This window comes from Trichomycterus rosablanca, chromosome 20 (assembly GCF_030014385.1).
Source record: "Trichomycterus rosablanca isolate fTriRos1 chromosome 20, fTriRos1.hap1, whole genome shotgun sequence".
Taxonomy (NCBI): domain Eukaryota; kingdom Metazoa; phylum Chordata; class Actinopteri; order Siluriformes; family Trichomycteridae; genus Trichomycterus; species Trichomycterus rosablanca.
In genome coordinates this window covers 22,000,718-22,144,896 of record NC_086007.1, presented here as the reverse complement: position 1 = coordinate 22,144,896, position 144,179 = coordinate 22,000,718, and the positions used below count along the sequence as shown (strand labels likewise).

General features: G+C 39.0%; 6 protein-coding genes and 1 long non-coding RNA gene across 10 annotated transcripts; 4 read left to right on the top strand and 3 right to left on the bottom strand.

The window, feature by feature from the left end:
* Positions 1 to 5,600: 5,600 nt before the first annotated feature.
* Positions 5,601 to 35,423, bottom strand: tyw1 (tRNA-yW synthesizing protein 1 homolog (S. cerevisiae)). Its single transcript, XM_063016696.1, has 16 exons — positions 35,363 to 35,423; positions 33,772 to 33,902; positions 33,514 to 33,645; positions 33,146 to 33,247; positions 32,791 to 32,985; positions 32,243 to 32,506; positions 31,298 to 31,414; positions 28,409 to 28,535; positions 24,176 to 24,228; positions 23,927 to 24,045; positions 22,186 to 22,295; positions 20,432 to 20,609; positions 18,720 to 18,855; positions 15,964 to 16,074; positions 10,859 to 11,026; positions 5,601 to 6,719 (listed from the first exon to the last, which is right to left on the bottom strand). The coding sequence occupies exons 1-16, from the start codon at positions 35,421 to 35,423 to the stop codon at positions 6,498 to 6,500; spliced, it is 2,226 nt and encodes a 741-aa protein (XP_062872766.1). The 3' UTR covers positions 5,601 to 6,497.
* A 1,957-nt stretch (positions 35,424 to 37,380) lies between these two features.
* Positions 37,381 to 52,531, bottom strand: tmem120ab (transmembrane protein 120Ab). Of its 2 annotated transcripts, XM_063016541.1 has the most exons (13): positions 52,348 to 52,531; positions 52,165 to 52,210; positions 46,280 to 46,398; positions 45,317 to 45,433; positions 45,155 to 45,214; positions 43,865 to 43,957; positions 39,282 to 39,371; positions 39,100 to 39,165; positions 38,717 to 38,778; positions 38,539 to 38,631; positions 38,187 to 38,251; positions 38,029 to 38,097; positions 37,381 to 37,745 (listed from the first exon to the last, which is right to left on the bottom strand). In XM_063016541.1, the coding sequence occupies exons 1-13, from the start codon at positions 52,494 to 52,496 to the stop codon at positions 37,635 to 37,637; spliced, it is 1,140 nt and encodes a 379-aa protein (XP_062872611.1). In that variant the 5' UTR covers positions 52,497 to 52,531; the 3' UTR covers positions 37,381 to 37,634. The 2 variants fall into 2 exon arrangements, with proteins under 2 accessions (XP_062872611.1, XP_062872612.1); XM_063016542.1 differs by lacking the exons at positions 52,165 to 52,210; positions 52,348 to 52,531 and adding an exon at positions 47,313 to 48,128.
* Positions 52,532 to 71,242: 18,711 nt separating this feature from the next.
* On the bottom strand, positions 71,243 to 90,730 carry LOC134334256 (TRPM8 channel-associated factor homolog). The gene is made up of 8 exons (XM_063016495.1): positions 90,376 to 90,730; positions 88,765 to 89,370; positions 76,986 to 78,595; positions 76,583 to 76,677; positions 75,439 to 75,652; positions 75,017 to 75,256; positions 74,499 to 74,836; positions 71,243 to 71,503 (listed from the first exon to the last, which is right to left on the bottom strand). Coding segments are annotated over exons 1-8 (3,366 nt in total). The 5' UTR covers positions 90,378 to 90,730.
* Positions 90,731 to 94,739: 4,009 nt separating this feature from the next.
* Positions 94,740 to 95,863, top strand: LOC134334658 (uncharacterized). 2 transcript variants are annotated; one of them, XR_010015505.1, is made up of 4 exons: positions 94,759 to 94,847; positions 95,226 to 95,305; positions 95,406 to 95,498; positions 95,616 to 95,863. It is a non-coding gene; the product is annotated as an uncharacterized LOC134334658 (long non-coding RNA). The 2 variants fall into 2 exon arrangements; XR_010015504.1 differs by lacking the exon at positions 95,226 to 95,305 and having other exon boundaries at positions 94,740 to 94,847.
* Positions 95,864 to 98,280: 2,417 nt separating this feature from the next.
* On the top strand, positions 98,281 to 108,533 carry pnkp (polynucleotide kinase 3'-phosphatase). Its single transcript, XM_063016617.1, has 17 exons — positions 98,281 to 98,680; positions 101,983 to 102,029; positions 102,130 to 102,378; positions 102,470 to 102,730; positions 103,498 to 103,577; positions 103,683 to 103,740; positions 103,863 to 103,970; positions 104,537 to 104,608; positions 105,065 to 105,113; positions 105,617 to 105,687; positions 105,841 to 105,933; positions 106,080 to 106,176; positions 106,267 to 106,328; positions 106,989 to 107,098; positions 107,198 to 107,285; positions 108,027 to 108,094; positions 108,194 to 108,533. Exons 1-17 carry the CDS (start codon positions 98,560 to 98,562, stop codon positions 108,312 to 108,314), a joined length of 1,755 nt encoding a protein of 584 aa, XP_062872687.1. The 5' UTR covers positions 98,281 to 98,559; the 3' UTR covers positions 108,315 to 108,533.
* A 3,169-nt stretch (positions 108,534 to 111,702) lies between these two features.
* LOC134334255 (uncharacterized) lies at positions 111,703 to 113,565 on the top strand. The gene is made up of 6 exons (XM_063016493.1): positions 111,703 to 112,224; positions 112,320 to 112,448; positions 112,544 to 112,774; positions 112,928 to 112,989; positions 113,238 to 113,367; positions 113,444 to 113,565. Exons 1-6 carry the CDS (start codon positions 111,703 to 111,705, stop codon positions 113,528 to 113,530), a joined length of 1,161 nt encoding a protein of 386 aa, XP_062872563.1. The 3' UTR covers positions 113,531 to 113,565.
* Positions 113,566 to 114,302: 737 nt separating this feature from the next.
* trappc6bl (trafficking protein particle complex subunit 6B, like) lies at positions 114,303 to 127,132 on the top strand. Of its 2 annotated transcripts, none has more exons than XM_063016680.1 (7): positions 114,303 to 114,365; positions 114,521 to 114,624; positions 121,238 to 121,305; positions 121,894 to 122,011; positions 122,097 to 122,180; positions 122,809 to 122,902; positions 126,498 to 127,132. In XM_063016680.1, the coding sequence occupies exons 2-7, from the start codon at positions 114,532 to 114,534 to the stop codon at positions 126,527 to 126,529; spliced, it is 489 nt and encodes a 162-aa protein (XP_062872750.1). In that variant the 5' UTR covers positions 114,303 to 114,365; positions 114,521 to 114,531; the 3' UTR covers positions 126,530 to 127,132. The 2 variants fall into 2 exon arrangements, with proteins under 2 accessions (XP_062872750.1, XP_062872751.1); XM_063016681.1 differs by having other exon boundaries at positions 114,328 to 114,369.
* Positions 127,133 to 144,179: the final 17,047 nt, after the last annotated feature.

Sequence of the window (144,179 nt, the reverse complement as noted above, 5' to 3'; positions counted from 1 at the left end):
GTGAGTGCTTTGGGACGGTGGAGGGACTCACGGCAGGACCCGCTGCTCGTTGAGGACAGTAACTGCAGAACAATATGTGTGTTTTCACGTTCGAGTCTCCAAAAGTCTCCAATAACACCAGAAAAAGTCGCTAGATTTGTCGCTAGTCGCTTTTTTGAAAAAAAGTCGCTAGAGGGGTCAGAAAAGTCGCTAAATATAGCGACAAAGTCGCTAAGTTGGCAACACTGCGAAACACCCCTTGATTCAAAGGTACACTACTGATGATGTGTCCCGAAATTTACATCTTTCCACGTCCGAGATACAGCTCTCACTCCACTCTCAACACCAAGGCAAACCTCACGTGCATACCATTTACTGGCACAGTGGACAAGTTTACCATTATGGCCCGTGTTTCATGATTCTAGTATAATTGTACTTTGTTAGGATGAATCTTTTAGTTCAAAAGGTCCTGAAGAAAGCAGTCGGGAAGTCCAGAAAGTACTCTTTAAAACACTTTATTAAGTGTAAAAATGATCTGTGAATATGTCAGAGCTAAGCCGACCGACGCTCATTTCTCCTGCAGTATAGAAACACAACCACGTAAGAAAGAGGGCTCCTCTGAGCCTGCCGTCCTTTTTTAAACTAGTCTAGGCTCCTCCTCCGCCGCTGCTGTTGGAGCCAATGAAATGTGCTAAAGAGGCCCAGGCTCCGCCCTCTGCCAAGAGATCATGGCAGCCGCCATTTTGAACAATAGACCATGCGGCGGCCATGCGGCATGCATGTCGTAAAACTTGGAAAATGCCGTAAAACTTCCCATATTGAATTTTATGTTTAATAATGATGATGTTCCAAAAATCCTAACAACTTACACTTTTTAATTTTATGATAAAACAATAAATTAACCACGTATTTATTTATCTTCGATATAACCTTGTGAACTGATGAATCTTGTGTAATGAGTAACTACCGTTCCTGTCATGAATGTAACCAAAAGTGTAAAACATGACGTTAAAATCCTAATAAACAAACAAACTTATAAAAGTGAACAAAAAGTATTTCTAAGCAAGTTAATAAAATTATTTGTTATTAATATAATTAATGTAAATTAATACATGAGAAAGTATTAAGACATTAACACATACAGGACATAAATTAACACCAGTGTACGTTTTGAACAGCCATTGTTTGCATCTTTTTGCAGCACAGTGGTTCAATTTTGCCTTATTTCTTATGCTGTCTTTATTGTTGTAGACAAAATAACAACTTTATCACTTTAACATTGGTATCCTCAGTGCCAAAATGTCTTTTAAGTGTTGTGAGAAGGAACAGCAAGAGAAGTGGTAAAAGCCTTACCGTCCCAACTTTTTTTGGAATGTGTTGCAGAGCTGAAATGGCCCGAAATGAAGCTGACCAGACAAAACATGAAAACATGGGTTTATGCTGTCTGCAATGAAATAAAAGTTAAAGTATATTCAAGATATAAGATATACGTATATAACACTGCATTTTGTATATGCATTTGCCATACTATCCCAACTTTTTTTTTTAGATTTTTGGTTGTAGGACAACCTAAAAAAACACAGATGAAAATAATGGAAATCGCAGACCTGAAATGAAATAAATACAGTAGTTCCTACAAGTGTGCATAGTCTTTTGACCAGAACTGTACAGTATGGAACAAAAAGTATGGAAGTGCTGAAACCATCTATTTAAAACAGAGCAAAACATGGAAAGAACATTCTAAGCATTTCACTCGTACAGAAACATATACTGTAGAATAATTTCCTTTCTCTTTCACAGACTGAACAGCAGAGTGATAATATAAAGTGATAATGAGAATCCCCCTCACTTCTCAGTCACAGTGCCATCTAAATGCTTCCACAAGCTGACTCACAAGCTCACCAGTCCTTCCACCATGTCTTTGCTACTGTAGTTCAGCATGTCTGAGAAAGTCTCATATCTTAAGAACCTGTGGTGTTTCTTTAAACCAAGCCTAAATACATCTTGCCTTGTGCATGGAGGCACAGTCATGCTGAAACAGGAAAGGGCCTTCCCTAATCTGTTGGAAGCATCTAATTTCCTAATTTATTACACCTGTTTGCTGATGAAACACATGAATTTAGAAACTAGAAGGGGTGTCCCAGTATTTTTTGTATATATAGTGTCTTAAAATTGAGAATCTTAGACACTGATATTGGATATGAAGGTTTGGCTCACAATCAAAAAAACAATTTATCCTAAAGATGTTCACTAGGGTTAATGTCAGGGCACTGGAGCTCTTTCAAAACCCAGCCCTGATAAAGCAAGCAGTACTTTTGCCCGTGCCTGTATAACTTTCTAAAGATTTACATTCAATTTATCAGTTATGCAATGCATGACTGTAAGTGCACAGAAATTCCAGAAAAGGAGGAATCATTTATTTTCATTAGTGAAGTACGGCATCAGAAAGCACTGCCTACTGACAGATATAGAACAGTAGACAAAATACTCTCTACTGAAAAAATGAAAGCTAATAAAAAATGTAGTTCATTCATAACTGAAGTCCAAAACAACCACACAAAACAGCACAGTTTCAATATGATCCAACCAGGTGGAACTAAACACAAGCAAAAAGCAAACCACCAGCAATAAGATTAATGAAGACAGAGTTAGATGTACTAAGCTTTTGGTTCCCATATAGAAGTAATTTTAGCTGCATTTTTACAGGAAACCTCAGCACAACATACACTCCATGCACAAAGCACATTTCGATAACACTTAAATCAAGTAAGAATTATTAGATGGCTTCCTCTTTGCATAATACAGTTTGAGGTTGCATTTCTTGATGCAGTGGTGGACTGTGTTAAGTAACAATAATTTTCTAATGTACTCCCAAGCCCATGTGGCTATATCCATCTTGGCAGCATGATTGTTTCTCAAATAATACTGCCTGAGGGTTTGATGGTCACACATTCAGGAGTTTTACACACCAGATTTACCTCTTACTCCTTGAATCCTTTCATCATATTTTGAACTGTAGAAGTTTCTCAGATCCGACCTAGCCGGGTGTCCATCAGACACGAGTGGATGTGACTATGCAGCTACCCTTCTTACTTCTGTATTTCCAGCTATGCACTACAAAGAGTTTCTGATTTGTTACTTTGTTTAATGCTTTTTTGTTTGGGGGTATTAATGCAGATTATCCCTATTCCACAGAACTCATTGTAATTCACAGCGATCCATTAGCATTTTAATTTAATTAAAATTGACATTCCAAAACATTTATCAATATGCTCTCGGTGCTCACAGATGCTCCACTAAGTGAACAAGTTAACAAGGGAATTAACTTGATGGCCTCTGTGCCGAGTCGGTTGATGCATCACAGGAGGTCTGTGAAAACAGCTCGCGTCATTCGGAAGGTCATTTCAGGCTCGTGGCAATGCAAATCATGACGGCAGGATACAAAATAAGCAAGAACGATCAAAAAATATGCAGCATATAGAGAGTACTGGAGGAAAACCTAACTAGAAAATGTTTGAATTATCCTCGCCCTTTAATTAGAGATCATTATGTGTACATACAGCGAGTGCATGTCAAGCTTCCACACTCTGACTCTGCTGTTCTAGCACCAAGCTGGAGCTCAATCTGTTACGCTCTTTACTACTCGTACTGTTCAGATCAGAGTAAAGCAGGACTTTCTGGTATTGTCATTTCTGGCTGCTTCATACTTGGCAGATGGTTCTCTCAGTTTGGCACTGCTACCATTAAAACCTGTTACACTGACAAATAACCCAATGCTGGATCCGTCTTATTTACGCACAAATGTAACTACTTCCTGTTCATAGAGCTGAACCATGAGGTGACAAGAGCTTGGCCTGTGCCAGTCAGATGAAGCTTAAAGCTTGAACCTGACCAGATGGAGATGAATATAAAATGTGGTCTGATTTCAATCCAAGTCGTACTTATGGATAAACTCATTCTGCCTAAACTAATAAACTGTTGTGTGCACGGCTGGAAATGCTAGACAGACAACCAAAAAGGAGTTTAAAGAACCTAAATAAAAAGAATATACAGACTCAAAGACAGTGTATTTTGAGCAGCGAGTTCCCCTGAGTGCTGGAATCAAGTGAAAAGGACACACCAACGAGACAAAGTGGCCCATTAGCCCATATCTGTTAGTAAAAGGTGCTTATCAGCTCTCTTTTACTGAGGACAGAAAGCCTGCGCGAAATCAATAGCTTTTGTCCCTCGTCATGACTGATGGATCCGTTTGAGTTCTGTTCCCCTGTCTAATGGTGGATTTGTTGTTTATATATTGGAGGCGAGGACTGGAAAAGTAAAAGGGACGTTTTAAAGAAAGTCCTGTTTCATATAAAGCAGCTTATTGACAAGGTGTTGGATGCACTTCCACTGAATTCAGCAACAAGCCAGACATTTCCATCACATCATTTATTCTGCATCCAGTAAGGCACTACTGTTACAAAGAGATAAAATGAAGTTCCACGTGTGAGATCTTTCCACCCATTATAAAAACAAAGCAAGTAAAAGCGGTACAGCAAAACTTAAAACCGCTCACATTATTCAGAAATACAGTGCCTTGCAAAAGTATTCAGCCCCCTTGAACTTTTCAACCTTTTGCCACATTTCAGGCTTCAAACATAACGATATGAAATTGTAATTTTTTGTGAAGAATCAACAACAAGTGGGACACAATCGTGAAGTAGAACGAAATGTATTGGATATTTTAAACTTTTTTTAGAAATAAAAAACTAAAAAGTGGGGCGTGCAATATTATTCAGCCCCTTTACTTTCAGTGCAGCAAACTCACTCCAGAAGTTCAGTGAGGATCTCTGAATGATCCAATGTTGACCTAAATGACTGATGGTGATAAATAGAATCCACCTGTGTGTAATCAAGTCTCCGTATAAATGCACCTGCTCTGTGACAGTCTCAGAGTTCTGTTTAAAGCGCAGAGAGCATCATGAAGACCAAGGAACACACCAGGCAGGTCTGAGATACTGTTGTGGAGAAGTTTAAAGCCGGATTTGGATACAAAAAGATTTCCCAAGCTTTAAACATCTCAAGGAGCACTGTGCAAGCGATCATATTGAAATGGAAGGAGTATCAGACCACTGCAAATCTACCAAGACCCGGCCGTCCCTCTAAACTTTCAGCAAGACAATGATCCAAAACATAAAGCAAAATCTACAATGGAATGGTTCACAAATAAACATATCCAGGTGTTAGAATGGCCAAGTCAAAGTCCAGACCTGAATCCCATCGAGAATCTGTGGAAAGAGCTGAAAACTGCTGTTCACAAACGCTCTCCATCCAACCTCACTGAGTCTCTCGATGTGCAAAACTGATAGAGACATACCCCAAGCGACTTGCAGCTGTAATCGCAGCAAAAGGTGGCGCTACAAAGTATTAACGCAAGGGGGCTGAATAATATTGCACGCCCCACTTTTCAGTTTTTTATTTCTAAAAAAAGTTTAAAATATCCAATAAATTTCGTTCCACTTCACGATTGTGTCCCACTTGTTGATTCTTCACAAAAAATTACAATTTCATATCGTTATGTTTGAAGCCTGAAATGTGGCAAAAGGTTGAAAAGTTCAAGGGGGCTGAATACTTTTGCAAGGCACTGTAGCATTTGAATCCATTAACTACAGTGATGCTCAACAGAAATAAACTCAACACATCAAACTAAATACATTTTAAGCATCAAGTAATCAATTTCGCAGCAGAAATTCAGTAATTCATCATAGAAACCTGGTAAAACAAAGACCTAAAAAGAGCAAGACTGTTTCAATAGCACTGCAGCGGATATATCACATTATCACCTTTATTAAAATCAGACGACCCTGCCATGACACGGTTTCTCCCTACACTAATTTTATACAAAAGATCCAGCCAGGTTGTGAACTGTTGTTTCAAATAAAAGACTAAAATTAGGCCTCATGTTTAAATGATTAAAGCTGTAGACCAAAAGCTCTGTGGGTGAAAACTGAGAAAAAAAATGAGTTAAAAGGGACAAATGTGGGAGAGCTGAAGAGATTTCACAGCCACTGTAACTCTGGAGAAGTGAAAACCGAGCTAATATAATGTGATCATATTAAACCGAACAGCTAGTCATTTGAAAATGAGCACAAAGAGAGACATGTCGCAGACAAAGCTTCGAAAAATGATTGGAAGTGAAGTTCATGCTAGATTCTGACTGATCTCTGGCAAGCTGAAGGGCAAACAGACTCAAAAAATGGAAAATATATGCACTTTTATCTGCGGCGTCATGCCAGGCTTTCAGGACCAGCTTCCTTTTATGTCTGTATAAAAGGTCATCTCAGGGACACTGTGGGCCAGAGTGCAACACAGTTTGATGATTTATCTGCTTCATCTAAATCAACTAAACCTGGAAATAAACAGATGAACTGAATCAGGTGTGAGAGCACAAAAACCACCACAGTGTGCAAAACCCAAACCCCAAAGTCCCAAAGCTGTGCAACCTTGTCCTATAGAGACAAGCTTGTCGAAGTTGGACATCAGCACCCTGAAATGTCTTTGGTCTTGTTCTTCCTTTGGAAGCGTGTGTCTGAGGGGTCGAAGCCTCTCTCTCGGGCCCCGAACACAGCCCAGCTGGGCGTCTTGGCCATGTAGTCCAGGGAGGAGAAGGTCTTGGTGCCGTTGCTCTCCTCGTACTGCTGGATGAGCTTGTGGAAGCGTTCGTAGTCGATCCACGTCCACCACTCACCGTCCACTTTGAACTGTAAGAAGACAAACAGGAGTAGAACACATAGCAGCTGGTGAGACCACTTTCGTCAACGAATATTTTAGATAAAGACAGATCAAAACAATTTCTGAATGTTTCAGCCACTAAAATGGGAGGATAATGGGCGGTACATGCTTCCTCAACAGTGTTTGGCCAAAATTATGTGGACACCAGTTTTAATTATTGAGTTCAAGTGTGTCAGCCACACCAATGGCTAACATACATTTAAAATCAATTATATAAAATATTTAGGTGTATTCTACTTGGGAAAGGCCATTTTCCGTTTCAGTAATAGTGTGTACCAAACATGTACTCTGGTGCAAAGCTGCTCTTGGCAATTATTGCTGAAGAAAACAAGGTTCGTCAGACCAGCTGACCTTCTTTAATTGCTCCAATGTTTGGTTTTGATGGCTTTGTCCCCCTTGGACAGGAGTAAGCATAGGCATTTTGTCTGGTCTGGAACTATTCAGCCCCATACACAGAGGGGTATAATACATATCACCAGTAGGCTGACCAATTGCCACTGGATCCACCGCTATAGGGACCAAATATTTGGACCTACACCAATCTTTCTAATATTTGCTTAGTAAAAGTCTGTGGTTTAAAAACCTGCTGTGGTAATGTAAAGAAATGGAATTACAGTGACAATGGAGGGTCTTCAACAAAGAGAATACTGATTTCACTCAAGCTCTCATCTACTGACTGTTACTTTTCATCTCCTGACCCACAGGGGCTCAACCAACTCCAGTGCTGATGCAAATGACAGAACAGGGTTTAGGAGGCCTAATCTCAGAGGAGTTTTATTTCAGGATTCAGCAGCCTAACAGTTAAGATGGCTTGTGAGAGCGTGAACAAAGAGATGATGTGGCAGCGAGACAGAATTAACCAGACACTAATGAAACAAACCTGAACTAAGGAGACCTGAAGCTGTGTCAGTCTGCCTGATCCTGGATGCTTTTAGGAATGCAAACAGCGCTTGTCTTAATTACCATCGATAGTAAAAGTCAGACTTGTGTTCTCTGTTAAAGGCTTCATTAGCTGAGCAGTGGATTTTCATTTGCTGGCGAGAGCAGCGGAGTAGCTGATGTGAAACCAGCATGTCTGGAACAGAATGGATTCAGACCGTCCTCGACCCTCTGGTTTTACATGGATTTCATTAAGCAAGCAGTTAGTTAGTTTGTTTTGGCCTGCAATGTGCTTCATTAGGAGCAATTAAAAACTAATATTAAAAAGCCTGCAGTATTTATTGTTCCCATGAAAAGAAAGAAGTTCTTAGCTGTCGATTGTATTTATTTATTAGGATTTTTACCCCTTTTTCTCCCCTTTTAGCGCATCCAATTGTTCAATTAGCATCGTGCTTCCTCTCTGTCTATGCCGAACCCTGCCCTGACGGAGGTGATTGAAGCTAACCCGTATCCCCTCCGAAACACGAGCAGCAGCCAGATGCATCTTTGCCACCCACACATTGACGAGTTTGGCGCCACCTAGCGTTGCATGCGGAGAGACACACCCTAAGGGCACCCCCTCCCATCTCTGTGTAAGCGCCTCCAATCAGCCGGCAGAGAACGCAATCGCATTCTCACAGAGAGAGACCCACATCCGGTTCTTTGTCCCACCCCCCACATGAGCAACCGGCCAATCATTGCTCATATAGCCACTCAGCTTCGAACCGGTAAAGCAAGGCTGGATTCGATACCACGCTCTCAGAATCCAGCCCTGGTTGCAGCGCGTTTCTTTTTACCGCTGCGCCACCTGAGCGGCATTTATTAGGATTTTTACATCGTATCACACTTTGGTTACATTCATGACAGAAACGTTAGTTACTTGTTGCACAAGATTTATCAGTTCACAAGTCAAACACAGTCATGGACAATTTTGTATCTCCAGTTCACCTCACTTGCACATCTTTGGACTGTGGGAGGAAACCAGAGGCTAGCAACACCCTAACAACCTCCCGGGCATTATAGTAATCACCTAGAAACCACCAAAGAGGTCATAACAACCACATGGAACATTACAGCAGCCACTTAGCAAAACCATATCAACCTCCTCCAATACATCAGATTAAAGTAGATAAATACACTTTTGATTATTGAAAATTTACTCCTATTATTCTGCAACTCAAGTTTAACTGAAATTACAAACAGCCAAATTAATGAAACAATGGCACCACCATAACAAGGACATACAGAAAAACTTTAATATTTAACCAATACAGTCTCTTTTCAAGAATAAATAATATTTAAACTAATAATGTACTGTGTTGTATATGGTGGTTTGGGTTAGAGTAATGTCCCAAATTTGCTTAGCAGAGTAGGAGTATCTTGAAGCTCCTACCCATTCATACATTTGTACTGTCCCCACAATGTAAACACGCTTGGTGATTTTAAATATTTTGGTCATAACACAACATCACAGCCACTCTACTTGAGGGCTGTAAAAGCCTTTTCAGATGGCAACAAAAATGATGTGTAACCTAAAAGACCTTGAAGGCCAAGTGACCATCAGACAGCCACTTCAGTAACGATCGTTTAAAAGGCTCTTTAAAGTCATTTTATGTTCAGCGCTCTTGTTTAGAATGACCTTCTAAACAGCTTCCGAGATCATTTCTGCTTACAAGTGCGGGTTTATTTACACCAGTAAGGACTGCACCATAAGTCTTCTTTACAGCAGCAGTAAGAAGAACCAAATTGTTCCGGTCCTGCTGCTAGTGATACGACGCTCACCTGACACTAGTGCTTCACGTTTACCTTTCTGCCTTTAAAGTAAATATAAAAATGTAGAGAAAGCAGCTATTAAGAGTAAAACTATTTAAACTTGGTGCTCAGATGGAACCGGCCTTGCTGAGCGCCCAACAAAGTTGGCCTTGTGTGAGAAAAGGGCTTGATGAATAGGTGTACGCTGGATTTATGATGTCTCACAGCCAGAGGTCACCACAAAAAGAAACGTGATGAGAAAATTCCTGCAAGCAATGGTGCTACTGTGTAGATCCTGACCCTGCAAGAAAATCTCCAAATCAGTGACTGAGTTTCTACATAGAGTGGAATAGAAATGATTATTATAGATGATAAATGACATAATACATTATATATAGACACATTATAAACATTGAATACAAACAGCATCAATCTTGATCATCTTGTGCATTCTTGTAGTTGTGAAATGTGAAATGATCAAGTTGGACAGAGGCAAAATAAATCAGAGCTGCTGTCAGCCGCGAGCTTTTTAGCATGTTAGAAAAATGCTGAAAAAACAACTGAGACAATAATGAGCTCCCAAGTTTCACACATTCTGAATGAAAGTGCTCTATTGGATGGCATAGAGTTTGAGGGAAATATGCAGCAAAAAAACCCAATTAGGGGACTAATATAGTGCAGGAATTAATGTGTAAATTGTGTACGTACACTAAATGGCCAAAAGTATGTGGACACCCCTTCTAATGATTGTGTTTAGTTGTTTCAGGAACACTAAGTTACTAACTCTCCTTCCCTCCCACCACCTTATACATTTGAACCCTGGAACAAAGCAGTAATGGGCGAGTGTAATTTACCAGCCCAGCTAACAGGTACTGAAAAGCTATTATATGCTTCCAATATTGTGGCAACAGTTCGGAAATGGGCACTTTTTCTATTCAATGACTTGGGAAAGGCAACTTTTCTTGTAGTGAAAAGCAAGGTCCATAATAACATGGATCAACAAATTTGGTGTAGGGGCCTGACCTGACCTTAACCTCACTGAACTACTTTGGGATGAATTGAAATGTTCTTGTTTGTGTCTAATCTTAAAAATGCTCCTAAAAGGGAGTGGCAAAAACTTTCAGGGAAAGATTTTGGAGAAGAGTAGAGGCTGTTGTAGTGGCAAAGAGGGGAGGGGGTGGGGAACTCCATATTAATTTCAGAGGCTTTAGAATGGAACATCTCATTCTCATAATCGGCTGTTAACATATTTTGGACACAGTGTATCTCTGAAATAGTGAGATGGAAATGGAAGACGACCTGTACCTAATTAGAGAAATACCTCAAGCAATATTATGGGTTTATCAGGGGTTTAGTAAGAGGAATCTTTTACTGCAGTGGTATCTATTCTGTATGTTGCATTGCATTATTGGCAGAAATGTGTCAGTGTGTCTGTCACCTTATGATGGGCCAGCAACATGCAGTTGGAGTGCTCGTGTTCACAGGCGATGTCGTAGTCGGGCAGGAAGTTGGCGAGCTGCTGAACGAAGTGGACGACTTCCTCATGCCAGGGCACGTTGGCCATGGTCAGATTACTGGCAGAGCTCTCGCCACAGTAGGTTACACCCTGAGATGAGAAAACAGAACATGGACATACTGAGAAGACAGTACGCACTGTGTACAGATAATGAGGACATTTTCATTTCATCATTTCGTCCCCCCACAGGACTGGATCAAAAAGCTGTTATGAAAGAATCACAGCTTCTCTCTCGTGACACGGACTTGAAAGAGAATTTATCAGATGTCTTAATCAATGTTTGCAGATCATTCATTAACCGCTTGCTCTGTTACATAAGTGTAGTGCTTTAAATAGAAATGTATTTCTTATGCACATAAAAATACTGATAGTTACTAGTAATCTTCAGAAGCTTTTTTGACATCACAGAAGATAAAAAAAAAATGTTTTTTAAATGTTTAAAAATCTGGAAATTCGGTTGACCTAGGGCACTGCTGACAAATCTTTGAACTACTTTTGTACCACTATGGGCAATGGTAAATCAGCGGTTAAAGTACTGGATTAGTAATCAGAAGAACCCCCCCAAACACAGCACAGAATTTATTTAGCCACAATTCTTTTTGTTTTGCAACTTCCCTAATTTTCCTTCTTATCTAGTTGTATCCCATTACCCGATTGTATTATGCTTGCTCTCCACTGCTACTGACCTCCAGTCCTGAACGAGGAGAGCCACGAGTTCATATGTGGATCAGACTCATGGAGAGTCACACACTGATCCCATTATACTTCATCTCTGCGCACCACAGTCATAATTGCATTAGTCATGAGAGGTGGCTAAGTGGGTAGCACTGTTGCCTCACAGCAAGAAGGTCCTGGGTTCGATATCCAGGTGGGGCGGTCTGGGTCCTTTCTGTGTGGAGTTTGCATGTTCTCCCTGTGTCTGCGTGGGTTTCCTCCGAGTGCTCCGGTTTCCTCCCTCATTCCAAAGACATGCAAGTGAGGTGAATTGGAGACACTAAGAGTGTCCATGACTGTGTTTGATATAACCTTAAGAAGTGATGAATCTTGTGTAATGAGTAACTACCTGTCCTGTCACGAATGTAACCAAAAGTGTTAAAACATGACGTTACATCCACCCTACGAACAAGCCAAGCAGAGCTGAGATTCAAACCGATGAGTTCGGGATGTCTGCTCTGGTGTGCTAGCATGTTTTACCACTGCGCCACCTGAGCGCCTTATTCAGCCACAATTCTAAGTATTCTAAGTATATTTGAATGAAAGTGTTTGCTAAATGCCATACATGTAAATGTACTGCACTACATAACAGTAACCACATGTTAAGCTGTGTGTTTAGTTAATATAATCACATTACCACTACTCATCACTATGCGGGAGTTTCTTTTTTATTTATGCCCACCTGACTGTGTGATTGCTACTGAGTAAATGAACATAATAAAAGCAGAATTTCAGGTTAGCCTGTCTGACAGCAAAGATAAACTCAATCCCAGACCCACAGATTACAATGCTAATTAAGCTGGTCTGAAGTGTTCCTCATTTAATGTTTCGGTAGTGCGTGATTTACGTGGGTTATAAAACAGACTTTTAACACACGGGGGGCTCAGACAAAATCTGAGTCACTCAAAGTGGCAGTTTGTAGGGCAAGCTTCTCTCTAAAGGTCACAGCGGAGGTGTTTACCCTCATCAGGAAAGATCAGAGAGAGAGCGAGAGAGACGGAGCGTCAAGATTCAGAAAACACTTTAACAGACAAAGAGGTGTGTGTGGGGTTTTAAATAAATATATATATTTTTTCTGGTCTAATTACAGACGAAATGTTTTATTAAATGCATTTTAGTTCACAAATAAGCAAAATTAACATGCTTAGTTGAAGAGGCAATTAAAACTAATATGACATTTTATGGTATTTTAATACATGATTATTTAGTAATACTAAGTAAGGGGGAAAACACTGAATGTACAATGATTCAGCACTGATGCACAAATCTCTCTAACATTTTTATTTATTTATTATTTTTCTAAAGGGCAGATTTAATGTTAGAGTCCTGGCAGAAATGCTTTTGCTAGCAACTTGCAAAAGAATCTTTTTAATGTAAGTAAACCTCACAATTTCCCCGAGCCTCAACCTCTATGCCATGCACTAAATACTTGTGTTAATTAGGCATACTGTTTAATAATGTAGTAAGTGATTTAGGACACAGCACTTTCAGTTTTCACATAAGCCTGGTGTATTTACTCTAAACTGTTTCTTCATTGCAGTGCTAGTGTATGCAAGTATAGCATATTTGCATATGGCTTTTATTTATTTATTTATTTTTGTGCCACTGTTGAGGCTCTTGAGTAAAACCTTTAATAGAATAGAATAGAATAGAATAGAATAGAATGCCTTAAGCTGGTGTCAGAGCGCAGGGTCAGCCATTGTATGGGGTCCTTGGAGCCGAGAGGGTTAATGGCCTTACTCAAGGGCCCAACAGTGGCTGCATAGCAGAGCTGTGATTCTAACTCTCAATCTTCCAATTGATAGCCCAAAGCCCTACCAACTAGACTACCACTGTTCCACTTAATTAACCATTAAATGCTTGGATTGTATTGTCACAACTGTATGTGTCTTTGGATAAAAGCGCCTGTTAAATGATGTTAATGTATATGCAAAACAAAGTCATTAAATAAAATGACCCTTTCCGCCAAGATTAGGGAAGTCTTGGATGGTAAGTTGGTCATTTACCTACTGCCATCAAAATCATCATGAAGGCAAAGTGAAGATGGTAAGGCTGACGACCGTGTATTTAATTATACCTCACCAATGATGACCAGCAGCTCGAGCATCGAGATTTAAGAACGCCAGAGCTATATTCAACATTTGTCAAAATTGTTCAACAGTCCGGTTAATTAAAATGCAGCCTGGACGCCACAAACAAAATGCAAACAACAGTGTTCAGTATTCAATATTCAGAATTTTTCACATTCCTCACGGCCACACAAACCCTTTCCTTCGCTGTCCGTCAAAGCGGCTCGATCGCTGTTGCTAGGAAACAGCATGTCAGTCAGAGTCTGACTCAGTTTCAGAGAGAAACGTGCTGAGTTTGCTCACTGCGAGGTAGAGGAGGTTTGAGGAACCTGTGAGCATCACTGCTGTACTGCACGCTTTCTTAATTAATAGTTACTCAAAGCAGAAATACACAGTACAGCCAAAAGTATCTGGACAAGCACTGCATACAAACAGTTCTAGAAAATACGTAGTACGGTTTAAACTTTGTGAAATGCTTTTGGAAAGGTCAGTTTCTGTTCCTGCATGATTATTTATTTGGACCTTAATGTCATGTTTAACACGTATGTGCCATTTTATGCCAAGATAGGTATTATGTATCCGTCTGCTTATTTTATCTTTATAATTTGGGCTGTTTTATATTTTCATTGTTATTTTTATGGCTGCAAGGTAGGTAAAGATTGTTCTTGTGTTGTCTTGTGTAAACATTTCTTTTATGGTTCCAGGCGTGTGTACTTGTTGTCTCTCCTTGGTGGATTTGGTGCATTCTATTAGAATGTGTTTTATTGTGAAAGGTGTTTTTTTTTCTTTACATGTTCTTTACATTTATTAGTGCCTGGTAAACCAAATTCACCAACTTTGACAGACCATAAAATCTTTGTGATATTATTATAGCAGCAGGAAAGGGGGGGTTGACTTTGGGCATTCATTCAGGATGTGTTTTATGATGATGGGTGATGGGGTCTGACATTCTTTGCAAAGTGTGGGGTCTTTTCCTTGTATTAATTGTTGGTGTGTCAATCTGGAATGGCCTATTCTATGTCTAGTGTAGACAACTTGGTCTGTACATTTTCCATAATGTATTTTGGTTTATTTCTGACGTTGGGGAGAATCTCGTGTAGTTTATTGTTTGTTTGTGCGTTTCATTCAAGTTGAATGATTTTAGAATTGGATGTCTATCAAGCCCATAGTCAGGTGTCTATACACTTTTGACTATAAAATGTAGTGTCAGTGCAAAAGTATAGAAACATCTTACATCAAACACATCTCGGCTGAATGACTACATTTATGGGAAAGTAAAGCAGCACATTTATCTCGGCTAAATGATTTTCTTTCATCCGTCAGGGCTTTAAAGTGACACATTAAGGAACTGGGAGTTGAAGGGAGATTATCCGATATTGAATTAATCACCAGACATGAATGAAGAATGAGGCTGTGTGTGTGTGTGTGTGTGTGTGTGTGTGTGTGTGTGTGTGTGTCTGCCAGTAGGTTATTCTATGGTGTGATTAGAAAGTCATTCACACAATTCATGCAGGATATTTCAAAGGCAGTGTCAATATTTCGAAAAGCATTAGGGGAAATCTTAGTGTCTTCTTTTTGCTATGAAACTCTTTGTGAAAGTACAAAAACAAACCACAGCGTGCATTAGAATGAGATTTTTCAAGTTAATTGTAAAGTAGCTTGTCTTTTTGTTGCTGCAAAGTTGTGAGCATTTCATTTTCTTTATATAATTGATTTATTACACCTGTTGGCAATTAGTGTGGCTGGAACTCAGGAACTCAATAATTAGAAGTACTGTTGTCCATATAGTGTACTTCTGTAATGAATGTAACCACATACGCTTGGAAATACCTCAGAAAATCAATGTCAGTTAACACAGCTCTACGCTTGGTAAGTCTCCACGACGGAAATAAGAAGCCATAATATAACAACATTCAGACATTCTCTGGGCCCAGGCTTATTGGAGGTGGACTGATAAATAGTGGAAATGTGTGTGTGGTCCGACAAGTCCACTTTTGAAATTGTTTTTGGAGATATTTGAAATGAAAAAGATTGTCTAGGGTAAAAAAAAATGCCTGTTTGTTTTAGCAATACAATGCCAAGCCACATTCTGCATGCATTACAGCCTCATGTGCGTGTGCACATGCTAGACCGGCCTGCCTGCAGTCCTGACCCGTCTTTTTTAAAATGTGTGGTGCATTAAAAAAAGACTAAGAAAAAAGGGCTCATAAATAAACAAAGATGTTAAAGGTAGGAGTAGCTTACCTTGACCTCAATGAAGTCTGGCTGGCCGACGGCAATGAGATCAGCATAGGCTTTCATTTCATCCACATTCCAGGCCTTTACCAGAGTCAACCGGTACACTGTGCGCTGTTGCTGCAAGGAAAAACATGAACAAAGGAGATGCAGTGAATCAAATCGAGCAAACCAGAACCTTTCCATAATTCCGGAAACACCTCTTTGGAGACCACTGGTGTTTGACAGGTTACTTTTATTTGGTTTCACTGACTTGTCCACCAATAAGGGTGCCCAAACCCAAATTACCAGATATGCACTGACTGTATTAGGTATTCCAACTGGGTGTGTACATTCAGAATATGTTAACCTACACCTACCATGCAGGGTATGTGTTCCTAATAAAGTGTTCAGTAAGTTTAGAGAGAAATTTATTAGGATTTTAATCATGTTTTACACACTTTGGTTACATCCATGACAGGACAGGTAAGTACTGGTTACTGTGAGAGGAAACAGAGAAAAAGAAGAAAAAGAGGAGACAACTCGAATAGACTTGGAAAAAGTATTTGGGAGGTACCACGGTAATCGATCAACCGCTCATAGTACTTATTTTAAACCTTGAAACAACAAGGCTTAAGGTTTGCGATCGTGAAGTGCAAGATAAGTTCACACAGGTATTGAGGAGTCAGGCCATGTAGAGCTGTAATGAGAATAATCTTGTACTGGACACGTGTGGCAGAGGGGTGTGGTGCTCCGGCTCGCCTTGCTCAGGTCAGGGATTGAACAAGCGGTTACAGATTTACAACCCGGAATTGGAAATAAAAAGATTATTAGATTTGGGGGGTACAAGAATAAAAAGAATACTTGTTCTTCTGTACAACAGAATTCTGAAGAACATTTTGTATTTAAGGAGCACACACATCTTTCAAAGAAAATATAGCCAGGAGGGTTTTCATTAAGTAGCATGAGAAGGTGCATGTACTGAATTAGAAGCCGTATATCTGGTGAGTTTCCTCCTCCTGCTCAGAGAACACGGCTCAGCTATGCAAAAAACAGAATACACCAAGGACACACTGTGTATGAAAGTAAACCTGCATATATGAGCATCTCACAAAACAGAACAGCACATAAGCATGCAGCAAACGTCAAGAGAAACTGAGAGCAGCTCGATTAAATGTCAACAGTCGCTTAGACTCAGACGTGATGTTTCACTGGAAATCAGACTGAGTCATTATCATCTGAGCATAAAAGCTCAGGAAAAGATGAACCTGATGAAAGATGAACAAAAACTTGTTTTCTGATGTCAAACCTAGAACTGGTGTTTCTCGCCTGAAACAGTCCCTCTATTTCAATATTCTCTCTTATTCATTTATTTCCAGCATCAACATCAGTGGGAAGGTTAAATTTTCATTCCAATCTCAACAAGAGACCATTTTTTAATGTACATTTTAAAAGTTGCAGCCAAACTAGTCCCATTAACATTTGATCAAACAGAATTCACATGTGCAGCCATTCGTATCTGTAATTCAGTCACTTCAAAGTCAGGCTGCTCTACATGTTATTTCCAATGAGTTACGTTATGCTAATGTCATTCTGTTTGTACCACGATGTATTTTCAAAGCACCAATTCATTTCTGTCAGCTGTTGCTGGAACCTAATTGGTTTGCACATCAGTCCGGAGCTTCATCCAAAAAGTAATAATGCACAGAAATGCAATAATGGGCAACAGTGAGATATCTGCCATATTTCACAACAACTGAAAACCCAATGCCAGTAAATTCCTATTATAATAATCTCATTTCCCAGAACGCTGAAGCACTTTATTCAATGCCAAATGTCTATAATGCCAAAATAATAATTGCAGCAGAGCTCTAGAGTAAAGAAAATGAAGATGAGCCATTCTGGGACTAAATGAGTGCATGTAGTTGCATGCTAAAGACTTGGCACCCCTGGCCAGTTACAGACTGTTTGACGTGGAAGTAGTCACAACACATTTTTAAACCCAATATTTTTTTAAAATGTTAATGCGTGTCAAATAAAAAGTTATAAAAAAACAGTAATGGTAAGTGCCATGAGACCCGACAAGAGACCTGTCCAACCTTTCCTACCTCAGACACGGTCAACTGACATGACTGGCTATGGGGGTCATACCCTACCCAATAAGGCAGCCAATTTTTTAATTTGAAATAAGCACATATGCTAATATCAGCATTCTGTTAATCTGCCTCCCCTATATCACTGGGTCAACGCAGAATCCAGAGTACCATTCAACCAACCTGCAGAGGTTCTAACTGTTCCAGTTCTGCCCTTCCAAGAGCTTTCTCACCACATACCTATTGGCCTATACCTATAAATAGTCATTTTAAATGGCATTAAAAGTTCTCTTCCATTGGTTTTTACAGCTAAATACTTTTTTCAGGGTCATTAAGGCAGACAGAGAAGTGTTTTTTACTTTCACGGCTGGCTGCCTCTAACAGAATCACTCAGATAAATAGGAGGCTGTTTTGTTTTAGCTAATTCAAGCATTTTCTCATTAAAGACCGGCCTGCAAAAAAGTAGTTGCCCTTATCATATTTTTATTATTGTATTCATGTAATTCGTGTTTGCATATTTTTTATGCCATCTGGCCCCCAACAAGAAAAGTTTGGACACCCCAAAGTTTACCATCTATAATGGAGCCCATGGCTTCCAAAAAGTTTCATTTTCAACTCATGGGTCCAAGAGCATTCTCCTAAAAAGCCTGGCTGTCATGGAATCATTTTCTGTTTCACAATGGTTCACCTTACCTTTTCTCCCAGGGCTTTGAAACTGTCCATGTAGCGCTGCCAGAAGTCCTTGAAAAGAGGGCGGTCAATCCGCTTCAGACTGTCCTTTGTGCTGGCATCCACACTGACATACAGTTGGGTGACTGGCACCAGGCTCCTATAGATGAACAGAGACGATTTTTCACTCCAGTATCAGAGCTGGACAATCAACTCACCCTGGTAGCTCATCATTACCAGAGGCAGCGCGGAAAAGTTAAGTCAGCTTTTTAAACACATGACGTGAATCCTCCACTTCTGTACAGGCGCCTCGGGTTGCCACCCACTTATTATTCTGGCCTTTTTCCACCCAGCAGCCTATTTTGTCTGCCAATTGTGCCTGCTAGAGGGCAAGCCTTCGGTAGCAGAGCTGAGATTCGAACCTTTTTTACATAAATGCAACGTTTACATTTTATGCAGGTCTGGGTTCGATCTCTGAGGTGCTATCGGGCGGCTGGGCACCTGCACAGACATGATCGGCTATGTCTGAAGAAAGGAGGTTTGGGATGGGCAAAGCCTTGTGACAGACTGACACCCTGTACAAGGTGTGCGTCCTGGAACTGGACATGCAGTACCCTGACCAGGATAAAACGGGTGGTGATAATGAACTTAAAAAACGTAAGTGATTATTGCCAGTGCCGTATAAAACATCTGGTAAAATAGCACCAATAAGTGAAGTCTGAAGGACGTCTGACAAATGTTTCTCTTGCCTTGAAGGGAGAAGTTAGGAATCAAGTAAGGAAAGCTGAAGAGGGCATTAAAGAAACTAGTGCAACTTATGCATCCACTAAAAGCAACAATATTAAAATATGATCTCTGCATTATTAAACCCATCCTCCTGTTCATCATGTCTCTCCACATCATGCTCAGTGAAGTCGCAGCGTCCTTTTTTTTTTCTCGAGGGATGTTCGACAGTCTGAAAACAGGAATGCCTCACTGAGGGTTGTTGTATTTCACCCACTGTGACGGGTGCTGATTGAGCTGCCGAAGCATTGCTTGTCCCAGCATGTATCCACAAATCGAAATCCGAAGTGAATCAGCTCTGCTACAACCGGCATCAAATCACCAGACTGCCAAAACTGAGATGAGCGTGTATCGTTATGTATTATTTAAAAGCCCGGAAAAGAGACACGTGCCAAGTTGAAGGGGTGCAAAACAGAGGTTTGTGGTTTGTGTTTGGTCTATTACTGCCAAAAGAGGTCCAAGTCAAATAAAGCTTCAATGAGCAAACGCTTCAAACAACATGGACATGATGGCAGTCCAGCACAGTTTGAAATGAAATGCAGTGTATGAACCAAACTGGTATAAACCAGCAGCGCAGGCTGCAGCCAGCTAGATGGACATTTCTAGTGTAGGGGTCAAACTGTGTACATTTCATTATGAAGCCAAAAACATGTTTCTTCAAGCTAATGTTAAAAGTTTTTTTTCCATTTTACATTTTTCCCAAGACGAAGTTCAAATTTCCTCAAGGAAAGTCCTTATGAGCTTAGATATCCTTCCTAATTATTAATTTTTACTTCCAAATATACGGCAATGTGAGGTCCATTAAATCATCATTTGATGAGCTCGGTGTGAGAGAACTGCATTGGCCTGTGTACAGAGCCCTGACTTAAATCCAACTATACTGAATTGGGACAAATTGAAGCATTAATTGTAAGTTAATCATTTTATTGCATATAGTCTGTATTGTAATTTACCTGATCTCTTCTGGGAACTGGGCATTGGTGACCAAGAAACTGGAGATGTGGCACTGGTGGAGGAGACGCAGGAAGGAGTTTATCTCCGGATACATTATAGGCTCACCCACCAGAGACAGGGCACAGTGCTTCACGGCCAATCCCTCCTCAAAACGTTCCGGGCGAACGCCTGGGACACCTGTTATAACCAGAAACGACAAGACTCATAAGACTTATGTGTTCTTCTAGTTCTCACAATACAAATGTAACATATACATAAAATTTAAGTGCTATAGCACAAGGTATTAAATAAACCATATCAAATAAAACCAGAAGAAAATGTACCAGCTCTAAACGATCTAACAGAAAAACTAATATCCTGTGTGTAAGACAGCCTGTTGACATCAATCATCCTATATGTTCCACCTATAGATAACCTGGTTATTAAGAACTGAGCTATTTCTGATCTACTATGAACAGGAAACAGCATATGACTAAGAGCAACATGACTCACTGAAAGACTCAGGTACCCTTCATAAAAAAACAGAATGAACAGGCAGTGCTTTTTTTATTTGTGCAAATACTGTCCAAGAACTTTGCTAAACACCTTCATATTCACCAAGTGTCAAAGCTCAGAGTAGAGTTATACAATCACATTTCTAAACTAACTCTTACTAACTGTGAGAAATGTCGTCCTTGTTCCAGCATCATCACATTCAAAAGAAGTTGGGACAGCATGTGATACGTAAATACAAACAGAAAGCAGTTAGTTACAATGTATTAAAACAAAGCAAGACAGGATGCTTCACTTTTTACCCCAAAAACGATTTTTTCATAGTAAATAAACTCTTACTCTCTTAAAAATTATTGGTGCCAAGCCGCTCAGGTGGCGCAGCGGTAAAAAGAAACGCGCTGCAACCAGGGCTGGATTCTGAGAAGCGTCGTATCGAATCCAGCCTTGCTTTACCGGTTCGAAGCTGAGTGGCTATATGAGCAACGATTGGCCGGTTGCTCATGTGGGGGGTGGGACAAAGAACCGGATGTGGGTCTCTCTCTGTCAGAATGCGATTGCGTTCTCTGCCGGCTGATTGGAGGCGCTTACACAGAGATGGGGGGGGGTGCCCTTAGGGTGTGTCTCTCCGCATGCAACGCTAGGTGGCGCCAAACTCGTTAATGTGTGGGTGGCAAAGATGCATCTGGCTGCTGCTCGTGTTTCGGAGGGGATACGGGTTAGCTTCAATCACCTCAGTCAGGGCAGGGTTCGGCATAGACAGAGAGGAAGCTAATGCTAATTGAACAATTGGATGCCCTAAAAAGGGGTAAAAAAAAAAAAAAAAAAAAAATAACAAATATTGGTGCCAAAATACTCATGAAGCAATTATGCTTGGATATAAAAAGGTTCCTTTGCGTTAAGGAAGTGTCAATGCTCATACTGCATTTCGTTGGCTCTGTACTTGTTTACTCTGCACAATGACAATAAAGTTGAATCTAATCTAATCTAATCTAATCATAAAATAAAAATAATAATAGTAAGAATACATCTAATGCAAATAATGAAACGGTTTAAGATCCTATTTAACAAGGAGTTCACACATAATCATCAAAGGATTCAGGGAATCCAGAGAAAATGCATTAAATACACATTGTTTGTGGTTGCATCCACCAACAGTTCCAGTTAATACTGGACGAACTACAGCAGAAGCCACAGCGGATTCACAATCGGGACCTGGATATGACTAGATAGGGAAATAAAGTTAACATTAAAGTGGCATTACCTCTGAATTGCCGGATCATGTTGCGGTGGTTCTCCAGAGCTTCCTGCAGAATCTTCTCAGCCGGGTCCATCTTCCAACGCCACTCAGTGCCCACTGGGTTTGTGTGGTGTCTGTGGGGAGAATACAAGACACTCCTAATATAAGATGAAGTGGCGTACAGTGTAAATGTAAGGTAATGTAGTTGCAGGGCAAGCTGTAAATCTGGGGTATTAGACTGTCTGACTGTAATGAAAGGGGTAGTAGAGATTTTAGGCTGCAAACAGGGTTAGATTCATTAGAGATTGGGCCAATCTAAGGACACTGGAAAAGTGTGATGAGCAACTCATTGGCTCAGTGCATTTGTATGTAAATTAATCTATCTATCTATCTATCTATCTATCTATCTATCTATCTATCTATCTATCTATCTATCTATCTATCTATCTATCTATCTATCTATCCATCCATCTATTCATCTATCCATCAATCTGTATATTCATCTATCCATCCATCCATCCATGCAAGTATCTAAGTTAGATTAACCACAACATCAGAGCTCACTGGAAATTATTTAGCTCATCATGCTGGAGAAAGAAGGGTTGTGTATATGACTCAAAAAACACTACAGAAACTGTCTGTATATTTGCACACTCAACATCTGCACAGTGGTAGGAAGTCATTTTGCTTCAGCCTTATGAAGAAATGTTTGGACTGTCCATGACAGCTCGTCTCTGAGACTCACTAAAACTTTAAAACACTCGTCCATTAGTAGGCTAGCTTTGTTCTGTCCATCGATGTCAGCACAAATCAGTCACTGCACTACTGCTGCACTTCCATTTAGCTCAGCTATTCATCACATCTATTTACAGCAAGCAAGTCTTTTCACAGCCAGTGGCTACATCACTCAGAGTCTATCAGTGATAATGACAGAGAAATATTAGCTCACCATGGCCAATAAGTTGCATAGATTCCATTAACACGTATCCATGATAAGGTAACTAACTGAAATTACTTTATAATACAGAATTAAATGACTTTGAAAAGGTTTGCGTTGTCCCGGAGTGTGTGGGGGAGGTTTGTGCCCAGTCAATTAAAAGAACATTTGTAAGGTCAGGACCTGATGTTAGTCACAATGGCCTAGCTGGCAACAGAATTTCCAATTCATCCCAAAGTTGGTTAATGAGATTGAAGACGGGGATTTGACTGTGACACTGGAGTTCCTTTAGACTAAACTTCTCATATGATTTAATCATAGAGCTCAGCTTCTGCACAGGGGCACAAACATGCTGGACCAGGGAAAGTCTTGGTGCCAACTGATGCCGCAAAGTTAAAAGCATATTACTGATTTTATACAGCTGATAACAACGGCTAGCTGAAACAACTGAACTATCCTGGACAATGCACCGCCCTGTCGCCGAGCTTCTGCCTGTTGGAGGTTCAAGGTTCCCCCAGCCATCAGAGCACTGTCAGTTAGTACTCTGTGAGCACCCCTTGCTGATTCAGACATCAATAACCCAGTTTTCTCGCCGTAGCTCTTTGGTCTTTTTTAAAGCCCCTCAGGTCTTGCTGTCCAAATGAGCTCCATTCTACACATGTCTTATGAGTAACCATGATATGAGCATGGCGTACAAAATACTAATATAATGTTTTGGTTCATCAGTGTATTTGTGCAGTAAGAAGGCACCAAGTACAGCCAAACATTACATTTTAGAAGAAATCAAGACAAATAATGATGGCTTTTACACAGCAAACGATGGCTCACCTCCAACAAAACACACACTTGTTGGCACAAGCAAGACTCGGGGTGGTCTCCATACACCGGTGAGATTCAATCCCGTAAAAGGTGTGCTTGTAGCATCCTCCTCGGCCTCTCAACATGGACTGAAAAAAGTCACATCAAACGTTTTCATAAACCTCTTGACGTAGACATAAATTATTTATGCTGCATCTTATCATAATGAATCAGTTGATGGAACATCAAAGATTTTTTTTTTTAGGTAAAAGAGTTTACCTTGGTCCAACGACACAGCTTCACTCCAGAATGACTTCCTATCAGTTTATATCCTGAACAAAAGACGAAAAACATGAGCAGTGAGACAGTACGGCGTGTGGGGTGAATAAAACGGTCCAACACGAGAAACAACAAAACAAAAGACCTGGATCTACACGCAGAGCTGTACAGGCCAGCTCTATTCAACTGACCACCAATGAAGAGTATATACCAGTTTAAGCCGAGCAATAACAATTAACACTTTCATATGAAAAGAGTCAGGGAAATCAAATAGTTTAACTTTGTAACAGTGTATAATCCAACAGTGTAAGTGACAAACTACAGGGAACTACTTCACCATCTACAGTGCATATCATTATCAAAAGAGTCAAATCATTGCATGATCAACAATGTTCAGAAAAGTGATGTATAGTAGGAATGGTATGCCTTTATTTGTCATATATACAGATACACGAGTGCAGTACAATAAAATTCTTATTCCGTTTATCTTAGCCTGTTTGAAAGCTGGTATTAAAGCACAGGATCAGCCATTGTACAGCGCCCCCTGGAGCAGACAGGGTTAAGAGCATTGCTCAAGGGCAAGGGCACCACATATGCACATTTCAAATGCCTTTTAGAAACAGCAAGGCTATGTAATCAGTGAGTGCTAGACTGGCCAGCCTGCAGTCCAGAACTCTCCATTACTGAAAACGTGTCGTTCATTAATAAGCGCAAATTAAGATAAAGCAGCCCCAAACTTTTAGTTCATGTCACTAACATTTTAGCTGCAATGAAACTGCATTGTTTAAGATTAACTGAAAATTTACGTTTATCATTCTGGAAAAGAAATGGGCAATGGAAATGTATGTCTCGTTTTGACACAAATTTTAAAAAAGACTTTTATCTCTAACTGCAAACCATACTGGGGCAATTAATCATGAATTAAATTCTCTCTGTACGCAGAGGAACCATTCCTGGGAATAAATGTTGCTGCAGAGCCTGAAATCAAGATTAGGAGGGCTTTGTTTAAGCTACACAAGCCTTAAGAGCAGCTCTGTTAAAGTTTGCCCAAAGAACTCCACTTTTATCTAGAAGATTCCTCTGATGTGAGCAGATGAAACAGAATGTTTATTTCAGTCTTTAATCATCCATACGTATCTGTGAGCCCTTCCAAGCTCTTCCAGTCCAATCTCCAACAAACAAAACAAAATTTGTTTGAAAAAATGTTGATGGTACAGAGAGAAGCAAAAGAATTTGGACAACGTGAAATGGGTGGGGTTGTTTCTTTTGGTAAACATTGATCCGTTTCTCTAGAACAGACTGAAGGAACAGCATGGCTTCATCAAGACTTTCAGCATGAGCTTGCTGCTCCAATTTCTGCCAAACATACACTACACGGTCAAAAGTATGTGGACACCTCACCATGAGTTTTGAACATTCTATTCCAAAAACATATTATTAATTTATTAGGATTTTAACGTTATGTTTTACTCACTTTGGTTACATTCATGATTGGACATGTAGTTACTGGACAACTTTGTATCTCCAATTTACCTCACTTGCATGTCTTTGGACTGTGGGAGGAAACCGGAGCTCCCAGAGGACACACACACAGACACGGGGAGAACATGCAAACTCTACACAGAAAGGACCCAGACCGCTCCACCTGGGGATCAAACCCAAGACCGACAGTGCTACCCACTGAGCCACCGTGCCGCCCCCTTAAACCATATAACCATATGCATTAATACGAAGCTGACTGTAACAGTCTCCAATCTTCTGGACAGACTTTTCACGTGATTGGTTCTGTCCCATTTCTGGAATTTGTGCCTGATGTTGAATGAGAAGGGCTGACTCTTGGTCAAGGATCCAATGCATACCAAAGTTGTTCAATGGAGTGAGTATACAGTATTTTGCACTTCTAATTAAGATCTCACACCAAATTAGCCTTTTAACATTCTGGTCGATACTTTTTAATGTGGTGTGAAATCCCAATTCATTCACTCTGAACATCTCGGCTAATTATGCCAGCAGGGATTGTTAGTGTTCCACATAAAAGCACCAAATGGAAGTTCGGAGAGTGAGAAAAGATGCCAGGAAAGCATTTTTTAAAGCACCTGTGATAGTAACATTAAGACTCTCACTTTACTTACTTCTCACTTTAATGATGAAACCAGAACACTTGTAGTTATTATCTAAACCATTAACATCCTGACTTAAAATTCAATGTTTTATCCCAACAAAAAAGTCGATATGATGTATATTAAAGTGAAATATTTATGTAATCATTTAACACGATCTTGTTTTTTACACAATTAAAAAAAACAAGAATGTATTTGATCGTGTATTTTTCAGTAGATTTAATTTTTTTTTCTATTTGGACATCCCATTTCAAACACAGGAGTGACCTTTGTGTGATCTTTTCAGCTATAAAAGCCACCAGTCTTCTGAGAAGGCTTCTCACGAGACTTTGAATGAGCACAAATTCCCACAGACATACTTCAGTCAAAAGAGCATTTGTACTGCTGGGCACTAGGGATGTAACGATGCACCACAAGACAAGTTAAAAATCGATTCACATGTGTAACGAATTAAATCGGTTTACATGTACAATGAATCGATATTCACTTTAAACAACAGAGGGCACTAGCGCTATTCACCTTGAAGGCTGACGTCACTACATGGTTGCCAGATTCGGAATTTTCCAGCCAAATTTATTTAAGTGAGGATACTTTCTTTATTTGTATTATTCATTTATTTATTTAATGTGGGATTTGTTTTAAAATGTAATAATGTAATAATGTAAAAGTTCTTGTTTATTCCAAAACTGTTCAGTGGGTTTGAGGTCAGGGCTCAAAACCAAGATTTCCTTAATGTCTGTACAGAGCTTGCTTTGTGCACAGTAATGCTGGGCAAGGAAAGGGCCTTCCCTAAACTGGTGCTGCAAAGTTAAAAGCATATACTTTCCTTTATAACTATTTTTGTACCTGAAAAACATGAATCTAAAAAATAGAAAGGGTGTCCCGATACTTTTGTCCATGCAATGTATAGGCGGCAATTTATAAAAATGAGTGCGTAGGCGATGGTAATGATGTGCATCACAGCTAATCCACCGTACAAAATAGGAGAGGAAGCACGGCTGCACTGCAGAGCCCATATTATTGAATTATGTTGCTATAAATAGCACAGAAAGTGGGAAAATTGTAAGCAGGGTGGAGAAAAAAAAAGAACTTCACAGAGTGAGCGACCCAGGCGTTATAGAAAGCCTGTGTAATCATCATCAGACGCCCAGCATGTAAAAGTTTAAATAAACAGGGAAAAAAAACTCTCACTCTATTCAATCAATACATCATAAAGAAGAGTAAACAGCTTTTGACTGTAGAATAAATATTGCAACAGAGTAAAGAGTAAAAAGTGCGCTCGTGTCCTCTCACAAGGTCAGAATTTCACTCTGATCAGATCATGGTCTGGAGAATCTGTCTGGTGATTTTGGCTCTGAGGTGGGTGGGAACAATGAAGGAAGGAAACAACTTTGAACGTTAACGCCGATCTACATCTTCCAAAAGTAGTGCACTCGAAATGTTACACTTTGATTACATTCATGACAGGACAGGTAGTTACTGGTTATACAAGATTCATCAGTTCACAAGTTTAATGTCAAACACAGTCATGGACAAGTTTGTGTCTCCAATTCACCTCCCCACCCCACACAGAAAGGACTCGGACCGCTCCACCTGGGAATCGAACCCAGGACCTTCTTGCTGTGAGGCGACAGTGCAACCCACTGAGTTACACACTATATTTATGTAGCAGTGGTAGCTCAGCGGTTAGGGTACTGGACTAGTAACCAGGAGGTTGCCGGTTCAAGCCCCACCACTGCCAAGTTGCCATTGTTGGCCCCCTGAGCAAGGCCCCTAACCCTCAATTGCTCAAAATTGTGTTCAGTCATAATTGTAAGTCGCTTTGGATAAAAGCGTCTGCTAAATGCTGAAAATGTAAATGTAAACATTAGATGGTTTTTGAACGCAGCCAGGGAATCACTTCTAAGCAACGTGCGCATGAGTGAAAATCATTTCATGTCTTCCATGTAATAGAATTAAGGGATGTTTAAGGTGTTTGCTGTGGCTCTGTAGCACCCCCCAATCCCACCCCCATTCAAGCAGTGTTTAATGTGATCTTTATTACAACCAGCAAGCAGGTATTACAGTGAAGGTGAATGAAATGCCAGAGTGAATGATTAAGACCTGGTAGTACCTTGCTTAGTGAGCGCTTCTCTTAGAGCAGGGGTGATCATCTCCCTCCTCTCCTCCTCAGCCTCGACCGTCGCCACTCCATTCATTTTGGAGCGATTTCCTCGCTGAGAGAGCTCCTCTGCTTGTTTCTGTAGAACACAACACAGGCAGACATAATGAGGAAATCATTTCCTAGAGGTAGAACATGTCAATTGTCTCTACTTTGATTCACAATGGTGATAAACAGGTAATTGGGACATCCTGCACCCATGAAAAAGTACACTAAATAGTCGTCTCTTGCCAAGGTCTGAAATCTAAAGCTGTCTCCATATAGTGAGAAGAAATTAGTTCAACTGTATGTAAACCATTAAAATCTAGGTCCGGCTCAAAAAACACCCCACCATATGTATGTGGATGCCTTTTAAAGTGTGAATTAACATTGCTAAATGAGGAGTGCAGCAGACCATCACGTGCTACCTCCGACACACATACAGTCACCGGCTGCCAGTTAGACGCCTGTTCAGGTTGATAGCACTGCTGAAATTCAAACTAGGGAGCTTCAGCTCTCTTGGGTGGAAAGTCAGCGAATTAGATGGGATGTTGCACAATCTAGGTGCTCAATTTGTTTAGCTTATTATTTAGATTTATTTATTTGTTTATTTGGGTATATTAAGCCATGTTAAACACATGTGTGTCATTTAATGGCAGAACTGGGTATTATATATCTGTCTTCTTCATCTTGTCTTTATCCTTTGGTTCATTTTATATTTTCATTTTTATGGACTACACCCAGAAATTGGATAGGAAGCTTTGAAATAAGCATGATGTTACATGCTTCAGGCAGTTCATTACTATAGGAGTAAATACCAAAGACAAATTGATTAAGAAACGTTAGTAGTCAGGCAACGTCTTTATCTGTTGTTTACTGTACATCCGCTCAGCATCCTAAACAGTCTTAGACCCTGACTAATCAATAGCAGAGAAGAAGTTTAGAGAAGTCAGCAGGGAAACATTCTTATCTCATTCACCTCACTATGGCTGCAGGAGGCAAAACCGAAGCCAACAGGAGACTGAACAAGGTCAAGAAATAAAATGACTATTCTGCCGTAAAAAAAGCTTAAAGCTGACCAGGTCAGCTATTAGATTGTAAAATAAAATATAACAAAGTGGGGGTATATTTGCAGTTTCTTTACCAAAAAGTAAGATTAAAATGATTTCTTATGAGTGCTCACACAATAGATATATTCACATCACAAAAGGTAAATCCTTTTTATATCATTTTTATATATATCATTTTTATAACCCTGGTGTTGTTTTAGTATGTTGTTTTTATATGCATTTTTAGACCAATGCAATTTTTCAAAAGATTTTGTTTTTTTTCTACCTATGCTTGGATAAAAATGGTTCTAGATTAAAATGAAAGGATCAGTGTTGGTCAATTTAGTTACAAGCGGATCCACTACTGAGGCGCTTCTAAACGTGTTGGGAGAAGGTACATTCACCACTAATTCTAGGTTCTTCTGAGCACAGAGTGTGGGAACAATATGCAGTATTGACTTAGTCAATTAAAGAGTGTATTAAATCAAATTAAAGAGCTACAAAGCCACAAGAAGAGATTCCAGGTTTTACAAATGCAGGATTGCGCCACCTTTCAGTTCGGCAGTTGCCATATCAGCAAAAATCCCAGATCAGCAGTTTTTAACAAACCTAAACCAGCCCACCATGCACCAATAATGCCACGGTCAAGGTAACACGGATCTCATTTCAATGCTTAATGTGAATGTTGGCTAAAGTTCTTGACCCATTCCTGCACTATTTTTGTGCTGCTGCTCGTGATTAAGTGAATAAATTACAGTAATAAACATGTGTACACTAGTTCCTAATAAAGTGGCCAATGGGAATCAGCGGTGTCGACAAAAGTCTTTGAACAATGGATGAAAAGTTCACACACAGCCGACCGATCACTCAACAAAACCCACTTCAAACTTTCCTTTCTCTCTCTCTCTCTCTCTCTCTCTGGGCACATCACTTCAGACAGCGTCATTAATTCAGACCAACCAACCCGGCTGTACAGAAGGAAAAACTCGCTGCTTTCTTCCCAGATCTGTGCATCTGTACTTGATGTGTGTATGGGGAAATCTCTCTGTTCCCCTCGTACCATGAATCACTCCTCCATACAGACTTGCAGAGTGGGCGTCAGTGTTCACAGTTCACAGTTACGTAAATCCTCCCAGCGCCTGCAAGAGCTGCTGTCTAGTGTAGCAAACCATCTGCCACTCTGCCTCCTTACATGAAGCCACAGATTCATACAATCTATTGCAGTCAATGCGTTGATGGCTGGACAGGCCAGGAGCCCAATTTCAGCCGTCAGGTCATTACAGTAGCTGCTGTGTTTGAATCACTGACCATAGAAGCAGTTAAAAAGCTTCAACAGGCATTGCTGGTGGGTTGGTGGGTGACATTTATCATCCCCACATAAGGGATCATGGGATCACAACACAAAGCACATACTTAATGCATGAGAAATAAAAAATAGTAATCACTATTTTACCACTGTTGGACCCTTAAGCAAGGCTCTTAACCCTCAACTGCTTAGATTGTATATGGTCCAAGATTTTCTTTAGACACGGATTTATTTGTGAAATGTATTTGCAGAACAGAGAAGGCTGTAATTAATGGCCATGGTTCTGGGTGCGATGATGATCAGATCTGTGATGCGATGATGACCAGATCTGATTTAAGATCCACCAGACATCGCTAATTTGCATTTACATTTATGAAATTTATTTATCAAACACTTTAATCCAAGGCGACTGGGCCTTACTTATGGGCCCAACGGTGACAACTTGGTGGTGGTGAGGCTTGAACCAGCAGCCTTCTGATCACTAGCTAATGAAGCTGATCAACCTACCTTGGCTTTCTTCATGCTGTTCATAACGTTTCCAAGATCCTCCATGTCGATGACCGAGCCGTGAGCTTTCTCGTCCTCACCAGCAGATTCCGCATCACTGCTCGACTCAACCAGCTCCTACAACATCAAACACACCTCATCAAACACACTTCCCAAATGCAATAATACAGAAAGTTTATTACTGTGGATACTGTTCATTCTTTCTGATAATTAGGCAACAGGGTCTTTGTCTGCATTCACATGGACATACTCGGCATCTGTCAAAAATGCAATGACACCTCTGTTTTTGTTTCTCTTCAAATCTAAATTTTTTATTTCATTTCATCTGCTGCTGATGCCACCTTTACCATGTGCTTCTTTTTACATGCCAGCGATGGATTCTCAGAGAGAGCTGTATTGCATATGGCTTGTCTCTTGTCCACTCGAGCAAGTGCCTCAAGACAGCAGAGGTCTTATTTCAGCAGCAGACATGAAGAGAACCCTCATTAACCTTCTATCCATCAGACAAGATCAACTGTGTCTGTTAGATGCCCAGCCAGGTCAGTAGCACTGCTGATATTCCCGCTTGAAAGCTCCAGTTCTCCATGGTAGGGGGCTAGTCTTTTAGACCCATGATTTTAGTAAGAACAATGCATTGACTAACCATATACATGAATTCACTGCCAATTTGTCAAAATCATGCTCCAACATATGGTCAATATTCTTAATAATAATAACAAGTCACAGCACTGAGAACATTTAACAAGTCTGCACTAAGGTAATTTACTCATTAATAAAAGTATATCATATGCGTACAAATAAGTACGTCTATACCAGGTTTAGACATCAACCTGTTCAGTGCAAATAAAAACAAAGTATGTAGACGAGCTGCTTTACACAAAAGAACCACAGATTACAGGTGACAGAGCTGTTACCATGACTACACAGGTCCTACAGAGAGTTTACCTCCGAGCTTTGCTCCTGGTCCTCCACTTCATCCTGGTGCTTCTTTTTGTTCTTGCATGAGCCTTTCTTGCACTCACAGCTGCACGTTTTCTTCTCCCCCTTAGCCAGGGCCTGTAGGCGTTTTAGGAAGTCGTCCTTCCACGCCTGGAAGTCGGCCTGAATGCTGCCGTTTTTGCTTTTCACCACATCGCAGTCGCCCTGGCCCCGGCTCATGATCCGTGACGCACTGAGCATCCACAGCCACTTGTCCACGTTTTTGCCCACCTACCAGAACAAATGAAAACTTAATTACCAAAGACACAGTCATAAAGATGCAGAGAACCAGTGTGACTACAAAGTTAAGCGCTCCCTCTTGTGGAGGAACTTCTACCTGTTAAAAATAACATTGTATATTCAGGTTTAAAAAGTTCTTCACATTGAGACAAAAAACAGATGTAAGAAGCCAAGTAATTGTGTTTGTAAACAAGAGAGGATCTAATTCATGCAAGACGTACTTAACAAAATAATAAATCGAGTTTCACAATCAAGAACTGCAGGATTTTTCTCACCGTGTTATAATGGCCGACGTACACAGAGTTCCCCAGGCCAAAGACAGCATATCGCACTCCTTTCAGGTAGGTTTTGCCATAGCGGAAGTCAGTAGATGCCTCCTCCAGCCACTTACAGAACCACTCAGCGTTCTTTGTGGGCTTCCCATCAGTGTATGTAGCCATGAGGAACACACAGATCATTTTGCTAGTACACTGTAGAGTAAAAAAACAACAAACTGTAATGAGCTCAAAGTGGGACACTTTGGTGGAGCATTGTGATGTAATAAAACCAGTACTTATTAGACACAATGACAATGACTTCTTTCTGCAGTTTAGTTAAAGACTTTATGCAAAGAACATCAAAACATCTCACCTCATCTGACAACTTGTCATCCGGGTCATAATCCTTTAGGTCAATGATTTCAGACTGGAAGCCGAGAGCCCCAATGTCTTCTGAGAGCATTTTTGCAAAGCCCTGAAAGAATATTCAAACTAATTACTTTGCAAGTCTGGTTATACGTACAGGCATACCAACTTCTGTCCACAATGTCAGGCTCTCTAGTACTATTTAGCGACTTTGTTCAAAGTACAAAAAACAGTGTTCAGTGGCATAGCAATAGAGTTATGTATAGGCATATTTATTTGAATATCCCAACAGATCCTTGTGTTCGTGTATTACATTTGGTATTCAAATATTGCCTATGGCATCTTTGCTGATTTTTGTAAAATAAATTCACAAACCTTTGCTGTTCCTGTCTGTGACCCATAGAAAATCCGCACACCTGCAACATTGACGTCATTTTCTTTCTCAGATGTTTCTTCCTTTTTCTTAGCTTTCAAAGGCTGAGCATTCACAGGGTTAACTACCGTCTTCTGCAAACAGACACCAGTAAACACTTAAAGAATTGTGTTGTATTTTGTGACCGATTTTCAGACAAAACAATGTGTGCTAGATATTCTTCCCTGTGTTTGCTAACATGAACAGTGCTTCAATCATACCTTCTTAAGGGCCACATTCAGTGTGAACCATAATCCTATGATGACTGCTACAGCGGTGTACACATACAATCTGTTGTGCCACACGGCCAAAAGCCAAGCTTCGGTGTAAACCCAGGCACTGTCCAAAGGATCTGTAAAACAAACAAAAAATATAATTATACAAATTGGACAACAAATTAAAATTAAACAAGAACAATTGTTTGCAATTGTTATTTAACACACAGCTTTACAAAAAAACCAGCAACCCAAATGGGCAAAACACAGTTTTAATGGCTTATCAATAACTCATTAGTCAGTAAATTGGCCAAAATTAAACATATATGCCCCCAAGACTTTGACCACTCAAGAATTGTGTCAGCTTTTACCACTTTTAATTGTTAAAACACTTGAGTTGTGAAAACCTGGAGTTTAAATCACCATATCTTTGTATACAAAAAGGAAAGTTCTGATAATGAATTTAATAATGGTGATTAGGGACTTTAGTGAACCACAGTAAGAACAATTATTTCCAAACAGAAAACTTGGAACAGTGGTGAGCCTTTTCAGAACTGCACAGCCTTGCAAAATACCTTCAACAGTGCACTGACAACTCATGATGACTCTTCCACTATTAGAACAAGACTGGGATAAAATGGTATCCATGGTAGAGTGACAAGAGAAACCAACTGATTTCCAAGCAGCAAATAAAGCCTTGACTTCAGATCTGGTCCGCATTCGTCACCGGATGCCTTCCTGATGCAACACTCCAATTTAACCCCCTCACAAGACATTACCCAATCATGCCCATGCCGAAGCTCGACCTGTCAATAGCAATGCTGAGGTTTGAACCCCAGATCTCAGCAGTAGTTGGCTAGTGTACTTTCTTGCCACACTGCCCAAGAATAATGAAGACACCTGTGCACAAATCCCACCGTGATGACTTCCTATGGTTTTTTTAGACTGTCAGAAGAGAGATTTTTGGCAGACATGGGTGCTGTAACAAGTGGCATTAAGCTGAAAGCATTTAACAACATAGTGGTGGTAGTATAATGGAAGGATGCTTTGCTGCTTTAGGGCCTGGATGACCTGTCTGTATCTCAGTGCTTTCAGTTATGCATCCTTCAGAATCACTCAAATTTCAACTCATCCACAGATATATATTAGACATGTAGAAAACAGGTCTGTGTTTCTTAGCTACACTGTATAGCCAAAAGTATGAGGACACCCCTTCTAATTACTGAGTTTGGGTGCTTAAGGTACACGCATTAATATCAGACGTCATACATGCTATTTTGACTGAATGAACATAAATTAATACAGAACACACTTCAAACTTTTGTTGAAAGCCATTACAAAAGAGTCAAAGCTGTTGTTGAGTGATTTACATACCAAATGTAAACGCATATTTGGTATGTAAAAGACACAGTAAAAGTAACTGCATTTTCTTTTAAAGCAATAGCCTGTTCTATGTACATTTTAGGTAATTAGGTAAAAACAACAGAAATATTTAGTTAACGTGTAAACATTGTGTCACTGAGGGTAAAATAGGAGAACTAGCAGCAACAGCGTGCAAGCCCCAATGCTAATATGCTAACATGCTAACACGACTCACCTGGTACTTCAGCGGCCGCCACGAAATGCAGCAAAATAGTAATCAAAGTTAAAAACAACATTATTCATTCCAATACAATATAATATCAAGTAAACGCTGTAAGTTTCGATAACTTGCAGATAAGTTAGTATAAAAGATTAGAAATACGCCATCAGGAGGCTGCCATGTTGTTTTGACAGTGGAATTGTGGGAGAAGGAGGAGGTGTTATGTAGGTCAACGTCCGACACACATACTAGCATACTAACATTCTACATAGTACATTCTAGCAAGTCTTAAATACGTACTTATACGCATACTTGAGTACTATTGCTGAGAAAGTAACCATGTGTGAATTACCTTCTGTACGCTAAAACAATGACCAAAAGTATGTGGACACCTGACCATAAGCTTGTAGGACATCCTATTCCATAATATGGAGAATATGGAGTCCCCCTCCACTCTTTTGGGAAGGCTATCCACAAGATTTTGGGGTGTATTTTGCTCATTTAGTTAAAAGAGAGTTTATGAGGCATTTTACAGCATCAATGTTCCAGGACAAGGCCTGGCTTCAACTGACTTTCCAATTTATCCCAAAGGTGTTAAATGAAGTTTAGGTCAGTCAGTGATCTGTGCAGAATTCCTTTAAACAAAACACGAATCATAAAATGTATGTTATATATTTGATTTTATTCACCTTTAAAAGTGAGTGTAGCTTTAACACCTTAATTCTTTAATTAAAATAATACATTGTTTACATTATTTAATAAAAGGGTTCAATAATAATAATAATAAGTGGTTTTTGCTGTAGACAGATAGATAAGATAAGATAAGATAAGATAAGATAGATAGATAGATAGATAGATAGATAGATAGATAGATAGATAGATAGATAGATAGATAGATAGATAGATAGATAGATAGATAGAAAGATAGATAGATAGATAGATAGATAGATAGATAGATAGATAGATAGATAGATATTTATTGTCATTGCTCAGTACAGGTACAAGGCAACCAAATGTCTCTAATAAAAGATTAGTTAGGTATGCATCATAATATTAATAATAATAAAAATTAGTTATGTATATATTATAGTAATAACAGTAATAATAATATAAGATGTGTAAATAATAACTATACAACTGTAATTATAACTATACATTTGTGAAGCTTTGTGACGTGGATAAATTAGCATCCAGCCATGGGTGAAATTTTACCAGGCTGGTCACTTGTGTACAGAGCCTAAGTCCGGAGCCTAAGAAATGGCTTTGCAACACTTTCCAGGTAACTGCTTTCACTACTATTTATTCTACAAGACTTACTAGAATAATGCATAAATTATGTCTATATTTGTGTTGGAACTGAAGAAATTCAGTTTTACAAAGTATTACGTTAGAAATGCATAAATCAAAAATGTAAAAAATAAAAAGAAATGAATTAGCAGATATTCCAAAGTTTCTACCCACTTTTTCCTCAAGCTAGATATTGAATCAGAAAGTTCATTTTCAATTTATATCTATGTGTACACTCCTGACCAGCCAGTAGCACCACTGGGGATTTAAACTCTGGAAGAAATCCTGAGGCTAGCGTAATTTACCGCTACACTACCCAAGCACCTGAAATAAATTAAAAAAATGGGAATGTACTGTCAAAAAACTTTATACGACAAAATATTTTATATTACAGGTCATTAAGATGAAAGTTATAAGCCCTAAATATAAAATGACTAATAACTGTGGGGGGATATTGTTTTGGCAATTTTAGCAATTTTATGACATCTTTGTTGTCAAATGTTTTTCACACATTTTAGTTTTTTCATAAGATTAAAATATGTTTAATGTTAGATTTACGCACCACTATAAAGTATAATAGTTTGGTGAAGTGGAGATTTTCTAGTGTCATCAAGCAAAATTAATCAGGTAAAATCACCATTTAATTTGCTTCACTGTCGTGCCAACCATAAACCTTCATGTAAAGATGAAAATGCATTTTCTGTTTATTTAACATAAAATCATAACCAGTAAATCCGAGCTTTATAATTTAAATATAGAGTATTTATTTCTACAAGCACAAATTACATGTTTTCAACTGAATTAGGTCACATCAGTGAAGCAGGGTTACACATCAGTACTAAAAAAACAATGATGTTCATATTTTTTCTAAAGCGCACATACTTACACAATAACATCTTTTAAATGATTAAATACTCATGAGTGCCCAGGTTTTACTATATTTTTATACATTTTGTCAGATGCCAAATGGAGTGTAAAACCAATTTTATGGACACACACTTTATGGATTCTTTTTCTGCTGCTTGTTTTTCAACTTGTGACGCACCACTGCGAGTGTAGTGAAGAAGTTGCCTGTAAATAATACCAGAAAGCAAAGTCCACACATAGAAACCTGCCAAAGAAGAGAAATAACAGTAAACCAGAGAATACAAAAAAATCCATCTTCATTACAGACTTTGTTGCCACTTTATTAGTTACTTTATTACTATATAAATCAAAAGTTCCAATATACGCTATATTGCTGAAAGTGTGAGGACACCTAACAACAAGCAACAAACAAACAAGGTGGACAATCTATTTCAAAACAATGAACATTAGAACAGAGCTGCCACCCACAGTTTCACCATTCTATCATTATATGCCACTATAAGGCATTCTGGGAACGTAAAACTCACCTGCCACTCTTTACATTCAGGAAGCTTAGCCATTCTGAACAGGGAGACACCACTGTAAAGCTGCCAAAACTGAAAGATATACAACAGTAACAAAAGTGATGTCCCATGTTTATTTATCTCATATGACAGTCGACATCTAGCAAAAAAAGCAAACTTACATGACCGAAGAATAGAAAGGGCAGCAGAAAGGTCAGCCCTCGCCACATCCATGACTGAAATCCCTCTGCAAAGTACAATTTATTAATTTAACAGACATTTTTATTACACTTTTGTGATCAAAACTTAGCAGTATAGACAATTATTGTGCTACAATTTAGTTAAATGCAATAAACACAAGAATCTATGTGGTTTGAATAAGCAAAACTTGCGAGAACAGAAACTATATCAAAATGAGGATATACAGAAAGACAGAGGAAGCCACAACCAGTCAGTCATCTAATACCATGCAGGAAACAGAGGAACACTTATGTAAACACTAATTGGGGGAACATGAGAAGCAGGTCCTCTTACCCACTGTCAAGTCCATGTTGTGTCTTTCTCCCAGAGCCTTCAGTCTGTAAAGACACCCACTTTGATAGTAATACTGAAGGAACTGCACAAAGCCTGCAGAAACAAAAGGGACCAAGTATTACTCCTATATGTTAGACGTATCATGGACCCAGCTTTTGATGTATTGTTTAATACTTACTTTGATAGAAGCAGTAGGCGAGAAACTGGTTTCTGAACATTTGGTACATCTCTCCTTCAGGCCTGAGGAGAAACAGTTCAGCATGCGACTGTAAAATACTGCAGTGTCTACACCAAAAATACACCAGCTTACACCAGTGCACTAAGTGTTAGTGTCAGCAGTAATTAAGAGGTGTATTCACATATTTTGGCTTTGTAGCACACACTGTGCAAAATGCTAAAAAACTGAGAAGAATTTGGGGGATTTGAACAGAAAAGTGTGGATTGTCTAGGTGTTTTTATGGAAGGGAAACTTAAATTTTATTTCAATAACATATTATTCTTCTCACAAGCACCAACATCAAAAGCATACGCTACAGAGCACCTGATAAACTGTGAACTTACCAAGTCAGCATGACACCAGATAGAAAAGCTGATACGTAGTGATGGAACACCCACCAGCCCTTTATCCTAAAATGAAACGCATGACCATGTTTATACTATATATTTGCAATAAGGAGCTGTTTATCTAGTAAGGTATTAGTGTTTTAGTGTCTAGCCAATGCAGACAATTAAAATAAACTGACCTGGATCCATTACTGATGAGAATGCTCTCACGAATTGTTAATGTGCAGTAGTACCAGACCAAGAGAAAATTTAGAAGTGCATCCACAAACCTATAGAACATCAAAAGCAAAAACATACTGACACTGGTCCATTTTCTGCAATCGTGTCTATAGAATAAAACTACTTAAGACAAATTGTGAATATTTGTGCACAATAAACTACACCTACAAAATGTTCAACCTTTAAAATTAATTATTTTTTATCCATTAATTTTTCTTTCTTTTTTTTTCTTTTGCTGGCCGAAGGGGCTGCTGGCTAACCCCTCTGACATATGTAAAGTCAGTATTAGATTCATACATAGAAGCTAAGCATGTATGGACGATCATGCTCCAGATTTGACTAAACATCTTTAATCAGTTGTTATAGGACTAATAATTACAAGCTTGATTCTACTCCTCTGCAAGACTTCACGCTAAGTCTTATGGCCAATCAGAGATGTCACACTAGTAAAATAGTGAACCTGACTAATAATAATAATAATAATAATAATAATACATTCAACTTATATAGCGCCTTTCATAATACCCAAGGACGCTTCACATAGTAGTTACAGTCAAGAACAACAATCAAATAAAAACACGAGAATGAAAGTGTTGAGTAAACTAAAACGTTTTAAGAAGAGATTTAAACTCAGAGATAGAGGAAGAGAGACGAAGAGGGAGAGGAAGAGAGTTCCACAGTGTCGGGGCAGCAACACTAAATGATCTACCACCCATGGTGGTCAACCTAAACCTGGGTATAACAAGGAGACCAGCATCAAACGATCTTAGCCTGCGGGAAGGGACATAGCGATGTAAAAGATCAGCCAGATACAAGGGAGCCAGACCATGAAGTGCCTTGAAAGCGAGCCCTAAAATTTTATATTGGATACGTTTTTTGACAGGGAGCCAGTGGAGTTGTTCAAGTACCGGGGTGATATGTTCATGTTTTTTTGACCGGGTCAGTACTCGGGCAGCAGCATTCTGAGCAATCTGCAAGGGTCGGAGGGATTTTGAAGGGAGTCCATAAAGGAGAGAATTGCAATAGTCAAGTTTTGAAGTGACAAAGGCATGTACCAGGGTCTCAGCAGCTTTAAACGAAAGGAACGGACGCAAACGGGTGACCTTTCGAAGCTGGAAGAAGGCAGACTTTGCCAATGAATTGATATGTGGCTCCAATGACAGGGGAGGGTCGAGCAGCACCCCGAGATTACGTGCCTTAGCCGAAGACTGAACAGAGATACCAGCAATAGTAAGGGATGTGTTAGTGAGAGAAGAGACAGCCAATTTGGAGCCAATAATGAGATACTCCGTCTTATGGGCATTCAATAGAAGAAAGTTTGCACACAGCCATGAGTTGAGATCACAGATGCACTCGGTGAGGGATGGGGGTGGAAAAGAATCAGATGGTATAAGGTTTAGATAAACCTGGGTGTCGTCAGCGTAGCAGTGAAAATTTAACCCATGATGACGGAAAATTTCACCAAGGGGCAGGATGTAAATAAGAAACAGCAACGGTCCCAATACTGAGCCCTGGGGGACACCCTGCTTAACAGGAGCAACATCAGATGTGTGTTTACATATGCCAACGAAGTGATGCCTATCAGATAGATAAGAGTTAAATCAAGTCAAAACTATGCCGGAAAAACCAATGTCAGAGAGCCGGGTTATGAGAATTTCATGGTTAACCGTGTCAAAAGCAGCAGTAAGATCAAGAAGTAAAAGGATAGAAGCAAAACCTTTATCAGAGGAAATAAGAAGGTCGTTGAGTACACACAAAAGTGCAGTCTCTGTGCTATGACGGGCAAGAAAACCAGATTGAAAGGTGTCAAAAAGATTGTTAGAATTCATGTAGTCTAGTAGCTGGGATGCCACGACACGTTCCAGAATTTTTGCAATAAATGGGAGATTAGATATTGATCTGTAGTTACTTAATATGGAGCTATCTAAATCAGGTTTTTTAATTACACTGGTCAACAGAGATTTTGTTTCTTGAACACTTTCGGGTGCATCTTATGTATTTTGAGCCGCTGATAACATAAATCACCTCGAATTTTTCCTATCACATACTATTTTATTGATTCATGATTGTTAAGACACAAGGCTGTCTTGTTACACAGAGGCAATGTATATTCCTCAGTACCTGTTGGTATGCTGCACACATCAAGAAAACATATCAGAACATGGAACTGTTGTTGAAATACATCAAGTACAGCAACTACACCTGAAACATCTGGAGATTCAAAGTGGCACTGCTTCTTGGATTGCAGCTCAGATATACCAAGTATTGCTGCTTCATTTGCGATTGACACAGCCACTAAAAAAATCATATTACACTAAAAAGAACTGGCCAATTTGCAGAATTTAACTCCAGATATTTTTGCCTCCACTTTACATAAGACTCAGGCTGAGGAGAAAAATTATGAAAGCAATGAACAAAAAGGGGAAAGGTTTTCGTTATTTAAGACAAGTGTTCCCGAGAATAACTGATGCCAAGATTAGTGAAGGCATTTCTGTAGGTCCACAAATCTGACACATCATGAATGATCTGGTGGTGGGACCTGAGAAAATCGCTTGGAAATGATTCAAGGATGGTTGCTGAAAATTTTCTTTTGCGACTATTGACTGCCAAACTTCATCAAACTGGTTGACAGCCTTCTTTAAGCTTACAAAGTGATGAAGTGCAACATGTCATTTAAAATCCATTTCCTGCATTGACACTTGGATTCCTTCACTGCTCATCTTGGTGCAGTAAGTGATGAGCATGGCAAATGCGTTCACCAAGACATTGCCACAATGGAATGTTACCAAGGCCACTGGAATCCGTCAATACTGGCTGACTATTGCTGGACACTAATATGAGATGCAACAGATGTTGAGTAGAAATGAAAATCAGCAGCAAAACACTTTTAGCTCGGTTGAGCTAATGACATGTATAAGATTTTAATGTGTTATAATCAGTAAAACTTAATCTCATGTTTCTCAAAATGTCTAGGTGGTACAGACAATCAGAAACTACATCTGTGTTCAGCTCGAATAGGTCTGTCACAATCACCAAAAAAATTCAAGGAAACAGAACTTTTGCAAAAAATTGTTGCCCAGTGTTATGGGAGTAACAACAGAAGTTTTCAGAGCTACCGGAACATGACCGGATTCAAGAAAAAGGTTGACGAGGTGACAAATAGAGGGCAACAAAGAAGAAATAACTTGCTTGAGAAGAACTGTAGGAGCAGGATCAAGGAGTGAGGTAGTGGTCTTGGAACCTGTTATAATTCTAGTGACGCAGACAGGATTGACAGATGCAAAAGACGAGAAAGTGTGCAGGGAAGAGGAAGCACCGAAAGAGATTGGAGATGAGAGCAGTGATTTACATGTGTGATCATTCAGTATATCCTGGTAGATGTTTGAAATTTTGTCCTTGAAAAAGTTAAGAAATGCATTACATAAATCCGATGATGGAGCTAGGGAGTCTGAGGGGGGACGTAAAAGTTTATTCACAGTAGTAAAGAGTCGCTTGGGATCCAGGCCTGCCTTTGTAATTGTAGAAGTGTAGTAGGTGGTGCCAGCATTGTTTAAAGCCTCTTTATATTTGACCAGATGATCCAGATAAGCTTGATGGTGTACGTATAAGCCTGTTTTCCTATATAGATGTTCAAGACGCCTACCAGCTGTTTTTAAACCACGAAGTTCTGCAGTAAACCAGGGTGAGGAATGCGAGGAGGGCACAGACCGAGTTATAACTGGAGCAAGGGTGTTAAGGGTATCGGCCATAGACTAATTGTAAACAGAGATGGCCTCATCAATGTAGTGAGGTAATAAGAGGTAAACTGGAAGATTCCAGGACAGAGAAGAAAGCTAACGGATCAACAGAGGAGATATTACGGTAAGAGAGAAGGGTCTTAGAGGGGGGGTTAGCAGTGTGTAGTGAAATGCATGATGTAATAAACAGATGATCGGATATGCCAATATCATGACCTGATACATTAGTGACTACCCACCCTCTTACAATTAAAGGGGCCTCAGAATGCCTAGAATGTCATTCTCTGAAAAGCCACAGCGATGCTTTTACCCCGGCTTCAGAAATGTATAGAACACCTTTATGGCCCATTACATTTTCCCATAATGTTGTCGTCTAGCCAAGGACTTAATGTTGGGGAAGATTAGTGTGATGTTAAGAGCCCTGAACCAGCCAATGGGCCGATAAAGTTCTCCTTTTATGTTTCATATGATCCAGAGGTTTATTGAAATGTCATTTATTGAGTTATAGCTTTAGATTTATCAGCAGCAATCTTATCTTCTGTTATCTCTCAGTTCCTCCACACCAAGCTTGCAAACCTGTGATGTTATGCACAGGGACCAAGTCTTGCTGGAACAGGAATAGACATTGCTTCATAGTTGGAAACATGTACTTTATTTTATATAACTGGTTTTAGATTGAGCGTTAAGCAGTGGTTGTGGTTAAAACGCCTGGACTAAATAATTAGAAGGGTATATTTCTACATAGTTTTGCTCATATAGGCTATTTCTTATACAGAATGTTGAACAATACAGTCCTTTACATGTACCTGTAGGTGAAGAACTGACAGATGAACCCCAGCAGCAGCAGAATCACTGTCACATACAGTTTGAATTTCTCATATTCGTCCTTGTATGCAGCCCTACATCAAAAGGCAAAGAATAAATGAAATTCCTTCCAGAGCTGAACTTGGACTCAAGAATTCTGTCCAACTGAGAATCATATACTCCCACCTATTGGTAGGATTAATCCAATGCAGAAATTCTTTCTTACAGCCATGTTCCTCAGTCCAGGGCCAGAAAGAAGCTATAAAATTGTATGGCCCATGTACCATATATACAACTGAAGTACAAACTCACCATCATTCATTGCTTCTGCCACATCTAACCCAACTAGGACCTTGCAGACTTTGAAACGTGTTATTATAGTGTTTCTTTTTAATTAAGGAATAACACAGTAAAACCACTATTATAGTCCTGACGTCACCAGTTTATTTTTTCTCTCAAATCTTTTTTCCCACCATGAAACAAAATAATTGTACAGCACTTAAAGCAGACTTACACATTCAGTGAGACAACAGAACTGTGATTACTTCTGCAAATTTGGCCAGGATAAGTTAAATGTTTATGAATTTGAGTACAAATTTATAGAGCGACCAAGTTATGCACACCTTTCTTACTGAGTGTGGCTTAGCAACCTTAAACTCTTCAAATAATCCATATCAGCATTTGGAATACAAATAGGTCGAATCACTCAGTATGGCCTACAGTACGTGAATACCTGACCATGATCTTGTTGGAAACCCATTTTAAAAGTATGAACATTAATAATAGTTGATCCCACTCCTTTGCAACCATACCAGCCTTCAATCCTTTGGGAAGCCTGTGGAAATTTGGACCCATTCAGTCAAAAGAGCAATAATGAGTTCTAGCAGTAAATCAACACCCATATTTATCATAATGCTGTTCAATGGTGTTTATGTCAAGCCTTTGTTGTTGGTGTTTCCATGTATTTTGGTTCTCGAAAGCTAAATTGCTTAGTGATATGCTTGTGTGATGGATTGACAAATTGGCCTAGTGATTTTCATCTTGCGCATGGCGTTTTTCAGAATAGACTTGAGACTTTTATCAGGTTTGAGCAGTTCATTAAAAGGAATGAATGACATTTAATAGAGCATGTGTTTATTGTACCAGTAAATCCTGTAACTCAGATATCTATCAGTACTGCAGTCACACTCTATAACTAAGTTGGGTGCAAGCATGTCTTGTCATTTATGAATTTGTTTATTCATTTCTGTGAACACGAATAGGAGAGTTTGATTTTATATGTGATTACTTACTTTGACTTTTTGCTTAGAAGATTGACGTTTACATTCCCAAGTACAAGACTCAGATACAGCCTTTAAAAAAGACAATGTTTGAAAAGTTTTTCCAATAATAAGAACATAGATCACATAAAATCACATAATACAGTAATATTTGTGCTTGTAAATCTGTATTACCCATTTTTCTTTGGAAGAAAAGCTTCCATCTGCTGAAATATGCCAGGCCTCTCCCGGAGATGTTCCTTGATTTCTTCCACATGTTTTGTTTCGTCTTCCATTAATCCTTTGCCTAGTCTGTAATTACAGATTTTAAATGTGACTCACTGCTTAACTGCATGAGCAAAATGTGTTTGTGAACAGAAGCAAAAATGACAAAGAGTCCAAATACAAAAGAGGGGAAAGCTACCTTCTTATGAAGCACAGAACAAAAGAACAAAAGAACAAAAGAAAAAGTTTGAGATATACACTATACTGACAAAAGTATGTGGACACCATTCTTAATTGTTTTATCCCCACCTATTGCTTACAGGTGTATAAACTCATTCATTGATTGTCTGTTTTACCTAATCAGAGCCGCTGAGGGTACAAATTACAAGGCAAAAGTTAACACTCCAAACAGGTCACCAGTCTATCACAGGTCAAAAATGCACTGGAACTTTTAGTAGCTCCAATTAACCTGACTACATGTATTTGGACTGTGGGAGGAAACCCAGAAAGACATAGTAAGATCCACCTGGGAATCAAACCCAGGACCTTCCTGCTATGGGGTAACAGTGCTACCCACTGAGCCACCATGTCACCTGTATGAAATTAATTACATTAAATAAATTATCGAGACTCTTTCCTGTTGCAGAATGAGTGTGCTACTGTATGAAAAGCAAGGTCCATAAAGATAAATGACATGCTGAGTTTGGTGTGGAGAAATCCCAGTGGCCTGCACAGAGCCCTAACCTCACAAAAGCTTGTTTAAATAAATTGGCAAAAATGCCCCCAGGGTTTTGTAGGGTGTTATATAGGGTGTTATAGCAGCAAAGATTGGGACAACATCATATTAATGGCCAAGGTGTAAAACTGGATGTACACCAAGCTCACGGTCAGGTGTAAACATAATTTTGGCTATATAGTGCATTAGCTCCTTACTTCCTTAGAGACTGAGACACGTCCTTTAAGCTCTTCCTCTGGTGAGTGATGGAGGCAGTAAAGCTGTTCTGGAGCTTGGAGACTTCATCCAGCTTTTGCATATACAGTCGATGAGTCTCCTAAGGGTATAATATTATAATGCGTTATAAGGTGTTTTTTCAACGCATCAATTCTAGACTTAAATATTTCTCATCACATGTGTAGGCACTTTGTCCACACATTGGGAGTTGCAGCGGCGATTAGGTGATGACGCATCCCTTGCTTAGATATGGCCGATTAATGCCAAAAAAGTAGCTTGCAGAGTTGCACTTTGTTTTGTTTAGTGCTCTTTGTTTTGTTCTTTGATTGTTACTAATGCTTTCTGTATTTTCACTTGGTGCAATGCAGTGTTTCTGCTCCAGTATTGCTTGAATTTGATTTCAATCATAAATTTATTGTAGACAATTTTTCTCCTTGCATAAGATAGCAGTTTGGGTTCTTTCCAGACCATGGCAAAACCTTGTAGCTTTTAAAGAGTGTGTAAAACTAGCCATATTTATATGGACATAAATATCTTACCAGTTATACCAACAAGGTCATAACTGTTATACATGTTTAATGATATTATAGTTCTTTGTGCTCCACTCCACTCCAGCAGGATATTTGACTTACAATTATTTGACTTATCTGAACTATAAAATATTAACAAGGCCATCAACAAAGTGAATAACATAACTACAATCTTTAAAAATGTTCTTGTAAAAACAACAATATTAGAGGAGAAGAAACACTAATAAAAGACAACAATGTTATTGCAGAAGCAGTTTATTTTTATAGAGAACCCTATATGCTGTTTGTAATACAATGAACAACTACTCAGTTTACACAAAAGGACTAGTATTGGGAAATAATTCACCGATTATTGTGCCACCAAAAAACTAGATAAATGCCACCCATTAGACAGTTATTTAGTGAACCAAACATGTTTGTACTGTGGCACTAACAAAGAACATTTCTTTAGCACCTATAATTTAACAAATGTTGACAATCTTACCTGAATTTGTTGGAACTCTTTCTCCAGACTTTCCCATTCCTGAAGAGCCTCTTTTAGCTTGGAGGACATTTGTGTCTTTTTAAAATAACAACTAGACAAACCCTTCCAGCTGAATATCCAGTAAAAGCTCAGTTTTAAATCATTCTAAAAGTGTGTTTTCTCTCTGTAACTCGGGCTAAATCAACGTTAGTGTGTGCAATAGCTTTGTGTGACTTCATTTATGACTGCCAGTGAACTTTGACTTTTGCAGATTCATCGACCTTTTGCACATTTATGTCTGAAGAATACTAAAAATGTAAGAGTGCTCTTAAAGTGGCCATGAACTGATCATTTTATTGACAATATAGATTAAATTGAATGTACCTGAACATTTAAAACATCATTTCAGTTTTGCTCCATACAGACAGAGGCCAGAGCTGAGGACTGGACCAAGACCTCCAGGACGAACACACGTTGCTCCCACTATAAACTGTCTGTACTGCTGTGTGCTACATAATAAATTGTTCAAACTGATAAGTGAGCACTAATTTTGCTGAGTACAAGAGAAAGAGAAAGAAAACACTGATAGAAAATAAAAGTGCTGTTCAGATGAAAATGATGTTGAAACAGCAGATTTGATAGGAGGTTGTGGTTCTATTTACAGAAAAGGTTTTATCAAAAAACACAATGCAAAGGTGCAAAGGGCAAAGCAGAATCATAGTCTCTCTCTCACACACACGTTTGCAGTTATAACAGCCTCCATTATAATGGAATGTGTCTACAGAAATATGTGCTACTCAGTCAAATAAGCGTTTGTAAGTTCAGGCGCTGATGTTTGATAAGAAGGCCAGGCTTGAAATCAATGTTCCATTTTATCCCAAAGGTGTTTATTGACCACACTTATCAATCCTGATCTGTCTTACATGTCGTAATAAACAGTCGCTTATCAAGATCATCATTATGAAATAAACTAATAAAACATGTCTGTACTGTGTGCAATATTTGTAAACCCATTACAAGTAAAATTTGCATCAGTGGCATAGTTTACCAGTGCTCATAACCAGTGCATTGCTTGTATCTGCTCCCCTTACATTGCACCACATAGCTTGAGACTATATTTGGAAGATGAAGAGCATTCAAGACTAGTGCAGTTTTAAGGCAGGAACTCATATGAGGCTCATTCTGCCTTGTTTAGTCCCCAAATGGTTCTCCAATCTCAGAGATGGTTCGGTTCTTGGAGGAATTGTTAAAGTTGAATGTAAGGGAGTGGAACCTGCAGGGGGCACAAGTGCCAAGCTGATGCGTCCCACCTCAAACAGGCTCGAATTTTGCAGGGCATGCGCAGTTTGTTCTATTAGATGCATCAGTTGCTATGAGAAAAAGTTTGGGTGGGTTGTTGAGAAAACGTTTGGGTGGATTGTTGAGAAAACGTTTGGGTGGATTGTTAAGGGAATGGTTGGGTGAATTGTTGAAAACTCAAACGTTCCCCCAACCTTTCCCCACAAACGTTCCCCCACAAACATTCCTCCAACGTTCCCCTATGAACATTCCCTCAACATTCCCCCTGAATGTTCCCTCAACGTTCCCCCACGAACGTTACCTTAACGTTCCCCCTCAACGTTTCCTCAACAATTGTTTGGGTGGACTGTTGAGAAAACGTTTGGGTGGACTGTTGAGAAAACGTTTGGGTGGATTGTTGAGAGAATGTTTGGGTAGATTGTTGAGAGAACGTTTGGGTGATTAGTTGAGGGAACGTTTGGGTGGATTGTTGAGAGAATGTTTGGGTAGATTGTTGAGAGAATGTTTGGGTGGATTGTTGAGAGAACGTTTGGGTAGATTGTTGAGAGAATGTTTGGGTAGATTGTTGAGAGAATGTTTGGGTGGATTGTTGAGGGAATGTTTGGGTAGATTGTTGAGAGAATGTTTGGGTGGATTGTTGAGAAAACGTTTGGGTGGACTGTTGAGAAAACATTTGGGTGGATTGTTGAGAGAATGTTTGGGTAGATTGTTGAGGGAACGTTTGGGTGGATTGTTGAGGGAACATTTGGGTGGATTGTTGAGGGAACGTTTGGGTGGATTGTTGAGAGAATGTTTGGGTAGATTGTTGAGGGAACGTTTGGGTAGATTGTTGAGAGAATGTTTGGGTATATTGTTGAGAGAACGTTTGGGTGGATTGTTGAGGGAACGTTTGGGTAGATTGTTGAGAGAATGTTTGGGTAGATTGTTGAGAGAATGTTTGGGTGGATTGTTGAGGGAACGTTTGGGTGGATTGTTGAGAGAATGTTTGGGTGGATTGTTGAGGGAACGTTTGGGTAGATTGTTGAGGGAACATTTGGGTAGATTGTTGGGAATGTTTGGGTAGATTGTTGAGAGAACGTTTGGGTGGATTGTTGAGAGAACGTTTGGGTAGATTGTTGAGGGAACGTTTGGGTGGATTGTTGAGGGAACGTTTGGGTAGATTGTTGAGAGAATGTTTGGGTGGATTGTTGAGGAAATGTTTGGGTAGATTGTTGAGGGAACGTTTGGGTGGATTGTTGAGAGAATGTTTGGGTGGATTGTTGAGGGAACGTTTGGGTAGATTGTTGAGGGAACATTTGGGTAGATTGTTGGGAATGTTTGGGTAGATTGTTGAGAGAACGTTTGGGTGGATTGTTGAGAGAACGTTTGGGTAGATTGTTGAGGGAACGTTTGGGTGGATTGTTGAGGGAACGTTTGGGTAGATTGTTGAGAGAATGTTTGGGTGGATTGTTGAGGGAACGTTTGGGTGGATTGTTGAGGGAACGTTTGGGTGGATTGTTGAGGGAACGTTTGGGTGGATTGTTGAGAGAATGTTTGGGTAGATTGTTGAGGGAACGTTTGGGTAGATTGTTGAGAGAATGTTTGGGTAGATTGTTGAGAGAATGTTTGGGTATATTGTTGAGAGAACGTTTGGGTGGATTGTTGAGAGAACGTTTGGGTAGATTGTTGAGAGAATGTTTGGGTGGATTGTTGAGGAAATGTTTGGGTAGATTGTTGAGGAAATGTTTGGGTAGATTGTTGAGGGAACGTTTGGGTGGATTGTTGAGAGAATGTTTGGGTGGATTGTTGAGGGAACGTTTGGGTAGATTGTTGAGGGAACATTTGGGTAGATTGTTGGGAATGTTTGGGTAGATTGTTGAGAGAACGTTTGGGTAGATTGTTGAGGGAACGTTTGGGTGGATTGTTGAGAGAACGTTTGGGTAGATTGTTGAGGGAACGTTTGGGTGGATTGTTGAGGGAACGTTTGGGTAGATTGTTGAGGGAACGTTTGGGTGGATTGTTGAGAGAACGTTTGGGTAGATTGTTGAGGGAACGTTTGGGTGGATTGTTGAGAGAACGTTTGGGTAGATTGTTGAGGGAACGTTTGGGTGGATTGTTGAGGGAACGTTTGGGTAGATTGTTGAGGGAACGTTTGGGTGGATTGTTGAGAGAACGTTTGGGTAGATTGTTGAGGGAACGTTTGGGTGGATTGTTGAGGGAACGTTTGGGTAGATTGTTGAGGGAACGTTTGGGTAGATTGTTGGGGGAACGTTTGGGTGGATTGTTGAGGGAACGTTTGGGTAGATTGTTGAGGGAACGTTTGGGTAGATTGTTGAGGGAACATTTGGGTGGATTATTGAGAGAATGTTTGGGTAGATTGTTGAGGGAACGTTTGGGTGGATTGTTGAGAGAATGTTTGGGTAGATTGTTGAGAAAATGTTTGGGTGGATTGTTGAGGGAATGTTTGGGTGGATTGTTGAGAGAACATTTGGTTAGATTGTTGGGAATGGTTGGGTGAATTGTTGAAAACCCAAACGTTTTCTGAACAATTCACCCAACCATTCCCAACAATCTACCCAAACGTTTCCTCAAGGTTCCCTTTTCACGTTCTCCCTCTCACGTTCCCTAAACGTTCCCCCTCAAACGTTCCCCCGTTTCCCCACGAACGTTCCCCCAATGTTCCCCCTCGAACGTTGTTCCCCCACGAATGTTTCCCTAATGTTCCCCCCGAACGTTCCCTCATTGTTTCCCCTGAACGTTCCCTCAACGTTCCTTCACAAACGTTCCCCCAGTGTTCCCCCGAACGTTCCTCCAACGTTTCCCCACAAAAGTTCCCTCAACGTTCCCTCACGAACGTTCCCTTAACGTTCCCTCAACGTTCCCTCACGAACGTTCCCTCAACATTGTGCAAAAGTGACTAGCACTTGTATACTCTCTAAATGCCAGATTTTATGTCTGGCTATGATGAGTTTTTGTATCACTCACCCTAAACTTTTAAGGCGTTTTCACACCTGTGGTTCGTGTGCAGGTCACATAGAAGTCTAAGATACTAGCCCCCCGTAGGTGCTCAACAGACACAGTGGGCTGTGTGTGATGGAGAGAAAGCCATATGAGGACTGCAACAGCGACTTACGCCAGTTACAATACCCCAGTGCCAACACCAAAAGGTATATGTACAGGCTACAGTACCATGTATTGCTTATTTACAAAGGCAGCCTGGCAGGTGTGCCAAGAAGCCCTCATAGAAAGAAGAGTGAGTGGGAAGTCTCATTAAATATGCCTTTATTTGGCACCCCGTTGGCACAGTGGAATTTTCCGCTGGCACACCAGAGCTAGGATTCTGATCTCCCTAAGTTCGAATCTCAGTTCGGACACAATCAATAGTGCCTGCAGCAAAACAAAATTGCCCACTAAAGTCTGCATGGTGGGAAAAAAAATGAACGAAAAGGTGTCAAAATCTGTGGTGCCGTGTAAGGACCCTGGTTTGTACAGATAAGTGTGTGACTCTCCATGCGCAACACTGGCCTCACACAATAATCCACCAAATATGGGCGCACACAAAGTTGGAGAGAGCGTGTGTGTATGGCAAAAATACCCTTCTCTGAGGTGATCGGGGTCTCCAGGAGCAGAAGACAAATTGGCTATGATAAATTGGGAGCAAAAAGGAGAAAATAAATTAATTAAATTCAGCAACTAAGATGAATTCATTTAGTTTTTTGTAACAGATTAAAGGTAGTGGCCTCATAAATTAAAGCTGTCGGCATTTATCGGTCGGTACCTATTTAAAATGTTCGCAAGCCGCCTCCAAAAGAAGGTATAAAGACGTTCAGCTGGTGTTTTCCTCTCCCTAAATCTCAAAAGCTTCTGATTTGTTTTAGTGATGTAACACCACTTGCCAGACTCCTCCAAATTAGGCGATGTTTCCATTACTCCAACCGAAGGCTCACAGCGTCAGGTGGCAACAAAATGCCATGTTGATCTCTGAAACATAGCAGAAGTGAGAGGAGGCCCGTGCCTTTCTGATGTATAATTTCTAAATAAAGGACTTTTATATAGTAATATTTCTATTATTTTAAATTTAGACTGTTATTAAAAGAAATTCTCTATTTTCCACACAATAATTCCACTTTATAATGATAGTACACCATCTGTAGATTTCAATCAATTAATATTAAACCATTCTGATGTGTCATTTTAAAATAAAGGCCTTTATATTGCCACATTTCTATTATTTTAACTCTATACTGTTATTAAAAAGAATTATCTAGTTTCCACACAATAATTCCACTTCATAATGATAGTATACCATCTGTAGATATAACTCAGTTAATATCAAGCGATTCTGATGTGTCATTTTTAAATAAAAACCTTTTATATTGTCAAATTTCCATTATTTTCTATCTAGACTGTTATTAAAAAGAATTTTCTAGTTTCCACACAATAATTCCACTTCATAATAATAGTACACCATCTGTTGATTAAACTCAGTTAATATCAAGCAATTCTGATGTGTCATTTTAAAATAAAAGCCTATTATATTGTCAAATTTCCAATATTTTAAGTTTAGACTGTTATTAAAAGAAATTTTCTAGTTTCCACACAATAATTCCACTTCATAATGATAGTATACCATCTGTAGTTTACACTCAGTTAATACCAAACCATTCTGATGTGTCATTATTAAATGAAGGCCTTTCTGATGTATCATTTTTAAATTAAGGCCTTTTATATTGTTAAATTTCATTTTAAATTTTGACTGTTATTAAATGGAATTCTCTAGTTTCCACACCATAATTCCACTTCAAAATGATAGTATACCATCTGTAGATTTCAATCAATTAATATTAAACCATTCTGATGTATCATTTAAAAATAATGGCCTTTTATATTGCCAAATTGCCATTTTTTTCAATCTAGACTGTTATTAAAAGAAATTTTCTAGTTTCCACACAATAATTCCACTTTATAATGATAGTACACCAGCTGTAGTTTACACTCAGTTAATACCAAACCATTCTGATGTGTCGTGTCAATTTTAAATAAAGGCCTTTCTGATGTATCATTTTTAAATAAAGGCCTTTTACATAATTCCACTTCATAATGATAGTATACCATCTGTAGTTTACACTCAGTTAATATCAAGCAATTCTGATGTGTCATTATTAAATAAAGGTCTTTTATATTGTCAAATTTCTAATATTTTAGGTTTAGACTGTTTTTAAAAGAAATATTCTAATTTCCACACAATAATTCCACTTCATAATGATAGCATACCATCTGTAGTTTACACCCAGTTAATATCAAGCAATTCTGATGTGTCATTATTACATAAAGGCCTTTTATATTGTCAAATTTCCAATATTTTAAGTTTAGACTGTTATTTAAAAAAAATTTCCACACAATAATTCCACTTCATAATGATATTATTCCATCTGTAGATATAACTCAGTTAATATCAAGCAATTCTGATGTGTCATCCCGTCGACGGGCTAGGAATTTATATTATTGTGTTTCTCTGTATACTGTTACACCGTCAAATTATCATCGCTGCTAAACAAGGTACCTTTTGATAGCTTAAAATCTCTACTTTTTAGCAACGTAAACATTGAGCTTATTTTGTTTATAAGTTCTTTTAAAAACACAAAATAACTGTAGGTCTGATAAATTTCTGCCAGTAGTACAGCGTTTATATTTTGTAATATTATACTGCGGTACTTACATTAAAACCGACAGCATTTATACCAAACAAGCCAGCACAATCTCACCATCACATTTCTGCTGTTTGTTTTACTTCAAATACATCAGCATCCAAAATATCCCGGAAAAGTTTCATATCTGATAAAGCTCTGCCATCAATGCATAGCATGCAATGCATCAAAGCACTCGGTAAACAACACCATCACGATAAATTTATATGAAACAAAAGCATGAGAGCTAAACCAGCACATATCTGGATCTTTTATCTTCAATCTGAGTCCAAATTTATGTTCATTAGTCCTTCCATTCGAGATAAAATCCACTTTTTGTAAATGTTTACAAACACCGGTGGCCATTTTGGATTGTAACAAGCATATTTTATAACTTATAAAGTCAATAACACGCGAATATCATATATTATAATGAGAAAGCACTCACAGTACTCAAAAACCCTCCCTCTAACTGATACTGCTCAGTGTTTGGCTGTTATGTTGCGTAATACCTTTACAGCCAATGTAGAGACAGTATTCATCAGACCACAAAATACTTGTTTTTCATTGGAGAAATGCAAAAATATTAGCATATTTTGCTTTTGCTTGGAGGACCAGCTTATATCCCGCCCATCTTTTTGCATTTAGCCTGTCGGATTAGTCTAAACAGCTGTACTTCACCAGCCGTCACCATGGATACAGATTACGCACGATTGAATGTGAACTACTGAGTCAGTAAAAGAGTCATTCTTCCCTCTTATGGCTGATAATACAGTGTGATTCAATTCAAACGACTCAACAGTTCAACCGGCTGCCTGTATCACGTTACAAATGTTTCAGTTTATAACTGTGTGCGCGCGGGGGGAGGGGGAGGGGGAGGGGGGACTGGCTGCATGTGAGAGAGTTCATCACTCCAAAAAACACTCAAATGTTATAAATAATGACTTTATAAAGTATAAATAATGCATTTTACACATTTTATCTGCAGTATAATCTGTTTATTCTGAGTTAGAAAGCTTTGGAGAGATTTGGAGAGCAGCGGAGTGTGATGCCACTCCAGGTGCAATAACTCCAGATCAGAATGAGTTAGAGGTCTAAAATCTGGGCTGGTGACAGAAAACCCCTTTGGCTACAACTCTATAGTGTTGTGTAGGTGGTCTGCAGACCTGCAGTCCTACTGTTATAATAGAAATTAGTATTGGGCATTACAATATTGGTCTAAAACATTTTGGTATTCAAGGAATGTAATTGGAGTTGGGCCAAACTGCCACGTGGCATAAAACCGGTTAGAACTGGCTGAGTGGAAGCCTGGAACAAAAGGCATACCTTATATGGAGTAGTTCTACACCTGGCCACTAGGGGGTGGCGGTAAACTATAAATAACATTTATAAAACTTTTAAAGAATGTCACCTTGCCTCCTGATAAATTCGGATCGATTCTAACAAAAGATCCACGACAACACTACTTTTCTACGCTGTTTCCGGTGGTACGCACGCTGAGACGCACGCTGATACTCTAGCCTAGTTGTTTGTTTGTAGCCTTTAGCTAAATAACTTTTTATATACGTATGTCTTAAACATATAATTTATACGTTAATCTTCCGCGTGTTGTTGACTTAGTTTTATTTTGTTTATCGTAAAAAAGCGCTTGTGTTTACTAACGTAAACTCGTGCTGTGTTCGAAACTAGGAAACTTCTGCTACCGGCATCCGAACGAAGCCGGTTTTGTTTGTTTTGTACTTCAGCGCATAAACATCTTAATTATCCAGAATTAAAACCGTTTTCGGTCCGCACGAAGCGCGTTTGTGTTTGGTTGCTTGTGTTTGGTTGTGTTCTGTATTTCAGCTCTTAAAACACCTTTGTTTTGTGGGGAGTTATAACCGTTCGTGTTCGTAGGAAGCGCGTTTATTTATTTTGTACACCAGCGCATAACACCGTTCTCCTTTAGAATTACAGCCGCTTTTGTCCGAACGAAGCGCGTTTGTGTTGGTTTGGTTGGTGGTGTTTGTTTTGTATTCCAGCTCATCATCGCCTGTTTCGTCTGGAATTAAAGCCGTTTTTCTGTGACTACCAGCAGAAGTGCCGGTGGATCCAACTTAAACATCATCTCCAACTGATCTTCTAAAGCTAAGTACATTTTCTTTATTATGGCCCCAGCAGGAGCCTTGTATCCCTGTTCCGAGTGTAATATGTTCAGTTATTCCTTCTCTGTGTTTAGTGATAACTTTACATGTGATAAGTGTAGATTAGTTGTTAGTCTGACGGAGAAGATCTCAGTGTTAGAAGGGCGCATTCGGGCGTTAGAACAGACTACTAGTGAGTGCTTAGATTCAGCTGTAGCAGTCCCGAATGCCAGCAGTTCAGGTACAGAACCCCAGACTCCGGCATTAGAGCCCTCACAGCGGGGCGACTGGGTGACGTCTCGGCGACATAGTCGTAGGGCAAAGCACCGACCATCTCAGTTGCACGTGTCCAACAGGTTTTCCCCACTCAGTGAGCCACCCGCTGAGAAGCCTGTTAATGTAAGTGCTCTGGTTATAGGAGATTCTCAGCTCCGACACGTGCGTATTGCGGCCCCCATAGAGACACCAGCAACCATAGTCACTTGTATTCCGGGGGCCAGGGCGCCTGACATCAGAGCAAATCTGAAAGTGCTGGCTAATGCTAATCGTAGATTTTCGAAGATTGTTATCCACGTCGGCACTAATGATGTTTGTTTGCGGCAGTCTGAGGTTACTAAGAGTAATGTTAAAGAGGTGTGTGAGTTAGCTAGGTCGATGTCTGAGGCAGTAGTGTGCTCTGGCCCCTTACCGATTCGACCCAGTGGCGAAACCTACAGCAGGTTGTTGTCGCTGAACCGCTGGATGTCTAAATGGTGCTCAGAAAACTGCATTGATTTTTTAGATAACTGGTCCACTTTTGAGGGAAGGCCTGGTCTTTTGAAGCGGGATGGTGTCCACCCCACGTGGGAGGGTGCTGCTCGCATTTCTTGCAGCATAGGTGACAGGCTTTACCACCGCGTTAGTGTAGCGGCAGATAGTGGTAAATGACTATCCAGAGCCAAGACCAGGCAGCAGACTAACAGGCCTAACCAACTGTCTGCGAGTCGCCACCGGACGTCACCCGGAATCCTTAGGTCACAAACCATTGAGACTGTGTCTGTTTACCGGGGCAGGTGTAAGCCAAAACTAAATCAAAAAGTATGTCATAATAACTTAATTAAAATTAATCTAAATGAGCATCATGAAAACCCTAGTAAGGCTAAACTAAAGTTAGGACTTCTAAACATCAGGTCACTTGCATGCAAAACAGTAATTGTAAATGAAATAATTACAGATAATTGTCTTAGTGCACTTTGTTTAACCGAGACCTGGGCTAGACCTGATGAGTATCTAGGTTTAAATGAAGCATCTCCTCCGGGTTACAGTTATGAACATAAGCCACGTCTTAGTGGTCGTGGTGGAGGAATAGCCGCAATTTATGACAAGGACATAGGTCTCACTGTAAACTCAACTCCCATAACAAACTCGTTTGAAGTTCTTATCTCTGACATAGCCAATAAATGTTCATCTGATAAAACTAGTATGTTTAAGCTGGTTACTGTTTATCGACCCCCTGGTCCTTACTCAGAATTTCTTAACGAATTTGCCGATTTTCTTTCTAAATTAGTTTTATCAACTAAAAAAAGCTTTAATTGTTGGTGACTTTAATATTCATTATGAGGATAAATGTAATCCACTCAAAATTGCGTTTGACTCTATTTTAGAATCTTTAGGCATCACCCAAAATGTAACAGGACCCACTCACCGCTGTAAACATACCTTAGATTTAATACTTACTTATGGTATAAACATAAACAACCTGGAAATTGTACCACAGAATGACTTAATTTCTGATCACTCTCTACTAATTTATGAAGTGTCCCTGTCCAATAATATACAGCAACCACATCGTTTTAAATGTAAGCGCACTATTACATCTGCAACTGCAGCAGCGTTCATAAACTGCCTACCAGAATTATCAAATATATCAGCATCGGAACCTAAAGAACTAGATCAGGCAACTCAACACCTAGAGACCGTATTGCGCACAACCGTAGATAACGTAGCCCTACTCAAAACTAAACTGATTAGGGAGAAAAAACTTGCTCCATGGTACAATGACCACACATACGCACTTAATTAGAACGCAAGTGGTGGCACACTACACTGGAAGTGTATAAGATTGCTTGGAAAGATGCTCTAACTGAGTATAAACATGCCCTTATAAAAGCTAAATCTTTATATTATTCGTCCCTAATAGAGAGAAATAAGAACAATCCTAGATTCCTTTTCGTGACAGTGTCCAAATTAACTAAAAACGTCAATGAAACTGAATCTAATATACCACCCGACTGTACCAGCGATGATTTTTCACAATTCTTTAATGATAAGATAGAAAAAATATGACTTCAGAGTCAGAGTGTGTCACCTGCCAATGTTAAGTATGAACTCACTCTGAGCAGCATTGGTGATAATAGTAACAAGGTAATTCAATTAAATTCCTTTAATCCAATCTCCCAAAATGAACTAACTGCGTTGATTAAATCATCAAAGTCATCGTCATGTACACTCGATCCTGTTCCAACTCGTTTACTTAAAGATTTACTCCCAGCTATTGTAGAGCCCCTGCTTACATTAATCAATCATTAATAATTAATGCATCCCTTAGCCTTGGGTATGTACCTAAATTGTTTAAAAGTGCCGTTATAAAACCCCTGATTAAAAAACCTAATCTTGATCCACATGTACTATCTAATTATAGGCCAATTTCAAACCTTCCTTTTGTCTCTAAGATATTAGAAAAAGTTGTTTCCAAACAGTTATGCTCTTATTTGAATGAAAATTGTATTCATAAAAAATTTCAATCTGGATTTAGACCCAACCATAGTACCGAAACCGCATTAATTAGAGTAGTTAACGAGTTGTTAATGTCTTCTGATAATGGATGTGTCTCTTTTCTTGTTCTATTAGATCTTGGTGCAGAGTTTGATACAGTTGATAATAACATTTTACTGGATAGGCTAGAAAATACAGTAGGTGTTAAAGGACTCGCACTCTCTTGGTTCAAATCATATCTGACTGACCGCTCTCAATTTGTTTATGTAAATAATAAATGCTCGGAAACTACAAAAGTAAAGTGTGGTGTTCCACAGGGGTTGGTACTGGGACCGCTATTATTTACACTCTATATGCTTCCACTAGGTGAAATTATTCATAAACACGGCATAAATTTTCACTGCTATGCAGATGACACACAGCTGTATATGTCAGCCAAACCAAATGATACTGACACAATCAGTAAGATAGAAGAATGTGTAAACAACATAAACTGGATGTCGTGTAATTTTCTTTTACTTAATTCAGATAAAACTGAGGTTTTACTTGTTGGCTCGAAAGCTGCAAGAGACAAGTTGTCTAACCTGGTGCTAAACCTAAACACTTTCTCTGTTACTCCCAGCCCAGATGTAAAAAACTTAGGTGTCACAATAGATTCAGATCTTTCCTTTGATACACACGTCAATAATATTACTAGAGTTGCTTTCTATCATTTGCGTAATATTTCTAAAATAAGAAATATACTATCTGTTAATGACGCCAAAAAACTGATCCATGCGTTTATAACTTCTCGGTTAGATTATTGTAATGCTCTTCTAACTGGATGCTTTGGTAGATCCATACACAAACTCCAGTTAGTTCAAAATGCAGCAGCTCGAGTGCTAACTAGAACTAGAAAATTTGATCATATCAGTCCTGTTCTATCATCTCTTCACTGGCTGCCAGTTAAATTCCGCATTGATCACAAAATACTTTTACTAACCTATAAAGCGCTACATGGTCTGGCTCCACAGTATCTGAGTGAACTTATTAATCACTACAACCCAGCGCGTCCACTTCGCTCACAAGATGCAGGGTTACTTATAGTTCCTAGAATTAAAAAGATCACGGCTGGTGGAAGAGCATTTTCTTACAAAGCTCCACAACTTTGGAATAATCTTCCTGCCTCTGTTCGGGATTCGGACACAATCTCAATGTTTAAGTCTAGACTGAAAACATATTTATTTTCTCAGGCTTTTGATTAGTATAGACAAAGGCGCAGAGCTTGGGGGTTCTTGGTCATAGAAACTTGTGGTGATCAGGGATGTTGGGTTGCTGTCGTTCTGCCTCTCTTGTTTGGGTAGGGGAGGTGGACGCTGATGTCCTATGAAAGCCTTCATGACCTTGTTACCTGCTCGCTCTCCCTTTTAGTTATGCTGTAATATTTAGGGCTGCCGGAGTCTAAAACTCTCTGTAAAACTGTTTTACTCAACTAGCATTGTACATTATTAACTACATTCTCTGTTGTTTTACCCCGAGGGCATTCTGATGGAAACCTGTTTACCCTCCGAGGTTAAGGATTGAAGTCGAGACTGCAGTGCCAACGATGCTGCTCCTGCCGGATGTGACGGGTCTGGAGTAATTGCACCAAGAATGACAAGAACTCACTACAGACTTTATTGAAGACTAGACCGAATAACAACTCTATTATTATTTATTTATTTATCTATTTATTGCCAATTATAACTTTTAGTTCATTTAATTCTGTGTATGTATGATTTGTGTAAATCCTATTTATTTAAAGTATCCTCCAGACCACCCAAGAAGGATGGGCCCTGCTGAGTCTGGTTCCTCTCAAGGTTTCTTCCTGTAATTTTCAGGGAGTTTTTCCTTGCCACAGTCGCCCTCGGCTTGCTCAACAGGGGTTTTTGTATCTGTTGGTCCTGGATTTTGTAAAGTTGCTTTAAGACAATGTCTATTGTAAAAAGCGCTATATAAATAAAGTTGACTTGACGCTCTCCTGTTAAAAAAGTAACTAAGTAACGTTTACTCTGAGTACATTTTAAATGTTACTTTTTACTTGAGTAGATTTTTAGACTAGTAACTTTACACGTACTTAAGTAAAAATTCATTAAAGTAATCATACTTTTACTGTAGTACAATATTTTAGTACTCTTTCCACCTCTGCCATTTTATAGAGGATTCGATTTCCAGGGCAATCTGTTACCAAATTACTCTGAGGGTTGCTATTGGCCCACCACCAAGCATGCCAACCAAAGAGGAGGCCACCACCACCGGCAACAAATTCTTGGATTTCTTTGCTTTGTGTATCATCATAAGATTTACACACGAAGACGCTCAAGCCTTCCTTTAGGTTAGTTAACTGCAGGGGCGGAGCCAGGGGGTGGCCAGTGGTGGCCATGGCCTCCGGCCCCCCCATCACCGCTTTGCCGGCAACTTTTTTTGCGGAAGCATTTCTGCACGCAGGTGTTCTCACAGGGACGCAATTCAACAGCGCACCTCAAAGAAGTAGTTCTCCACCAAAACAGTGCCGTTACACACTCGACATAAATGTCAACCACCAACACTATTACAGAAGTAGTGCTACTAGTACTACTATTACTATTTAGTAGTATTTGTGGCGAGCTACGAGTAAAGGCGCCAGCTGGCTCTGCGCGTTCCAGTGTTGCCAGATTGAGCGGTTATCCGCCTAATTGGGCGGATTTTGTTGGAAAACAATTTAATAGCAGTTAAATAACACTTCTATTTAAAATAATATATTCCGTTTTAAGAAGCTCCAGCATTGTAGAAGGCTATTAAAAGTAAAGTCTATTTTCAATGCTGAGTTGGCTTAAGTGTTGGTCAGTCTGTATCATATTGTTGAAAGAAAATTAAAAATTTGTTTTCCATGCATTCATGCTAGCATGTTCTGGGGTTTAAATGAGTCTCATCATTACACACAAGTTGGCAGCCAAATGATTAAGTATTGCAAAGGAATATCTTTGAAATTCTTCCTCATAATGTTAAGGTTATAGGCTATATTTTGTTTTTTCACTTGTCAAAGAAAATGAAGAGAAAAAAAAAGCTTATTATTCTTCGTGATGTAACTCTACATGGCACTTACTGCCTGTATAGGTAAATGAGTGAGTGACCACATAAAAAAAGGTATCAGTTTCTGTGCAACCCCTGTGTGAGCAATAGTCTCAGTCTGGCCACCCCTATGAAAATTGTCTGGCTCCGCCACTGGTTAACTGGCACTGCAGTACAGACCCACTCATTAGGTGGTAGGCACCTTTAAGTTTAGGTGAGACACCGACCACACCTTTACGTCCTTGATCAAGCCAAAGAAGAGCGTTGATCAAAAAGGTGGATAGTGAATTTCGATCCAAGTATCTTTCATGGCCGGCTGCTATTACTCGGCCCTGTCCGTAACGGGCCCCTGCAATAAACGCCTTTGCATCAGGGGTGAATCCAACAGGAAATGCTGAAGATCCATGCACAAATATTTCTGATGGTACCTCCTTGCCTTGGATGTCAAACTCTGTCACACCTTGTAGAAGGAATTCTAAATCATCTTTGAAGTCCCAGGATTTCCTGACAGAAAATTTAATTTACATTATTTAAATGTATATTTTTTTCTCTTCAAAAGTGATGTATTTGTAGCAACAATAAAAATATATCCAATTAAAAAAGCTATTTAACATATGTAATACATTGTTTGTATAAGGAACTCTTGTTTTAGTAATGTTTTGCTAACAAAATAATGATTAAATTATGTATCTTTCAAATACAAAATGAGGCACATATAGTTGAACTTTAAAAATACATAAATGTCTTATTTTAATTGCATTTTCACTCAATAACGATCAGTTATTTCATTTCTCATTTTACAAGAACCGACTCTATCCGTTACCAAACGACTCTTCTTTCAGTAGCAGTGCGCACTTAATTAAGAGTCGATTCCTTAGCAAACGACTCATTAAACACATTCAATTTTGAAAGTAGTGAGAAAAATCTAAACAGATTTAACTTCTGGCAAAAGCTACAGTCTAATCAACAACTTAATCATTATCTCATTATATATGTTAATTTGGTCCAGTGTAAAAAGAGCAATATAAACATTTTGTAACTTCTCCATTTTGTGGAAGTCTTGAAGTTTAATTAACTGGAAGAGATTTTTACCAGTTGTACCTATCAAACACAACTATGTTCTCACAACCCTGTGCTAAAAATTTAGGCCAACAAGCTGGTTTTAGCTGGTAATCAGCCTTAGCTGGTCAGGGTGGTGTTTAATACTACCCCTGGCAAAAATTATGGAATCACCACTCTTGGAGGATGTTCTTTCAATTGTTTAATTTTGTAGAAAAAAAATAAATCACAGACATGCCACAAAACTATAATTTCTCAAAATGTCAACCTTTTGACATTTAAGAAACAATAAAAAAGAAACAAATATAATAGTTGTGGTCAGTCACAATTGCTTTTTTTTAGATCAAGTAGAGGAAAAAAATATGGAATCACTCAAATCTGAGGAAAAAATTATGGAATCACTCTGTAATTTGTTTAGAAACAAAACATCTGCAGCAGATTAGATTTGCTAATTATTCTTCAGTTTAAAAAGAGTGCTTACACCTCGGAGAGCTGTTGCACAAAGCAGATTGTCATGAATCATGGTTCCAACACAAGATATGTCAGTTGAAACAAATGAGAAGATTATAAAACTCCTTCAAGAAGATAAATCATTGTGGAATGTCGCAAAAGATGTTGGTTGTTCCCAGTAAGCTGTGTTTAAAATCTGGACCAAGTACAAACAAAATGGGAAGGTTGTAAAAGGGAAGCATACTGGTAGACCAAGGAAGACATCAAAGCATCAAGATAGAAAACTTAAAGCAATATGTCTTGAAAACAGAAAATGCACAACAAAGCAAATGAGAAACAAGTGGCCGGAAAGTGGAGTCAATGTCTGTGACTGAACTGTAAGAAATCACCTAAAAGAAATGGGATTTACATACAGAAAAGCCAAACAAAAGCCACCATTAACACCTAAAAAGAAAAGAACAAGGTTAAAGTAGGCTAAAGAAAAGCAATCGTGGACTGTGGGTGACTGGATAAAAGTGATCTTCAGTGATGAATCGCGAATCTGCATTGGGCAAGGTGATGATGCTGGAACTTTTGTTTGGTGTCTGTCCAGTGAAATTTATGAAGATAACTGCCTAAAGAAAACATGTTAATTTCCACAGTTGTTGATGATATGGGCCTGCATGTCGGGTAAAGGCACAGGGGAGATGGTCTTCAATAAATGCCAAAGTCCACATTGAAATTTTGGACGCTTTTCTTATTCCATCAGTTGAAACGATGTTTGGTGATGATGACTTCATTTTTCAAGATGATAATGCATCTTGCCATAGGGCAAAGGACGTGAAAACTTTCATTCAAGAAAACATATAATGTCAATGGCATGGCCTGCAAATAGTCCGGATCTCAATCCATTTGAAAATCTCTGGTGGAAATGGAAGAAAATGGTCAATGACAAGGCTCCAACCTGCAAAGCTGATCTGGCAACAGCAATAAGACAGTTGGAGGCAGATTGATAAAGAATACTGTTTGTCATTAGTTAACTCCATGCCTCATAGAGTTTAAACCATTATAAAAGCCAGAGGTGGTGCAACAATGTAATAATGGTGCAGTGTTTTCTAATGATTCCATAATTTTTTCCTCAGATTTGAGTGATTCCATATTTTTTTCCTCTACTTGATCTAAAAAAAAAAGCAATTGTGACTGAACTATTATATTTGTTTCTTTTTTATTGTTTCTTAAATGTCAAAAGGTTTACATTTTGAGAAATGATAGTTTTGTGGCATGTCTGTGATTTATTTTTTTTCTACAAAATTAAACAATTGAAAGAACATCCTCCAAGAGTGGTGATTCCATAATTTTTGCCAGGGGTAGTAGATGTAGAGGGGTTATGGACGCTAGGCAGGCTGAATTTAGCTTGTCAAGATAGAAGACCAACTGGACAAACTGCTAGGCTAGTTTAACATCATCTTTTTTTTCTTCTTCAACATTTGAAGCCTTCTGTAAATGTAGTTAGACAGTGTGAATAATATACTTTTAGATCAAGTAAAAACATTTATAGAACCTTCTGACAACTACAGTATTTGCAGCATTCAAATTGGCTTGTTCAGTGTGAGTGCAACATTGTCACAACCTTGGTTTTGGTTATTTGGTTATTTTCAAGCTTCTGGTTAGCATCCAAAGAAGGACAAACATGTTTCTGTCCAGGCATTGTGCCAGACTGTGGACAGGCAGATGAAAAACCGGTCTGTCCACCCTAAAACCGAACGTATGGACACCCTATACTTCTATAATTCACACTAGTATCGATATTTGGATCGATCCACCCAAACCTACAGTTAACTAATTTCTCATTTTAAGAGCCAACTGATTTAAGAACCGACTCTTTCTATTCCCGAACGATCAGTTATTCATTTCTCATTTTACAAGAACCGACTCTTTCCGTACCAAACGACTCTTCTTTCAGTAGCAGTGCGCATTTATTTATTTATTTTTTTAACTTTGTAACATAGGCCATTATTTTTTCTTAAACTTACTTCTAAATAACACAAATTTAAATATAATTACAGTGCTTTAACAGTGTTAGGACGAATCTTTTGTCGAGAGGTTCTGAAGAAAGCAGTCAGAGAATCCAGAAAGTACTCTTCAAAACACTTTATTAAGTGTAAAAATGATCTGTGAATATATGTCAGAGCTAAGCCGATCGACGCTCCTTTCTCCTGCAATCCAAAACGATCGCCAACCTAGAAGAGAGAGAGCCGGCGTCTGAGCGCGCCGTTCTTTTAAACTAAGCTAGGCTCCTCCTCCTTTACTGCTGGTGGAGCCAATGAAATGTGCTAAAAAGCCCAGGGCTCCGCCTCCCCCCCCCTCGGTAGGAGTCAGGAAGGGAGCATGGCCAGCGCCATTTTGAACAAAGGGAGCATGGCCAGCGCCATTTTGAACAAAGGGAGCACGTGGGTATATGCCGGGAAACTTCCCATATTAAATGTAAGTTTTTTATGTTCCGAAAATCCTAACAACAGCTAAAACGTGCGCAGTGATAATTGTGATTCAATTAGTATTTTGATTCGTATCACACAATTGCGAGATGGCAATACTGTATATAAAACGTCAATATAGCATAGTGGTATACATTTTATTATCATATAAACGCCTCGGTATCTTATTCATTCACAGTTCATTTTATAAACACATTGGCGTCTTACTATTTCACTTCATTCTACTGTACAAGAGCAGACATGAAGAGTTGATTCCATAGCGAACGACTCATTAAACACTGATTCAATTTAGGAGGTAGTGAGAAAAAAACAAAACAGATTTAATTGCAGTCTAATCAACAACCCAATCATTATCTTATTATATATTTTAGCTTGGTCAGAGTAAAAAAAACCAATATAATAAGATTTTACATGCAGCAAAATAGATTTAAACAGAGATTTCCACTTTCAACACAGTTAATCAGAGTACTTACATGGTTCAGTTGGTTGAAAGTTTGGTGTAATGGCAGGGCAGTAGTTCAAAAGTTGAACTTCAGGTCATTTCTCCTGTAATAAGAAAGCAGAAGTGTGGGTCAGTCTTAAACTCCAACTTTGTATTGAGTAACGGCACTGTTTCAAAGCGCATACTATGCATACTACTCACAAACCACCCAAAGCTGTATGGACATAAATGAAAATAAAAATAAATAATATATTTAAGATTTTTATATTTAATATATTAAATATTAAAAAATATATTTAAAATGTATAATAAATAATAATAAAATAAATAAATAGATTAATGAACTAATAAGTTACATAAAAGTTTGAGAATGAACAAATCACATATTCTTATTTTAATTGCATTTTCACTCAATAACGATCAGTTATTTCATTTCTCATTTTACAAGAACCGACTCTATCCGTTACCAAACGACTCTTCTTTCAGTAGCAGTGCGCACTTAATTAAGAGTCGATTCCTTAGCAAACGACTCATTAAACACTGATTTCATTTAGAAGGTAGTGAGAAAAATCTAAACAGATTTAACTTCTGGCAAAAGCTACAGTCTAATCAACAACTTAATCATTATCCTATTTTACATGTTAACTTGGTCCAAGGTGAAAAGCAATATAATAAAATTTTGAACTCAGTAAAAATAGATTTAAACAGAGATCCATTTTTAACACAGTTAATCAGATTACTTACATGGCTCAGTTGGTTAAGGGTTTGGTGTAATGGCAGGGTTGTAGTTCAGGAGTTAAACAGTGGACTGTAGAAGGTTGTTTCTGCTGTAATATAAAACCAGAAACTCCTTAGGCTGACAAAACCTTCTTTCATTTATGCTGCACACTTAGCCAGCTTACACTGCAAACTACACCTGTAGCACGCAATATATTATGCATTATGTGATATTTATTAATAAGTAAACCGCACATAGATAGATAGGTAGGTAGGTAGATATATATATATATATAGATAGATAGATAGATAGATAGATAGATAGATAGATAGATAGATAGATAGATAGATAGATAGATAGATAGATAGATAGATAGATAGATAGCTATTTTTACCAGTTGTACCTATCAAACACAACTATGTTCTCACAACCCTGTGCTAAATATTTAGGCCAACATGCTGGTTTTAGCTGGTAATCAGCCTTTAGCTGGTCAGGATGGTTTGATAGTTGTAGAATTATTAATAAGTAACCTGCACCTATCATGAGACTTGCAGTTATTTTCACTGGAAGTTTCCTTCATAACTGTAGAATGATGTATCCATCATACAAGCATTGTGACTTCTCTGTTTTGTAACTTCACCATTTTGTGGAAGTCTTGAAGCTTAATTAACTGGAAAAACTTTTAACCAGTTGTACCCAACAAACACAACTATGTTCTCACAATCCCCCCTGCTAAAATGTAGGCCAACAAGCTGGTTTTCATTGGTAATCAGCCTCAGCTGGTCAGGATGGTTTAATAGTTGTAGAGGGGTTTTGGATGCTAAAGCCAGGCTGAATTTAGCTGATCACGCTGGGAGACCAACTGGACAAACCACTAGACCAGCTTAACATCATCAGGAGACCAACCCAAACCGTCTTTTTTCTTTTTTTCTTTACAGGGCCTTGTTATGATCTTCTGTTATGATTTGCAGCTTTCTGTAAATGTAGTTAGAAAGTCATAATAATAAACTTTTAGTAAATTAAGTAAGAACATTTATAGTACCTTCTGACAACAACAGTATTTGCAGCATTCAAATGGACTTCAGTGTAGCATGCAGTTTTGGTTATTTGGAAACCAGTAAAAGCAGTAAAATTCTCATAATTAAAACTAGCATTACAATATATTTTTAAAAGTTAATTAGATAGATAACTTTTATACGGCTGTAATTTTGTATATATCTTGTACTTCACCGCAATAGCAATGCTGCCCCCTGTATGAAGTGGATTTAACAACTCGACTCTCCCCTAGATCGATTAGCTGGGCTAGCTACTTTTATTGTGTTTACTGGTCAGTTTTGTACGGTGGCCGAGAAGTGCAAAACAAATTAAAATTTTAGAAAACAAAATTACAAGTGCCGAAACAAATTTACAAGTGCTGAAACACGTTTACATATGCCAAAACAAATTTACAAACACTGGGTACCCAAGCACTTGTAAATTTGTTTTTGTTTTCGTTGTAAATTTGTTTTCTTTTTTTTTGTAATTTTGTTTTTTGAAATGTTAATTTGTTTTGCACTTCTCGGCCACCGTAGTTTTGAAATCTGTCGCTTTTATTATATATATATATATATATATATATATATATATATATATATATATATATATATATATATACACCAATCAGCCATAACATTAAAACCACCTCCTTGTTTCTACACTCACTGTCCATTTTATTGGCTTCACTTACCATATAGAAGCACTTTGTAGTTCCACAATTACTGACTGTAGTCCATCTGTTTCTCTGCATGCTTTGTTACTTTCATGCTGCTCGTCAATGGTCAGGGTAAGACACAGCAGCACTGCTGGACTTTTTAACACATCACTGTCCCTGCTGCACTGAGAATAGTCCACCAATCAAAAATATATCCAGTCAACAGCGCCCCGTGGGCAGCGTCTTGTGACCACTGATGAAGGTCTAGAAGATGACCAACTCAAACAACAGCAGCAGTCTCTGACTTTACATCTACAAGGTGGACCAACTAGGTAGGAGTGTCTAAAAGAGTGGAGTGAGTGGACACGTTTTTTAAAAACTCCAGCAGCGCTGCTGTGTCTGATCCACTCATACCAGCACAACACACACTAACACACCACCACCATGTCAGTGTCACTGCAGTGCTGAGAATGATCCACCACCTAAATTATACCTGCTCTGTGGTGGTCCTTACCATTGAAGAACAGGATAAAAGCAGGCTAAAGTATGTAAAGAAACAGATGGACTACAGTCAGTAATTGTAGAACTACAAAGTGCTTCTATATGGTAAGTAGAGCTGATAAAATGGACAGTGAGTGTAGAAACCAGGAGGTGGTTTTAATGTTATGGCTGATCGGTGTATAGATATATAGATAAATTGTACATATTATAGCCACATTAAAAGTGAAAAAGTTCTGAAATTATTCATCTTGGTCACATTTTGTACATAACAAAACCTGGCATTGTGGTGTGTAGGGGTGTGTAGACTTTTTTGTATGCACTGTATAGTATACAGCGTAAATGCTGCACAGCTCCACTGTCCTTGGGACCTTGGTTGGATTCCCATCTCCAGTTATGTGTTGTTCTGTTGACCTTTTTATCATTTTATTTTTGTAGCTGGTGAACCAGAACTGGGCAGGTGAAATGAAAGACGGCTATTGGCTAGGACAAGACTATCCTGGAATTTACCAGGGTGAGAGACAGGCTCTGAATGAGGATTACACTAACTCAGGGTTTGACTGTGGCCATCTCAATCCCAGTGGACACCATGCAGGTATTAATTGATATGAATGTATTTTTTAAATAATGACTGTAATAAGTATGTCATGTTTTTCAGTGGAATCAATAATGAGACATAATGCTGGGCTACTTTTGAATACATTTATGGGAAACAAATATTCAACCACTTTGTTACATGCTTCCAATAATTGTTGTACACTTCCAGTTCATATATCCACTTTAAACATACAGATAGAAAAATGAACATAAAGGTGTGATTCATAAGCATAATGATGATTATAGTTAAAAAAAAACATTTATAGGGTAAATACGTACTCGGACACCTAGTTGAACAGTACACACTTAGCGAGCTGAATACTTTCCTACAGTATTACTCCATCACACCAGTAGGGGAGCTGTTCCAAAATCTGTGCCAGTAACAATTTGTAACGTCACAACACAACAGAAAAAACAGAAAAAATGTAAATATGTTGCAGGCCTGAAATGCAGGAATGGATGTATATCAACAAATGAAACAGCATGAAATATATTGGGTTCATACTGTCTGAAATTAAATAAAAGTCAAAGTAAATGTAAGAAACACTGTGGTTTTTTTTATTTTCCATACTGTCCAATGACTGGGGTTTGATGGGTCTCACCACACAGTCACTACTGGATTTGGATCAGTAATCCAGAACTATATAAACAAGTGAATGCTAGCCTAACACCGTTAAGTCTTAGTCTCAGTGGCTAAGTTAACAGGCTGAGTTGGAAGTAGCGATTGGAATTGGAAAAAAAAAGGTCAGCATGGGGGGTGCAAGTGGGAGTGGGATTTTATGAGACCTTCAAAAAGTTTTTGTACTTTTATATTTACATTGGAAACGGTGAGGGTGGAGGAGTAGTAATTGGTTGTGTCTGAGAGACTGAGAGACGCTTATAGTCTGGATTTCATGCCATCTGATTTACACCTTTTTGGACACTCAAAGAAGCTTTAAGGGGAAGAAGATTTTCATGTGATGATGATGTGATAAGCAGCGGTGCATCAGTGGCTACACGCTCAACCAAAAAACCTTTTTTGCTGATGGTTAAAAAGTTGGTACAACGCTGGGAAAAATGCATCACAAAGGAAAGTGACAATGTATAAAAGTTTATACATTGAGAAACTTTCTCTATGATAAGGAACATGTGTCACCTTTAAAGACCATTGGATGATCACTCCACTCAGGAAAACCAGAGAGCTCTTTTTCTGTACTGGGCTGAATGGGCCAACCCCACGCTTTGAAGAATGGAACCAGGTTTTTGTTTACCACTGTGGAAAATGTTTTAGCATACAGGTTCATCTTGCCTTCCTTGTCTTCTGGAACATCTGTGTAGTTATGGTAGGCTGCAAAGACTTTCTTGAAGGCTTCCCACCCAAACTCTTCCTGTAGCTTTAAAAAATAGGTTAAAAATTAGTAGTTAGGTAGTTATTAAGATTATTATTTGTCATTTCAATGCACATTGACATACTTTATATGGCTAAAAGTATGTGGATACCACTTCTATTTATTAAGTAGATAGATAGATAGATAGATAGATAGATAGATAGATAGATAGATAGATAGATAGATAGATAGATAGATAGATAGATACTTTATTGATCCCGAAGGAAATTAAAGCCCCAGTAGCATAGTACAACAAATAATTAACAGTACAAAACAAAACAAAAGCAAACAGAAAAGAAAAAATAGAACCGAGTCTTTCTTGTGATTAACATAAAATGAATAACTGGTAACTGTAATGATGCATGAGGTATATTGCTAGTGTAAAAATTGAATAGTAATTAAATTATTAAATAGTAAAGTGACATGTGACAATATTGCACAATGAGGCCAGTATAGCCATATATATACATACACATATACACCCATATACATACATATTCACACATGCAAATACATACACATATATATTCATGTACACATATGCAAATACATACACACATATATACAGTACATACATATACTGTATATACACCTGCACATGCACATGCATACAAGTACGTACACACATGGCTACACTAGAAACCCTCACTCTTTAGCTACAGTCAGCCTTCCCTGCCTGATGGAGTTGTAGAGCCTAATGGCCCTGGGTACGAATGACTTTCTAAGCCTGTCCGTGGAGCAGCTCTGAGACAGCAGCCTGTCACTGAACATGCTCCTCTGTTTAATAATCACTGTATACAGTGGGTGACTGACATTGTCCATGATAGAATAGAGTTTACACAGTGTCCTCTTTTCTGCCACTGTTACCAGTGGTTCCAGTTCAATGCCTACCACTGCACCAGCTCGTCTAATCAGTTTGTCCAGTCTTGCTTCGTCTTTCTTTTTAATGCTGCCACCCCAGCACAGCACCGCATAAAAAAAGAACACTGGCTACAACAGATTGGTAGAACATATTCAGGAGTTCAGGAGTTTAAGCCACACCCATGTCTATACTGTAGCAGTGGAAAGGTCTTTTCAGTTAACATCAATGCCATCAATGCTCTTTTGCCTCAATTGGCACCAGTTTCCATAAACATGTTTCGAAATCTTGGGCAAAGTCTTCCCAGAGAAGTGGACGCAGTTATAACCACTCCATATTATTGCACATGGGTTTGGAATGTGATGTCCAACCAGCTCACGGTCACGCATCTACATATTTTTGGTCATTTAGCATACAGTGCCTATAGGCAAAAGGCAAACATTCTAGAAGGTTCTGTTTATTCTGCATTTTCTCCTGACTTTAGCGTATCCAATCACCCAATTGCATTATTCTTCCTCTCTGCTGATGTTGATCTTCACCCTGGTTGAGAAGACCCAAGACTGACTCACGCCCCCCTCCGACACGTGTGCAGTAGCCGACTGCATCTGTTCACCAACACGAGGCGAGTTCATATGCGGATCAGCTTTGTGTACGGAGAGTCACACCCTGATCAACATATCATTTCTCGTCTCGGTGCAGGCACCATCAATCAGCCAGCAGAGTTCATAAATGCATCAGTAATGAGGAGTCCCCGTCCGGTTCATGTAGCCGGCCAGTCTGCTGGCAAAATGTATATTTTTAAATGCTCCCATTTAGATTTTAAACCCCATTTATTTATATTTTAAGCCACACAAGATACGTGTTTGTCTTTTAAATTTTAATTTGTAGAATGTCATTCTATGTTCATCATTTAGTCAAGAGTTAAGAAGGAAAGGTGGGTTTAACTAGCCCCGTTTGGTTATTTCCATGTTTAGTCCTCCAGAGTATGGCCGGAACAGCTCAACCTAAAAAGCTCAATCCATCATCACTCTAGCCAATGACGGTTAGTCAATATGGAAAATTGAAAAACTGCAAGTCTAAGACTATTCGAGTCACCAGCCTCAGAAATCGTAACGTATCTGCTCCCTAGATCAGAGTCCAATTAAATACTTCACTGAGTTTGAACAGCGGACCAATCTCGGCATCAGCTGTTTGGAAAAGCACTACTAAGAAGGTCATGAAACATGCCCACTTGCCGCACCCTTGTTGACTGACAGGGGGCATGGGTATGCAGACTGAAATTGCAATTCTCCCTAAACTCACATCACCTAAGGGGGGCTCTTTATAAGCAGCCTGAAAATGCATCTCAGGGCTGGGATCATGTCTGACTTCCTATATGTTCATCTATGTGTCTCTTTGTTCAACTATTAAGCTGATATACCAGGCTGAGCATCAGACTTGATGACCTGCCCAGCTCATTTAGATCTGGTTTCTAGGAACTCGACTGGTGGCAGCTGGTTTTCTTCTGTGTTTGCTGACATTGTTTTGTGGAGCTGTCACGAAAGATGTGTGCTGTGCCCAGTGGTGGCGTGTAAGCCTTTTCATTCAAAATGCTTTTTTGGCCCAATTGGCACCAGTTTCCACAGACACATTTTAAGATCTTATGGAAAGTCATATTAATGCTCATGGGTTTGGATTGTGATGTCCAACCAGCTCACGTTCGGGCACCCATGTACTTGTGGTCATATACCATACAGTGCCTATAGAAAGACACTGTGTCCAATGGTGGCGTGACATCTTTCAGACCCATCCTGGACCCAAGCTATGTGCAGCATTGGCGTGGGAGCTTTATTGCCACTGCCAGTTTACTGAGTTTCCTTTTCTTGATTCTTTGTCGAGAGTTTGGGTTGTTACTCACTGGTGGATCGAGTAGCTGGCATAGTGGAACTCAGCTCTCATATTTCTTCTCCACTAAATTTCTTGTTTTTTGTCTTGGTTTTCACATAATGTTCAGTTTTCAAGTTCAGGAATCTGTGCAGACCGATACATTTTCTACACCAAATTTCAAATAATCTTTATGGATTTGCTTTGTGTACAGGAATACAGGCATGCAGGAACAATAGAACATAATGAAATACTTCTATTACGTCAATGTATACATACCTGAGTGTAGGTTTCCAATGCTGTCCAGACAGTCCAGTTTTTTAGTTGTCTGCCCTCCATAATGTATTGGTTGATTCGTCTTTGTCGTTTGTCCTTCGTCATTTCACTATGAGCATTTTCCTTGTTCACCCCCAGCACTACCTCATGCACATACAGGGACCACAAATTAGTGGTACACTCAGTGGTGTGAGGTGGAAACTCCCAAACCGAGCACTGCTGATTATGGCCAAGTTCATGTACAGGTCCCCAGAAATCACTTTTCCCAACAACGTATGGATTCACCAAGTCTGGAGCTGAGCAGGAATGCATCATGATGGGGTAACCAGAATGCATGTCGCCTGTCGGAAATGGCATCAGAATGTTACATTAACTGCTTAGCGCATCTTAATAAATAAATGATTCATCAATATTATGAATGCTGTTATGGTAAATCAATTATGTGATCACAACTATATGGATGATTCGCTAATTCTTCACATTCTGATAAAACCAGTGTGAAAAATTAAAGCATAACAAACCACATGAGATCTGAACATCAGCAACGAAGCGCTCTTTGCGTGGAAACTTCGCAGGTTTTGCAGCCAAATCAGCTACGGCTCTCATAATGGCATCCCAACGCGTGGCCACACTGTCCGGCTGGTGCAGTTCACGTATTACATTCGAAGGCAGGGTGATGATGAGATTCTCAAACTCCAGCTCTGCCCAAGGGGCTGGTGCTTTACGGATCTCATCATTCCACTCACGTACACTGGTATTTCCTGAACAAAAAGTTCCACATTCCAAGATTTACTTTAATTATGATCATTTAAAAGCTGCATTTTGGTTTACTCCTGTTGTCTTTATTTTATATTAAAATAAGTTGGAAGATCTGAGAACCTTTCAAAAGTGACATACATTTGGCCAAATAATGTATCATTTTTATTACATGTATCAGACTTACCAGACTTATAGTATGGCACTTTCACAGCTGTCCGTATGACAACCTTCTCGTCATTAACTGTAGTATTAGGAGGTGCGATGAGGTATATGAGGCCTCCCCATAGGTTCCAGATCTTCAGTTTTTCTTTATCCACAGGAAATCGCACATGCACCACAGGAGCACGTTTTAGATCCGTAAGATGGCTTAAGTCATCCGTTTGACAGCCAATCTGCACCTGCAGGTATGACATATTTGAGGATTTAATTTACACTCAATGTCAAAAATCAGGTATACAACCATGGTCACATGGTTAGTGATCAGATAATCAAACATCAGTAAATGTGATCTGATTGACTTCAACTGTGGCATGATTTTCGGAAATTTGAATGCCCAACCATCACTAGAGTTTACACAGAAGGGTGTGAAAAGTAAACATCATCCAGCGGTAAAAACACATGCTGGAACCAGAGCTGGGATCTCGAATACATCATATTGAACCCCAGCTCTGCCTGCTGGCTAGGCTGAGCAGCCACATGAATAGCGATTGACCTGTTGTTCAGATAGGGGTGGGATATAAAAAAAAGCCAGATAGGGACTCTCTCATAACTAATGCAATTACGACCTCTGGCTGATTGATAGCTCCTGCACAGAGATGGGAAAAGAGTGCTGTCAGGGTGTGTCTCTCTGTACACAGTGCTGATCCACATTGCACTCGTCAAACAGCATGGGTCCTTTACACCAAATGAGCATTGTTTGAATGCTGAATCTTGAACATTAAATCTGAGTTTAGTTGCAGACCATGTGTGTCCTTTTATGGCCATAATTCTATGTCACAAAGCATCTCATATTGCTACCATGAACCATTAGCACAATAAGAATTTGGTAGAATAGTGGTTCCACAGCGGCAGTGCAAATGTGCAGCTCACAAATCTGCAGCAATTACTTAATGCAATCATATCAATGTGGACCAAAGTGATTTAATATTACCATAGTGTTCCTGATAAAGTTGCCAGAATAACCATAATAGCTTCATTAACATGGACCTTTTTTATTGACATGTACTTTATTTGGCACAAACATGTCAGGAAAAGGTGACTGGTGAAAACTAGTCTGATTTGCCCAGTGTAATGCATCATGAAGACAATTATTCAAATACATTAAATACCTGCCAGCCTTTCCCCACGATTGTCTGGGGAACTGTAATGTAACTTATCATTCCAGGAGACAAATACAAGCCTGTGCTTATCCACTCTGTATGATCTGAAACAGAAAACGTTAAAAGATTTGATAGTCAAAGATTTAAAGCTGTAATGCTCAGTATTTTTCAATAAAATGAAAGAAGCCAAGTATAGCTTAAATATATAAGTAAGAAACACACTCGTTGAGTACTTTTTTTAGGAACACCTGTGGTAAATGTGTCTGTGTAGGAACCAAAAACTGGCAGGTGACACTGACATGTGCCTATACAGCTTGGTTTTCATTGATCAAATTGGGGATTTGTAGATAGAGAGAAAAAAATCCAGCATAAAACAGAACTGTTTGTGATACAAGAACAGGAAATATTTTACCTTTTGTACATGCACTGATGCAGACTCTTGCATCGGTCACAGATGGCAGGTCGGGGCTGTCCACGATGAAGTCCGACAGAAGTGTTTCAGGTTCTTTGCAAACCCTGGAAAGCTCAGTGCCCACCTGCAGCAGCAGGAGATCCCTTTCATGTTCGCTGGAATTAGTCAGTGGAAATTTTGGAAGCCCTGTTTTCTTTACAAGTTTCATAAGAAGGTTATAACAACTACAGTCTTGTCCCTGCATGCGGAGGCTGGAGACACAGTCACTGCACAGCTTACTCAGAAATTGCTGTTCTTGGTCTGTCAGTTGTTGTCCATGGAACACATGTTGGACAAAACGATGCAGCATGTTCGGAAAAACATAAATCTGTGAGGTGCCATGTTGTTTCACCTGTGCAGCCGGGTACAACCCAGCTTCTACAGTTTTATCCAACAGGCACAATCCCATTTTATAGAGGATTTGATTTCCAGGGCAATCTGTTACCAAATTTCTCTGAGGGTTGCATTGGGCCCACCACCAAGCGTGTCCACCAATGAGGAGGCCACCACCACCGGCAACGAATTCTTGGATTTGTTTGCTTTGTGTATTATCATGAGATATACACACAAAGACGCTCAAGCCTTTCTTTAAGTTAGTTAACTGGCACTGCAGTCCTGACCTACTCATTATGTGGTAGGCACATTTAAGTTTAGGTGACACACCGATCACACCTTTACGTCCTTGATCAAGCCAAAGAAGAGCGTTGATCAAAAAGGTGGATAGTGAATTTCGACTTAAGTATCCCTCATGGCTGACTGCTATTACTCGGCCCTCTCCGTAACGGGCCCCTGCAATAAACGGCTTTGCATCTGGGGTGAATCCAACAGGAAATGCTGAAGATCCATGAACAAATATTTCTGATGGTACAGACTGGCCTTGGATGTCAAACTCTGTCACACCTTGTAGAAGGAATTCTAAATCATCTTTGAAATACATGTTCAGGAAAACATAAATCTGTGAGGTGCCATGTTGTTTCACCTGTGCGGCCGGGTACAACCCAGCTTCTACAGTTTTATCCAACAGGCACAATCCCATTTTATAGAGGATTTGATTTCCAGGACAATCTGTTACCAAATTACTCTTAGGGTTGCAATGGGCCCACCACCAAGCGTGTCCACCAATGAGGAGGCCACCACCACCGGCAACGAATTCTTGGATTTGTTTGCTTTGTGTATTATCATGAGATTCACACACAAAGACACTCAAGCCTTCCTTTAGGTTAGTTAACTGGCACTGCAGTCCAGACCCACTCATTAGGTGGTAGGCACCTTTATGTTTAGGTGAGACACCGACCACACCTTTACGTCCTTGATCAAGCCAGAGAAGAGCATTGTTCAAAAAGGTGGATAGTGAATTTCGATCTAAGTATCTTTCATGGCCGGCAGCTATTACTCGGCCCTGTCCGTAACGGGCGCCTGCAATAAACGCCTTTTTATCTGGGGTGAATCCAACAGGAAATGCTGAAGATCCATGCACAAATATTTCTGATGGTACCTCCTTGCCTTGGATGTCAAACTCTGACACACCTTGTAGAAGGAATTCTAAATCATCTTTGAAATCCCGGAATTCCCTAAGGGCAAACAATATTTACATTATTCAAATGTATATATATATTTTTTCATTTTTAAAAATTATGTATTTGTAGCAACAATAAAAATATATCCAATTTAAAAAGCTATTAAACGTGTAATACCTTGTTTGTATAAGGAACTCTTTGTTTCTTATTTTAGTAATGATTTGCTAATAATATAATGAATAAATTATGTATCTTTTAAATAAAAAATTAGGCACATATAGTTGAACTTTAAAAATACATAAATGTCTTGTTTTAATGGCATATTCACTCAATAACGATCAGTTATTTCATTTCTCATTTTACAAGAACCGACTCTATCCGTTACCAAACAACTCCTCTTTCAGTAGCAGTGCGCACTTAATTAAGAGTCGATTCCTTAGCAAACGACTCATTAAACACTGATTCAATTCAAATTCGATTCTGGCAAAAGCTACAGTCTAATCAACAACATATTCATTATCTCATTATATATGTTAATTTGGTCCAGTGTAAAAAGAGCAATATAATAAAATTTTGAGCTCAGTAAAATAGATTTAACACAGTTAATCAGATTACTTACATGGCTCAGTTGGTTAAGGGTTTGGTGTAATGGCAGGGTTGTAGTTCAGGAGTTAAACAGTGTACTGTAGAAGGTTATTTCTGCTGTAATATAAAACCAGAAGTGTGGGTCACTTATAAAATCCCACTTTGTATTGAGCAATGGCTCTGTTTCAAACCGCATACTGTCACCCAAACCACCCAAATCTGTCTGCAGTATCAAGTAACTTCCAGTTAATTTCACTGGAAATGGGATGTTTCCTTTATTACTGTACAAAGCTATAGCTATTTGTTTATCTATCATATAGGCATTTTGTAACTTCTCCATTTTGTGGAAGTCTTGAAATGTAATTAACTGGAAGAGATTTTTACCAGTAGTACCTAGGGTTGGGCGGTATGACGGTATTACGGTATACCGCGGTAATTAAAAATGTTGACGATATTTTAAAATGTTGACGGTATTTTAAAAAATGTGAAGCGCCAAATTTCTGCTTCAGGTTTACCTTAAAAACTGAGACTTTAAGACATTCGCGCATCCACAGTAAGGGAGGGGTGGGAGGGGTAGGCGGTTGGAGCTCACTGATTGGTTGTAGTGATGGGAATTATGTCTCCTTGAAGGGAGCCAGATCTTTTGGCTCGGTTCCTTTTAAAGAGCCGTTTAAAAAATGACTCTTCATTTTTCGGGAAGCGTTACGGGGTAAACTAAGACAACCCCGATATTAATATCAGTGATGAACAATCATGAACATTTTGCTACCTTGCCTTAAATGTAGGCATAATTCAAACAACACTTAAATGAGAAAAAAGATTTATTTTAAAAGAAGAGAAAAAACTACAGGGATGAGACATGATGTGGTTGCATCGCATTAAGTTTCAGAAAAATCCTCTCTTGTGCAGAGATGTGCCTGTGTTTATTTCTGCTTTAAAACATAAGCGCCATGAAAGAATCAGATTTAACATCATTAACAAGTTTATTTCTCAGTTATTTGTGCTCGTTTTCTGCATGTTCTCTCTGTAGCTCGGTTACGTCTCTCTCTCTCTCTCTCTCTCTCTCTCTCTGTGTGTGTGTGTGTGTGTGTGTGTGTGTGTGTGTGTGCGCATCTCGCTCGCTCTCTGCGCGATATTAAAAGTGTTTTCGGATTTAAATTTCAACAATAAACAGCTCTCATTATGACTGACTGATTCCTTCTACTGATGCCAAGCTGAATGGATGGATTACAGCCGATAAGAACTGCGCAGAAATAAAAAAAATATATATAAAGAGACGCATTTACACTTATGCGTGATATATTCATTATAGATCAGATAGGATAAGCAATGTTTGACGTTCTGATTGTTTAATTTTTTTAAATAAAACATTTGAATACTGTGATTACACTGTAAAGTTTGCACACTGTAAAGTTTGTAGGTAGGTAGGTAGGTAGGTAGGTAGGTAGGTAGGTAGGTAGGTAGGTAGGTAAGACTTCTTCAGTGCATGCAGCATTGTTTTGGTTATTTGGAAACCAGTAAAACCAGTAAAATTCTCATAATTAAAACTAGCATTACAATTTATTTTTAAAAGTTAATTAGATATATGTAACTTTTATACGGCTGTCTCTTTTTTTTATGGGTATTTCGGTAATTTTGTATATATCGTGTACTTCACCGCAATAGCAATGCTGCCCCCTGTATGAAGTGGATTCAACAAGTCGACTCTCGATGCCTGGATTTGCTGAACGACTCGCCCCTAGATCGATTAGCTGGGCTAGCTACTTTTATTGTGTTTACTGGTCAGTTTTGAAATCTGTCGCTTTTATTGTATATACTGTATATATACACCAATCTGCCATAACATTAAAACCACCTTCTTGTTTCTACACTCACTGTCCATTTTATTGGCTTCACTTACCATATATAAACACCCCCTTTCATGCTGTTCTTTAATGGTCAGGACTCTCCCAGGACCACTACAGAGCAGGTATTATTTGGGTGGTGGGTCATTCTCAGCACTGCAGTGACACTGACATGGTGGTGGTGTGTTAGTGTGTGTTGTGCTGGTATGAGTGGATAAGACACAGCAGCGCTGCTGGAGTTTTTAACACATCACTGTCCCTGCTGGACTGAGAATAGTCCACCAACCAAAAATATATCCAGCCAACAGCGCCCCATGGGCAGTGTCTTGTGACCACTGATGAAGGTCTAGAAGATGACCAACTCAAACAACAGCAGCAGTCTCTGACTTTACAGCTACAAGGTGAACCAACTAGGTAGGAATGTCTAATAGAGTGGACAGTGAGTGGACACGTTTTTTAAAAACTCCAGCAGCGCTGCTGTGTCTGATCCACTCATATCAGCACAACACACACTAACACACCACCACCATGTCAGTGTCTCTGCAGTGTTGAGAATGATCCACCACCTAAATAATACCTGCTCTGTGGTGGTCCTGACCATTGAAGTACAGGATAAAAGCAGGCTAAAAAAGGTATGTAAAGAAACAGATGGACTACAGTCAGTAATTGTAGAACTACAAAGTGCTTCTATATGGTAAGTAGAGCTGATAAAATGGACAGTGAGTGTAGAAACCAGGAGGTGGTTTTAATGTTATGGCTGATCGGTGTATAGATATATAGATAAATTGTACATATTATAGTCACATTAAAAGTGAGAAAGTTCTGAAATTATTCATCTTGGTCACATTTTGTACATAACAAAACCTGGCATTGTGGTGTGTAGACTTTTTTGTATGCACTGTATAGTATACAGCGTAAATGCTGCACAGCTCCACTGTCCTTGGGACCTTGGTTGGATTCCCATCTCCAGTTATGTGTTGTTCTGTTGACCTTTTTATCCTTTTATTTTTGTAGCTGGTGAACCAGAACTGGGCAGGTGAAATGAAAGACGGCTATTGGCTAGGACAAGACTATAACTAAGACGAAGAGAACTGAGCACATCACTCCAGTTCTAAAATCTCTACACTGGCTTCCAGTTAGTTACAGAATAGAATTTAAAGTGCTGCTACTGGTCTATAAATCACTGAATGGGTTAGGCCCAGAATACATCTCAGAAATGTTTAGAGAATATAAACCCAGTAGATCTCTTAGATCGATGGACTCAGGTCAGCTAGTTGAGCCCAGAGTCCAAACTAAACATGGTGAAGCAGCATTTAGCTGTTGGGCTGCATATAACTGGAACAGACTGCCAGGAGATATTAGATGTTCCGCAAATGTAGAAATGTTTAAATCCAGGTTAAAAACTTTTCTTTTTTCTTGTGCATATGATTGAGCTCAAATTTTTTACTATTACCCTCATTTTACCATATTTCTTTTAGTTTTTCATCTCTCTTGTTTTAATTTTACATTCTCTAAACTGTATGGTATATTTTACTATAATTTTCCTTTAGTTTTCATGTTCTTAATTCCTTATCTCTCTTGTTTTAATTTCATACTTCTTAAATTGTTTTAATTTTTTAATGTTCTTAATTTTTATCTCTTGTTTGAATTTTATGTTCTTATTTGTAACTAAATGTTTGCAAGAAGTCTTTCTGAGGTTCTAGATCTCAGGAATGTTTTAATGCTTTTAATTTTTCCTTATGTAAAGCACTTTGAATTGCCACTGTGTATGAAAGGTGCTATACAAATAAACTTGCCTTGCCTTGCCTATCCTGGAATTTACCAGGGTGAGAGACAGGCTCTGAATGAGGATTACACTAACTCAGGGTTCGACCGTGGCCATCTCAATCCCAGTGGACACCATGCAGGTATTAATTGATATGAATGTATTTTTTTAATAATGACTGTAATAAGTATGTCATGTTTTTCAGTGGAATCAATAATGAGACATAATGCTGGGCTACTTTTGAATACATTTATGGGAAACAAATATTCAACCACTTTGTTACATGCTTCCAATAATTGTTGTACACTTCCAGTTCATATATCCACTTTAAACATACAGATAGAAAAATGAACATAAAGGTGTGATTCATAAGCATAATGATGATTATAGTTAAAAAAAACATTTATAGGGTAAATACGTACTCGGACACCATAAACTAATAACATAAGTGCATTTTTTTATATGCATTTTCTCCCCTCTTCTGACATGTGTACAGCCCCTCCTCTTCTCACCCCTGCATTCTGCACAGGTGTCTCTTCCACCAATAAGGGTCCTTGCACAGCGTATGAAGACCCACCCACCCACACATAGTCTGACCCCCACCCAGCAGATACGGTGGCCAATTAGAATCTGCTGCAGGCACTGCCAATTATGCCCGCTAGATTCGCCCAGCCGACCGGGGAGTTCAGAAACTTGGTGCTGGGGTGCAAGCGGAATATCCTGCTGCCCCACCTGGGCGCCATAAGTGCATTCTTTAGGTGAAAATTAGTTACTGTTGCATTTTCATGACATCAACAGATCTAGTAATAACAGACATTTCATTTTTTTAAAAATCTTAAGTCATTATGCATGCACAGCAATATGAACCCCCCCCCCCCCCCCCCCAAAAAAAATGCTTTACAGCTGACAAAGTGTTCTTTTTTTAACATACATGGTGGTGGTACCTTCATCAGATCATAGCACTCGTTTCCAAAATGCTTCTTTCCTAGGAAAATCATTTTTGTTTCTTTCTGATGCCACTTTCATGCAGATTATGTTTTGTGCCAGTTGTGTTCCACCACTTCTGTACCAGCTTAACCTTTTTGCACATCTTTTGGCTGTCATACAGGAGTTTTAATTTTTCATTCTGGCCAGAAATTTTATTTCACTCTGAAACTGTAATAAATTCAGCCGACTAATAGCAGTTCACTAGACGTTGTGTTCACTACTCTTCACAAAATGTGTCATATGCATACAATTGTAAAATACAATTTAACCCTCAATCGCCCTCAATACTGAGCAGAACCTAGTTGAACAGTACACACTTAGCGAGCTGAATACTTTCCTACAGTATTACTCCATCACACCAGTAGGGGAGCTGTTCCAAAATCTGTGCCAGTAACAAGTTGTAACGTCACAACACAACAGAAAAAACAGAAAAAATGTAAATGTGTCGCAGGCTTGAAATGCAGGAATGGATGTACTGTATATTCCCCTAAAGAAAAAAGCTTAGTGTGGCCGTGAATGGATAAAAAAAAAAACTTAATTGCATAACTTATTGTGATTAATCACACTTTTCTTTCTTAAGACTAAAGCTTTTAATAAATGGATCTTCAAATTTAAAATAAAAGAATCAATGTAAGAACAACACAATCAACACAACACAAATTATATTTATATTCAATACTTTTATTAATTGCAACAATATTCTGTGATAAATCACAAGTTAAAATACTAGTAATTCTTTGTATGGGGAGCAATAAAACAAATACACGTGTAGTGTAGTATACATGACAAACTGGATAGAGGAATCTTTTTTCTTTATTATAATTATCTGTGTAGTTTGTAGTGCAGTGTAGTTTTGATGATTTCTGAATTAAAATCTCTTAATTTACTAAATAAATGTTGGGGTCAAACTTGGTCATATGATTAATCCGTTCTAAAAATGAACATATTAGCCTTGACAGCACTGTTTTAAAGCTTAGAATCTAAACAGGCTCCATTCATTAGGCAGTATGTGCCAAACCGAAAGTAACATTCTAAATGTCTTCAACTGCAAAACCTGTAAAATCTAACTTAATGTTAGCTAGTTTAATCAACCTTTCTTTCTTTCCTCTCCTCTATTTCTCCCTCCCTTCTCTTTTTCTCCCTGCGTCCGGAATCGCATACTTACAGAGTCTGTACTAGATTGGAGGAAGTATGCACTACTCGGCCGGTAAAAAAGTACATACTTTCAGTACAGAAGTGTGTATGCACACAACACAGCTACGTACTACATCCGCCATCTTTCCAACGTCACGTGATGATGTGGGGACGTGATGAGGAAACCTAATATCATATTTGACTAAAAATGATGTTGGAACCTACATTTGTAAGGTGTTTCCTCCATCCTTTCCTAGCTGCACTTCCGTGGAGTGTGGTGGTTGAGTGCGCTCTTAGCTGCGTCCGGAATCGCATACTTACAGAGTACGTACTAGATTGGAGGAAGTATGCACTACTCGGCCAGTAAAAAAGTACATACTTCCAGTACAGAAGTGTGCAGTATGCACACAACACCGCTACGCACTACATCCGCCATCTTTCCAACGTCAAGTGATGACGTGAGGACGTGATGACGTAATATCACCATGGTTACAGACTCATTACAAACACCACTCGCCAAACTTTTGGATATTTATCGTGTTTTTGTTATTTATTCGTCTTTAAAATGTTTTATTTTATTTATCTTACTTACACTTGTAAACAGAGGACCACTTTCTTTCTTGTTTCTTTTTACGCTTCGAACGCCAACGCAGCTCCAGTTGCATTATGGGATACATTAACGGACCGCAAGTGTGCATCGCTTGCATACTCAAACATGGCTGCCCAATAAGTAGGTCATCCGGGTACTTCTCGCGTACCTCTTTATGTATACTACGTATTCGGACATACTAACTGCTCTCGCGTCCTCATTTCGCGTACTATTGAGTATGGAAGTATGCGATTCCGGACGCAGCTTCTTGTGTACACTCGCTGTTGGAGGGTTGTATAATGCACTCCCCCTCCGTCCTAATTACTTTGGGACAGCCCTTAATGTGGCGAGCACTCCATGTGAACGCGCAAACGGAGGCGGAGTGGAGAGGCGGAGTGAGTAGGGAGCGGATAGACCACTGAAGTCGTGTCGTCATTTTGTAGGCCACGCCATGTTGTTATGCCCATATTTGGTAACCCGGGTCTAAGAGAAATTTTGAATGGGAAATATGAATGGAGATTTCGCAAATTGTCTCTCTTGCATCCTGTAGTCATAAACAATGTTCCAAAGCTGTTACATTTTGTTTTATGGAGATTCTTCTGTCAATTATCACTGGATCCTCTGAATTATGAAGTCGTTAAAGAGTCAAAATATGAATATTGCTACATGTAAGCTAATGCTACTGCGCACTAAATTCACGTCACTAGACTGGAAGCCTCTTAATGTTTTATTTATTTTTTCTTTTATAAGCCTCTTAAATAACCGCACGAAGCACGCGATTCACCAGTGTGACAGTGGAGTGATATTCACAAGTTTTGGTTGATATTTTTAGTAGCTAGCTACATTAAAGTAGAAAGCTAGGATGGTTGGGTGTTACGCCATTGGTTGTACTCACCAAAAACGGGCCACTCGTTCCGTTGATTTGATTGGTGTAGTTCAGTGATGTCTAATTAATGCGCAGTAGCATTAGCTTTCGTGTAGCATTATTAGTATCACGACCCTTTAACAACCTCGAAATTCAGAGGATCCAGTGATGTACAGGAGAAAAATGTACACAGGACAAAATGTACAGGGTTCTGAACATGTTTATTTAGCACAGGATGCGTTAGAGCCGATTTTTTGAAAACCCTGTTAATTTTTCCCATAGGAATTCTGAGTTAGACCCGGGTCTCCAAATATGGGCATAACGAGGACTACAGAATGACGCACGACTTCAGTGGTCTATTGGGATTGGGGGCCTCTCTCTAGTAATTTTTCCACTTCCTGTATTCCTCACTCCAAAATAAAAGCCCTCTGCTTTTGTAATTGCAGTTTCATGTAATTATATAAATTCTGATGGAGCGGCAGCAATAAAGCAAAGTACATGTAGCGGAAACACACACACACACACACACACACACACACATATACTGTATATTAGGGCTGGGCGATTTTGCAAAAAAAAAAAATCTCGATTATTTTAAAATGATACCCGATTGTCGATTACGATTTCGATTTTTTTTGTTCTTGTATAATGCAATTAAAATAAGACTCAATTTTCTTTTTTTGCATTGTAATTAAAGGCTGCAGAAGTGCAAAAATAGTAACAACCTATAATTATCCTTTCAAGGGACTCAAACTTTATAACAATAACGATATCACAATAATTAACAATAATTAAAACAAAATAAAGATCTAAATTAACTATATCCTTATCTATCTATATCTAAGAATAGATCTAAGAACTTTTATTTTAAATAATGTGCAGCAGAACCTCCTTACATTAGGAAAAAAACTACAAAAAGTTCTTTACAGGTTTCTTAAAAGGAACACGAGCCTGTACTGTACTGTTTCCACCACTGAGTGAGTCTGTATCAGTATCTACACTGGGGGGGCATCAAGTAATCACTCAGCTCAGCTTTGATTTTGTCCTCTTGTGATGTGGGGGGTGGATACAACATTTTAAACATTTAAGGATGTGTAATGTGTCATTTTAGTCCCATAAAACTTTCAAACTGTATTAACCACTATTATGTGTCGTAAAATGATTCAATTCTATTGAACGGCACCTTTAAGCCAAAATAAAGGCACCGATTCGCGCATTTGGGAGTCGTTACATACATACGGCTCTTTAAAAGGAACCGAGCCAAAAGATCCGACTCCCCATCGCAGAATTCACTGCAGCAGTTTCCCAGACGCGATTTTTTTTACTCAGTAACGGATGTGATTTAAAATGTAGCGAATTACAATTCTTAATACAAAACATACTTAAGTAAAAGTCAAATTACAGGCTGTAAAATCTACTTTAAAAAGTACAAGTACACAAAAAAACGACTCAATTACAGTAACGCGAGTAAATGTAACTCGTTACTTTCCACCGGTCAGCCAATCCTGATCGTGCTAATCGGCTCCGTATTTTGATTCAGTTCAGCGGTGTTTGATTCAGTGAATCTTAATTCAACTCTTCTGTTTGCGCTCCTTATTACTGAATCTAATCGTTACCGTGTAGAATCCTTGTTGTCTTCCGTTTTTCTGTTTTAGTTTTCGCTGGTTTTGGACTCTAATCCTTTTTATATTAAACTTTCCCTGATTTATATTCCGCGAGCGTCTGGTCAGTTTCTGCCTCGCACCATGTTGGTATTTTAATTAAAATATAATATATGTAAACAATCGCGATTGTCACATTCTAACATCGGATGAAAAACTTCATGCGAATTAACCGAATTAATCGTGAAAATCGCCCAGCCCTACTGTATATCTATATATATATATATATATATATACACATCACGCGATTACAGTTTTTAATTGAGATTAATTGTAATTAATTGCAAACTAATAACTAAGCAACATTTTTTATTGCAAGAACGTTTACCAATAAAACATTAATAAAAAAATTATGATAAAATTATTAAATCTAAATTATTTTTAGAAAGCCAGCCAATGCCTATACAGAGTTGTTAACAGCTACCCATCTTTCAGCCAGTTATTTAAAAAAGTCTGTTCACATTATCCGACAAAAGTGAGGATCTTTTCCTGTTCATAACCCTGCCACTGAAAACAGGTGCTCATAATATGAACCATTTCTAGATGCAACACCAGTGGCGTAACTAGGAGCTCATGGGCTCCCTCAACAAATCGCATATGCTGATAGCTGATCAGAATAAATTTAAAGTACTCACTCAGAAGTTAAACTTCAAGTCCAAATTCTTGCCTCTGTTAAACCTGACAGTCTACACTTTAATTGCATCTCAGTTGTTTCATTATAAATCCAATGTGATGGCATGCAGAGCCCAAATCATGAAGATTGTGGCACTGTCCAAACATTTATGGGCCTAACTGTATGTGAGGGTGTTGTTTCACCTGTGTGGCCGGGTACAACCCAGCTTTTACAGTTTTATTCGACAGGCACAATCCCATTTTATAGAGGATTTGATTTCCAGGGCAATCTGTTACCAAATTTCTCTTAGGGTTGCATTGGGCCCACCACCAAGCGTGTCCACCAATGAAGAGGCCACCACCACCGGCAACGAATTCTTGGATTTCTTTGCTTTGTGTATTATTATGAGATATACACACAAAGACGCTCAAGCCTTCCTTTAGGTTAGTTACCTGGCACTGCAGTACAGACCTACTCATTAGCTGGTAGGCACCTTGATGTTTAGGTGAGACACCAATCACACCGTTACGTCCTTGATCAAGCCAAAATAGAGCGTTGATCAAAAAGGTGGATAGTACATCTTTATCTAAGTATCTTTCATGGCCGACTGCTATTACTCGGCCCTGTCCGTAACGGGCGCCTGCAAAAAACGCCTTTGCATCTGGGGTGAATCCAACAGGAAATGCTGAAGATCCATGCACAAGTACTTCTGATGATACATCCCCGCTTCGGATGTCAAACTCTGTCACACCTTGTAGAAGGAATTCTAAATCATCTTTGAAATCCCTGACAGAAAATGAAATTTACATTATTTAAATGTATATTTTTTTTCTCTTCAAATATAATGTATTTGTAGCAACAATATAAAAAACTTAAAAAGCTATTAAACATGTGTAACACCTTGTTTGCATAAGGAACTCTTTGTTTCTTAGTTTAGTAATGATTTGTTAATAATATAATGAATAAATTATGTATCTTTTAAATAAAAACAAGGTAGTTGAACTTTCAAAAGACATAAATCCACAAACTACATTTTACAAGAGCCAACTGATTTAAGAACCGATCAGTTTACTAATGTAACATTTTACAAAAGCCAATGCATTTAAGAACCGACTCTTTTCATTCCTAAGTGATCAGTTAACTCATTTCTCATTTTACATGAACCGACTCTTTTCATTCCTAAGCGATCCGTTAACTTATTACTTATTTTACATGAACCGACTCTTTTCATTCCTAAGCGATCCGTTAACTTATTACTTATTTTACATGAACCGACTCTTTTCATTCCTAAGCGATCAGTTAACTTATTTCTCATTTTACATGAACCGACTCTTTCCGTTACCAATCGACTCTTTTTTTCAGTAGAAGTGCGCATATACTTTTTTCGGTAACACAGCCCATTATTGTTTCTTTAACTTACTTCTGAATAACACAACTTTATAGTGCTTTAACAGCTAACGCGTTCGCAGTGATAATTGTGTTTCAGATTATTTTCATATCACACCAACGCGAGATGGCAATATATAAAACGTCAATATAGCTTATTTGTTTATATATATTTTTTTCATATAAACGCCTTGATATCTTATTCAGTTATAGTTAATTTTTATACAAACGCCTTGACATTATACTACAGTATTTGACTTTATTCTACAAGAGCAGACATGAAGAGTCGATTCCTTAGCGAATGACTCATGGTTAAGTTAAAAAGAGCAATATAATAAGATTTTGAACGCAAAATATATTTGAACAAAGATCTCCACTTTTAACACAGTTAATCAGATTACTTACATGGCTCAGTTGGTTAAAAGTTTGGTGTAGTGGCAGGGCTGTAGTTCAGGAGGTAAACAGTGTACTGTAGGTTATTTCTGCTCTAAAACGAAACCAAAAGTGAGGGTTAGTTGTAAAATCCCACTTTGTATTCAGAAATGGCTCCGTTTCAAACCGCACACTGCCACCCAAACCACCCAAAGCTGTATGTAGTATATAAACGGAAAAGACCAGAAGTCACTAATAGGCGGACCACTGTCCGGGTCCGGAACCAGAAGCTGTCCCATACGGACCTCGACTTACAGCCAAAACAGAGGGTTATGATTTAAAACCTGACAGGGCGCTTCTATTTTATCCGGCGCAGCTTTTGTAGTCTTTACGGTAATGGTTTAGTGCAGCGTTTCTCAAAGTGTGGGGCGCGCATGACAGGGGGGGCGCGTCTGACTGAAATTAAGCGCGGAACCAATGTTTTAACGTCGGAATTTTTTTTACGGTGGACCATAAACAAACCGTGTTTTCAGGTCTGTCAGTATGCATTCTAACAGAGAGTCCAGATCAGGAGAGCTTAACACATCGATCACACACAGTACACGCTGGTACAGTACAGCGCTCCTCATACACACAGCTCAGCGGGACTGACATGAAATGTGGCCACTGTTTATTTTATTTGCGGTTTGTTACCATGACTACGCCTCAGCCCACCTAAAGCACCGCTAATATACAGGGTGGGTCATAAGTTTCCATACATAGGAAATATATATATATTTTTATAAAAAAACATTTTTATTTATATAATATGCTCTACATGACTGCCATTGCTTTTAAAACACATTTTAATTCGTTGCTCTTTATTCAAACGCATTTTTTAGGGTATTTGAAATATAAAAAATAAAATGTTAAAAAAAAAGCATATGGCCCACCCTGTATTTCAGATACCCTAAAAAATGAGTTTAAATAAAGAGCAACGAATTGAAATGTGTTTTCAAAACAATGGCAGTCATGTAGAGCATATTATATAAATGAAAATGTTTTTTTATAAAAAACAATGTTTATTTTTCCTATGTATGGAAACTTATGGCCCACCCTGTTTAACGTTTTCTGATGGAGAAATTTTAACCTTTATTTATATGAAGTCAAGGGTCTCTGCTGGACAATTTGGAACTTCCACATATTTGACTGCCACATATTTGACAGCTTTTTCGCATCAACCTACCTCCCACATGAAAATAATGAAGTCTAAATATGGGTTCATCCTTACTGGTGAACACCTGAAAAACTGCTTGAGCATCAGCGGCTCCTGTCCAGATACATAAACCTGACTGATACCATTCAGAGCAAATCATCAGAATAAGGTCAGTGTGATTCAGTCACTTGCTCTGTAAAGCTGAATATCAATACAGGAACTGAAGCGCATTTAAAAAGCTACAAACCTTTTTTTTTTTTTTTTAAATGATGAGGCCAACCTTAAAAAGTAGATCATGATGACCTGTAGACTGAAACAGTAAATCTCAAGCCATGAAAGTGTGTAAACCCCTGGTCTAGATTTACAGAACAGAGAGGTATTTGACAGGGATAAAAAGAAAAACAGCCACTAATACAGTGATAAGACTTAAACTCTAACAAATTAGTTTTTTTGGCACATATTCAACTTTGTTATCTTTTTTGTAAACTGTTTGCAATTTTTATTTCATTTTTTTATTTTTGAAATAGCAGACTGATTGGAGGAGCAGTTTAGTGATATGTCAAACATGGTTTGAAGTTATTTCAACACAGTTAAAATTGGCCTATTTTTTTTGGGGGGGGGGGGGGGGGGGGGGGGGGGGGGTCGTGACAGATTTTTATCTTCCAAAGGGGGGCGTGACAGAAAAAGTTTGAGAACCACTAGTTTAGTGGATGAGGAAACGCACAGACCAATTGCATGCGAGCTCCCACGTGACACCACTCAGCCTGTTCAGCCTGTGCATTCCAGGCGGGGAAACATTGCAAATTGGAAACAACTTTACTGTAGTGCTGGTAAATTCGGTTCATTTTATGGACTCGGGTTAATCTGAGTCACTCAGTAATGTGATCCGGTTCACTTGGGTCAGTTGAGTCACTTGAGTCATTTGTACTGACATTCTGATTGCTATTGATTTACTGCATGAAAATGCATCCAAATATCACATCTTCCGTGCACTCATCTTCTGTAAATAAATAATTATCTCTTAATTCTCTTGGCACCTCACACTTCTCTTATCAGTGACAAGTTGACCCTTTGTTCTAAGTGGAATCTTGATCATGTGGGAGAGGGGGGTGGACTCACCTACCAATCATTTACATTTACATTTTCAGCATTTAGCAGACGCTTTTATCCAAAGCGACTTACACAATGAGCTGAACACAATGAGCAATTGAGGGTTAAGGGCCTTGCTCAGGGACCCAACAGTGACAACTTGGTGGTGGCGGGGCTTGAACCGGCAACCTTGTGCTTACTAGTCCAGTACCTTAACCACTGAGCTATCACTGGCCCTTTATCAGATAGGTATATTAATAGGTCAAGGGTTTAAAATTACCATGGGGGCTATGATACTCCTTAAGTGGTACAGTACTAAAGTAGCCTGTAAGCATTTGCATTTTAATAATAATAATATAACTATATTTTGTTGTTGTTTTGCTTACCAGAAAATATGCTGCATTACTAATCTATACCTTGACTACTGATAATAATAATAATAATAATAATAGCATGTGCATAAAATCAGCCACATATCGAACACCAGTGTGTGTAACTGCTTGTTTATTAGAATATTTAACTTATTACTTAGATTCACGGAATAGAGTAAAGTCAATTCAGCCAAATCATCTGAGTCCGCGGTGTTTCGCTGAGTCTGCTCACTCGCCTTGTGTACTGAACAGCAGCCAGTCAGAGGACTCCTAGAATCCGGGTTAACTGAGATTTCGGACTCATGATTCCTGATTCAGTACAAAGATTTTAATAATTAACCCGGGTGATTCATGAACCACCCAGCTCTAGCAGGAAGAAAGATGGTGAATGTAGAGAAAACAAAGTGAGAGATACAAGCGACTGCACCGGAGAAAGTTGAGAAAAGGACGGGTGTGACAAAGGGAGAGAAAAATAAGGAACAAATCGCGCTTTCCAAAAAAAAAAGAAAAAAAAGAAGTGGACAGTGAAAATAGAGCATTTAATCCAGGCTCATTTCTGTTCATACTTTCCACTGAGAGCACTAAACCAGTGTGTCTCATATGTTCACAAACCGTGGCACAAATGTGAAACGCCATTATGAGACAAAACATAATGGTTTTGAACAAACATACACTGTAAAAAATGATTCTCGAACCCAGTAAAGTTTGCTTATTAAAATAAGTAGATTTTACCTAAAATGCAACTTTTTGAACTTTACTTAATAAAAAGAATAAATGCAGTCATGTATTTTATGTTTTTATTATACTCGCAATTTTGTTAAAACATTACTTAAAGTTTTGATGATTGTCAACATCCACTAGAATTGAGCAGACTGAACTCAGTATTTTAAGTATTCTTGGGAAACCACGTGACACAGGACGTTGGTGCAAAGAAGAAAATTTGAATCATGCAGGTGCAGTAGTGATGGGAATTCCGGCTCTTTTTAGAGAGCCGGTTCTTTTGGCTCGGCTCACTAAAAAGAGCCGGCTCTTTCGGCTCCCAAGTGGCTCCTTCGATTTTTTTGTTCCTTAAATTAATTTATTACCAAATTACATGTAAAATGAATTACTAATGTAAAAACATTGTATCAAATGTTTATTATTTAAATGGTTTTATCTATATACTCAACATGGAATAGAGTGCTACAACAATAAATACAAAAACAAAGACCCATCTCAATTAGACAAAAAGGTCTGATTGTGTATATTACTTGTAAATTTGCATCTAGAGTGAAAGAACACAACATCAACAAAGCATCACTCAACAAAATATAAATGAAAATGTGCAAAAAAAAAAAAAAGCAGCATCCAGGTGACAGTATTTGTAAGTCTTTAGCGAAGATCCTGTTTCTCCCTGTTTTCAACTGCCCTGTTTTTTTTCTCTCTGAGGGGGCAGATGTTGCTACATTACACAGTCTATGTGCCATCACATGTATAAGATGTGGGTAGACTGAATACTTGGTCTCCCACCAGTTCAGTGGGTCTGAACTTCTCTGTAAAAGGGGCTCCTCATGTCCAAACTTTATTATGTCTCCTCACTCATTCTCCTCACCTTTCCAGCATGTAATGTCTGCCTATGTAAAGCGCAATGTAAAACTTCATCAAGTCCCCTGTCTGTGCACGCCACTACGCATCTTGACCAATCACGTGCGGCAAAAAAAAAAAAACCGGGAAAAAAAACCGGAAAAAAAAAGAATCGGCTCCCAATCAGGAGCCGGATCCCGTCGTTCACTTTAAAGAGCCGGCTCTTAGAGCCGGATCGTTCGCGACCGACCCATCACTAAGGTGCAGTACAAGTCAGAATTTAAAAGGTAAGAACACTTATTTTTTTTACCTTTTTATGTGTTTTGCAGTTTTGAGTCATTTTTTAGTTTTAGACAGTAGATGTGTTTTGGTTTCTTTAGCTGTAAAGTGTGGGTGGAGGAAAAGGTATTTTTATTGCAAATGTTGCTATGCTAGCTAGGAAGCCGATGTTGCTATGCTAGGTAGGAAGCATGAATATATTTTAGATTAAATGTAATGGATAACTTGGTTTTAGGAGTAGTCACAAACCAAACAAAAACTTAATTTATTTATTGTTTAATGGAGGACTCACAAAGGGTCTGTTGCCTTGTACTAAAACCTACTTGGAGTAATTTTAATAGTAATAGTAATTGTAATATTCTATTCTAACTTGGACAAATACACAGATAGACTCCTCAGTTTGTTTTGCTACAAAGCAGGAAATGCTGCATGCAAAATGCACAACATATTGATGTTACTGGATCAGGTAATTTGATTGTTTGCTGATATAGTATGAATTTTTTAAATGTTAAGGCTTGGTGTTTAACCATGAATTCATTATTTTTTTGTGTTTCTTGGCCATTCAGAATGCTGATATAGGCAATCATTGAGAGATAGTGATTCCTGACATGATGCTATACCTCTCTGAGGATGCTGAGCACTTTATTACAAATTACCAGGTTAGTGTGGTATGTGTTAAGTCTTTGGAGGTGCAGTCATTCCCATGTTATGAAAAGACCAGTGGGGAAAAGAATTTGCAAGCAATATCATATCATTGTTCTTTGTGTTTATTTCAGGACATTAAATTCAATCCTGATGACCTGAAACACCACCCAGTGCAGATGGCAGTCCTTTAGAAGTAGGGATATTTTTGGAGGGCATGCAATTGATTGCACGTTTACAAGTGTCCTGAATGCATGTGTCATCTTGCTTGACATGATGTATGTGGTCAGTCAGAACTATCCAAATCCATTAAGTACAAATGTATTTTGATGTTTTTTAAATGCTATTTCTTAAAATAAAATGTTGTTTAAAGTTTACTAAATGGCTTGTTGGTATAATTATTTCATTTATTTGATATACATATACAACCCATTTTACCTGTTACTATCTTTGACTGTGGCATTAGTATCAGTATTAGTGGTGGTAGTAGCTGGGATATTAACTCAAATTATCACTCACAGTTATCTTAAAAAATTAAGTAAGTTGAAAAAAGCAGCTTAATTTTACTACCTAGAGAAACATGTTTTTTTATGTAAAGACAGAGAAGTGAAAATTTTTTAGTACTAACGTTTTAAAGTATGTCGTGAAAATGACCTAAAATCTTAAGTAGAGTATACTCAAAAATAGGGATGCAAAAATGTTGCACTATATTTTTAAGTAAAATGAACACATCATTTTTTACAGTGTACCCACTCAAATCTGAAGTGAGTAGGCGGTTAGGGTTGCACCTATAAAGAATATAACGGGTCTTACACCGTCATAGGAACAATATCAAAATGTTTTATTTAGGCTGTTTAACATATATTATTTTCATTCTTTATAATAATAAATCAGAACCATATTTTAGGCAAAACAACATGCATAAAGAACATCATGTAACATTTTTTCTTAATAGTGCAAACAACATTTTTACATAATCCATCTTCACACTGAAGCTGTGCAACTGCGCAAGCCTTACAAGATGACCTGCACTGAGGCTACACTGCTCAACATGACCTGACTGAAAGTGGTTTTCACCTCTTTTAATACTTTTGTAATCATCCTTGAAAAAGGAGGACAAACCACAAAGCGATACGACCACCATAGTACGCCTTGCTTTGGTGTAGTTCAGTGACATCTAATTAATGCGCAGTAGCATTAGCTTTCGTGTAGCATTATTAGTATTACGACTAGGGTTGCCAACCGTCCCGTAAAATACGGAATCGTTCCGTATTTGGAAACTAAACGTCGCGTTCCGTATTGAACAGATACGGGACGCGCTTTGTTCCGTATTTTTATCAATGGGAAAGAAATGCTGCAGATTACACTGTTCAATACTAGAGCTGGGCGGTTCCTGAATCACCCGGGTTAATGATTCGAATCTTTGTACTGAATCAGGAATCACGAGTCCGATTAACCCGGATCCTACGAGTCCTCTCACTGGCTACTACTAAGGATACAAGGCGAGTGAGCCGACTCACTGGAAAGACCTCTGACTCAGATGATTTGGCTGAACCGACTTCACTCCAGTCTGTGAATCTAAGTAACAAGTTAAATATTCCAATAAACAAGGGTTAAACACACTGTATTATCAGTAGTAGTGGAAGAGATTAGTAATGCAGCATATTTTCTTGTAAGCAAAAGAACAAAATATAGTTATTATTATTAAAATGCAAATGCTTACAGGCTACTTTAGTACTGTACCACTTAAGGAGTATCATAGCCACCATGGTAATTTTAAACCCTTGACCCATTAATATACCCATCTGATTGGTAGGTGATTCAACCCCCCCTCCCACATGGTCAAGATTCCACTTAAAAAAAGTGTCAACTTGTCACTGATAAGAGAAGTGTGGACGGCCAAGAGAATTAAGAGAGAAGGATTTATTTACAGAAGATGAGTGATATTTGGATGCATTTTTATGCAATAAATCTGTCGCAATCAGAATGTCAGTACAAGTGACTTAACTGACTCAAGTGACCCAAGTAAACCGGATCACATTACTGAGTGACTTAGATTAACCAGAGTCCATAAAATGAACCGAATTTACCACCAATATAAATACTCCACTGTTTGAGTAGTGCAGTGGGCATCGCGCATGCTCTTCTGCCTTAGGTTCCTATCCGGCTTAGGGCGAAACTAAAGTAACACAAGCAGGGCCGGTGCAACCTTAACCCAGCCCAGGGTGTTCCTTATTTCCAGTTCTGAAAGTTGGCAACCCTAATTACGACCCTTTAACAACCTCGAAATTCAGAGGAACCAGTGATGTACAGGAGAAAAATCTACATAGAACAAAACGTACAGGGTTCTGAACATGTTTATTTAGCACAGGATGCGTTAGAGCCGATTTTTTTTGAAAACCCCATTTATTTTTGCCATAGGAAATCGGGTTTAGACCCGGGTCTCCAAATATGGGCAGAACGAGGACTACAGAATGACGCACGACTTCAGTGGTCTATACTTCAGTAATTCAGCTACCTATCACTCTGAGCTGTTAATCTGTCCAGGCTTAGATGTCAAAGTGCCAACTATCAATTATTACTGTTAATCAACAATCAACCTTGTAGAGACTTGATCAGACGTGTTTGTTATTCAGATTTGGTTACTTTTCTGAAGCGGCTCCCTTTTACCTCACCTCAATAGCAATGCTGCCCCCTGTATGAAGTGGATTCAACAACTCGACTCTCGATTCGCGATGCCTGGATTTGTTGAACGACTCTCCTTTAGATCGATTAGCTGGGCTAGCTACTTTTATTGTGTTTACTGGGTAGTTTTGAAATCTATCTGTCGCTTTTATTGTAGCTATTAATATTTTATTTAAAATAAAACAACTTAAAATAATGTATATTAACTGAAAGCGAAGTTGAACGCAGTTAGCTCATTCACGTTAGCTAGATCCATCAGAACCGGTGTGTGTGTATTTGTGTTTTGTGTATAAGTGTGTGTGGTTGTGTGTGAGTGTTTGTTTGTGTGTGTGTGTGTGTGTGTGAGTGTGAGTGTGAGTGTGAGTGTGAGTGTGAGTGTGTGTGTATTCGGACATGCAGTGTGTACTAGTGAGTGCTTCAGGAACCCGGACTGAACTGTCTGATGGTAGAGCTCTGATCTTTGGTCGAGGTCCTGAATCTGGAGTAAAGGATAAAAAGTGTTCAAGACATCAAGGTACGTAATTATATTTATTAGATACACCATACACATTATATATATGTATATACCATAAAGATGCACTTGTGGGTATACAATAACCCACTGAAGTCCAGATGTTGCTCTGGAAACTTTATCCACATCTAACCCCATCCATAAATGAAAAGTGACATCCATAGCACCCAGATAGAACCACTGATCAGATATATGTTCAGATACATTGTATCCTTGACTCAATCAAGTACATTTACATTTACATTTTCGGCATTTAGCAGACGCTTTTATCCAAAGCGACTTACAGTTGTGACAGTATACAATCTAAGCAATTGAGGGTTAAGGGCCTTGCTCAAGGGCCCAACAGTTGCAACCTGGCAGTCGTGGGGCTTGAACCGGCAACCTTCTGATCACCAATCCAGTACCTTAACCACTAGGCTGCAGCTTCCCTTACCAAGTACCAGAAGATGTTAAATCAAAACCCAACGTTAAAGATCTAGAGAGATTCTGTATAAGGGAATGGTCTTAGATGCTAAGCCATGTGTGTTTTTAGTTTTGTTAAGCATTGTAGGAGAAGACTCTGCACACATTTTAAGTGTTGAGGGTTGACATCATGCTTTTTGATTTTTGTTTCACATTTTATTTCTCATAATATATTAGTGCTCCTAAAAGTTGGTTATTAGAGGACCTCAAAACATGTCATCTGTAACTGTGCCAAGTTTTAGAGTGATGGTGTAAAGAAATCTAAAGATCCTAATCCCTCTCCGAACAGGTCATTCAGATCATCCAAAAACTAGAGCCAGTTATACTTCTTTGGTTGTGTTGAAGCCATTTCTAAATCGCAACACTCACTGTCCACTTTATCAGCTCCACTTAACATATAGAAGCACTTTGTAGTTCTACAATTACTGACCGTAGTCCATCTGTTTCTCTGCATGCTTTGTTAGCCCCCTTTCATGCTGTTCTTCAATGGTCAGGACCCACACAGGACCACCACAGAGCAGGTATTATTTAGGTGATGGATCATTCTCAGGACTGCAGTGACACTGACATGGTGGTGGTGTGTTAGTGTGTGTTGTGCTGGTATGAGTGGATCAGACACAGCAGCGCTGCTGGAGTTTTTAAATACCGTGTCCACTCACTGTCCACTTTATTAGACACTCCTATCTAGTTGGTCCACCTTGTAGATGTAAAGTCAGAGACGATCGCTCATCTGTTGCTGCTGTTTGAGTTGGTCATCTTCTAGACCTTCATGAGTGGTCACAGGACGCTGCCCACAGGGCACTGTTGGCTGGATATTTTTGGTTGGTGGACTATTCTCAGTCCAGCAGTGACAGTGATGTGTTTAAAAATTCCATCAGCATTGCTGTGTCTTATCCACTCATACCAGCACAACACACACTAACACACCACCACCATGTCAGTTTGACTGCTGTCCTGAGAATGACCCACCACCCAAATAATACCTGCTCTGTGGTGGTCCTGACCATTGAAGAACAGCATGAAAGGGGGCTAACTAAGTATGTAGAGAAACAGATGGACTACAGTCAGTAATTGTAGAACTACAGACTGTTTATATGGTAAGTGAATATATAATAAAACTGATTGCAAAAGCATCTTCACTTAAGCTATATATAGATCTATGCCGAAGACTCAGTGCTCAGGATTGTGGACCAGAATGATTAGCTGTATCAACCTCTAACAACATGGAAGCAGCAAAAATCAAAACCTCAAAACCTGACCACCAGTACATTTAAATTGGACCATACTTAGATCTTCCAGTTCTACAATTATTTATGCACACCTCAAAATGGGATAAGAGGAGAGTCTTGGAATGTAAAGGATCTGGGAAAATTCTGTATGAAGGAATTATAATAGATCCCTGATTAAGTTGTAGGAGAAGCCTCTGAGCTGTTGTTCTAGCAAAGCAAGGCTCATGTACTACATGAAGGAATTTATGGCAAACATTGGTAATGCAGATCCTTGTACATTTGCATAGACTCCACACCATGCACCTTTGTACAGACTCCACACCCTCTTTTGTGCCAACATGTGATCGATGTGATCGTGCTGCTAGTTTAAAAGTGGAGCGTGGTTCCTCTTGACTTCATTTCAAACCACCGTCTGTTAAACAGCATAAATAAAATTGGACATGCAGTGTGCACTAGTGAGCGCTTCAGGAACCCGGACTGAACTGTCCGATGGCAAAGCTCTGATCTTTGGTCGGGGTCCTAAATCTGGAATTAAAGATAAAGAGTGTGCACCACGTCAAGGTAAGTGATGACATATTTGCTTATTGACCACTTTATTAGGTACACCTGTCATGTATGTACGTTGCTTTGGAAGTATTTAGCACCAATAAAGAGTATCAGGCCAGTGTTAAGCATTGTAGGAGAAGACTAAGCAAAGTGAGGCAGCACAAATTCTGCATACTGATTATTAAAGCCTTATTATTCAAAAACTGTAAGATTAATGACTGTTCCAGTTAACAGAAAACCTTTAGGTTATTAAGTGTTGAGGGTTGACATCTTGCTTTATGCCTGGCAGATACAATGTTGATAAAATGCTATAAAATATAGGTAAGTCATGGCTTACTACTGATAAGTCATTTGCTTCTTGTGGTATGGCCTCTATACCTTTGCTCACAGTCTTTTTTGAATGGTGCATTATAAAACCTGGAATTGTCATTCTACAGTGGGTCAAAATTGACGTCATGTTTTACACTTTTTGGTTACATTCATGACAGACAAGGTAGTCACTCGTTAGACAAGATTAATCAATTCAAGGGTTATATCGAACACAGTCATGGACAATTTCACCTCACTTGCATGTCTTTGGACTGTTGGAGGAAACCGGAGCACCTGGAAAAAACTCCACACAGAAAGGACCCGGACTGCCCCACCTGCCACCTTGCCGCCCCCAAAATAAATAAATAAAGTGTGCAAAATGTCAAGGGGTCTGAAGACCTTCTGAATCCACTTTATATGCTCAACCGCCAATATAATATCTGCTCAGTGATGATCTATTATCATTGATGGATGGGGTAGAGGGCAAACCAACAGAAAGTCTACAGAAATTCTATGCCTACAAATGTACCCGATGATAAAATAGCAGTGAAGCTTAAAATTGAAGGTAGAAATGCTTTGTGCCAGGTGTAGCCTAGTTACGGGGGTATATTTACTTGTAGCATAACTTTCTTTATGAAGGTATGCTTGCTAAGTCTTTTAGCCAGCATTTTAGCCAGACTTGCGTACTGTAGTGGTTATACACAGTAGTATTCATCATTTGTATTAATGTTTGATGTTTCTGTTTGATTTTTTTTTTAGTAAAGCTTGTGGCTGACTACGCCAACCAGGAGATTCATGTGACGCAGGTAATTCATTTTAGTATGATTTTTAATAATTGGTTAAATCTTGATTCTAATTATTAATATGATCAGCAAACCATAGTCCAGTCTGTCTATACTTTTGCAGCTCGGTCCAAACCCTTCATCCTTGGACGGGCAAACTCTGAGCCGTGGTGAGTCTGGACGCTTGAGCGCAAACGGCACCCTCTACCTTGTCAATCAGAGTTACCCGTTCACTGTTGAGTTTTCCGGTCCACCGAAAGAAGCCTCTTTAGCTTCGTCTTCCCAGCAAAAACCAGGGACCAGAACAGCGCATGATAAGAAGGTTGCACCCAAGAGGAGCATCCAGGATTTCTTTGCTTCTTCGCCTAAAAAGGTATTCGTGCATAAGTTTTGGGATGTCATTTAGAAATAGACCACAGTACACAGTGCAAGATTCGATTTGATGTCTTTTTAATTCCTTTAAGACAACGAAAAGGTCGCTCAGCCCTGAAGATCCTGCGTCTAGTTCTAAACGTGTGCGCTCTGAGAAATCCGATGAGGAGGATGAAGAGAACTTGGCGCAGGAGAATCTCAAGCAGCTGCAGATGTTTGCCCAGAAAGCGAGTAGCCAGCCATCACCGCCAAGGAGTACCACCACTGCAGCAAGTGTCTGCTCACAGAGTCACTGGCAGCAAATTGGCAACCTTATGCTGTATACTGCAGCAGGAGTCGCCAGCAGCACCAAGGTGAGAGAAAATATTTATTTAGTGTTAGTTCTCCTTGAACTGGTGAATTATACCCAAGAACAATGCTTATAAAGGTCCATCATGTTATTGAGTTGAGTTTTTTTAGCCACATCTATTGCTAACACATAATCCAAATCACACAAGCAAGTCCACCTCCAAATGACCTAAAAGAAACAGGTTTGGAGTGGCAGAGTCAAAGTCAATGGCACTTGTTTGATTGCAGTTAAGTGACACAACCAGTTATTGGATTTAGTGGGGCAATTCATTTCTCCAAGGGTGATATAGGTTTTAAATACATCTTTAAGGTTCAAGGGTTCGTTTGATAGATAGATAGATAGATAGATAGATAGATAGATAGATAGATAGATAGATAGATAGATAGATAGATAGATAGATAGATAGATAGATAGATAGATAGATAGATAGATAGATAGATAGATAGATAGGCGGCCAAGGCTCATTGATGCACGTGGGGAGCGAAGGCTGGCCTGTGTGATCCGATCCAACCGACGAGCTACTGTAGCTCAAATTGCTGAAGAAGTTAATGCTGGTTCTGATACACAGTGCATGGCAGTTTGTTGCGTTTGGGGCTTCATAGCCGTAAACCAGTCAGGGTGCCCATGCTGACCCAACAACACGAAAGCGCCAACAATGGGCACGTGAGCATCGGAACTGGACCACGAAGCCATAGAAAATGCCATTTCACATCACTGTAGGCTTTTATTAACACACAATTAAATTATGATTACATGTTTTTTATAATACAGATAGCTGGATTTGATATTGATGGCTGCATTATTACTACAAAGTCCGGAAAAGTGTTTGCTACTGGGCCAGATGACTGGAAGTAGGTCTGAATATCTAGAAACATTGTACGGTACATTCTGTCTTTTTAATTGTATTTTTTTTGCTATTAATCTGATACTTTTGCACCTTGATTTGCTACGTGTAGGATCATTTTCCCTGAGGTACAGCCCAAACTGGCCGGCTTGTTGAAGAAAGGATTCAAGGTATATAACATTTCCTTGTTTTTTTAATTCATGCTCAAAAAAGGACAATTAATTCAGCCAAAAACAAGTAGAACTGATTGAAATGGTTTGTTTGTTTTATTTTATTTTCCCTCATATTTTAGGTGGTGTTTTTTACCAATCAGATGGGTATTGCTCGAGGCAAGCTCAGGCCGGAGGCGTTCAAATCGAAAGCTGAAGACATCCTTCAGACGTTAAATCTTCCTATTCAGGTTTGTCTGAAATGATAACACAATAATATATGGTTCTATAATTACAAACTCAAACTACACTGTATATCCAAAAGTATGTGGACATAAGCTTGATTATAAGCCTGATTATAAGCTTGTTGGATAGCCTGTTTTAAAACCATGGGCTTTATTATTTGCTCATTCAGTCAAAAACCTTAGTCATGTTAGGCTTATTGGATGTTACATTATAAGGTATGTCTTGCAATTGACCTTTCAAATAATCCCAAAGGTTTTATGGGGAGGTTAGAGGAGGTCCTTCACTACCAGCTTGTCAAAACATTGGTCTTTTTGAACCATGCTTTGTGCACAATGGTCCAGTCAAATGTTGAAAGCATCACATTTTTGGCTGTTATGCACTTGTTAGCAAAGGGTGTGGCTGAAACACATGAAAAGAAATTGTTACAATCCTTATAATATTACAAAGAACTAATAGACAATTATATCAAATATTAATATGTACATGCTATTAATTGATATGGATTTATATCAGCAATATTAGGTCTGTTATGCTCATATACAGTATGTTGTATGTGCTCGATGTATTTCAGGTATTTGTTGCAGCAGGTCCAGGTATTTACAGAAAGCCTGTCACAGGAATGTGGGATTACCTGTGTGAGAAGGTGAGTACTTGCCAGTTAGACTGTGTTTAAATGGGTTACTGGTTTTAACACACCTAATCAAGAACATGGAGGACTAGATAATGGGGGGTGGCTTGGTGGGTAGCACTGTCACCTCAGAGCAAGAAGGTCCTGGGTTTGATTCCCAGGTGGTTCTCCTCGTGTCTGAATTGGAGATACAAAATGGTCCATGACTATATTTGACATGACATCAGTAACTACCTGTCATGTCATGAATGTAACCACAACCAAGTGGCTGAGGTTCTGGACTTGGTGGTTCAAGCCCCACTACTACCATCTGGTTGCCACTCAATTGCATTCAAAGTGCCACCTCAGTCCCCAACTGCTTGCAATATATACGGTCACATTTGTAACTTATTTCTTATTAAAGCGTCTATGTTGATAAACGTTGATAATTTGGCTCATAAGCTGTAATACTGATGTGTTGTATTTTTCTAGGCAAATGATGGCATAGCTGTAGACAAATCAGAGAGTATCTACGTTGGAGGTAAGTGACCGAGTGAAGCGAACAGAAATAAAGCATGACCTTTTTTTCCTTCTTTCAATATACCTGGTTCAAGTCAAGTGCTTTTTAATTAAGGTTCTAGTTTAAAAGAAACCAGTTTAAAAAGATGTCTGTTCCATATATTTCCCCTTTTCTCCCAGTTTAGTCATATCCAATTACCCAGCTGTATCTTTCCTCCACTGCTACAAACCCTTACCCTGATCGAAGAGGGTCGTACCTAACACAGTTGCCATAGACGGGATCACACAGAGAGCAGTATTATGTATGGACAATCAGGCACTGCTATCCGTTATTCATCATCCCTGTACAGCTGCCTTTGACCAGCCAGCATAGGAGGCAGTAATTAGGAAACCGTTTGACTATTTCTCCTGGTAGACATATTCAGTTGTGTCAGTGCAGGCACCTGGCTGGTCAATAGCACAGCTGAGATTCAAACTCAGATCTACGTGGTGATGGGCTGTTTTTTTTGTTGTATTTTTTCATAGATGCTGCAGGCCGTCCTGCGAACTGGGCTCCTGGGAAAAAGAAGAAGGACTTTTCCTGTAGTGACAGGCTGGTGAGAGAACGGCATCCATCCTTCAGCTTTATTACAGGCTTTATCTCACAGTCAAAGATCTACACATACTCATTTGTGCAGCTTACTTGGTACAAAACATGACGTAAATCTTGTATATTATTGTAATTAATGTTCGTGTTCCTTTTTTATTAGTTTGCACTAAACATTGGATTGCAGTTTTACACTCCTGAGGAATTCTTCCTGGGTTGGAAGGCTGCTCCTTACAACATGCCATCCTTAGATCCGGTGAGCTCTTAATTTGTGTTACCCATGGCTGTGTTCCATTCACTATACCTCAATCCTTTCATTATGGACTGTAATGTGCTCAGTCTTATATTTCAGTCATATAGAAATAATTGTATCCCCATTTCTGATTGTTTTATTGCTTTCAGAGGACTTTGAACTCGAAGGACCATCTTTATGACCCCCCTAATGCCTCACTTACTTCTACCAGCCAGGAAGTTATTGTTGCTGTTGGATTTCCTGGATGTAAGTTTCATTTGTGGACATTATTTTCATCTCTGTTTGATGTCTACTGATCTGAAAAGTGATACCCTGTCCTTGTTTTTATCTTTCCAGCTGGCAAGTCCACCTTCTTTAATACCCACATCATTCCAAAGGGCTATGTGTATGTCAACAGGGTGAGTAAAGAATAGCTGGTGCCAACTAGACCCACACCTAAAAAAATTATCTACATACAAGGTTGTAAAAAGTATCCAACCCCATGTTTCACACGTACATGATTCCACGTTCTAAAGAGATTTAAAGAGATATATGTCATTGAAATCTACCAGTCTGGTAAGGCTTACAAAGCCATTGCTAAGACTCTGGGACTCCTGCGAACCACAGCGAGAGCCACAATCCACAAACAGAGGCCACAAAAGAATTCAGACAAACCTCTAAAAAACTGCAGGCCTCACTTGCCTTAGGTAAAGATCAATGGTACCCAGTGGAGACAGTGGTTCAAGGAGGGGCAAGCTATGAATGACCAGGATGTTGGGTGGCCAAGACTCATTGATGCCAGAGGACTAAAAGGCTATGTTAGGTACGGACCAACAGAATGGCCAATGTGGCTTAAACTGAGGATCATTTTAAGACTGGTGATGTAAATGTGATCAACGCAGTGCATCAAACCCTGGTGTGTATTGGCCTGTGTAGTCGCAGGCCAGTCAGAGTGCCCATTCCACCTCCTGTCCACCTTCCTGTCCTCCTTCAGAGCACTTTGGCAGGTCAGGGCTGTTTTGACAGCATATTACGGCTCATCGATGTATTTAGCAATGTTGACTGTTTGCTCTCTCTAGGACACAATGGGTTCCTGGCAGCAGTGCGTGGCGGCTTGTGAGCGTGCTCTGAAAGAAGGCCGGAGCATAGCTGTGGACAACACCAACCCTGATGTAGAGTCTCGAAAACGGTGCTTATTTGCATTTTATTTATGATAGTCTTTGTCATAGTTTGTGAGAATTCATTCAAGAAACTGTGTCTCACCATTCACATACTTTTTTCTTTACAGATATGTGGACGTCAGTAGGAACGCTGGAGTTCCCTGTAGATGCTTTAACTTTACTGCTTCCTTTGAACTGGCCAAACATAATAACACGGTTGGCTTTTATTAATTTAAGAGACACATTTCCACCCTCTACACCGACTAGGCATAACATTATGACCACTGACAGGTGAAGTGAATAACACTGATTATCTCTTCACCTCGGCACCTGTTAGTAGGTGGGATATATTAGGCAGCAAGTGAACATTTTATCCTCAAAGTTGATGTGTTAGAAGCAGGAAAAATGAGCAAGCGTAAGGATTTGAGCGTGCTTGACAAGGGCCAAATTGTGATGGCTAGACGACTTCGTCAGAGCATCTCCAAAACTGTAGCTCTTGTGGGGTGTTCCCGGTCTGCAGTGGTCAGTATCTATCAAGAAGTTAATGCTGGTTCTGATAGAAAGGTGTCAGAATACACAGTGCATCACAGTTTGTTGTGTATGGGGCAGCAAAAGAGGGATCAACACAATATTAGGAAGGTGGCCATAATGTTATGCCTAATTGGTGTATATCATCCTTGTAAAAAAGTAATTGTCTTTTAAACCAAAGAATGAGTTGCACACTTAAATAAAACATTTGTTATAGTTTTAAATTAAAGTCTTTTGCATTGTTGTGTAGCCCATGGTTTTAGGCACAAACTGCTTGTTTCTGGTCTTGCCACAGCAGCAGGTTAAAGTCAAGTTTAAGTTAGCCACTCTGGATCATTAGTTTTCTTTATTTTGTTGCTAATAATCCAAACTTGTTTTAATTTTGAATCATTGCATAGCTGTGCTTCTAATAAACCCTTTCTTTTGTAGTTTCGTGAGATCGCTCCCTCAACCACCAAGCATGTTCATGTCAACGACATGGTCTTCCACAGCTACAAGTGAGTAAACGGTGCTGCTGTTAGAATTCATTTTGAGTTCTGAATAGAAGTCTGGCCATAACTCAACTCTTTAACCTTCAATTTTATATGTGTGTGCAGAAAGAAGTTTGTGGCTCCGAGTCTGTCTGAGGGCTTCTCCGAAATCCTGCAGATCCACTTTGTTCCCAGTTTTACTGACAGTCAGTCGGAGGCTCTGTTTAGACAGTTCTTAGGGAGCTAAAGTTACAACAGCGGCTGCGGTCTTGACGAATCCTTGGCGTCCTTTATGGACATTGAGCTGCCATGCTGGTCTGTTGTTGCCAAGCATGTGAGAATGTTTTTAGTAATTCAAGTAATGTTATCTATGGGGGTTCTGCAGTTTGGGGGCAGAACCAGAAATGCCCCAATAGAGTTGGGATGTTTACTCTTGTTTTTGGCAATAAAAATGGTTTCACCAGTAGATATTTGGCTCTTCTTGATATAAATAGATAATAAGCAGTATGCTAATTTGGAATGGGCTGTATAGAGCAGCTTTATATGTTTACCATGTGAGAAACCAGATGAATCAACACATGTAGCTCTTACCATTGCACCACTAGAGCACTGCTGTGTTAAAATCTGCAGAAGTACAAAGAAGAAGGACCACTCATTTAATATGCTGTCAAAGCAGCTCTGACATTTAAAGAAGTATTGTGGCACCAGGACATTACCAGTAGGTCCTCAGTTTCTGTATGTTTCTGTCCACCAGAAACATACAGAATATGTACCAGTGTATCCTGGTGTCGTCACTTTGGTGTGTAAACAATGCACAAATGCTCAGCCATCCACACATTATCTTGGATCTTCTTTTATTGCTCCAGTGTTTAATTCCTATGCCTGCATGCCCATTTTAGGTACTGGTGATGATGTACAGGTGTTCACATGGGCATTTTGACTGGCCTGTGACTAACCAACCCCATATACAAAAGTCTTTGGTACACTGTGGGTTAAGACACATTCACCTTATAACCAGTATAAATTATCTGTGATTTGAGCCACAGTATCCCTTCTGTTGGTCCGTACCAGTTGCCATAGCCTTCATAGCCATTAAAGCTTTTATTAAACAGCCTGCACCCTTATGGAAAAGTTTACTGAGTGTGTCTGAGAGAATTTGTGCCAATTTGCCACTAATGTTGGACAAGAAATCCATGTTCTATGTCATGGGTGACTTCTGAAAAGCTTTTAAAGGTAAGTGTACCGAAGCCATGAGTTCTTAAAATCACAAATCAGGATGGCCCTCAAAGCTGTGTCCCTTTTAACTGATAATGGGGTGACACATAAATGATAGTTTATCAGTATGGTAGGTATACCTTAATAAATAATGAACCGAACAGGTGTGCCTTACAATGTGCTCAATGAGTCTGTTTATATACAAAATAAAATAGTTATATTTATTAGTTATATTATATTTATTTAATTTAGTTACTTTATCAAAACTGCAATTTCCCTCTGGGATCAATAAAGTATTCTGATTCTGATTTTATCAAGTGGTTGTGTGTCTGCATACAGACAGATTGGCTATGTCTGATAGGGGGACGGTCTATCATGTCTGTGTAGACACCCAACAAGAACAGGGTGGTGAGAAACAGAGTTTTGAACCTGGATCTAGAATAATAGACCGTGCTACCCGAGCGCCCTGTATAGGACCATTAAAATTATAAATCGCATAAGAGTCACAGTTTGTAATGTTTGTGTAAAAAGAAACATTATTTTATGCATATACACAGTAGCACTGTAGACATATAGTAATAATAATAATAGTAATAAAAATTGTTGTGGGATCAGTTTAGTGGAGGGCTCCTGTCTCTAAGGGTCTAATTGCAGGTCTGAATGCAGTGGATGTTGGTGCTAATGGTGCTTGTTAAACGATCAAAATTAGTCTGATTATTTTGTTTTGTTAATCAGTTAATATGATTTAATAAACTGGTGCATCAGGAAGTGTTTTACTTCACTCTAAAACACTACTGCAGTCACGTGGGCTTTACGGGCACACATCGTGACGTAGCTACAGAACTTCTTCACATGTGACGTCATAATAGCGGCTATTCTGGTGTTCCTTCATTTACAGGTGATTGAACTCCGAGTAAGACGCTTTAATCTTTCTCTAACGAACAATAATAAATTATACAGCACAACAGGTACTTTTATTTTATTATCTTTTCAACTCTGGGTTTATTTATTAATATTTTGATATCATTTTATTTAAAAAAAAATAGAAAATAGGCTTGTCACATTTATAAAACACATAAAATATGTAGTAAGTAAAAATCCATCCAGTAAATGCAAAGAAATCTTGTCATAATAAAACACATAATGTACATACTGTACTTACAAGGTTAAGCCCCAGTGTGCAGCTGCATCAAAGTGCCTATAATGTTAATTTACTATTCACTTTATGAGCAGATATTGGTAAGCCTCATTGTAGAGCTGCATCAGAGAGCCTATAATACTATAGGTGTAATATTTAGGAGTGTGTCTTTTCAGTGATTGATTTACGCCTCAGTGCATAGCTGCGACACAGGGTCTACTAAAAACTGCTTTCAAGCTATTTACTACCTGTTTCAAGTCTCTTTCATGTCTCTTCCTCTCCTGTTGCAGGTGTATTACACCAACGTGGCTAGTAATATGCAGTGGGTGAGATCCAGTTACCCACTAAACCCCATGCTTAAACCCTATCCCTTCTACCCCACTTCTTCAACAACTATGGTGGCCCTACAGCCTCAGGGGCATTACTATTACACCCCGGATGGACAGGTAGGTATTTCCCTTATTGCTAGGGTATGGACCAGCATTAAAAGCCTGTAAGTGTATAAATCTGTAGGTGCGTATAGACCTGACTGAGAAGCTCTGTGAGCAAGCCTATAGCAGTTTAGCTGAAACATGTATGTATGGTACATATAGTGTTGGTCTCAGTGTGATATGGTATGTGAGATGTTGTATAAGTGTAAGATGGGGGGGGGGGGGTTTACTATGAAGCCCGTCCTGCTTATGGATCTGTGTGTGGTAAGTGGTTTTTAAATAAAATGTTCAAAACAGATGTTTGAATCCCTTGATTAAAACGTCACTACATTTTTCAGCCAATAATCAATTGTAACCAGCTGCTTTAATTAAACAAGACCATTTGACAATTTAATGTATTTCTAATTTGGGACAGGACATAAAGTGATTGTGTTGGTCTTCTTTTTCCTTGTAGCTGGACCGTTCTATACTTACAACCAACCTTTAATGGCTAATCTTATGATGAACCCTGTCCAGCAGCATCAGACACCATTGGGTTAACTGCCAGCTGTGACCTCTCTGCCAAAAAGAGCACGCAAGCAGGTAATAAATAAAAAAGTACAATCAATTCCCACTAGGTATTTCCACTTTAATGTTTGTACTTACCATTAAACCAACTTGATTTACCTACAGATTGTAATTCGAGACCCCAATCAGGGCGGACGTGATATTACGAAGGAGATTATGTCTGGATTAGGTACGGAAGCTCTATGCATGACTAGTCCCTGTAATAATACACGATTAGTACATGTTAAAACTTTATTTTTATAGACACCAAGACCAAATCCGTCCATGAAATTCAATCTGCTGCGATGATTTCTCCAGCTCCAGCTTGTCCAGCTATTCCTGCACAGCTTCCAGTGAGTGGCAGTGTGGACGTGGACTCTAGAGAGAAGTTGGATCTTAAGACGATCTCTGCAGAACCACTCTGCAGTGAACTAAAGGGGAAGGAGCAAGACATAATCAAGGGATCTGATGCCCTTCAAACCAGCTCTCCATGTGCACCTCAGGAAATCCCTGAACTGTCAGTGATGAATGGCAGTCTGAATGTTCCTGTTGAATCTGGAAAGGAGGTGGAACCACTGGTACCAGTAATTGATGTGGGAATCGTTTCTGATCCCACACCCAATGAAGTGCCCAGTGAAGAAGCTTCCTTTGCTACTGGAAAAGCTGGTGATGTCAAGTCAACCCCTACGTCTGATCCCGAGAGACTGATAAAGAACATTGACACTGAGGAGAGACTCAAAGACATCATTGGTGTGATTTATGAAAAAGCAACATCAGAGCCGAACTCCTCAGTGATTTATGCTGATTTGTGCCTCCGACTTAAAGAGGTGAGATGTGTGTGGTTAACGTTCAAGAGTTTAATATTATAGAACTACTGTAATTATGTGAATTCTGACTGAATTTGTACTTTGTTGATGATCAGGTGAAGTTGGGCAGCACTACAAACTTTCAGAAGCTGCTGCTCAGTCGTTGCCAGGAGGAGCTGAAAAAGAGAAAGAAACTCGACAGTGTTCGTGGAAGGAAGCAAAAAGAGCTGGATGCGGCCATACAGGTGTGAATGGGAATAAATACTTCACACTTTCTAATTAAACCTTTTTTATTAAAGACACCAGGTGTATCATAACAGATTATTAACATTCCTCGTAGGGCACCGACCTGGAGGACGAGAAGATCAGAACCCTCCGGCGTTCCCTGTGCAATATGGAGTTCATCGCGGAGCTCTTCAAACGCAAGTTGCTCCCAAGACTGTTCGTGAACAGCTGGATTGAAGAACTGCTGCTTGTGAATCCCACTGAAGGGAATCTGGAGAGTCTTTGCAAGCTGCTGTCTGTCAAAAATCGAACCGTTAATACATTCTGCCCTAGCAACATCAACAAGGTACAAACCAGCACCATAAACAAGCAGTTCCAGTCCCTGGAATCAGGACAGGAATGAGTTATGGTTTGAATGTGGGCTGGAAAGTTCTGGTACTTTGAGTACTTTGGTCACGACATTAATTTGACCATGTCTGTGCTTTCTGTTTCATTTCAGTCACAGGCTGGTACCAAAGGAGGCAGCCGAGGATCCAGAGAAAACAACAGTGCTGGTTTAAGGTAAGTCAACCATTGTAGTATTGTTTTAGCTTTAGTACAGATGCTTTTATTCAATGTAAGTTACAATTGTGACTGAATATAACTACAGCAATTTAGGGATAACAGCCAGACACAACTTGGCAGCAGTTGGGCTTAAACCAGCAACCTTCTGATTACTAGTCCTGTATCTCAATAGTTGTTGACATTTCCATACTACTTAGATTTTTCCATCCATTCCATCCAAGTTTCTCCTCTTTTCTCTCATATAGAACAAAGTACTTTAATGAGCACTCTGATCGGGATCAACACTGTTTTGAGCGGTGGGACAGAAGGGACAGAAGATACACCGCACAGCCCGTGCGTCCTCGTCCCGAAATTCAGAAACATCACAGAGAGCAGGTAAGATCAGTTCCTACCCACTATACACAACCACCTTGTTTACTTTGAGCTGTAACTGAGATTTTCATCTTTGCAGAGTCCTAAAGCAGCCAGAGCTTCACAGAACAAAGCCAGACAGAACAGCTGCCTTCAGAACGAACGACTATCTAAAACCAATCACTAGCTATTAAAATTCTACAATAAAATTTCATTACTGTTTGATTGTGTTGACTGCACATTTGTCCTACTGAATGACTGTAGTTTAATAATCAAAACATGATTTTACTCAAGGACTTAAGTAAAACCACATTTTCATATAAATCTTATTTATCTAAAACCCTATGGATATATAAATCAGAATCAGAATTTTTGGTGCAGGTGTCCACATATGTACGTCTAAATAAAGAATAGGAAAAAGAACACTATACACCAACCAGACATAACATTATGACTGCTGACAGGTGAAGTGAAGAACACTGATTATCTCAATGGAGCAATAAAAGAAGGTGGCCTGGTCTGATGAATCGCGTTTTCTTTTCCATCACGATGTTTGAAAACTCCAGCAGCGCTGCTGAGTCTTATCCACTCATACCTGCGTAATAGTAATACACACTAACACACCACCACCATGTCAGTGTCACTGCCGTGCTGAGAATGATCCACCACCTAAATAATTCCTGCTATGTAGTGGTCCTGTGGGGGTCCTGACCACTGAAGCACAGCATGCAGAGAAACAGATGGACTACAGTCAGTAATTGTAGAACTACAAAGTGCTTCTATATGGTAAGTGGAGCTGATAAAATGGACAGTGTGTGTAGAAACAAGAAGGTGGTTTTAATGTTATGGCTGATCAGTGTATACTGGTCAGTATGCAATACACCAGTCTGTTGGATGTCATTTTAATTACAGCCAAAGAGGGCGCTAATGCAACAAGTCAGATTCAAAACAAATAAATACAACAGAAAGAAGAAAACGTATGCTAACTATTAAGCAGGTCAGCTACTGACTTCAAACGTATTGTAAGTATGTAAACATCAGTAAAATTCTTTTTTTTGCTTAATTTATTCACAGTATTTTCATGTTTAACACAAATATTCGACCAGACTGTTGTCGAAAATAGTTGTTGCAGTAAATGTATCATCATTAGCTAACGTTAGCTGTTTGTTGTCATAAGAGTCACAACAGATGATGGCAGATGATGTTCTGTTCGAGTTTCTTCACATGGAGATAGTTTCTTATGTCTACAGAGAACAGACTGCCCAGGAGGATCAAGATAAGGTATTGTTCATCACCTTAAATAACAATAATAGTTTTGAAGTTTGTCATTTATTATTATAAAACGGATAGTTCCGGTGTTACGGAGAATTCAGTTCCCCCTGTTTCCCCTTTAACGCGCATGTGCAAAAATCATGACGTTTTTTTCAGTCGCTTCGTTGAGCGTCGGTTTATTTGGAATATGTATTTATAGCGGTATGTTCTTTTTAAATTTCATGTTGTATGTTAGGTAGTTTGTGATTAAATACATACTTTAAAGTATTGAATGAACTACTGTCAGAGGTTTTCACACTGCTGTCTTCAGCCTTGCTGTCAATCAACTATAATGAACGTGTCAGATTTTTTTGTAAATAAATCCTAATACAGGACATGCTCTTATTCACACACTAGTTTGTTTATTCTCGTTTTGTCGCACAAGATAAAGTTTTGGTGCAGATACAAATAAACTATATCGTACAGGACTATAAGTAGTCTGTGTTATTATTTAAGGTTACTCATCTCAGCTGCACTACCATTTACTTTCAAGAATAGTTTCATTCATGGTGATCTCTCTTGTTCATTTAAACTTCACAAACTGCATCCATGTGATTTAAAAATTAACAAACAGTATGTAGAACAAGTTTAACCTATAGATCAGTCCATTATACTAACAACACAGGGGGGAACAGATTTACCTGGAGACCTGGGGAATATGGTTCCCCACATGTATATCACTGTGTGTGTAATTATAAAACACTACAGTGATGCTGGTGATGTATTTAACTGTTGTCAGTATGTAGAACAAGTTTAACCTATAGATCAGTCCATTATACTAAAAACACAGGGGGGGAACACATTTATCTGGAGTCCTGGGGAATATGGTTCCCCACATGTATATCACTGTGTGTGTAATTATAAAACACTACAGTGATGCTGGTGATGTATTTAACTGTTGTCATTATGTAGAACAAGTTTAACCTATAGACCAATCCATTATACTAACAACACAGGGGGGGACACATTTATCTGGAGTCCTGGGGAATATGGTTCCCCACATGTATATCACTGTGTGTGTAATTATAAAACACTACAGTGATGCTGGTGATGTATTTAACTGTTGTCATTATGTAGAACAAGTTTAACCTATAGACCAATCCATTATACTAACAACACAGGGGGGGAACAGATTTACCTGGAGACCTGGGGAATATGGTTCCCCACATGTATATCACTGTGTGTGTAATTATAAAACACTACAGTAATGCTGGTGATGTATTTACCTGTTGTCATTATGTAGAACAAGTTTAACCTATAGACCAATCCATTATACTAACAACACAGGGGGGAACACATTTACCTGGAGACCTGGGGAATATGGTTCCCCACATGTATATCACTGTGTGTGTAATTATAAAACACTACAGTAATGCTGGTGATGTATTTACCTGTTGTCATTATGTAGAACAAGTTTAACCTATAGACCAATCCATTATACTAACAACACAGGGGGGAACACATTTACCTGGAGACCTGGGGAATATGGTTCCCCACATGTATATCACTGTGTGTGTAATTATAAAACACTACAGTGATGCTGGTGATGTATTTAACTGTTGTCATTATGTAGAACAAGTTTAACCTATAGACCCATCCATTATACTAACAACACAGGGGGGAACACATTTACCTGGAGACCTGGGGAATATGGTTCCCCACATGTATATCACTGTGTGTGTAATTATAAAACACTACAGTGATGCTGGTGATGTATTTACCTGTTGTTATTATGTAGAACAAGTTTAACCTATAGATCAGTCCATTATACTAACAACACAGGGGGGGACACATTTACCTGGAGACCTGGGGAATATGGTTCCCCACATGTATATTACTGTGTGATGATTCTTTTTTTTTTTTTTTTTATGCAAACTACAGGCACACACACATTTTAAAAACAAAATATCTGTATTAGAAATTAGTGTTAAACTAAATTATGCATACATTACAATTATGCAAATATATAATAAAGAAATCAACCTCAATGCAAATTAAAACTTAAATACATATTTATAGCTTAATAAAAAACATATGTTTTTTAAAATGAAATAAAATAAAATCTGGGATGTGCCCTGGTATTGACTAGCATCACATCCATAGTGCACTCCTGCCGTACGTCCAGTTTCCCCAGGAACAGGATAAAGCAGTTACTAAACAGAAATGAATGATTAATTTACTATCTACATTTTAAATAAACTAAAAGAGCAACATAAAATAAAATACAGCAACAAGCAAACTTTTTTGAAATAACGTCCCAGTTAACCTTGGTCTAATGTTCAGTACATACAATACACTTCCTCTACTGGTGGGTTGCCAACACATGACTGGTGGTACCAAAGAAATAAAAATAATGCCTTAATTTTATTGGCTTTTTCATTGCACCATGCTATTATATATGTCCTTGACTTTCCCTCTGGGATTAATAAAGTGATCTATCTATTATAGCTACACTTGTAATTGAGAAGTCTAATGTAACCATAAAACTATTGTGTGACTTTTTATTGATCAATTGAAGGACTGTATTATCATTGAGATTGCCTGTGATGGATGTGACAGATGGTACCACCAGTCATGTGTTGGCAACCCACCAGTAGAGGAAGTGTATTGTATGTACTGAAGATTAGACCAAGGTTAACTGGGACGTTATTTCTAAAAAGTTTGCTTGTTGCTGTATTTTATTTTATGTTGCTCTTTTAGTTTATTTAAAATGTAGATAGTAAATTAATCATTCATTTCTGTTTAGTAACTGCTTTATCCTGGTCATGGCCGTGGAGGATCCAGAACTGTTCCTGGGGAAACTGGACGTACAGCAGGAGTGCACTATGGATGTGATGCTAGTCAATCCCAGGGCACATCCCAGATTTTATTTCATTTCGTTTTAAAAAATATATTTTTATTAAGCTATAAATATGTATTTAGGTTTTAATTTGCATTGAGGTGGATTTCTTTATTATATATTTGCATAATTGTAATATATGCATAATTTAGTTTAACACTAATTTCTAATACAGATATTTTGTTTTTAAAATGTGTGTGCCTGTAGTTTGCATTTAAAAAAAAAAAAAAGAATCATCACAGTGATATACTTGTGGGGAACCATATTCCCCAGGACTCCAGTTAAATGTGTCCCCCCCCCTGTGTTGTTAGTATAATGGACTGATCTATAGGTTAAACTTGTTCTGCATAATGACAACAGGTAAATACACCACCAGCATCACTGTAGTGTTTTATAATTACACACACAGTGATATACATGTGGGGAACCATATTCCCCAGGTCTCCAGTTAAATGTGTCCCCCCCCCCCCCCCCCCCCCCCCTGTGTTGTTAGTATAATGGACTGGTCTATAGGTTAAACTTGTTCTACATACTGACAACAGTTAAATACATCACCAGCATCACTGTAGTGTTTTATAATTACACACACAGTGATATACATGTGGGGAACCATATTCCCCAGGACTCCAGATAAATGTGTGTCCCCCTGTGTTGTTAGTATAATGGACTGGTCTATAGGTTAAACTTGTTCTGTATAATGACAACAGTTAAATACATCACCAGCATCACTGTAGTGTTTTATAATTACACACACAGTGATATACATGTGGGGAACCATATTCCCCAGGTCTCCAGATAAATGTGTCCCCCCCCCTGTGTTGTTAGTATAATGGACTGGTCTATAGGTTAAACTTGTTCTACATAATGACAACAGTTAAATACATCACCAGCATCACTGTAGTGTTTTATAATTACACACACAGTGATATACATGTGGGGAACCATATTCCCCAGGACTCCAGATAAATGTGTCCCCCCCCCCCTGTGTTTTTAGTATAATGGACTGATCTATAGGTTAAACTTGTTCTACATACTGACAACAGTTAAATACATCACCAGCATCACTGTAGTGTTTTATAATTACACACACAGTGATATACATGTGGGGAACCATATTCCCCAGGTCTCCAGGTAAATCTGTTCCCCCCTGTGTTGTTAGTATAATGGACTGATCTATAGGTTAAACTTGTTCTACATACTGTTTGTTAATTTTTAAATCACATGGATGCAGTTTGTGAAGTTTAAATGAACAAGAGAGATCACCATGAATGAAACTATTCTTGAAAGTAAATGGTAGTGCAGCTGAGATGAGTAACCTTAAATAATAACACAGACTGCTTATTGTCCTTTACGATATAGTTTATTTGTATCTGCACCAAAACTTTATCTTGTGCGACAAAACGAGAATAAACAAACTAGTGTGTGAATAAGAGCATGTCCTGTATTAGGATTTATTTACAAAAAAATCTGACACGTTCATTATAGTTGATTGACAGCAAGGCTGAAGACAGCAGTGTGAAAACCTCTGACTTGCGGTGGAGCAATAAAACCTCTGACAGTAGTTCATTCAAGACTTTAAAGTATGTATTTAATCACAAACTACCTAACATACAACATGAAATTTAAAAAGAACATACCGCTATAAATACATATTCCAAATAAACCGACGCTCAACGAAGCGCCTGAAAAAAACGTCATGATTTTTGCACATGCGCGTTAAAGGGGAAACAGGGGGAACTGAATTCTCCGTAACACCGGTCCTAAAATCTGATTGGCTGAGCCGCGTTCGAAGCCGTTGTAAAAACCCCGATAAACGCACACCTAGGACCACCTCACATCATTCCATATTAATACGCCACTGAATAGAAAAAGTTAATGTTATTTTCGCCCTCATGTTGCCTAGCAACACTGTTAATCGAACTATTTTGCGTCGCGGAAGAATGCTTTATTGTAAGTTTATACACAATAAATGCATTTATGAATTAAACGTTGTATTTATTATATTTTATGTTGACCGCCGTTTTATAAAAGCAATAAGCCACTCGAGACCGTGCGTTACTGTTATGATTTTAGCACGGGGAAAGACGTTTTAGGCACTCCGCTTCCATCGTGCCAAAAACGTCATCCCCGTGCTAAAATCACAGTAATGCACGGCCTCTCGTGGCTTATTGCTTTAATAATCAATAAAAATATTTGGATGATGTGTACCAATATGTTATTACCCAGTAATGGGATTTTTAAGATTATAAGATAATAAGATGAAATAGCCTTTTATTATCCCACAGGGAAAAATTTGCAATGTTAAAGCAGCTTTCAGGAAAATAAAGATATAAAAGCGCTGTACATACATACAGTATATTAAAAAATATTTAAAAAAAACACCTCACTGTCAAGGCTGGGAAAAGGAAAAGTGCTCCAAACAGCATCATGTGCTCAGACAGTGTAGTAACATTAGGGATGCAAATTTTGCCCATTTTTAACTGATAACTAACAGATAACCAATGTCCTATCAAAATATCACAGAGTTTCATATTAACAAATCAAACATGCTTTACTGATTTAAAAAATACAGCTTAACGTAGTGAACGTACGTTGTGAACGTGGCAGTAATTAAAATATTTAAGCAGTCTGTAGCAAACTGTATTACAAAGGCTAACTTAATAATGCTATTCAAAAAATATAAATGCAGAGGATGATTAAAACTTTTCGTGGCAACACAAGTGTAGATATTATTAGATGTTAAGCTTATCAGTGTTGCCACTCTTTATTTTAAGAATTCCCAAGATCTTGCCACAAAAGTCCCAAGATTGTACTAAAAATCCCAAGTTATTAAAAAAAATGACAAAATTGTGAAGATTTATATAACGTATTTTCACAGTTATTTACAAAAACAAAAATCCTAAGTTAACTGACAAAGAAAAGACGGGATCACTATCAGTATTAATATTTACATATTGCAATATTAAAAAAAACCCAGAGAGTATCCTGTCTAATCTGATTAGCCGTAGAAATGGCCAGAGACAACCAAAGGTTATTATTTAGTAGTAGTGTGGTTTGTCATTCCTTGTTTATGACTGTAGACCATAAAATTGCATGCAGATTAAAAGTGCAAATAAAAAATCCCAAGATTACCTGGCAAAATCCTCAAATCCCAAGTCGAACCCCAAAATCCAAAGAGCGGCAACACTGCCTATAATGGGACATTATGCAAAATATTATCACCATTTATTGAATTTTATTGAAACAAAAGTTATGTACAGAATTTAACATGCAGTCAAATGCGACTCCATACTAATGCAAAACATCTTCAGTGTTATATATATATAGTATATAGTAACACTTTTCAAAAAAAGTCTGATTAGATTCTCCAAATGCAGCCGATAGAGCTTAATCTACATTAATCAAACTATGGATCAACGACATCCCTAGTCCATCTACTATAAGTGCTAACAGGGTATGTGTTCCTAATAAAGAGGCCTGCACAATCAATCAGTATTTAAAAATCCCAACAAAAGAATTACATCATCATTGTTCTGAGAATGGTCCACCACCCAAGCATTATTTGGTTAGTGGGGGTCTCTTTTGATTGATAAATTGGATACAAGGGGGTGAAAAAATTTACAGAGCAAAGATGGGCTACTGTTAGTACTTGTATACCTACAAGTACTATATGATTGTAAAGCACTAATTTATCTCATGTGTTTCCTCTGACTGTAATTTGTTGTTTTTTTCTTTTTCCCAAAGGATAGAGTAACGTCTATCTCCGTATTAGAAGGGATGGGCTTCAGAGTGGGACAAGGCCTAATCGAGAGGTATTTGCATACTTCATACTGTCATTTGGATGAATCAGAGTATAGGTTTAGCCAAGATGTTTGCACTTTGAAGCAGGTCCATTTGAGATACAGTATATTTGGTTTTTGTTTTGGTCTGTGCTTCCTCTTCAAGATTGCTGCCTGTGGGCGCTCTTTGGGAAATACAACAACCCAGTTGTCTGGCCATAACAATTCTGCCTTTATCATCTCACTCAGGTCTTTAGGTGCTCATATCAGCTTCATTTAGCTTGGTAGTATTAGTAACTACCATGCAATATATCCCTAAATAACGATCGAGTCATGAGTCAGTACTCTGATTGTGACCCTCAGTGCCTCTAGGTGGGGCTATTTTCTAATTCAACCATGCATCTTTTGCATAGCAAAACAATAAGAGGGCTTCTCAATGCCAGGCCTACAGGCACAATGTCTTTCAAGTTTTCCCAGCTTTTAACACACCTAATTTAGCCTGAAATATAATTAGCAAGTGGTAACATGTGGAAGTTGTAGAGTTAAGAACCCCAGAGCTATAACACTAAATACAATGCACCCATCAGACCTAATCATAGCTGTTTACTTTTTGTTAACAAGGTGCACAAAAGATTATCCCTCCTTTAAAGATGACCTGGATATGATAAAGTTCATCTGTAAGGACTTCTGGAATGGCATCTTCAAAAAACAAATAGACAACCTGAGGACCAACCATCAGGTGCTATATTTTATCTGATATTTGTAGACGTTAGCGGACATATGGGTCTTTGGGACGTAATATGATGCTGTTTCTTTGTGAACAGGGAACGTACGTGTTACAGGACAACAGGTTTCCACTGCTGAGTCAGGTCTCTAGTGGAAAGCAGCACCTCGAAGAAGCTTCGAAAGTAAGCATGAACTTGTAGTGTAACCTCACCTCACCATGAGCTTGTTGGACTTTGCTTTTTGGGAAGGTGTTCCTCGAGATTTTTGGAGTGTCTCTTTGTTATCACAAAGGGGTTCAGTAGGTTTGAGGTCTGGGCTTTGTGTAGGTCACTGAAGTTCTTCTTTATGGACCTTGCAGGGTGGCACAGTGGCTCAGTGGGTATCACTGTCACTGTCACAGCAAGAAGGTCCTGGGTTTGATTCCCAGGTATAGCGGTCTGGGTCCTTTCTGTGTGGAGTTTGCAGGTTTTCCCCATGCCTGAGTGGGTTTCATCCCACAGTCCAAAGTCATGCAGTCAGGATAATTAGAGATCCAAAATTGTCCATGACTGTGTTTGACATTAAACTAAAACTGATGAATATTGTGTAACCAGTAACTACCTGTCCTGTCATGAATGTAACCAAAGTGTGTAAAACATGATGTTAAAATCCTAATAAATAATTAAATAAATATGGACCTTGCTGTGTACACTAACACAGTCATTCTGGAACAAAAAATGCCTTTCCCTCTTATCAATATATGACACTAACAAGAGAATGGATACACTGTTGTATAGAAAAAATTAAAACCTCTTAATTTTTCTGTTTCAGTATTTGGCCTACACGTGTGGGTTAATTAGAGGAGCTTTGTCCAACTTGGGTTTGGAGAGTGTAGTGACCGCTGAGGTTTCCCTAATGCCATCATGTGAGTATCAACTTCAGACTGTGCATATGTTCTCTGTTTGATCACATTTATGTACAGTGTATCACAAAAGTGAGTACACCCCTCACATTTCTGCAGATATTTAAGTATATCTTTTCATGGGACAACACTGACAAAATGACACTTTGACACAATGAAAAGTAGTCTGTGTGCAGCTTATATAACAGTGTAAATTTGTTCTTCCCTCAAAATAACTCAATATACAGCCATTAATGTCTAAACCACCGGCAACAAAAGTGAGTACACCCCTTAGTGAAAGTTCCTGAAGTGTCAATATTTTGTGTGGCCACAATTATTTCCCAGAACTGCCTTAACACTCCTGGGCATGGAGTTTACCAGAGCTTCACAGGTTGCCACTGGAATGCTTTTCCACTCCTCCATGACGACATCACGGAGCTGGCGGATATTCGAGACTTTGCGCTCCTCCACCTTCCGCTTGAGGATGCCCCAAAGATGTTCTATTGGGTTTAGGTCTGGAGACATGCTTGGCCAGTCCATCACCTTTACCCTCAGCCTCTTCAATAAAGCAGTGGTCGTCTTAGAGGTGTGTTTGGGGTCATTATCATGCTGGAACACTGCCCTGCGACCCAGTTTCCGGAGGGAGGGGATCATGCTCTGCTTCAGTATTTCACAGTACATATTGGAGTTAATGTGTCCCTCAATGAAATGTAACTCCCCAACACCTGCTGCACTCATGCAGCCCCAGACCATGGCATTCCCACCACCATGCTTGACTGTAGGCATGACACACTTATCTTTGTACTCCTCACCTGATTGCCGCCACACATGCTTGAGACCATCTGAACCAAACAAATTAATCTTGGTCTCATCAGACCATAGGACATGGTTCCAGTAATCCATGTCCTTTGTTGACATGTCTTCAGCAAACTGTTTGCGGGCTTTCTTGTGTAGAGACTTCAGAAGAGGCTTCCTTCTGGGGTGACAGCCATGCAGACCAATTTGATGTAGTGTGCGGCGTATGGTCTGAGCACTGACAGGCTGACCCCCCACCTTTTCAATCTCTGCAGCAATGCTGACAGCACTCCTGCGCCTATCTTTCAAAGACAGCAGTTGGATGTGACGCTGAGCACGTGCACTCAGCTTCTTTGGACGACCAACGCGAGGTCTGTTCTGAGTGGACCCTGCTCTTTTAAAACGCTGGATGATCTTGGTCACTGTGCTGCAGCTCAGTTTCAGGGTGTTGGCAATCTTCTTGTAGCCTTGGCCATCTTCATGTAGCGCAACAATTCGTCTTTTAAGATCCTCAGAGAGTTCTTTGCCATGAGGTGCCATGTTGGAACTTTCAGTGACCAGTATGAGAGAGTGTGAGAGCTGTACTACTAAATTGAACACACCTGCTCCCTATGCACACCTGAGACCTAGTAACACTAACAAATCACATGACATTTTGGAGGGAAAATGACAAGCAGTGCTCAATTTGGACATTTAGGGGTGTAGTCTCTTAGGGGTGTACTCACTTTTGTTGCCGGTGGTTTAGACATTAATGGCTGTATATTGAGTTATTTTGAGGGAAGAATAAATTTACACTGTTATATAAGCTGCACACAGACTACTTTTCATTGTGTCAAAGTGTCATTTTGTCAGTGTTGTCCCATGAAAAGATATACTTAAATATCTGCAGAAATGAGAGGGGTGTACTCACTTTTGTGATACACTGTATATCAGTACTATTTCTGCTACTTTTAAATATCAAAACTTCTTACTTTTAAATGAGTAGTTACTGTGTTAAATAATAGAACAGAATAGAAGTTAAGGGCCTTACTCAAGGGCCCAACAGTGACTGAATGGCAGAGCTGGGATTTGAACTCTTAACCTTTCAATTGATAGCCCAAAACTCTACCCACTAGTCTACCACTGTCCATAAGAAGAAGTTGCAAAATCAGGTAGTCTTGTAATCAGGTGTCGACCTTATTGTAATACACATCAAATTGTGCAGTAGTCATAAAGATACTGAACAGTACAGAAGTATAAAGTGAATTTCGGATTGATTGACGGAAATACAGTAAACTGTTTAAAATGCAGAGAAAAGCTCAATTTGCTCACAATTTCTGATCATTTTACATAAAAACATGGGGAAGCTGTTTTGCAGTCTTGTTGTGGACCACAAACAAAAGTCAACCGATGTCATTAAGCATAAAACAAGTTTCAGATTACTTGCTTTATTTATTTATTTACTTTCTGTAGTTTTTCGGAGGCATATCATTGTACTAATCAGAACCCTACGGATGGGCGCTAACTGTCCTCGTCTGTTCACAAATGCTGCATGATTGATAGCAAAGACACAAAAGCGATCACTTCCAGCCATGAAGCAGGAGCAATCGTTCCCAGCTACGAATGGCCCTCGGCGTAGTCGGCACTCAAACTCATGACCTTCAAACAACAGGGCGAACGAGCTTCCACTGTGCCACTGTGTGTTATCTTTTTAAAAATCGTGATTAATTGCTAGTGAAGGATTACACCACCCACGATTCGAAAATAAGGACCTTGATAGCCGTGACATTGCGGTAACTATGTGACTGCAAACATCTGACATCTTTCTTTGCTTTGTTACCCTTTTCTATAACGTCTGCACTTAAACTTAATTGAAGAAACACAATAAACAACAACAACAACAACAAAAAAACAATCTGCACAGATTTAATATCCTGTTTGCCCCAAGAAAGCCCAGCAAGAAATAAGTGTCTGTTTAGGGCCAAATAACAGGGTGTTTTACTTTGTATTTTGGTTTGTGGAAAAAAATGAATGAAAAATTTGCCTACTGAATCATAGCAACTAAAAAAAACAGATGTGTCCAGTGGTTAGTGCCAATCATGTCCTTGTTTATGCTTCCAAATTAAATTATTAAAGTTAGGGCTGGGCGGTATGACCAAAAATTTGTATCATGGTATTTTTTAAGATTCTGGCGGTTTTACGGTATTTCACGGTATGTTTTATTTGTATTTATTGTATGACTGGCACTTTTTATATGTCTGTGGCTGATTTGTACGGTCATGAAGAAATAAAATATAAAAAGTTTTAATTTCACCATGTATATAGTGAAGGTTTTGAGCACTATAAGGTTTGCTTGGCCCCACAAAATGACACAATATATGATGGAATCAGTACGCAAGAAACAGGTGCAATATATACAATGTTTATTGTTTATTTATAATACAATTACCTTTAGCTCTCCCTTTAACAAATAAAACGATGCTTGTAATCTCTGAGTCACAACTGATGAAGTGCACAGTTATACCGTTATACACCGTCATTTCTTTAGCAGGTCCTTTTGGTGCATCTTTGGTCTCCCTCTCTTCATCCCCCATCTGTTTTCTGTTTTTGTTTATTTTTTTCCCCACCATATTGAGAAAACCTCTCTCATCTGTTAACGCTGTTATGCTAACGCTACCTGACTAACTAGTAAGCTGCGACGAACAATAATATATGATCTGCCTACTAAAGCCTACAGCTGTTGTAGTAACTATGCTATGGTATGGCGGTATATGAAAGTTTCCTTACTTGATAAAGATGTTATTTTCATTGATTTGTTTTTTTTCTTCTTCCTTTTCATTTTTAGGCAAATTTCAAGTCGTCGTTCAGAAAACCTAAATGGGCTGAAACAGCTGCTACTGTTGGGGAATTTTCCTCCAGGTCAAAATGCTATGAATGTGAAATACATGTTTTCTGAATGTTTACGAAAAACCTTATTTTGTATATTCTGATAATATATTTGTATTTTTTTAATATTCGTGGAAAACGTTACAAGTTTCCAACAGCTCTGCACATCTGGTAGATAGTAACATAATAACTTAATAATTTTAAATAGAAGTTGCCATTTAAAAGAAGATTGTGGGGTTTATCTTTGTTTTAAAAAACCCACCAGAGTTGGGACAAGCTAAAAACATTTCAATCAAGAATATAATATCAAGAAAATAATTTTTTTATTCTTGCACTGCCAAATCTAAAGATATAAGGTACTTATTGTTTAGGTTGTATGTATAAATGGGTCCTGTACCTGTAATTGATTTTCATACATCCTATCACCACACATAAATTCTTAATTTGTAATGTAACTATCTACATCTGACAATATTACAAGAAAACGTGGCTGCAAAATTGTTTATTGGATATATTTTTAATAGATTCAGATTCATACCATACAAGATAAAGCAAAGATTTATATCTGAAATTCATGTTTTTAATTAAATCTGTATGTGTGTAAATATAAGTACGCATTCATATATTGCAAAACACAATAAAAAAAAAATCTGTGATTTGTTTTTTCTCTTAAATTTTTAGCTGCTCAACAGTCTTTGGTCGTCATCGCCTGATTCTCCTCTTCATTCTGCATTATACAGAGCTGGACTGCAGGCAGGCCAGTCAAGCACATGCGTTCTGTGTCTACAGTCACATAAACATTGAGGCCTGGCATTGTGAGGATAGACGTTGCCCTGATGGCAGCATGTGTCTCTCTAAAATCCCAATATACGCCTCCACACAGATGTTGGCTTTTGCACCTTTCACTAATAACAGTCTGGATGGTCCTTTTTAAAAAAAAATTTGGCAAAGAGAACATGACGTCTATTTTTCCTGAAAACTAGGTGAACCGTGGACTTATCTGACCACAGCACACGTTCCCACTGTCTTTCAGACCGTCTAAGATGAGCTCTGGTCCACAGAACCAGCATAGAATTGATGTATGGCTTCTTCTAAGTGTAATCGAATTTCAGGTTGCATTTCGTTATGCAGAGGCGGACTGTGTTAAGTGTCAATGGTTTTCTGATATAGGATAAGCTCATGTGACTACATATATCACAGTAGTTTGATCGTTTCTCATGCAATGTTTCCATCTTTGCCATAAACAGACTAAGATCTCTCTAGAGTTTCTGTATCTTTTCACCATATTATGAACAGTAGATGGTGAAAGACCAGGCCAGCTTCTTTGCAGTACACACACTGGATGTTTACCAGCTGTTTTCCTCAATGTTTATTTACAGATTCTCTATGCTAGCCTACAGGGAATGCTAATCCTCCTGTTTTAAAAACAAAGCAGAGTAAGTTTCCGTCATCAGCTTCTGAAAGTTCTGTTAAAAAGGAAGCTACTGTGCAACCTATACAACCTAAAAATTCACAGTTGAAGAATGTAGCCTTAACACAGCTTCACTAGGACAAAGTTTACTGCTTGGTCCTCCTCCCCTTCCTCTGTGCTTCGTCCTGTAGGCTGGGAGCAGCAGAGATTAATGGAAACATGGGAACTGCAGGCAAGACGAGCTACAGCTGGTGCATCAATATGGGAGTGGAACACCAAATCCCCTCCATTAAAATGTATGCGACTAAGTGCAGTCTTGCTGTAATGCTTTTACATCTCAGCTATCTCCTTTCAGCATTCCTGACTGATGTGCGGTTACTACACTTGCTAATCCGAGACATAAAGCAATCACCTAGTTCCCTAGCACAAATTCCCACAGACATAGCCTTCTCAGATGAACTTGTGTTGGTAACAGTTGGGATGCTTTTTCAGCCCAAAGAACAGACCAGACTGTCTTAACTTGCATTTGTTTATACAAGGATGGACAGTTTATTGACAACGGTTTTCTGAAGTATTCCTGGGCCTATGGGGTTATATTCACTACAGAAACATGTCAAAGCAGGGTCATCTAATGGATCAAAGGTCACAGCTGTGATATAGTGTTGGTTTTTGCTTTTGTTGCAAAGATATTTGGATGTTCTAAATCTCTTAATAATGTTCTGGACTGTAGATGGAGAAACTACCTTGCAACCTCTTTTTGATTGTGTTGTGGGCATCAAATTGGAACAATGATAACAAAACACTAAGGTTAATTTGAACGAAATACCTCTAAAAGACAGGTCCAGTCAATACTCTGTGTCTTTATCTGCATTGTAGATGGTTTGCTGTATGCGGTTTGGGATAAATAAATACATAATTTAAATGTTGGACTAAAACCCATGTGTCTTAAAATCTTTTGGCTCTGAGAAAGGGCATGACCACTGACGTATGGAAGCCTTAAGACTAGAAACCTGTCCTGAGGAACCCTAGCCAGGTAATGTTGCATTTTAAAGTGGGAAACAATGACTTTCGATTTGCTACCCTTATTTAAAAAGGGCACACTGGGCCAGTCTCTTTGTTGGAGAGCGAAAGTGGACGGCGGTAGCAGGATGTCTGCGGACGTTTTCTTTCTTGTGTAGTTGGAGAAAGGATTAAGAATTTGAAAAGGAGTTGGGGGGAAATACTAAAGACTTGTACCTAATCACTTCCTTTGGTAATGCCTCCTCTCGATTAGAAGGAGCAGAGACTGTATGGGGATATCAAAAGGATTTGTGAGTCAGTCAGTTGGGAGAACAGACTGTGTCCACTCAGGGCTAGGCTTTAAAGTTCATTACGTAAATGGCTTTTGAGGAAAACAAAGGTGTGGGTTGGTGAACTTTGGGGTTTTTTATCCAGCCTCAGGAGTAAATGGATAAAATTACAGTGTTACTTTATCCAGATGACTGGAGAACATTCAATATATGCTTGGACAGCTTGGACAACCCATTCCAAAACAATAATACAGAGCTGCTCTCCTTCACTGGAATTCCACACCACACTCGTCTAATCGTGTCTTTTTAGATACTGTTTTGTGCCCGGGTGTACAGTTGCCACAAAATTGGAACACGTATAATTTAGTTCATGCCCTCTGATGGAATGTTCTCCAGTGGTGACCTGTCCGGGATGTTTTCTGCCTTTCGCTCAATGAATCAGACCCACCGTAACCCTGACCAGTATAAACGGGTGGTAAAACAGACACCTGTTAGCCCTGGGTGTGGCTAAAACACCTGAACTTCTATTTATTTGTAGGCACGTCCACATACATTTTGTTCTATTTATTTATTTATTTTCTCCGCATTTTCTCCCAATTTAGCATAGTCAATCCGTCTTCCGCTGTTGGGGATCCCTGATTGCATTCGTGGAGGGTATATTTTTGCTCACGCCTCCTCCGATCCGTGCGCAGTCCTTAATGGACCCCTTCTTTGCTCCTCTATCTGCTAACCAGGGTCATTACACAGCATTTAAAGACACGACCCACTTAATAGTCCAATTATTGTCTGCTGCAGGCACTGCCAATTGTGCCCGCTACATACATTAGCCCGCTAGATGGTGCCCAGCCGACTGGTGGCAGAGCCGAGTTGTGAACCGAGGTGTTTAGAATCTCGGCGCTGGTGTGCTAGCGGAATACCCCGCTGCGCCACCTGTGCACCGTGTTTCTCCACTTCTGTACAGGTACCTTAAGCTACTAAGCAGGGTCCTTGCACTGAGTTTGAACACCCCACCCACTTTGTCCGGTCATTTCCCCAACCCAGCAGACACGGTGGCCAATTTGTGTCTGCTACAGGCACTGCCAATTAGGAGTTCAGAATCTCGACGCTGGTGTGCTAGCGAAATATCCCACTGCGCCACCTGGGTGCCTTCAGAGTTATTTTTATTTAAATAAACATCCTTGTAATTTTCACTGTGCCTTTTTTTTCCATTTTTCCTGTAGTCGACTTGCGCTGGCTAGCATGATTGGCTGACGTTGCTAAGTGAATAAAACTGTGTACAAGAATGAACGCTATAAAATACACTGGAATAACACTAAATATAAATAACACAGTATGCAAAATTGATAGAAACTACTGAAACGGGTGAGATCAGTCGTTCAGATGCGTAGCAGGCGCTAACCGGAAGTGAAAACAGACATGTCATTCGTAAAAGCAGACATACGTAGATTGTGCAAGACTTTTGCAAGGTTGATTTGTTATGCTATAGATTTTCTTGTGGGAATCCCTGGTTCGCCGGGTCCGCATGTCCTGTGTTAGGAGAGAATTATTTTCCCTTGCTTATTCTTTAGCTGTTAGCTAATGAAATGCTGCATCATGGGTAATCCTTACATTCACAGTCACTCAAGCCCACAGACTTTACAGCTGATTCCCCCAGTTACTTCCCCAGCAGTCCAATAATAAAAGTGAATCTTTTGTTCGGCTCCTCGGTGTGAACTCCCACTCACTCTCTCCCTCCTCTTTTTCCTTCCCTATCTTCCTCGTCCCATTTGGCTTCTCCATGGCAATAGCACATTTGTGCGGTGATGGACAGTGTGACATCCGTCCTTTTGCCTCATCTCCACTCTCCCCTGCTCGACCCCAGGCTCGAGCTCATGGCCTTTTGTGTGTTATTTTCCAGTTTGGACCGAATCAACAGGATTGCTGTTGGTAAGAGCGTAACAACCGAGGGGTCTCGCAGAGGGCAGGGGGGGAGGTGGTGACCTATGACCCTGGTGCATTACCTGCTGGGTATTGCCCATGTGTGTCCAGGTCTTAGAGGAGCTTGGCTGAATCAGAAGTTGTTTTTAATGGGTCCCAGCTGGGGCTGAGGGAGAAGTTGATCTATCCAGGAACCAATTAGAAAGCAGATCAGGCAGAGACTTTGTTGCTGGCTAACATGTCACATCACCTCATATATATACAGTGTATCACAAAAGTGAGTACACCCCTCACATTTCTGCAAATATTTCATTATATCTTTTCATGGGACAACACTATAGAAATAAAACTTGGATATAACTTAGAGTAGTCAGTGTACAACTTGTATAGCAGTGTAGATTTACTGTCTTCTGAAAATAACTCAACACACAGCCATTAATGTCTAAATGGCTGGCAACATAAGTGAGTACACCCCACAGTGAACATGTCCAAATTGTGCCCAAAGTGTCAATATTTTGTGTGACCACCATTATTATCCAGCACTGCCTTAACCCTCCTGGGCATGGAATTCACCAGAGCTGCACAGGTTGCTACTGGAATCCTCTTTCACTCCTCCATGATGACATCACGGAGCTGGTGGATGTTAGACACCTTGAACTCCTCCACCTTCCACTTGAGGATGCGCCACAGGTGCTCAATTGGGTTTAGTCCATCACCTTTACCTTCAGCTTCCTCAGCAAGGCAGTTGTCATCTTGGAGGTTGTGTTTGGGGTCGTTATCCTGTTGGAAAACTGCCATGAGGCCCAGTTTTCGAAGGGAGGGGATCATGCTCTGTTTCAGAATGTCACAGTACATGTTGGAATTCATGTTTCCCTCAATGAACTGCAGCTCCCCAGTGCCAGCAACACTCATGCAGCCCAAGACCATGATGCTACCACCACCATGCTTGACTGTAGGCAAGATACAGTTGTCTTGGTACTTCTCACCAGGGCGCCGCCACACATGCTGGACACCATCTGAGCCAAACAAGTTTATCTTGGTCTCGTCAGACCACAGGGCATTCCAGTAATCCATGTTCTTGGACTGCTTGTCTTCAGCAAACTGTTTGCGGGCTTTCTTGTGCGTCAGCTTCCTTCTGGGATGACGACCATGCAGACGGAGTTGATGCAGTGTGCGGCGTATGGTCTGAGCACTGACAGGCTGACCTCCCACGTCTTCAACCTCTGCAGCAATGCTGGCAGCACTCATGTGTCTATTTTTTAAAGCCAACCTCTGGATATGACGCCGAACACGTGGACTCAACTTCTTTGGTCGACCCTGGCGAAGCCTGTTCCGAGTGGAACCTGTCCTGGAAAACCGCTGTATGACCTTGGCCACCATGCTGTAGCTCAGTTTCAGGGTGTTAGCAATCTTCTTATAGCCCAGGCCATCTTTGTGGGGAGCAACAATTCTATTTCTCACATCCTCAGAGAGTTCTTTGCCATGAGGTGCCATGTTGAATATCCAGTGGCCAGTATGAGAGAATTGTACCCAAAACACCAAATTTAACAGCCCTGCTCCCCATTTACACCTGGGACCTTGACACATGACACCAGGGAGGGACAACGACACATTTGGGCACAATTTGGACATGTTCACTGTGGGGTGTACTCACTTATGTTGCCAGCTATTTAGACATTAATGGCTGTGTGTTGAGTTATTTTCAGAAGACAGTAAATCTACACTGCTATACAAGCTGTACACTGACTACTCTAAGTTATATCCAAGTTTCATGTCTATAGTGTTGTCCCATGAAAAGATATAATGAAATATTTGCAGAAATGTGAGGGGTGTACTCACTTTTGTGATACACTGTATATATATATATCTCCCGTACTTAAATTTGAATAGAATTACAATAGAAAGTCCAGATAATATTTATTCAGTTGTTTTGTGCTATTCACACATTACTGCTGTGCGTTGTAACTTTAGACTTAGTGCCTAGGTCAAATGGAATACCTTAAAACACCACATTGTATCATTTGAAATATAATTTTAAGAACATTTAAGTTAAAAAATCACCAATAATAATAAAATGCACTCTTTTTTTCTATTCATTTTAATTTTAATGAACATATAAAGCAGTTTGAGCCAATTAAAGAGGGAGTGATGTCAGAAGTATAGCACATAAGCATTTCCATATGTCCTGACCCTTAGCTCATCTGCTTTACCTCTAGCTGAGGGGCAACTGGAGGTTTCGGGTGGAGTGTTGCCCTTAGTGTTCACCCAACCCCCCCTGCTTAGCTTTTGCCCCTTAGGAGTCACAAATCAGAGCAAAATCCAGACTATTTGTCAAGTCTTTTTACAGAGGAATAAACAACAGGGCTGCACATAAACTGGGCTGGTCTGGTCTGGATTCCAAAATGTACATACTATTGTATTACTATGAATTATATTTTATTGCTGATTTATGGTCACGAACTAAAGAACTAGATAAAAACGACTTAATACTTAAGGCCAGGGGTTCTTAACCTTTGACATTTGAAGCTGGTTACATGATAATATGGCCCACAATTTTTTTTATTGGTGCATATTTGTCAAACCTACATTTCAGATCATTTCACTGATTTTAATATGAGACAAAGACAACTCAAGTAAACAGAAAATGTTTTTTAATGGTGTTTTTATTTAAATGGTGTTTAGTCCTACCTGGTGCCTATTTGGCTACTAAATCAACCAAATTCAATTAACAATCGGGTTCAGTTTCACTGGCCACACCCAGACATGATTACTGCCAGACCTGTTGAATGTAAACATCACTTAAATAGAACCTGTCTGGCAATGTGAAGCAGAATTGAAGGTCTCAAAATAAAAACAGCACAGGATGCCACGTTCTCAAGAGATTAAAATACAGATCTGAAACATTCAAGCCATCGAAATCTACCAGTCTGGAAAGAAAACCCACTAGGAATGTGTATCCACAAATGAACAAAACTTGGAACGATGGAACAATGGTGAACCTTTCTAGAGGTGGCCGGTTTACCAACATTTTAACAAAAATGCATCAATGAAGGTTACAAAAGAGGCAGTTGTAGCCTAGCGATTAGAGTACTGGACTAGTAAGCAGAAGGTTGCTGATTTAAACCCACCACTGCCAGGTTGCCACTGTTGGGCCCCTGAAATGCTTAGACAGTATAATGTAAGTCGCTTTGGATAAAAGTGTCTCATGAATGCTGAAAATGTAAATGTACAAAAGCACCCAAATGAATCTAAATGGGTTAAGGGTTTTGCTCAGGGGCCCAACAGCAGCAATTTGGCAGTAGTGGGACTTGAACCAGTGTCCTTTTGATAACTAGTCCAATACCTAAACCACAAGGCTACAGCTTTCCCTATAATGAGACCTTTGATATATACATTTACAGTACATTACATTTAAATTTTTGGCATATAGCAGATGCCTTTATCCAAAGCAACTTATAGTACTGTGACAGTATACAGTCTAAGCAATTGAGAGTTGCTTATGGGCACAGCAGTGGCAACCTGGCAGTGGATTACTAGTCAAGTACCTTAACCACTAGGCTATGAAAAATGGGATAAACAACCTAAATCCAGCTGTGCAAAGCTTGTACAGACTTATCCAAGAAGATTTACAGCTGTATTTTCTGCCAAGGAGGCTTCTACACAGTTTTAGATAAAGGGTCTGAGATCCAAAAACTCCAAAAAACTCTAATCAATAAAACATTCGTGTGCAAAAAGTCAAGAGGTTTGAAGGCTTTCTAATTCCACTGTATAGCTATATAATTATGACCACTGTTACAGATGAACTAAGGAAAAGGTTGAGAACCATTGCTCTAGGGTTTGAATGTACAGTGTTTCACCACCCCACCCCACTCACACATAGTGTAGAGTTAATACCACAACGATGTATACCATTATTTAGATTTATGTCTGGATTTAAGTGCTGCTTAAAGAGGTATGTGTGAGTCCTAGTGTAGGTCATGGGTTTCCTGATGCCTTATGTTTCATGATTTACAGTATGGATTTAAGCACATTTTAGCTGTACAGTATCCAGTTTGGCAGCAAGCGTCCAGCCTCATGGTCAGAAATTGTGTGATATCCGGTATTTAAGGTGGTAAACAATATTTCAAATCATGAACGTGATGTTATGAGTTAAGCAATATGTATATATGTGTTTCAGCATGTTGTAGGTAGCTCGACCAGCCCAAGCTTCAATTCTACATTTTAATAAAGACTAACAAATGCAAATAAAGAAATCCTTTAGTATCCTTTATTTCATTAAACAGTTTAATTATAAAACAGCCATAATTAATAGACTATGTTGTAGTTAAGTTGTATTCTATTCTTCTAATTATTAACATAATAATACAATGTTGGTACCATGACATTAAAGCTCAGCAGTTAGGGTATAGGACTAGTAATCAGAAGGTTGCTGGTTTAAGCCCCACATCTGCCAGCTTGCCACTGTTAGGCCCTTATATGTTCTTACACAGTCGCTTTTAATAAATGCTAAAAATGTAAATGTAATGTAAGCTTTCCAAAGACCATTTGTTGTCTGTGGGACCGTAGGTATGACCCACCTTTTAATTCAATCATTAAACTGCATCAACCTGATTATAATAAATAAGACACCTACTTGAAAACACTGGGCAGGGCACCCATCATAGGTAACACCCATTTACTCACGTCTAGGAGCAATATAGAGCATTAACCGGTGTGTTTTTGGGAGCTGAAATAAAATCCGAATGCCTGGAAGACTCCTCACAGACGTGTCCCCAGGCAAGGATTGAACCCTGGTCCCTAAAACTCACAGTGCTGTATTGCATGATTGCCATCTCTAAATAAAATGTGATATGCCTTATCAGTCCTGCATATAATTATCTATTTTTGAAAGCCTTTAAGCCAGAGGCGTGTTTTAAATATGGGTGCAATTTTACAGAGCTTAGAAACTGACTCTACACAGGCAAAACCTGGCAACCCTTATTTCCAGAATTAAAAAACAGCCAGAAATCAGACATGCAGCTCTATGGGAGGATTTTTACTTTTAAGTAGGGTTGCCAAAGCAAGTCACAAACTCTAGGTATGGTTTCTAAGCTGAACCTTCAGCTGGCTTAAATTTGAATTTGAATTTGAATTAATAATTTTATGATCAGACTTTGACTATTATTAGCATCCAGTGTTGACTCACATTAGTCTAATGTTAAAACTCTAAATTGTTCCTCAGTGTGCTTTTGCCTGGTTTGTTTTTTTCACCACACTCATTGCTATAAAATGTGATATGCCTTATCAGTCTTGCATTTGATTGCCTATTTTTTGAAAGCCCTTAAGACAGAAGCTTGGGGTGCAATTTTAAAGAGCTTAGAGACTCTACACAGGCAAAACCTGACAACCTTTATTTCCAGGATCTAGAAAAACAGCCAGAAATCAGACATACAGCTCTATGGGAAGATTTTAACTTTTAAGTTGGGTTGCCAAAGCAAGTCACAAACTCTGGGTATTTTTGACCCCCCCCCCCCCCCCCCCCCCATTTAAAACTTACTGTTTAAAATAATTTATAAATTGTTTTTATTTTTGCCATCTAACAAAAAGCCTTTTGTATCTTCCTACATAACAACTATATAACACTTTCTTTCAAGCTGAAACTTTTATATAGTTCTTTGTGCTGTGAATGAGCGCATTCACAGTGCATTTAGCAGAAAACATAATGGCATCAATTAAAACATACATCTTTGTGTCTATCCCCAAAGGCTTTGCCCTGCAGTTCAGCCCCCACCCCTTTATGAGTGAGGAAAATGTCTGTAGAAGGAGTTGTGCTTGCTTTGTTCGACAAGACACAATAGTAGTGCTCAGATTGGCACTGGAAGCCAGATCTCCAGATCTCATTAGAGGAGTTCTGAAGTTTATTATGAGTGGACGGCCCTGTTAAAAAGGAAGGAAGAGAGCTCTACAAGTTGGGGGGTGAGCTAAGTGTGTGTGTGTGGAGGTGGGGTGGTGGATGGATGCTGATGGTGGTAGTAGCGGAGGGGCAATTCTCCATTCCTTCACAGCAAGCAGATGTTCGGCTTTTGCCGAACAGCTCCAGGCACTAATTGAAGCCATATACGTTGTAACCGTGCGAAAGCCAGGCTCACCCTGAATAAGATCCTACACATTAGATTAGTGTGTTTTTTTCACTTTCAACCCTTCCCCCGTCCGGCTTACCCGCCCACCTCTTCTATACAAGTACGCATTTCAATGCTACCAAATAGCCATTATACATCAGATTATAAAGGATGCCAGTGGGAGCAGGCTTTGAAAGCAAATTTATATGATCCAGAATAGGACTGGACCACTGGCTGGGGAAAAAAACTTGAGTACTGTGTGTAATATAAAGCATTACTTATAAAACACTTATTACTTCTTTTACTAGTCAAGTCCACTATTGTTCTGGCTTTAGACAAGAGTCATAAGTACCAAACTAATTATATTTCTTTCTAAGGCTAATAGGACTTTCCTTTTTCTTTCTTTTTTTACATAAAGTACCAAAAATGTACTATAAGCTTTCTAAGCAAAACCTTCAGCTGGTTTAAACTGGTTTGCATTAATAGTTTTATGATCAGACTTTAATTATTATTAGCCTCCAGTGTTGACTCACATCAGTCTAACATTAAAACTTTAAATTGTTCCTCAGTGTGCTTTTGCCTGGTTTGTTATTTTCCATCACAGGGTCTTTCATCACACTCATTGCTAACGTGTATAAAATCAGTAATATTATATAAATTCTAACCCTACAACTTTGGAACAGTTTGGAAAATGTCTTTGTCTCAGCATGACTGTGCCCTTGTTTACAAATCACGGTTCCATACAGCCATGGTACAGCAGAACTTTAGTAGCCTGCACAGAATCATGACCTTGACCCTACTGAGACAGACGTCACAACCATTTGACTATATGGATGCAAAAATCTTTTGAAATGACACCCCAGAAGAGCAGAGACTGTTAAAGCTATATAAAGCTTTATACCCATGCTTTCAGAATTGGTTGTCCAACAAGCTCGCAAGAAGATCCTAGGTTTGATCCCCAGATGGGGCGTTCCGGGTCCTTATTGTGTGGAGTTTGCATGTTCTCCCCATGTCTGTGTGGGTTTGATTCTTTGTGGAGCTATTGGCCAGTCTGCAAATGATTAGCTAGTGTCCAAGGGGGAGGGCCGAAAACAGCCAAGCCAGTGGGAAGTGCACTTGTCAGTGCTTTCCAAGCCTGATGGTTACAAGCCTGATAAAAATATAAATGCCAAGTCTAGTAAGTGGACTAAAATACCCCTAAAATACGAGAGCAGCCAAAACATGTTAACAATTTTGTATAAGACCTTTGCCTGACTTTATGAGACCAAATATGAGACATTATAGGTGGCTGAAATATCTTAAACCTGGTTATTATGTCCACAAAATGTGCTCAAAAGACAATAAATGACTGGACACGTGTGCTGATTTGTTGCGACTTAGCATTTAATTACATGAAATTCTAGCACCACACTACCTTCTATATGTATTACCTTATATACTTGATATTTATCACTAAACAGAATATAGTGTTGACATGAACTTCCCCTGTTTGTTCCTATCTTTAAAAGACAATAAAATACAGACTACTTTTCTACATATTTAAATGAAAACTAATCAACTGATGTCATAACACCTCAATAAAGTCTATTTCTCATAATAACTTCTGTACTACCCATATATTTTAGTTCTAACAGGGTTTTCTTGGAATGTTGTGTACTCATACTAGAGTAAGAAAATGTTTACTGTCGAAGCACTCCGGTAAGACGCTTTGGATTATGGAGTGTCTGCTGAATGCTGTAAATGTAAATTATTTGAACGACCTCTCACCTTTCACTTACGATCCATTTGCATCAACTGTCTAAGCAGGTCATATAATCACTGCATCGTTGTATTTATTGTCCATCGCCTATTGTCACACTGATAATCCTTTTTTCATTTCGTTCCTATTGTCTCATTGTTAGTGTATATTTATGGTCAGTGTTTTAATGTCTTTGCACTGGAAATAAGTTGAATTGAAGTAATTGAATTAACTGAAGATTTGCAGTGAAATAATGGTTGTCGAGTGACATCAGAGTTACAGTATTGCTTAATATCTTATAGCACAAACCAGAAAGGCCATCACTAGTAGAGAACAATACTACGTATTGTGGAGGGATTTTGAATGGTGTTGAGGTTTTGAGCGAATCCAGGCTTCATAAAAAAAGTACTGGACTAGTAATCAGAAGGTTGCTGGCTCGAGACCCACCACTACCGACTTGCCACTATTGGTCTCTTAAAGACAATGTATTCAGTCATAATAGTAAGTTGCATTGAATACAAGCGTCTGCTAAATGCTGGGTAAAAAAAAAAACCTTTATATTATTTAAAACAAGGATTTAATGACTGTTATTAAATGATGTTGAGCGTAAATCATTTATTGATTGAACCATAATTGTTCTTAATTGCTCAATGCCCACAAGGGTGGAGATGGTTTATTACGGCTGATTACTCTTCATTCTCATAAGAAACGCCCCCAAAAACACATTTCGTATCAAAGCTTGTAGTTTTTCTATGTTACTCTTTGCATTTAACATAAAAACGTAACAACACTTAGCATTTAATGCAACGCCCAACCAAACTGTCTGTATAATAAGTGGCTAATGTAATACCCAGTATAATGACAAGCAACGACAGGCGTATATAGTGAGCATTCAGTTCCTTTTTTAAATACACGCTTGATTTGTAAGGACTTGCCTTGGTCATGGATTGCTTTGTTTCCTTTAAGGTAACTGGACACCTGTTGCCCCTAGGATTGGGCTGGGATTGCTAGCCCCTATCTCCTAAACACACGCTCTCAATCTTGGAACACAAACACACACACTTAAGTACTTAACCTCCAGGCCAAGGCAAAGCAATGCGGAAGGTTTACATTTGGGGCTGTCGTATGTCCAGATCGTTTTGACTTGTCTAAGTGTGGTTGCATCACCTTGTCGTGGCTCTGACAGGATCTGTGAGATGGATGGTTCTTATCCAGAGCAAAAGATTAAACTCACAGTAGTGAATATCACCACTGATAGGAAATAGAATGTGGTGGTGGTTGCAGCAACACTTAGTGGAACACAATGCCAACGATTAAGGTTTCATTTGGTTAATAAATAATTATTTTACATGTTGTTGAGCCAGTTTTACTACAGCAATGCTGTGACCATCTAGTTGCCAAATCTTGAAGTTTTGTTAAGACTTGCACATAAACAATTAGACAATTCAGAACAGAACATTGTTCAAATGAAACATTTATATTTTCAGCATTTTATCCAAAGCAACTTACAGTATTGTAACAGTATACAATCTGAGCTATTGAGGGTTAAGGGCCTTGCTCAAGGGCCCAAAAGTAGCAACCTTGTAGTGGTGGGGTTTGAACCAGCAACCTTACAAAACAAAACAAAACTCAATGGCAATAATTCAGTTTGTCATGTTTGGTAAAAGAAACAATTCTAAGAACATCAAACCGAGTAAAGTAAGGAGGTGGGAGCATCATGATATGGGGCTGTGTTTTAACAAAACTTACTGGCCATTACATGTAATCCAAGGCAACATAAATAAAGCAAATAAAGTTTCATTGACACATGGGTAGAGGTAGATCAGTTGTGGTACAAGCCTACAAATGCCAAGTTACCACTGTTGAAACTCTTAACCCTGATTGCTCAAATTGGATTCAGTCAGGACCACTACAGAGCAGGTATTATTTGGGTGGTGGGTCATTCTCAGCCCTGCAGTGACACTGACATGGTGGTGGTGTGTTAGTGTGTGCTGCTCTGGTATCAGTGGATCAGACACAGCAGCGCTGCTGAAGTTTTTAAACACCTCACTGTCCCTGCTGGACTGAGAATAGTCCACCAACCAAAAATATCCAGCCAACAGTGCCCAATAGGCAGTGTCCTGTGACCACTAATGAAGGTCTAGAAGATGAGCGATCGTCTCTGACTTTACATGTACAAGGTGGACCAACTAGGTAGGAGAGTCTAATAGAGTGGACAGTAAATGGACACGGTATTTAAAAACTCCAGCAGCTCTGCTCTGTCTGATCCACTCATACCAGCACAACACACACTAACACACCACCACCACGTCAGTGTCACTGCAGTGCTGAGAATGAGCCACCACCTAAATAATACCTGCTCTGTGGTGGTCCTGTGGGGGTCCTGACGATTAAAGAACAGCATGAAAGGGGGATAAAAGCATGTAGAGAAACAGATGGATTACAGTCAGTAATTGTAGAACTACAAAGTGCTTCTATATGGTAAGTGAAGCTAATAAAATGGACAGCTTTACACGGTAAAGCTGACTGATTACTGGCTCGCAAAATATACAACATATGTGTGTCACTTTTTCCCCTCTTTGGATCAACTATAAATTAGTGAGTGTGAGTCCTAATGTATTATTTTCTTGGATTGAAACACAGCCAGTCTACTCCAATGTTTTTTTTTCAATGACGCGCCATGTCCGAGCACTGTTTAAAAAAAAAGCAGTTCCAATTAATGATGGTTCTACCTCCATACTTATATAGTGTATATAATATAGAGGTCTGTATATAGTGGGTTTTTACCATAGCTATACAGCATATAACAAAGTAAGAGCACAAAGCTCCTTAATGCACCAAACACTGACCTGGTCTGGTATTCATCAAGCCTCCAGGAGCAGGAAATGGGTCATAAGTGGTCAAAAATTATGAGTCAAGCTATTTCAGCCCCACTCTTACAAATACAAGTAAGGGTCCTAGTTAGGAGGTCGCCTTATAAGTCAAATTAAGAGCATGTAGCTTTCGGGAACAAGCTCTTAGTGCTCTGAGGAATAGTTTAGACAACTTGAGTGGGATTAAGCTGCTTGGGTTCGACTGTTTGGATAATCCTGGATTTAGACGTTATAAATGACACAATTTATTGAATCGACTTATTTGTACAAACTATTGGTTATTATTGCAATGTTCATTGTTTATAGTTCACTGTTGTTCCTGCTGTGTTTAGGTCATCCTGCAACCCCTTTAAAAGCCTGATGGCTTCTCTTTTACCATCTTTATTATGAGTCTAAAATATATATGGTGCAATTTGCTCAAGAATGCAATATTATCTTGCTGTGCAGTTAGTTGTTTATAGTTTACTGTTGTTTCTGCTGCTTGTAGGTCATCCAGCAACCTTTTTGAGAGCCTGTTGGCTTTTCGTTTACCATCTTTTTATTATTCTAAAAATATATGGACTCTGCTTTTTTTTCTTTTCTATTTAATCATTGTTTAATTAGTTGAACCCTAAGAAGAATCTTTATGCCAAATAAATGCTGCTGTGCAAAATATTCCCAACCAATTGCAGCGTATTTTATCATTAAAACAGGTGCAGTTTGCTCAAGAATGTTACATAATCTTTCATTATTATGTGTTCCTTCATTCTAGGTTATGTTTACTGTCTTATTGGAATATATACTGTACATAGAGAAAGTACAAAAGATATAAACAGACACATTTATTTTTTAAATTTATTTATATTTATTTTTCTTAAACTGCTTTTTGCTAATGTAATGTTGTAACGGCTTTTTGTTGATAATTTGCAAAGAACACACAGTGTATGTACCATGTTGTTCATTTTGAATTAAAGCAGTGGTAGCTCAGAGGTTAAGGTACTGGATTAGTAATCAAGGGTCACTGGTTTGAGCCCCAGCAATAGAATAAAATAGAATGCCTTTATTTGCCATATACACATATACTTGTACTTGTTTTTCTACATATCCCAGCTTGTTTGGCAGCTGGGGTCAGAGTGCATGGTTAGCCATTGTACAGTGGTTCTGGAGCAGACAGGACCTTGCTCCAACAGGGTCCAACAGTGGCTGCATAGCAGAGCAATTTCCCAATTGAAACCCCAAAGCTCTACCCACTAGGCTACCACTGTACCACAATGCCAGATTGCCACTGTTGGCCCTTAAGCAAGGCCCTTAACCCTCAAAAGAAATGTAAAATAGAGCATATTAGTTTAAACATGTTTTCTTAACACAGAATTGAGTTTAGCCATGTAGAACCAAGCATAACAAATGAAACCATACATATAATTTCTATAGGAAGATGGCAATGCCCATGAATGACAATCAGTTTTGCAAATGGTACTATTTGATATGCACATTTACACATGGTACTGTTCTATTTGCAAAGCGCACAGTTGCACACATAATATCTTTTAGACTTACACCTTTTGTTTTTTGTTCTTTGTTATATGTTCTTATATTTACATTTAAATTTTTGGCATTTAGCAGATGCTTATATGCGAAGCTACTTACAGTCTAAGCAACTGAGGGTTAAGGGCCTTGCTCAAGGGCCCAACAGTGGCAGCCTGGCGGTGATAAGGCTTGAACCAGCGACCTTTCGATTGTTAGTCCAGTGCTTTACCCGCTAGGCTACAACCATGCTATTTTTTAATCAGTCAATCAAATTGTAAATACACAAAAATAATAATAAGTTGCTAATTTGATTATTTCATAATTAATGCATTGTTAAAACTAAGGAATTTTATTAAAATGAATATAAATAAAATAATTAGTTTAAAAATCTGGCCCCAACTTATTAAATTTGAGATATTATATATCTTATATTGGTGGCTTACTTAAATAAATTAGTATAAATTTTAATACATTTTTAATTTGTGTTACATGTGTAGGATATTTGACTTTACTTAGTTACATAATTAATTTCATTATATTTTCATGTCATAATAATTGTTATATTATTGAGCAAAGTGAAAGCACTACTGTAATATGTCAATGCAGGTCATCCAAAGTCACCAGAAACATGAATAATATGCTCGAGTCCTCTTTTTTCAATATGGGGAGGGTTTTATTTCTGTACAATGGCCATTGAAAATCCTTTTGTCACTTTGCCTGCGTGCCATACTTACATTGCTCTCCTGAACCGTCACGATTAGCATAAGGACAATCGCGTGAAGCAAGTGTGAAATATCCTTTTCATGATC

Excerpts from the sequence above, each read along its gene's own strand:
- tyw1 (XM_063016696.1), bottom strand. The coding sequence starts at position 35,423 with ATGTTGTTTTTAACTTTGATTACTATTTTGCTGCATTTCGTGGCGGCC. Across the intron at positions 31,415-32,242 it reads ACCAGGAGCAAAGCTCGGAG|GAGCTGGTTGAGTCGAGCAG; the intron begins GTAAACTCTCTG and ends TTGATGTTGTAG. Across the intron at positions 11,027-15,963 it reads CAGACTTCATTGAGGTCAAG|GGTGTAACCTACTGTGGCGA; the intron begins GTAAGCTACTCC and ends TTCTCATCTCAG.
- tmem120ab (XM_063016541.1), bottom strand. The coding sequence starts at position 52,496 with ATGGAAACATCGCCTAATTTGGAGGAGTCTGGCAAGTGGTGTTACATC. Across the intron at positions 38,632-38,716 it reads CGCCTACTGCTTCTATCAAA|GCTTTGTGCAGTTCCTTCAG; the intron begins GTAAGTATTAAA and ends TTGTTTCTGCAG. Across the intron at positions 37,746-38,028 it reads CTGAATGTAAAGAGTGGCAG|GTTTCTATGTGTGGACTTTG; the intron begins GTGAGTTTTACG and ends CTTCTTTGGCAG.
- LOC134334256 (XM_063016495.1), bottom strand. Across the intron at positions 78,596-88,764 it reads AAACAACACCCTCACATACA|GGAATTCCGGGATTTCAAAG; the intron begins GTTAGGCCCATA and ends GTTTGCCCTTAG. Across the intron at positions 74,837-75,016 it reads TGATGTTCAGATCTCATGTG|GCGACATGCATTCTGGTTAC; the intron begins GTTTGTTATGCT and ends CATTTCCGACAG.
- pnkp (XM_063016617.1), top strand. The coding sequence starts at position 98,560 with ATGCAGTGTGTACTAGTGAGTGCTTCAGGAACCCGGACTGAACTGTCT. Across the intron at positions 103,578-103,682 it reads ACTGGGCCAGATGACTGGAA|GATCATTTTCCCTGAGGTAC; the intron begins GTAGGTCTGAAT and ends TGCTACGTGTAG. Across the intron at positions 107,099-107,197 it reads GATGTAGAGTCTCGAAAACG|ATATGTGGACGTCAGTAGGA; the intron begins GTGCTTATTTGC and ends TTTTCTTTACAG.
- LOC134334255 (XM_063016493.1), top strand. The coding sequence starts at position 111,703 with ATGATTTCTCCAGCTCCAGCTTGTCCAGCTATTCCTGCACAGCTTCCA. Across the intron at positions 112,449-112,543 it reads AGCTGGATGCGGCCATACAG|GGCACCGACCTGGAGGACGA; the intron begins GTGTGAATGGGA and ends CATTCCTCGTAG. Across the intron at positions 113,368-113,443 it reads AGAAACATCACAGAGAGCAG|AGTCCTAAAGCAGCCAGAGC; the intron begins GTAAGATCAGTT and ends TCATCTTTGCAG.
- trappc6bl (XM_063016680.1), top strand. The coding sequence starts at position 114,532 with ATGATGGCAGATGATGTTCTGTTCGAGTTTCTTCACATGGAGATAGTT. Across the intron at positions 114,625-121,237 it reads CCCAGGAGGATCAAGATAAG|GATAGAGTAACGTCTATCTC; the intron begins GTATTGTTCATC and ends TTTTTCCCAAAG. Across the intron at positions 122,181-122,808 it reads ACCTCGAAGAAGCTTCGAAA|TATTTGGCCTACACGTGTGG; the intron begins GTAAGCATGAAC and ends TTTCTGTTTCAG.